This window comes from Lynx rufus, unplaced genomic scaffold, assembly GCF_022079265.1.
Source record: "Lynx rufus isolate CCGP_SWC_20201006 ecotype Redwood Valley unplaced genomic scaffold, mLynRuf1.p SCAF_8, whole genome shotgun sequence".
Lineage (NCBI taxonomy): Eukaryota > Metazoa > Chordata > Mammalia > Carnivora > Felidae > Lynx > Lynx rufus.
The window spans coordinates 39371891-39506843 of NW_025814896.1; the positions used below are offsets into that span (position 1 = coordinate 39371891).

Genomic DNA, 134953 nt, shown 5'->3' on the forward strand with positions numbered 1-134953 from the left:
CATCAGCCCAGAGCCCGATGCGGGGCTCGAACTCACGGACCACGAGATCGTGACCTGGCTGAAGTTGGATGCTTAACCGACTGCGCCACCCAGGCGCCCCGATTAAAGGATTTTTTAAAAGAAGCTTATGTAAATTTTAACTTAAGTCTACTTTAATATTTTTAATAGGAAAAGTGAAAAATAATAGATGTCATATTAAAAGCTATATTTGACAATAAGATAATAAAGTAGGATGATGGGAGGAATAAAATGGAAGAAAGAACACTGGCTTTGGGGTTGGCTGTGAGTTTACCCCTAACCAGCAGTGTGACCCTGGGCAAGCTGCTGATCTGTTCTCCGAGCCAGAATATTCTTATCTGGAAGATGTGACAATTCCTTCTTCAACAGATTATTTAGCTTGGGTTTTCCCTGAAGAAGGCCCTGAAGAGATGCTTTTGGAGCACAAGAATTTGGGGAACTATAAACACTTCAGGTATATTGTGCTTCTGGAAATGGCGTATTTAGCACATGACTTTTTCCTCAAGTTAGTTCTAGTGGAATCACTATTTTTAGTTTTTACTTTTTTCTTGTTAATAATAAGCTATTGTTATTATGACACATTTATTGTTGCTATGGGTTGGTACCTTTTCTTATGAAAAGGATACAGTTTTTCATGAGGTGAATAGTTTTTTTTAATATTAATCATATTCAGGCAAAATACTCCATGGGGAAAGAATTCATTCTGGCAGAGTAAGGAATGAAGGGAAGACAGAAATGGTGGGAAAACCTATAGCCCCATATGGAGCAAAATTTCATGTGAAATCCAAGATTGATGTCTCCACTCATCCTACATTTTCTTTTCCTTTCTTTCTTTCTCTTTCTTTCTTTCTTTCTTTCTTTCTTTCTTTCTTTCTTTTCTTTCTTTCTTTCTCTTCCTTCCTTCCTTCCTTCCTTCCTTCCTTCCTTCCTTTCTTTTGTAATGATACCTTTTATTTTAAAAAGTTAAATTCCCTTTCTGATGCCTCAGGTTTTTTGTTTTTGTTTTTTTGTGGCTGAGGTATAGAGTTGGCAAAGACTATTTTTATGAACCTATTACAAACTGAAGGAGTCTTTTCTGTCTAATCTGTCATAGGTAGTGGGTCCATCTTAGCTCTGAAGTTGCACATGTGCACATCACTGACAGTGCTGTGGCTTTGGAATTGTAGACTCCTCTAACCTTTTAATTTCCTGAGAAAGAAACTAGCAAAGCCTGAGTGGGGATGTGACTTGATGGCAGTCACAGCATTAGTTCCTGGCACAGTTAGACATGACTTAATGGGAGTCATGGCATTAGTTCCTGGCTGGTGCAAGCTGTTCACTTGTCCCAGCTCTGAGCATACTTCCCAGTAATGAAATTGTCACATAGGGATTTCTAGGTGATAAGATAGGTGCCTATATTTGTGCTGAGAGTTGTTGCAAGGAGTTAATTTTCTAAACCGAGGGGCTGCCTGTCCTAGATGGATTTGCACCGTGGTGGAGAGTGAGGGCTGGGGTATTTGAGGCCTGAAGGAGGACAGTGGAGGCAAGGAGTTTTTCTTGCAAGGAGTTTTATGATTGCTGTTGTATTTCCCAATCTCCTCTTTAACAAAAAGAGAGGGGCTCTAGGGAAGCTACTTGGAGAACTTGGTCTGTGGCCCCTGGAGTGTAGGGGATATGGTGGATTGAAGGGTAACACATGCCTACTGAGGAGAGGCCATGGCTACCTGTCTGAGGGGAGAGAGAGAATGAGACCAACAGAGCAAGAGGAGAATTCCTTTCCTCCTTACTCCTCACTTGCTAAGTAGGTCACAGCCTACTTAGTGCATTCAGTTCTTTCAACATACTCCTTACATTGGTCAATCTATTTACTTCGCTGGCACCTGCATTTCTTTTTGAGACAGAAACTATTCATAAGCTAGTATCAAATACCATGAGACTGCTTTTAAGTATCCTCTGATAATGGGCTGTCCTCAGAGCTGTCTGCATTTCCACTGAGAGCAGGGGCAAGAATGTGTACTCCTCAGGGACCAAATGAAGCACACAAGGAAAGGAGCCAGCTTAGAGCCACCTGGAGAGAGGGTACTGCATTCATCTCCTAGGACCACTGTAAAAAAAAAAAAAAAAATCACCGCAAGAGGGGCACCTGGGTGGCTCAGTCGATTAAGCATCTGACTTCCGCTCAGGTCATGATCTCATGGTTTGTGAGTTCAAGCCCTGCATCAGGCTCTGTGCTGACAGCATGGAGCCTGGAGCCTGCTTCCTGGATCCTGGAGCCTGTCTCTGTCTCTCTCTCTTCCCTCCTCTGCCCTCCTGTGCTCTCTCAAAAATAAATAAATGTTGGGGCGCCTGGGTGGAGCAGTCGGTTAAGCGTCCGACTTCAGCCAGGTCACGATCTCACGGTCCGGGAGTTCGAGCCCCGCGTCAGGCTCCGGGCTGATGGCTCGGAGCCTGGAGCCTGTTTCCGATTCTGTGTCTCCCTCTCTCTCTGCCCCTCCCCCGTTCATGCTTTGTCTCTCTCTGTCCCAAAAATAAATAAACATTGAAAAAAAAATAAATCAATAAATGTTAAAAAGTATTTTTTTAAAAAATCACCACAAGATTGGTGGCTTAAAATGACCGGTATTTATTCCCTCACAGTTCTGGAGGTTTGAAGTCTGAAGTTAGAGTAGGGTGTTGGCCAGACCACATCTCTCCATATGCTCTAGGGGAGAATCCATGCCTTGCCTCTTCCAGCTTCTGGTGGCTGTTGCATTTCTTGGCTTGTGGCCATATAACTCCAATATCTGCCTCTGTGGTCACATTGCCTCCTCCTCTTCTGTGTCAAATCTCCCTCTGCCTCTCTCTTATAAGGATACTTGTGATTGCATTTTGAGGTCCACCTGGATAATCAAAGATAGTCTCCCCATCTCAACAATCTATAATGTGACCACTTCTGCAAAGTTTTGTGCTGTTTTTGACATAGAAGGTAATGTTTACAGGTTCCAGAGATTAGGACATGGGTAACATTGGGGGACCATTATTCAGCCTACCACAGGTAGAGAGTCCCACCGGAGAGTCTTTTGGATGGGCTGATGGATGAGCAGAGGTCTGGGGTTCAGGAGGCCCCACTTGTGAGGCTTTTACTGCTCAGCTCTGATTTCAACTGCAGCTATGGAGGGCCTTTCTCTGCAACCTCAGACTCCTGATAACTTGTGTCCAGCACTAAGGGAAGGCACAGGTGTTTGTTCTATCTCAGAGATTTCCCCAAAGCCTCTGAGAAATAGCTGAAGGGGTGAGGGGTAGTTATTTCAGCCTCTGGAGCAACCCTCAAATGATAGAGGAGGTGCTGGTGAGCAAGTGCCCCAGCCTCTTGTCTTTTAGACAGACAGTTCCAGGAGGTATTTTGTACACTTTTCAGATCTTGGTAGGACAGAATCCCTACTTCCCACAGTGGTGACTTCAATAATTCCCTTTCTTATGGCTTTTCATCCTTTTCACTCCCTCACTCTGAGTCCTGGGATCACCATCCAAATGAACTATCTAGACGCCAATCCTTGTCTCAGGCTTTGCTTTCAGGTGACCCCAAACAAAGAAAATTCCCAGCAGGGGAGTCCCCAAGAAAACCACAAAAGTGCTCTATGGGAGCTGACATGGTGAACTGCTATGCTCAGCAGGCGCCTTTGCAGGATGGCTTCTGGGCAGGTTTAGTATAATTTTTCCTAGTCCTTAAGCCACACCTCTTGCCACCTGTGCTCCCTTTACCATGGAGGAGCCAGAAGCAGGTAGACTGGGCATAAGGGAGGGCCCAGCAGAAACTGACCATTTCCCACATTCCCTCCTCACCAAGGGATTCCAGGCTGAATGAAGCAGGCAAGCCACAGTGTACCTACTGCATTCATTGTTTTCAACATACTCCTGGCATTTGCCAATCCATTCACTTTGGTTACACCTGCATTTCTTTTTTGAGACAGAAATTATTCATCAGCTAGTATTAAAATATAAGGTTTTGCCTTTAAACATTTTCTGCTAATGGTTGATACATCGTTCTGAAGCAGTAATCAGACACAGGCATATCTACAAAATGGAAGAAGAATTCCACTTCACCGACAATCCTGTCCTCCAAGATAAGTAGCTCAGTGTCTCAGTGAATTTATATAATCCTTGATAGGTTTTTGTCCCCATTGGTAGGTTTTTCAACAGTATATTTGTAGTAGGTTAAATATGGCTACAAATTCTTTGTTGCTGCTCCCAATGAGAGATGAAGTCTAATGTTTGACTGATAGAATGTGGCAGAAGTTATATCCTAGGACTTTCTGAAGGTTGAAACCTGCAGCTTCTGCCTGGGACTCTGAGAATACTTTCTGGGAGTCCTGAGCTGCTATGTAAAAAGTCCCATGACTCTGTCTATCATGTTGAAGAGATCATGACATATAGGCACTGTGATCACCCCTCATAGTTAAGGCTGGTCTTCCAGCCACCTTACCAAGGTGCCAGGTGTGTGAAACTGTCTCGGACTCTCTAGAACAGCCTGTTCTTTGACTGAACACTGACAAGTGGCTCCGTCAAGGCCATGTGGAACACAACAATCACACAGCCATGCCCTGCTTAAATGCCTGAGATATAATGGTGGTTAAGTCACTAAGCTTTGAGTAGTTTGTTAAGCAGCAAGAAATAACTGCAACAGTAATACAAGGGAAATAATGTATTTTGGAGTCAGATCTGGACTCAAATTCTAGCTTCATTATTTATTATTATGTGACCACATTGTAACATGATCTTAACAAGTTACGTAGCTTCTCCTAGCCTCGTTTTCCTCCTGTGCAAGACAGAGTTACTTAAATCTACCTCCAGCCTCATCATGAAGGAAAGAGAAAGAGAAAGGAAAAGTGGAAAGGAAAGAGAAAAACACAAGAGTGTTATTTACTTGACCTTTAAAAAATTTATTAACTTGGGGCACCTGGGTGACTCAGTTGGTTAAGCATCTGATTTTGGCTCAGGTCATGATCTCACGGTTCATGCGTTCCAGCCCCACATGGGGCTCTCCTGTCAGCAAGGAGCCCACTTGCTTCAGATCCCTTGTCCCTACCTCTCTCTGCCCCTCTCCCACTCGTTCTCTCTCTCTCTCTCTCTCTCTCTCTCTCTCCCCTGCCCCTTACTCTATCTACAAAAAGTTGCTGACTTGAATACTTACTCTGCTTTAATAAAGAATCAGGGAAGGAAATGTAGAGGGAAAAGGGAGTTACAAAGAAAACTGTTTAAAAAAAAGTTTCCTTGTAGTCTATCATCAGTTTTTGTCTAAAGCTATCAGAAGCAGAAGGAATAGGGGCTCTGTATGCCCGTGGTGGGGGTGGAATTGTTGTAACCAGGAAGTAGAAGTGGCTGACAGGCGGGAGCTCTTTCTCCCTTGGCCAGTCATCACCCAGCTACAGCACCCAGGTACAGCAGGTACAGCAGGTGCCCATCCGTGCACCTGGGCGCCTCTGCAGAGGCTCCAGAGAGGAGGCTTAGAAATGGAACTTGAATGATTCAAACACCCTAAGCTGCTCATACTTTCAAAGCCTTTGTCACATTTAGTTGGAACGGTTAGCTGAAATGGGAAATTTATGAGCTCATACCGTCCTTGCTTCTATAATTCTAACAGTGTAATACTGTACACAGCAAGCCACAAAGAATCTCCCTTTCTTCCCTGCCTGCAGTTATTTTCATAAGCGTTTCCTTTAAGAAACTCATTTCTAGACTTTGAGCCAGGACTTCCCTATTTTGTTTTCCACACTCCCCTCTTTGCCCTTATACCCATCTCTGACATCTTTGCATTGCAGACACCTGTGGGATATAATTCACTGCTGTCTTGTCCATTAGGCTCTAACTGGAGGTTTAGATGCCTGCTCCTTCTTTGCGTGTTTGTAAACAAAAGTTCCTTCAGAAGTTGAACTCTCTAGTTAGTCAGGGATTCTGTCCAGGAAATTCTAAACACTTGGATCTCAGGCCAGGATTAGTTCATGGCCAAATAACTGATGTAGCTAGTATTTGTATGTGTAGTGTTTATAAAGCATTTTTGAAGTCAGGCTTATGTAAACCTCACAATTCTCCAGTGAGGCAGGACGTAATCCCATTTAATGGAGGAAAAACTGAGATTTGGAGAAATTATGCCCAAAGTCATACATAGAGCTACCAAGGGACAGAGCTGGATCTTAAATCCATGTTGTTTGGTCCCACATTCAGTGTTCTCTCACCTTTTCATTCTTCTTTCTGATTATGATTGACATTATTAACTAACTCTTTTCCTGTCCTGGGGGTGGATTTCCAAGTAGGCAAGCATGATCTTTTCCCACCAAAACACCCAGGATTTTGGCTGAAGAACTAACTGCAGGGCACTGAGCCCACACAGATTATTATCAACTCCACTGTCCCCATCTTCCAACCAATTTTCCACGAGGTTTTACAGAGTATTAGAAGTTACCATTTGTGGAGTTCATTCTAGAACACCAGACCCTTTACATAGGTTATCCCTTTAATCTTCATACCAGCTAAGATCTTCCCATTTTGCGGATCAGGAGACTGAGGCTCAGAGAGGCTAATGAGTTGTGGAGCTGAGATTCAAGCCTGGCCCTTGACATAAGTCCTGGGCCTCCTGCTCCCTTCTTGCCCATGCTGCTCCCGGCCCCAGGTCCCTGCTCTTCCTGCCATGGGAAACAGGGAACTGGACTTTTTAGCTCTGTCCTCAGAGGCTGGTGTCTTCAGGGACCAAGGGAGAGCAGGGTTCTAGTGAGGGATGGCAGAGAGGGGTACAACACTGGACAGACCCAGGTGGCATTGTTCACTGCAAGCTGCTAAGGGAGCTTGGATAGAAGGCCCCTTGGGGAGAAGTGTGATCCAGTACCCCTACATGGCATGCCACATGCTCATGATGTGGTTCACGGGATCATTCCCCCGAGATGAAGGGTCTATTTGTAAATTTATATCTTTCTCATTTTCTGAGGGATCTGTGTTCCTGACCTCCCCAAACTCCTCCTCCTCTGTATCTCTGTATGTCTGTAGGAGCCAAGAAACACATTTGTCCTCTTGAGAGGGAAGAGGCTGTTATAACAATGTGAAAATGGGTGGCCATTATCCCTAGCTAGGGACTAGATTACCAAAACAACAAGTTTGTAAGGAAACCTCAGGTGACCAGTCTTCAGCAGCTCACTCCCCCACAAGTGGTCACCCAAACTAAGGAAGTCTGAAATGGTTTCTGAAGACAGGTCTCAAGCTTTGTCCATTTTCCACCACAGGCCTGTGTGAGAAATCTGCAGCAGACTCTTGAATTTCATGAGGAAATTCTTTATTTAGCAAGGATAGTTTGAAGTGAACTGTTCCCATGAGCAGGTTTTGCTGTGGTCCAGATTCTACCCATAGCGATTTCTAAGCAAGAAGATCAGCACAGCAACAATTAGGCCAATCACAAATAAATCCCAGTATGGTCCAAGGGTGTTGTCCAATTTCATCCATTTCCAACACATCGTAAACTGCTGGAAGAGACATTCTGTCAAAACAAATCCAAGCCTCCCCTTCCATACACAACCGTCATCTCCTTCCATCCCACCATTCAAAAACTGCTCATTGGAGTTTTCAGAGATTTGGGGCCTATCTGAGACAAACTTACTTTAAAAAACAGGATATCTTGGAGCAAATGCACAGTTTCCAGTTTCATGAGGGCAAAGAAAACAGGTATGTGAGCATCTGGACTTGTTTGAGCAGCCATATCATACAATCTCCTGGCCAAGTGAATGTCCTAGAAATAGAAGAATAGCCCTGAGTCATTAAGCCCAGATTCCTTAGGGGTAATTAAATGGAAGCCATCACTTGAAATATTGTTATTTATCTTTGGTAGCCCACCACCTCCCCCATCCCTGGCAAGGCAGTCATGTCCTAATCCTTGGAACCTATGAATATGTTATGTTACATGGCAAAGGGGACTTTGAAAATGTCATTAAACCTAGAGATCTTAAAATAGATTATCCTAGATTATCTGGGTGTACTACATACTATCACATACTACATATTATCACATCTGGGTGTACTACATATTATCACATAAACACAGTTTTCTCAGGGCTGAGGTCAGGAGAGAAAGTCAGATATGGAAGAAGTACAAGTTGTAGCTTCTAGATTTGGGAAGGGCTCAACTTATTTGCTGGAGGGCCACGTGGAAAGAATGAGAAGGAATGTGGGCAGTCAGGGAGGAAATGGGGCCCTCAGTCCTACAGCACAAGAAACTGAATATGCCCAACAACCTGAGTGAGCCTGGAAGTGATTCTTCCCCAAAGCTCCCAGTAAGGAACACAGACTGACTTTAGCCTGTGAAACTACACAGGATGGGTCAAGCTCACCCAGACTTTTGAACCAGAAATCATGAGATAATAAATGTGGTTGTGGGGTGCCTGTGTGGCTCAGTTGGTTAAGTGACCGACTTGCTTTCGGCTCAGGTCATGATCTCATGGTTCATGAGATGAAGCCCTGCATTGGGCTCTGTGCTCAGCGTGGAGCCTGCTTAAGATTCTCTCTCTCTTCCTGCCCCTCTCCCCTACTTGTGCACTCTCTCTCTCTCATAAATAAAAGTTAAATTAAATAATTAATTAATGTGAGTTGTTTTAAGCCTCTAAATTTGTGGTAGTTTATTATGGCTATAACATAGAAACTAACACATAGAAAACTAACACAAAAAGCTTTCTTGGATACTGCAGGGCCAGACCTTAGATACGATTCCAGTTAAAGAAGTAGAACACGAGATGCCAACAGTCCAGCTCCCCCAAACAAATAACAATACAGATACTAACAAGCATTTAAAATTCCTAGTTTTCTTTATAGTACTTTTCATACCTGAAGTTACAGAATTTGCTTGGTCATCTGTTCTTGTCCTCAAGGACCTGGACTACCCCTCAATTGCCAGTGCCTAATGGAATGCCAAGTACATAGCTTCTCTCTGATAATACTTATAGAATGAATGAATGAACTTTTTACTTCTCATGCTGGAATTTTGATTCCTCAAATTACATACTATATTTTTAGGGATCTTTCCCCGCCATTAAATTATGCCATGGCAGGTAAATTTCTTTTCTTTAATTTTCACCTACTTGTGGCTTGTTTTTATTTGTTTGCTTTACTTTTGCTTGATTTCCCAGAGTAGTGAAAAAGCTAAGTAGTGTTGTTCTAAAGGTTGAAGTGCCTTGGGCCAGTCCCATTATTGTACTTTACTGGGTGCCTCTGGATTCGTTTCAAAAGGATAAGAAGAGAGATTTTCACAAACTGTGTTTATCTTGCATCTCTTTGTCCTCCCTGTCTTCCAAACCTCCATTACACAGAGTGCAGTAGTTGTGAATCCGTGCGGCCCCTGCTAAACCCATGTTTTGGGTGGTATTCTCTCAGCTGTGTTCTGCTTGTTATTTCTTAAATTTTTCCCAAAGCTTTGTGGTCTTGTAAATTGATTTGTTGGAGAAAGAGGAATGTTCTTGCTAAAAACTTAAAATGCAAGAGACTGTTTTGAACAAATCTTCCTGGCAACAGAGAAAATGGATGTTGTAAAAACTCTAATTTGTGTCTCTAATTCCAACAAATTCAGTGGGTGTTCTTTTGAAAGCACCCTGCAGATTATAAAGGCTGTGTCACCCCCACACATGAAAGGCATATTGACTTTAATAGGGCATTCAGGGAACAAAAGCATTTGTCAATATCTCAAGCATTCATTCTTATTTGAAGCAGGCAATAGTTATTAATTTATTTCTTCAGGCACAAACATCACAATTCAGTTGCTTAGTTTGAAATAAAAAATAGCAGGAAGTACCACTAAGGTGGGATAAGCGCCCTCCTTACCCAGGGGCCTCACAATTCTCAGTGGGGGTGGGGTGGGACATGAAAGTCTTTCTTAAAAATTCCCAAAGAAATTCCTGAACCCACTGGTTAATTAGGGCAACCCATATAAAAGAGATTTTATTAGCTGATTCTAGAAAAGGCTCCTTGTTCTTTGATCCTTATTAGGAAGAAATCCAAGTCATTCATACAAAAAATTCCCTTTCAAAAGTGTTTTGATGATGGCCAGGGTTCATTAAATAAGTCCATTGCACACCCAATCCACTTACATTTAACTTTCCTGTGATACATTTGAGCTTATTTTGCTTTAAATTCAATGATTGAGGAGAGTATGTAAACTGATCTGCAGTCTCTTGTTAAATAATGTGTTTCCAAGTAAAATATCAGGTTTGCCAAAATATTACCCAATGTTCATATGCTCAAAATAGCTTCTTATAATTCAAAAATACAGAATTCTCTAGGAATAAAGTATCTGGTTTATGAAAATTGTTCATATACACGATGCAGGAGTTTGCTAGCCCTGAATCTTTGGGTGACATCAAAAACTTCTTATACCAGGACAGAGGTAGATTTTTTGAATAGTTTATTCTTGTTTTCTAACTATAAATATACCATATACTAATGGGAGAAAACTTTGAAAACATAGAGCTGAAAAAAGTATTAAAAACCCACCTACAATTTCACTGTACATAGATAAGTACTGGTAATATTTTATACACATCCTTCCAGCATTCATATGTATATATATATATATATATATGTGTGTGTGTGTGTGTATATGTATATACACATATATACATATGTGTATATGTGTGTATATATATATATATATATACACATATATATATATTCAAATATACATACTTTTAGGAATTTTTCAACTTGTACAATATTTTGTCTTCTGCTTTCTTAATCTAACAATATATTTCAAACAACATACTATGTCCTAAGATATTGCTTTAGTCTATAATATTTTTATTTTTAATAGTTGCATAGTATTTCATAATAATGGCTAATGCTTATTAAATAAATACTCATATTGCATGCCAGTTACCACCATCATTTATTTTAACCTCATGACAATTACACAGAGAAGATGATATTAACTCTACTATAAAGATGAAGAAACTGAGGCACAGAGAGTTTAAGTTAGTTACCTAAATTCATGTCACTTATAAGTGGCAGAACTTACATTCACATCCAGATGGTCTACTTCTAGCCTGCTCACTTAGTCACTGGGCCATAAAATACATACTACAGTGGTGTACTACCATGTGATAGTTTACAGAGCATGTCTTCTATTTTGAAGCAGTTTGTTTGCTTATAGGATTTTTTTTTCCTGTAATAAATAAAGTTATCCACACATAACTATTTTGCACATTTCTGATTATTTTATTAGGTAATAAGCCATTTATTTCAAGAGGAGTTATGGCCATTTTAAAGAGGTGTGTGTTTTGTCCTGTCATATTTCTGAGAAGGCCATTTTAAATATCTAACTTGAACTTGTCCTTTCCAGAAAATAATTCTATTCTGGTGTTTAAAGTTTCAGCTCTAACACTCTATAAGTGGTCAGACCAGACAAATGAGAAGTGAAAATACCTCGTGTCATAATTACTCTTATTTTTGATATGTTTATTTATAATTTATTCAGTAGATGTGGTTTTGTTTTCTTTGTAGGATCCCAAAAATGTGTTATCTGGTAGGTCTATATATACTGGAAACTCATCTGCAAAGGCTACTTCCTTCCCTCCTTTTGTCTTAATTTAGGATAGATTTCTTAGTCCTTATCTTAAAACATACCTGCTTTCTTCCATTAAAGAAATTTGTCATGCGTTTCTTATAGTCCATGTTATAAAATCATTTTAGAACAAGACCTGGCAGTACTGATCCTTCCACCTGAATTCACTGTTCCCTCTTTAACATTTTCACACTACTTTATTTGTGTGAGCATCCACTAGTGCCTTTTTAGGCTTTCACTATAGCTATGGACATATCTCTTCCATAGTAGGCTATGAGCTCTTTGAAGGTTGTCTTGTTCTTATATCCCTAGAATGAAGTACATTGCTTCCCGACACAAAATAAGCACATGAAAATATTTGAGCGAATAAATAAGTGAAGAAAAACAAGTCACAGTGCCATGGTAGTTTAGAAGCAGATGCAGATATCTTTCAAATCTGGGGGCTCATTGAAGGGTTCATGGAGGAGATGATAATGGAACTATTCTTTGAAAAACTCAGGGGTCTTTAATGGTCAAAACTGTGGGAGAAGATCATTCTAGCAAATGGGGTGACATGATCGAAAGTCAGGAGGGTTAAGTTCAAGGTCTCTAGTTGGGAGGGAAGGAAAAGTACCCTAGAACATACATAGGGGAGTAGGTAGGTTATGTCAAGGTAGGTTTGAATGCCAGACTAAGAAGTCTGGACTTCATTAAGCAATACAAAGTCAATAAGATCATTTTATTTTTGTTTGTTTGCTTGTATTTTTTTTTCTCTGCGTGTGCATGGTTTTTGGAGGAGTGAGGTGGAGGAGAAACAGTATCAGAGTTGTATTTTATAAAAAATAACATGGTACTGCTCTGTTAGATGGATTATGTATTAACTAAGGTAATGCTAACACCTGTAACAAATAAACCCCCAAATTTCTTTTTTTTTAATATGAAATTTATTGTCAAATTGCTTTCCATACAACACCCCGTGCTCATTCCAATAGGTGCCCTCCCCAATGCCCATCACCCAACCCCCAAATTTCAACAGGGGTATTCCTGGTTGGTAACTGAGAGACCCACCCTCCTTCTACCATGTGATTCTGCCATCCCTTAGAGCCTCTATAAGTTCTGCATTTAACAAATGGAAGGGGAAAGAGACTAAGGAGAAGCTCCATCTACTTCTTAGCCGCCTTAGCCCAGAAATGACACCCTTCATTTTTATTTCTGTCCCATTGGTAAGAACTAGTCACAAGGATGAAAGGGAGCTGGGAAATGTAGTCTCTGACTAGAAGACACATGTCAGCAACAAGTCCTCTCCGTGAATTGGAGATTATATATCTTTGGCAGACACAGCTTTCTCTGAGCAGATTTAAAGGAAGAACAGTAGAATGGAAGACGACTGAGGAGCCTTTACAACAAGCCTGAATGAACAGAAATGCGGGCCTGAACCAGGATACAGACAGAAGGAATGGGCAGGAGGGGATGGGCAAATCATTTTGTTCATAGTTAAATTTCTGAAGTACTTCTGAATCAAGCGTAAATTGAGACATAGTTGCATAACAACTTGTGAGCTGAGTGCTTATATTTCTAAATTAGTTCAGGTCCTCTCCCAGTTCTTCCTCAGGCATTATTTTATATTCCCACAACAATGGTGCAGCCAGTCTTGGCCCACAGTTTAAGTCAAGGAGCTCACTGAACTTAATTCGAAGTCATAAATTGGGTAATGAGATGCTTCTCAGTGAAGCTATTAGGATTAAGTCACCTACATCACCCAGTCCTGATGCCCTTTCCTAAAGACAGATGAGGACAACAATGACCCATATTTTTATACTGATTTACCACAGGTTGATTTATACCTCACTTCCTTCTCCCAGAGAGTTTTGGTTTACAAACCCTTTTTCGGTTCTCAGAGAAATCCTGGTAATGATATTATACTTATCTTTCCTGCTGGTTTGCATGAGGACTAACTAATAAAGAGGATTGTGAAGTGTCCTGCTGAAGAAATGCTTAATTACTTGATGACTTAAATGCCGTGAAAGTCTGTTCTAATTGCTTTGCTTTCATTAACCATCGCTCGAACAAGCTTCAGCTTTTTAATTATCAGAATATTCATTTTAAGGATTAGAAAAGGTGGTATCTCCTTGTTAATTTGACTATGAGATGGCAAGATTAATAAAGTTTGCCCCTGGGTACTTGGTTATTATTTTTCGAATTGCAAAACAGAAGAAATTAATAAAGACAAAAGAGAAATGGCTCCTCACCAACTAAACCTAAAATTCCTCTGTCCAGATCTAAGTTCAGCTCTGTTTCTTATTTTTTGTTTACAATTTTTTATGTGTAGAGACTTTCTGTAGGAAAAAATACACCTGTGACTGTGAGAAAGGATCAAAATGAACTAACTAGCTGTGATTTAACAGGACCTGGATAGGAAGGAACAGAAATGTGTCCAGAGACAAATTAACAAAGTTTCTTCTAAATGTATGAAATGTATGTCTTGACAGCTGCTGCTTGACATAGTGAAGAAAGTGACTGGGAGAGAGGCTAGCGGTGACTCCAAGGAAGAAAACCAGACCTTCTGATACAGTGAGCCATCTGGGCTCTGGTAGGCAGTGTCCTCTCTGGTGCACAGTTGACCCTGTGTCATCCTTGCCCCCAGGCTGTTAAGGCAAAATGGTCTCGTTGTGGTGAGGATAAGGCTGTCATGGGGACCAAGTCCTTAAATCACACAGGACAGGTGAGCTAATTTGAATTTAACCCATAGAGTGGGGTCATTTTTATCCGTGATACACACAGTGCTCCTTTCACCTTTACTGTTACATTTTGCATGAGGAATGATGAATAAAAGCTTTAATCTTACTGAAACTTTACTTAGCAGTCATGCAAATTCTCTTCTGATCTAACTAACAGTTATTCCATATGCTGACTACAAAGCCCCTTCACAAAGGCTTATTTTTTATTTCAAAGCCTGGGGAGGGGAGGTATCATTGTTCTGTTTTACAGATGTGGATGATGGTTAAAAGGGAGTGGGGTGTGGCTAAATGACATCCGAAGAATCTTCTGATTTAGCTATTTGATCTCATTTTATAAACACAGGAAGCCTGTACCTGCTAAGGATGGGAAAAACAGACTGGATTTGGATTTGACAGTCTTTCTACTGCTTAGGGTTCTGGGGCTGATGGAAAGTGATCAGTCAAAAAGCAGGTCACAGGGAGAGCTCAGGAAGGCAGGGATCTGGATTGTTGGTGCTTGAATATGAAGCCGTTGGTTGTTGCACAGTGCACAATTAGCAGTCAGATAGGAAGTTCCCCACCAATAATTCTCAACTACTAGCACAATTGGAAGAAAGAAGAAAGCATAGAAAAGCAGATAACCCCTTCATTATTTGGCTCTCAAAATGCAGCCAGAAGTATAGATACTGATACAAAATATATACTCGAATAGTAAGAATGACTCAGTGCAGGGCCCACTCTTTCAAAAACATAGGGTCAGACAGGCCTGGGTTCAAATTCTGACTCCCCCACTAATGAGTTCTGCAAATTTGGTCGGTGACTTAACCTCTCTGCACTTTGGTTTCCTGATGCATACAATGATGACACTGATAGGACTTCTCTCATTTATTGAGTGGTTGTGTGATTTAAATGGCATAGTATATATAACACACCAATGCCTGGCTATTACTTTCATTATTGATATTTAATACACCTTTCTCACTGAGTCAGAACCCAATGCCATCTTCTTTAATTACACTTACCAAGGGATTTACCCAATATCTCCTTGTAGTGTTAGTTCTCTTTCTTAATAAATATGCCTTATATCCTCAAGTTAAGTATAGCCTTTGAAGGATGGAGATCCATTTTTTTAGGATTCTCCAGAGTGCTCAGCACTGTGTCATGTACATAGTGGGTGATTTATAAGACATTTCTGGATTAATGTCACCTTGGTATCCAGCTCTGACCTCAGTCCCACTCTTTCCTTGTTTACTGAAAGCTTGAGAGTCAATGGAAATTTTAATGGAAAAAGGCCTGGGGTGTAAGGGAGTGGAGGCAGGACCCACTAGTATAGCTGAGAAAAGTGTGAAGTTATGAATCTAATTAGCCGAGACTAGATTTATTTCAACTTGTTGGTTATGTCTTTGGGCATAAATGGAGAATATAATTTCCTCCTCATAGGGTTCACATTAGGGTAAGTACTATGTGTTGGTATGGGGGGAGGGACTCAGCAAATGTTGTCTTTTCCTTGCTTCCTCTACACTGATGACATCAGTGAATTTAAAAACATTTACAGGGGGCGCCTGGGTGGCGCAGTCGGTTGGGCGTCCGACTTCAGCCAGGTCACGATCTCACGGTCCGTGAGTTCGAGCCCCGCGTCGGGCTCTGGGCTGATGGCTCAGAGCCTGGAGCCTGTTTCCGATTCTGTGTCTCCCTCTCTCTCTGCCCCTCTCCCGTTCATGCTCTGTCTCTCTCTGTCCCAAAAATAAATAAACGTTGAAAAAAAAAATTAAAAACATTTACAAATGTTCCCTTCCCATTCAGCTGCCATTACTAGGTTTGGATTATTACCAACACAATTACCTTTGCGATACCTAAGCCATGTTCATACATATAGGCCAGATTAAACATGGCTTGAGCGCTGTGGTATTTGTCGGCTGCAATGCTGTAATGTGTGGCTGCTGTTTGATAGTCCTTCTTAGTCCCGTAGCCATAGTAATGGTAATCTCCAATTTTTACTCTAGCGAATGCATTGCCTGATAGAAATATTAGAAAGAGAAGAAAAAGAACTCCAATGATTCACATACAGTTCCTAGTAACTCAACTTGATGATAATATACATAGAAAAAGAAAAACAAAAGACTCAATATCCTAGAATCAAGATTAGATATAACTTATGGATATAAATTATAATGCTCATTGTTAGCTGTCTTCCTTGCAGGATAACTCCCATGGTATAGTACAAATGTTCATTCCTAAAGAATAAAAATTATGAATTTTATCTTTTAAGTTCATTTTGTGAAGGTAGGTCAACTCTTGAAAAACTAGATCCTACCCCTCCAGTTCTCAAACTTCACCCCTGAAGCTGTGTTCTCCTGCATCACCCATGTCTCCCTCTTTCCTAGATTAGTCCTGTCAGTCATTTAAACACACTTTGGTATCTTCTATGAATGAAAACAAATCCTTTCTTTATCCCATGGTGTGTCCTTTTAACTACTCCCCATTTCTCTGTTCCCTTCACACTCAGCCTTTCCAAAGTGTGTTCTATACTCAATGTCTCCAAAGCTGCACCTCCCACATACTCTTAACCCACTCCAATCTGGCTTCTGCCCCTCTCCATGGAACTGCCACTTTTAAAGTGGTTGGTAACCTCCATGCAGCCAAACCCATTGGCCACTTCCCTGTCCTCATCTCATTGGACCTATCTGCCCAAGAACTTTCCTCTCTTGACACCAGTGACATCTCATTCTTTGGGTTTCTCTCCTGCCTCATCAGCCTCTCTTCTTTTTTTTAAAAAAAAATTTTTTTTTAACATTTATTCATTTTTGAGAGACAGAGCACAAGCTGGGGAGGGGCAGAGAGAGACGGAGACACAGAATCCGAAGTAGGCTCCAGGCTCCGAGCTGTCAGCACAGAGCCCGATCCGGGGCTTGAACTCACGAACTGTGAGATCATGACCTGAGCCGAAGTCAGATGCTCAACCGACTGAGCCACCCAGGCGCCCCCAGCCTCTCCTCTTTAGACACTTGCCTGACTCCTCCTCCACCCAGCTTCTAAATGTTGGAATATCAAGGATTTATTAGTTAAATCCTTCTCCTTTCTTCTCTTCCTTCTTTTCTCTTCTTTCTCTCCCACCCTCCTCTATCTCAACTCTTTTTCTAGGTGATCTCAATTAGTGCCATGCCTATCTTGATGTTTACTCTTCCTGAATTTTATCTACAGTCCTGTCTTTCCCCCAAGCACCCGACTCTTCTAATCACCTCTTTGACTTCTCTGCTTGGATCCCAAAATATTCAGTGGAGATTTCTAACACGCTGCTACCTCCCTTCCTCAAACCAAACCAAACCAACCCAAATAATCAGTTTCTTCCCAATCACAGTGCTAGCATCACTGTTCAGGCACAAATTTAAATTAGTTATTCCTACTTGTTTTCCCCTCCTTTCCATTATAGAATCCATTAGCAGGTCCTGTTGGTTCTACTCTCAAACACACCTGTTTCTTGCTGTCTCCTCCACCACCTAGTTGAAGCCTGGAATACTACAATATCTTCCAAACTGTTCTTTTATTTCCACTTTCCAATATATTCTCCATAGAACAGCCAGGATGATTTTTTTTTAATATAAAGTCAAATCATATTATTCCCTTGTGTTAACCCCCAAAGTGCTTCACTTTGCACTTGGAATAATATCCAGACTTCCTAGCTGACCTACAAGTTGTGCTTCATCTGCCTTTTCTGCCTCCCTGACTAGCCTAATCACATGTTACTTTCCCAACATGCTCTAGCTTTCTTAATTTTCCTAATACTCCTTCAAAACATCAAGCTCATTCTTGCTTCAGGACCTCCGCATTAAGATCCTCCATGCCTGTCTGCCTGGCATGTTTGGACTTCCTCTGAGTCTTCACGTGTCTGGTTTCTCATTATTCAGACCTCACTGCAAATGTCATTTCCCTCCTAGAGGCCTTCTCTGACTACTGTGTCTAAAGCATTGCCTCAGCCCCCCACTCTGGGAGTTATCTATCTCACCTCCATGGTTTATTTTCTTCACAGCATATATCGCTGTTATTTTATTTGTTTAGTCTCTCTCTCCTTCATGAATTTATTTTCTCTCTCTCTCTTATGAGGACAAGAACTTTGAAGGTCTTGATCACTGATTATAGTCCCAGACCTAGAATGATACTTGACAAATATTTATGGAATGAATGGACAAACATGGTAGGAAACTTTTTAGAAAATGCTTTCTCCAAATGTTATATAATTTAGAATCTTACTTTCCAACAAATTTGGATACAATCAGGAGTAGAAAAAAATTCACGTGACTTTTAAGATATGAGACTTTAATCTTTTGAAGACCACAACTTAGTGATGACCTTTGGGGATCCATGTTTCCATTCACTAGGAAAATGTTGATTGAAAAGATGAGGGAATGCTAACTAGGACATCCATCTCAGGTGTGGCTAACCCCTCTAGTACAGTCTAGACTTTCATGGAAAAGGAGAAAGCACCCTGTGCAGTGTGTTCTCAGGTGTATACTTAAGGGCTATAGGACTCCTCCATCCCAAATTTTCTCCATATTTGGCCTACTGCAATGCCTAAAATCCTTTGCAATTGATTCCTTTGGATACTGAAGTTCTCTTAATCTTCTAGAATCCTCTATTGGATTCTAATGTAATACCATGACCCATCTTTAGTTCTGAGTAGAGGTATCATTATAAAATTCTTAAGCTGCCGAAGACATTAGTTAATAGGCTTTGCTTCCCAGGTGCTTCAAAATATACAGGTAGATGAGGGGTGCCTTGGTGGCTCAGTTGGTTAAGCATCTGACTCTCAATTTCAAGAGGCTCAGGTCATGATCACATGAGTTTAAGCTCCACTGTCAGTGCGGAGCCTGCTTTGGATTCTCTCCCCCACCCTCTGTCCACGCCCCCTTCAAAATAAATAAATAAACTTTAAAAAATGTACAGGTATCTGGGGGCAAGTCCTTATAGAAATGCTACCCAAGAGAAGGGATTGGAGGGACCCACAGAGGCAAAAGTCCCTTGAAGCCCTAATGAGAAACCCACTTCATTTCTAATTTTGCCCAAAGCTGCCCTCCTTTGACCCTGAGATTCTTTCTGGGCTATAACCACACACGGACAGGAGGACTTCTATGTGTTTTCAAGCTTTAGAAGGGGTAGGCAGGACCTCTAAAATCTCTGAGAAGGAAGGCAGTGAACAGGCAGGTTCTCCAGAGGATTCAGCTCCACCCTAACTGGGGGGCTGACTGGGGGAATATAGTGACCCTGACAGGCTCTCAGGGGGTCACTTGACAGTGGGGAGGATTCCTCCTTGAATTTCACAGTCACAGCGTGGTGACTGGGTCCTGATGGTTCAGCGTTCTCTGCACACACTGCACCACCAGTGCTGATCAGAAATGTTCATTATTAGATTTCCTAACCTCAAGTGAGGTACAGCAGCCTCATCTCCAGAGACACTCATGCCTGACCTCTCTTGTGACACATAGTTAATTTTAGCAGCCTGACTTTTTTTTTATATTGGAGAATTCTGTTTAATATTAATGTCCCCTCATTTTCAACGTCTCTTTTCCTTGGTGCAATTTCCACACATTTCCTGGCTTGGAACAGGCCTGTATTTGTTGCAATTGAGCTGATTTGCCACAGCTGAGAGATTGCTGGTGTTGTTTCCCTACACCAAACAAGGTCTTTATTGCATTTTAGAAAACATACACTTTTCTTCTTTAGGGAATTTCTCACTAAAGTTGCATGGATGGCTTGCTGCTGGGTCACCTGCTCAGCTAGATCTGAGAAGGCACCCCCCATAACTTTTCCCCTCTGCCTCATATTAATATCAGTTGAGAATTTTTTCATACCATTCACTTCTTATAGAAAAGAGGTGATTCGACCTCAGCATGAGACAATTTTAAGCAACTTAATTGGAAGTAAAATTGCTCTTTTATTGCATGAGACTTCCTCACATATCCAAATGCAGATAGAGCTTTGCAGCATCTGTTTGCTTTTAATAATGCCACCTGCCAATGCTTTCCCACCAGTGCTATTACACTTTCCTTATCACATGTGAATCCTGTAAGCGGAGCATGGGAACCCCGGGAATAGGGAGAGGATCATGATATTTGACTCTGGGTTTTGTTCTGTTTTGTTTTCTGATGCTAACATGTTAATAGTTATAATAAAGGTGTGAAGTTGGTAGTAATCATCAATGTGGCACTTCAAAAGAGACATCAAATGAGTCTTAAATCCATAAGTAATTTTACCTATAAATTCATTGAGACATAGGTCACTACTCAGAAAAAAACTCAGCAAATGTGTGACTGAAGCCAGAACAACAAAACTGGTTTCCTGAGTAAAATTGTCATATTTCAAACAATTGTTCTGGTGCCATGGAGACAGAGCCATAGAAAAATTTCTATTGTTTACTAAACCAGGACCTTGAGAATAACAAAGAAATTCCTGGAAATGACCTGTCAACCAAAGACTGACCCTAACATTGGTACAGTTTGAAATACCACCTTCTTGATATCTTGCTTATACACCCGAGAACTCGGCTGAAGCGAATCGATGACTAATAGTGGACAGAGACCAGGTACGTGCTTATTTTTATCTAGGTTCTATACCTTGAATGGCAGCTCGATTCCATAGGAGAAGTGCCATTGGATACATCTTCTCTTTTTCAAGAATTTTAACCTTTTCTAAAAAAAGGAGAAATTTCATTAGGAAGGCTTAAAATACCCGTGTAGTAAAGTCATTTATGCATATGTATGATTGGGGAATTGCAGAGAATTTTAACTTATCTTACTAGATTCCAAAATGAATGCTGAATTGCTTTGAGCTACTTCATACCCCATTTCTGCAAGCAGTGCATACTGAACAAGAGAAGAATCTATATCACCATCCTTATAGGCAAAGTATGCTGTCAGGAATTTCTCAGCCCAGTGGCCTAGTTCACAGACACCTTTATAAAGCTGTATATGGAAAAAGAAATCAAGCAGACTAGTTAGCCAATATACTTCATCCCAGGTAAAGATGAATGAAGTCAATCTTCAGCTCCTGCTGGCTGGTCAGGCAAGGATTTCAGGTTTAAAGCATGGCTTTTTGAAAATTATTTAGGGTGAAGACATAATACCTTTCATAGGCACAGAGATTACAAGTGTGTATTTTTTGGTCTTGAGCTGAAACTTCCGGAGGCTTATTTTAAATTTGCGTAATAAACTTTCCTGACTTAGAGGCTATTTGGCAGGACAAGAATACATCGACTTCTTTTTTTAAAAAAAGGACTTTTCTGGGCACTGCTACACTGCAAGGGTGAGGGATAAGGCCACAGCTGATGTGGAAAGGAGAGAATGAAGGGAAGACAGTGCCTGAGGGTGTAGGTGACATAACCACGAGGGAGGTATGCAGAGCTCTGTGGGGACAAACGTCAACTTAGCTGAATAGCCCTTATGTAACCAAAAGAGGCTAGCCATACATAATTCATTAGGAAGTTGGCAAAGGAGCAACTCTAAAGATAGATTATTAGCTGGCAGCTTTTGAAATGAGTTTCAGAGGGGCCAGATTGCAACATGGAGGTATTTATATTGGTGCAGTGGAAGTGTTTAATAAATCAATGAAGGACATTAAAGTCCTAAAAGCTTTCTTTTGAAAAGTACATCACTGGCTCAGGCTGAAAGAATTCACCTTCTCAGCTGTCATCCAAATCCTCAAAAACCTAAGGGCCCTGCTTTCCGGGAAGCAGTGGGCTGCATTTTCTGGGCTAAATCAAGACTTTCATTACCCACAACTCTCAATCCCACTGAAGTGTCCAGTTGCCCCGGCCATTTGAGTGAAGGCTGAGACAGAGCTCCTTAACTGAATTCTGAGGTGAGCTCTGAACCTGATGAAAAGCCAAATGCAAGAGAGGAGGGATCATTTCTCTTCTTCCCTTTCCCAGCCTGAGTTTCATCACTGCTTTTCCTCCCTGGCAAAAGTCAGTGTTCACGCTGTCAACTGGGAGAGGTAATATCTATAAAATCATAGACACCAACAACTTAAGGACAGTTTCACCTCCTCTGTGTGATAAATTAAAAATACTTTAAAAACATCCCATTATTTACCTCCACAGCAGTTCTGCACGATCTTAACACTCCTGTTCCTGTTGCGTACATCTCGGCCAGATAATAAATGGCGAGGGGCTGCCCACTCTGAGATGCCAAGTAAAAATATTTGAAGGCAAGTTTATAATCCTTCCATACTCCAGAGCCAGCTGAAAATTAAAATTATTTTGAGCCACCCCTCATTTGTGTTATTTTTTATATTATAATCTATGAATATAATGGTCATAGAGATGCCTTCTGTTTTAAATAAGAACCAACCAATCCATAGCCAACCAAAAGTCAAGCTGTTACAGATCCACTATTTGTGGGGGGAAAAGCTGAGTTTGATTATAAGTAAGAATAAGGAAATTTATGTTCTTGACCCATTCAGAAATCTGAAGAAGGACTCTTTAGTCTCATGAAGATATCTCTTCAATACAACATACCTAAGATTAATAAAAGTAAACTAAGTGTGGTCTCTGAGTACCAGGGACAACAACCAGGATGTGGCTCACCATCCTTGTCCTTCCACACCAGAAGACCAGTGTAGTGCCTCCCTGTCATAACTATGGATTTTGGAGCAGGCAAATCCCAGCTCCAGGAGGCTCAACTCAGATTCAACTCATGCTTGGAGCAAGGAGAGGCATTTGGGACTAGGATAGAAAAATCAGCATACTCTCAGCAGCTGGGATTCATATCCTGGCTCTTTCATTATTCCTTTGTGAGTTGGGTACTTCTAGGCCCTTTATTTTCAAAAGGAGAGGCTTTCACTAGATGGTCCCTAAATTGTGTTCCAGCTGTTAACATTTCATAACCTTTAGAAGCGGTGCCACTAAGAGCAAAGGCTCTGGAGGCAGATCACTTGGGCTTGAATTACCAGTTCCACTAACTGCGTGATCTTGGGCAAGCTCTTGGACCTTAATATGGCTCAGTTTGCTCATCTATAAACTGTAGGATACCCCCTAGATGTGCTGATAGGACTAAATGAGTAAATGCACATAAAGACTTAATAAACATTAGCCATTACTATTTCTCTTATTTTAGAAGCTTGAGTTATCTGATGGATCCTGGGCCTGCAACTTGTAATGAGCCAGAAGAACAAGGCCATCTTAGGCAACTACCCAAGACAAGTACAAAACAGGCCATCTCCTTGGGCTACTAAAGAAAATGTCAGCGGATGTTGCAGTCTGCTGCTACCCTAGCTCTACCTCTGAAAGGAAGGACTTATGGAGATACTCAGGTATGTTCAGATCTCTTGGTACTTGTCTTGGGCACTCCCTCTCTCAGTCCCCACAGAGTATTACAAAGTTTCATGGCTTCCTAAGACCTCCTACCCCAATCACTCTACCTTCCCTCTCAGAAGACAACTTGGTACCTCCTAGCTCATTGAGGAAATTCTTGCATTGTCTTTTCTCACTTGCTTCTCTCTCCTTCCTTCCAGATTTACATCTGCAATATCCTTTCCTCCATCTCTCCAGTCTTTGAGGGTGAGAAGTTCCTCCTCTTTATTAAGGCTAATGAGGCCTCCACCTACCTGGGTGCAGTCAGATCCTAATGCCACCCTATTTTTTCCAGAACCTCTTCATCAATTATCTCATAACTTCCATGACACATTAATTATCTCCAATAATTGGCTGGCTCTTTTTTTTGTCAGAAATTATACCCAGGTCTCCCATCATCTTAAAAAGAATTCCCTCTTGGTTCTTGGTCTCTCTCATGCTACCATTCCATCCTTCTTCCTCCATTTAAAGGCACACAACTTCCAAGAATATTTTTACTTATCTACTTTCTCACCTTCCATTCATACCTCAACACATTGTGTCTGGTTTCTATACCAACCAGTCCAATGACCACATAAACATTCTCTATATTGACAAGGCCCATAGATTCTCAGACCTTTCTTATTTTTTGTGTTTTGTTTTGAAGAAGCAGGCTTCTCATTACATTTCACAGAGGGGCTCATTTATTCTTTCTTGACAGTTCTATCCTATGGCTTCCTTAAAATCACTTTTTCCCCCATTCCTCTGATCATGCTTTTTCAGTCTTTTTGTGTCTTCACAGTCCCCACAGAGTCTTCACTCTTTCTTTGCCAATCTTTTCAATACAACAGTGAGGACCACCAGATTTCTGACCATGGCCCACTGTTCCTCTCATGTTTTCGTTTCCTTTTGCAGTCTCAGCTTTTAATTAACTCCTATATGTTGATGCCTCTCAAATCTTTCTCTTCAAGTTTGACCTTTCTTGTGAGTTTCATACCTGTTTTGGGGTATCCACTGGACATCACAAGGCACCTCAAACTCAACCTTTTCAAAAGTGAGCTTCCTGACTATACCTTTTGCCTCCTTCCTCAACTGGTATCTTTTCCTTCAGTCTTCAAATTCCTCCTCAGATTGCTGCCTCAACATTCTATCTAAATCAATCACTCCAGCAATTTGATTTTTGTGAAAAAAGGAGTAGACTTAACAATGCATTTGTCATATGGATCCAGGAAAGACCCCGAAGAGCCAAAGTAATGTTGAAAAAGAAAACCAAAGCTAAAGAAAACCAAAGCTAAAGGCCTCACAATTCTGGACTTCAAGCTGTATTAGCAAGCTATAATCATCAAGATAGTATGGTGCTGACACAAAAACAATTACATAGATCAGTGGAACAGAACAGAGAACCCAGAAATGGACCCACAAATATATGGCCAACTAATCTTCGACAAAGCAGGAAAGAATATCCAATGGAAAAAAGACAGTTTCTTCAGCAAATGGTGTTGGGAAAACTGGATAGCAACATGCAGAAGAATGAATCTGGACCACTTTCTTACACCGTACACAAAAATAAACTCAAAAATGGATGAAAGACCTAAATGGAAGGCAGGAAACCACCAAAATCCTAGAGGAGAGAACAGAAAACAACCTCTTTGATCTTGGCTACAGCAACTTCTTATTAGACATGTCTCCAGAGGCAAGGGAAACAAGAGCAAAAATGAACTATTGGGACCTCATCAAGATAAAAACCTTCTGCACGGTGAAGGAAACAATCAGCAAAACTAAAAGGCAACCGACATAATGGGAGAAGATATTTGCAATGACATATTGGATAAGGGTTAGTATCCAAAATCTATAAAGGACTTACCAAACTCAGCACCCAAAACACAATCCAGTGAAGAAATGGGCAGAAGACATGAATAGACACTTTTCCAAAGAAGACATCCAGATGGCTAACAGACACATGAAAAGATGTTCAACACTGCTTACTATCAGGGAAATACAAATCAAAACCACAATGAGATACTACCTCACACTTATCAGAATGGCTAAAATTAACAACTCAGGAAATGACAGATGTTGGCGAGGATGTGGAGAAAGGGGAACACTTTTGCACTGCTGGTGGGAATGTGAACAGTGCAGCTATTCTGGGAAAATAGTATGGACGTTCCTCAAAAAATTAAAAATAGAGCTTCCCTAGGACCTAGCAATCGCACTACTAGGTATTTATCCAAAGGATACAAATAGCTGATTCGAAGGGGCACATGCACCCCAATGTTTAGAGCAGTGCTATCAACAATAGCCAAATTATGGAAAGAGCTCAAAAGTCCATTGATTGGTGAATGTATAAAAAAGATGTGGTATATACACACACCCACAATGGAATATTACTCAGCAATCTAAAAGAATGAAATCTTGCCATTTGTAACAGCGTGGATGGAACTAGAATGTATTATGCTAAGTGAAATAAGTCAGTCAGAGAAAGATAAATATCATACGATTTCACTAATGTGGAGTTTAAGAAACACAATAGATGAACAGAGGGGAAGGGAAGGAAAAATAAGATAAAAAGAGAGAAAGAGGCAAACCATAAGAAACTCTTAAATACAGAGAACAAACTGAGGGTTTCCTGGAGGAGAGGTGTGGGGAGGGGGATGGGCTTACTGGGTGATGGGCATTAAGGAGGGCACTTGTGGTGAGCACCAGATGTTATATGTAAGTGATGTATCACTAAATTCTACTCCTGAAACCATTATTACACTATATGTTAACTAACTTGGATTTAAATAAAATTAAAAAAAAATAATGCACTTGTCAGTCTTGGCACAGTAGCTATATTTGTAGCACTTACAGTAGTACATGAAGCCTAACTGAAACTGTGCGTTGGGCCATCCTTTCTCTGCAGCTTTCTGAAAGTATTTAAGTGCTTCAGCATAATTCTGCAAGATAATTACACTTTATTACTCAAATGTGTATTGTATAACTCCATGGTAACAATTGCCTTCTTTTTTTTTTTAAAGAGTATAGATAGTGCCTTATGTGATTTAGGCTAATTAAAATAGTATCAGAAGCATTATAGACTTTAGTTAATAATTATACTGTATTAGGAAATAATTATCTCATTTTCACTGTAAATTATGTCTTTTCCTACACTGACAGTATTTTTTTTTTTTTTTAGATATTGGGGAAAGGTCACCCAAAAGTGCAGAGGATAACAAAAAAGATAAATTTCTCTGTCAGAAAAAGTCTTCAGGAATTATATAATATCTAAGGTTACTTAGAATCTATAATTCTAAGATATAAATATGGTCATTATTCTTGTCACAAATTTGTTCTATGTCTCTTTGGCAAATATTCCACTGGATTATTTTATTTCTATCATCAAATACGATAGTTTGGCAAACTAGGTATTAGACACTAATTCTTTTAAATTAATCAACAATCATGAATTTTACCCCATAAATTGCTAGAAATATGTTGAAAAGATAATGAAATTATTTAACTTACCACAGGAACTCCTTTCCCATAAAAGTAAAGAAGACCGAGCCCATGAAGACCAATTGCATTGCCCTGGAACAGTTTTAAAAATCCAAGTAAAGTCCCAGAAGAATTCATGATAAGGTGAATTATGGAAAAATCATTCTAAATATTTAAAATGCACCCAGTAGAGGTTTAATCAAGGCAGGTTAATGAGACAGTTGGTAAATTATTCTGTCTCTCTCTAGTTTCTCCTTTCATGCCTTCATAATCCCCTCTGAGGAGAAAAGAGGGAAACAAAAGCCAAATCTTTTCTCCATTCTTTCATTCAGCATTTATTTAGCGCTAGCTTTGTGAGTGACTCCATAATAGGCATTGGACAGACGTAGGAGGTGAAAGTTGAGAGGTGACAAAACAATGATCCCTGTCTTAGAGAGTTCACAGGCTAGTGGGCTCTGATCCACTAAGTAGCGCCTCTTAAAATAGTCACGTCAAAAGTGGTAAGTCCTGTACTAGAAACAGATCAGGAGTCTTGTGGACACCTAGAAGGGGGACTCAACTGCCTAGATGAGGGTAGAGACTGAGGGGATTGAGTTGTCAGAGGTGGTTGACATTTGAGTTTGGTCTTGAAGGATGTGTAGGAATTTTCCAGAAGAGAGAAGTCTATCCAGACACTTGTTAACTGCTTTGGTCAAAGGAGGTTGACATAAATGGCCAAGTAACATTTTAGAGATTCTTTGAATTTCGATCTAGCAATTCTGGATGGTAAGGTGTTGTTAATATATGTTTCTTTATTTAAATCTGATTGCTTATAACATCATCAGTGTTTTCTTTTCCATTTGATGCTAAATTAACTACCATTTCTTTTTCTGATTAGTATTCTAAAAAGCCTATGGAATGGAGTATTTATTTAGCATGTTTAGAATTTAGCACATGTTCAAATACATCAGTACTTTGCATATCAATCCTGGATGAAGTGTGAACCTTGAAAGTGACTTCCCCAACCAGGAAGCCCACTTTTCTTTTTTGTCTCCCATCATGTATTTCACCTGCTAGTGACTGAGTAAAGAGGCACATTTGGCCACTCGACTGTCATTCAGTAGACATATAGGTTTGTTTTACAGTTTTATAGTATTTTCTCAGGACTCAAGTTTTGGTAGAAAACTCTCCAGATTCTTCCTCCCACCTAAATGTAGTTATTGTGGATGCAGCCAGAGTCCCTCTCACTGTTACAGGAATAGCACGTAACTAGAGAAGGCATAGTTCAAAAATTATTTCGAAACTCCAAAGTTTGAGCCTATGCATATCAAAGGGCCAGCTATTCCAAGAATTCTTAAGGATGGCCCAGCTGTATTTAAAACCGGTGGTATACAACTGCTCTCTTCTTCTTGCCTGTCCCCTTACTATGTATCTACTTGTTGTCCTAAAACTCTTGGGAAAGTCTGGTCTGGGGGTGGTAAGGCCTTGTGTGATGGATGTGGTAAAGTCTGGTGAGTCTGTCTTCTAACAGTGAGTCTGTCTTCATTCAGGTGTTGAGAAAAATAGAAGAGAAGGGAAATGAGAATAGAGAAGGAGGAAGGGAGAGAAGAGGGTAAGGTTTCTAACCTTTGGCTCACCAAATATTTATGGACCAGAGTACTTGTTTATAATTTTCAGGTCAGGAGTGGCCCACTTAGATCCCTCCAGGAGCCATTCAGGTAATGTAAGCAGTACATCAATCTGGTGATAGACTGACAGAGACTGAGGCAAATCAGAGAGTTCCTGCCCTGTTTAAAGGCAGTAGCACCACTCAAGAAACTGCCCCAGGCAACTGTTGTCACATGGAGTGGCAGCCTCATATGGTCAGCTCTTCCCATTTTCCAAGAAAAGCTGGATGTCCAAATTTGTATATGAATTTCCTGGTTTGTTTTTTTTTACTTCAATATAGTTGACACACGATGTTACATTAGTTTCAGGTGTACAGGATAGTGATTCGACAACTTTATACATTGCGCTGTGCTCACAGGTGTAGCTACCAACCGTCACCATGTAAAACTTCCTAATTTTTGAAACATTTTTTGGGCCAAATACAACATATGTGTAGGCAATCCCCCCACGAACAACTTCCACTTTAGGGCTCATTGCTCTTGCTTAGGTTAAGTGACATGAACTTAGAAAGCAGATGGTCATTTATTGTCAAATATGTAATGAACTTCTATGTACTAAGACCACTATCCTCCTCTAGTTGAGGAGACATGGCCTTCAGATAATAGGAGAGAAGGCATAAGGTAGAAGCAGTAAAATTCCAGCAGTACAGAGAGTGAATGCAGGGCAAGTGCAGAAAAGAGAAAAATTATATAAGCCAAGGTGGGTAGAGGTGGTTTTGTGGAAGGAGAGAGGAGAGAGGATTGAGCTCTCCTCTGGGAAATGGGTTGGATTCAAAATGGGGGATTTTAGGGAGGGAGTCAGAATGACAGAAGTGATAGGGATGGGCCTGATCTGTGAAAGAGAAAACCAGAAGAATATGGTCCAATATGGACCCAACAGGATAACTGCTCATGTTTCTGAGAAAATAAGATAAAAGAAGTCATAAAGACTGTAGCTTTGTATTCTGATCTGATGACTTAAAAGCAAATTAAAAAACATATATATATATATATATATAATCTTAATGTTATATCTTATCTTAATATTATATATAGTAAGAGTATGGGTATGCAGAAAGTGGAGGATAGAAAGACAGAAAACCTTTTACTTTGGTAGTGACCCCAAGTGAGAAATCTAATAAACCATCAACCAGGTGATGATAAAGGAATATATGGTCATGTCCACCTGATGCCATTCAGAATAATTACCTAAATATAATTTTAGATTTATCTGTAAAGAAAGACAGCTCAGATTTAGAACACAAGTAGCTCAGATTCCTGCCCTGAATAGCTTGGAAGCCGGGTTAATTTACACACCCAACTTCCTGGCGTTATTCCTTTGGGCTGACAAATCAGTGTTATTTGCCAGATTACAAGAGATCTTCCTCTGTTACTTAACCCCACCTCTTTTTTCAGCCAGTTTTCCCTTGCCATCCTAATCTAATGGTACTCCACCCAGATCACTTTCTTGCTGAGCAAAAATTTCATATAAATTACAAGGGAGAGGAGAGGAGAGGAGTACCAGCCTTCTCAGTAATTTACAACACAATAGCAGCAGCTCCAAGGTGCTAGTCACTTATAAATAGGCTCCTAAAGCAGCATGTGGGCTTTTAAAAACTCAGTACAGTTGAAAGTATTCCCCAGTTTGAGCACATCTTTACTCCCAGTGTTGCAGTAAGGCATTGTGAGACAATGAAATCCTTCCTGCTGTGCAGGGTTAGAAAGTTTATCAAGGCCATTTCCCAGCATTAGGCACATGGGTGTTACAATGAGGATGTTCTTAATGCACTAAAGGAAGTCAGAGTAGTCTACTAAGTTTTATCAGACAGATGCTAGCGTCACTGAGCCCCGGAATCAAGACAAAAATTTTAGTGGCAGGAGCCATATTATTCCATTTCTATATTCCTTCATAGATCCAATTAATTCTGCTTTGGATATGCTTTGAAGTTCACTCTACCTAACTGGCCCCAGACTGCAGAAGATAAGCTGACCCACTGCATCTACTGTAAGCCAGGCACTGCTTTAAGTACTTTGCAATAAAAGGCATATAAACATAAACTCATTAGATCCTGGCAACAACAATATGAGGCAAATCTTCTTATATTCCCATTTTACATTTGGGAAAATTGAGGCACAGAGAAGTTAAGTAACTTGCCCATGGTCACACAGGCAGTATGCTGCAGGGCTGGCATTTAAACCATGGATTCTGCCTCCAGAGTTGTGTCTCAACCATCTTGTCCTGGTCACCTATCTGATGATCTGCCTGGGCCAGGGAGATTTCTGGCCTTTGAGTAAGACTAAACTGGAAAAAACTAGGCATTTCTTATTTGTCCTTGTCCTGAACTTACTGCAGATATTGTTTGAGTTTTCCCTTCCTCTGTCCTCTTTTATTTCCTGTTTCCTGAGCTAGGTGGCCTCACCTACTGGGGGACAGAAAGCTGAGCTTTTGTTTGCCCTCATGCTGGAGAAGCATGTCATTGCCATTTTTCGTTTACTGAGAAAACAAGATGTGTCTCCCCCTATCCCAACTCCACATTTTATTGTCAATGATATTCTTCTCCAAGACATGAAACTCCCAGGCTCATTACTTGGGCATGGGGCTTTGAAATAAACTCTTCTGCATGAGTCTGCATGTAATAAAAGCCAAGTGTTTTAAAGTGCTTACAGAAATGGGCTGAGTACATACCTTACTGGCTGCCATGGAAAAGTATTTGAAGGCAGTTGCGTTATTTTGTGGGGCTGCAGCGTTCCCCTCTAAATACATCTACAGAAACAAACAAGAGGATGTAAAAAAAAAAACTGAGGAATTTGTGGGTGATTAAAATGTTTTAGAACTACATAGAAGTGATAGTTGGCCAACATTGTGAAATGCAGTGAATGCCACTGAATATACAGTTTAAAATTGTTGATTTTACGTTGATTTCACCTCAATTTTAATCAAAGAAAAAACTGAGGAAGCAACCTACAACACACATTCTGGAGTGACCTGGCCTAAGGGCAGAGAAACTGACCCTATTTTGTGTCTTTTTCACTGTTTCCTTCCATCTAAATTAGTATGTAGCACTTCTGGAAAAGGAGCATTTGTCCCCATGGTTACTAATGCAAATTGGCCGCAGGGAGCCAAGGGCAGCACTTGGGGGGATGAATGGTCTTTGAAGGAGAGAAAAAAATGTTCTTCTTTAGAGGAACTGTCCACAAAAGTTGCTCAGCAGCCCAGGGCCCTCCCTTGATAGGTGGCCCCAGGATGGACTTTGGTCGGCTTAGAGCTGGTTCTCATTTCCAGGGTGTAGGAAGGAGGCATCTCACGGGAGGCGGGGGGTGGGGGGGGGTGGGGGAGGGTAGGGTGGCTATACCAGTTAGATGTTCAGTTCGCCCAGATCTCTTGTTACGTGCCAGAGTAGGGGGTCATGGTGGTGGTAGGGGTCTCTGCCCAGGAACCCTGAGCCAGGTGCACTTTCAAGGCTGTTTTTGGTGCCTCAGACAAAGGCTGCTGTTGTATGGGGCTTTTTCTCAAACTGTCACCTCAAGAATACTATCCTCAGTCTGTAGTGGAATGCCCTGGCCAGCTGCTTCCATGAAAGACATCTGTCATGCTATACTGGGTTCAATTAGCTGGTACCATTAGTTTCTTAGGTTTTTAAGAAATTAAAAGTACTGATCAAGATGAAGCATGTACCTTTCCTATAAATGCCATGGCATTTGCACTCCCAGCCTTTGCTGCCTTTAAGAAGTAGTATAATGCTTTCTGGAGAGAAAAGGAACAAACAGTATTATTGACAGTCACAAACATATCCTACAAAATGTTTTTCAAACCAAACTTTATTTCATTTAACATACATTCAAAAAATATCTATGAAATGCCCACACTGTTTAAGGCACTATTTCAAATGTTATTTCAACCATAAACCTGAAGAGTGGGTGCCATATAGAGTTCACAAATATAATTTTAAAATGTGAGGACTGTTCCTTGCATGTGGAAAGGCATCATGGGCATGTGGCTTTGTGGAGGACAGATGAATCCCACCTATAGAACTACATAGTTCATTATTTTGAAAAAGTATGCTTCGATGTTAACAGTATGTACTTATTTTATAAGACATTTTGTACAATTTGGTAGAATTGGACATGCAGCCTCCTAATGTTTATAAGGCCGAGTGAGTAAAACAAGACACCTCTAGCTCCTGCTGAGACTAAGTCTTTTTTTTTTAAATATGTAATTTATTGTCAAATTGGTTTCCATACAACACCCAGTGCTCATCCCAACCAGTGCCCTCCTCATGCCCATCACCCATTTTCCCCTCTCCCCCACCCCCCGCCATTAACCCTCAGTTTGTTCTCTGTATTTAAGAGTCTCTTATGGTTTGACTCCCTCCCTCTCTGTTTGTAACCTTTTTCCCTCCTCTCTTCCCCCATGGTCTCTGTTAAGTTTCTCAGGATCCACATATGAGTGAAAACATGGTAACTGTCTTTCTCTGCCTGACTTATTTCACTTAGCATAATACTCTCCAGTTCTATGCATGTTGCTACAAATGGCCATATTTCATTTTTTCTCATTGCCAAGTAGTATTCCATTGTATATATAAACCACATCTTCTTCATCCATTCGTCAGTTGATGGACATTTAGGCTCTTTCCATAATTTAGCTATTGTTGAAAGTGCTGCTATAAATATTGGGGTACAAGTGCCCCTGTGCATCAGCACTACTGTATCCTTTGGGTAAATTCCTAGCAGTGCTATGGCTGGGTCATAGGGTAGTTCTATTTTTAATTTTTTGAGGAATCTCCACACTATTTTCCAGAGCGGCTGCACCAGTTTGCATTCCCACCAACAGTGCAAGTCTTTTTATAGAAGTGAACTTCAGGCTAATTCTTTCTAAAGCAAAATGAAGGAGGCCAGCCTAGCCTCTGCTTCTCTCTAGGTTGTAACATTAATTGAAACGCTCAGTCTAGAACATCTAAGGGCTGACCTGTCCCTTGTTGTCCCATTCCTTAGGCTTCATCTTAACCTCCCAGAAGTTCTCCTCAGAAACCACATGGAGCATTAAAAGAAATTAGGCCCACAAATGAGAAATGAAGACACTTTCCAAAGTGTCTTTTTAGGACGTAACTCTTCTGTCTTTAAAAAGCCTCAACTAAGAGTGCCTGGGTGGCTCCGTTGGTTAAGCATCTGACTCTTGATCTCAGCTGAGGTCATGATCTCACAGTTTGTGAGATCAAATCCCATGTCAGGCTCTGTGCTGACAGTGTGGAGCCTGCTTGGGATTCTCTCTTGCTCTCTGCTTCCCTCTCTCTCTCTCTCTCTTTCGCAAAATAAATAGACTTAAAAAAAAAAAGCCTAGGAGCATCTGGATGGCTCAGCCGGTTAAGCATCTGACTTTGGCTCAGGTCATGATCTCACAGTTTGTGAGTTCAAGCCCTGCGTCAGGCTCTGTGCTGATAGCTCAGAGCCTGGAGCCTACTTCAGATACTGTGTCTCCCTCTCTCTCTCTCTCTGCCCCTCCCCTGCTCACACTCTGTCTCTGTCTCTCTCAAAAATAAACATTAAAAAAAAAAAAACAAAAAAAACCAAACCTTGACTAGGTTGACATACAAGAATCTGCTCCTTCCCAAAGAGGAGAGGACATTTAAGGAAGAAATGTGAGTAGTTCCTTTATATGTACATTTGCTCCAGAAATATTGCCAACTTATTTGGGAATCACACCCTTGTTGTAAGTTAGTCTGCCTTGTGGACATAACTAAATACGAATGCCACCAGTGCTGAACCTCACTAAATCATATACCCATTCATCCATTTATCTCTTCTATTCTTCATTTATTCTTTGTTTCAAAAACTTAATTCAAAAGTGCTATATATAGTAGTAGTGTGTTAAGTATTATAGGTGATTCATAGATGAACAAAAAACACCATCCCTACATAAGCTTTCCACCAATACTGCTGTGAAGAAAGGTAAATAGCAATGACAGTAGGCGAAAGGTGGGATAAAAGCAACACCAAAAAGAATTAGAGAGGCATGGAATAACAGAAATTGTATATAAGTGTTTTACAAGCTTTGTCTTACCTAATCTTCACAACAGCAGTATAAGGAATGACACTCAAAGTGAAGCAGCTGGTACCAGAGTTCTCCCGATTCAATTCCCATGCACTTAGTACTCTGCCTTCATGGTGTCAAGAAAGAGGACTTAAATGACCAAGGTCTCACAAAAGATGGAGAGGATTCACCAGCACAGAGGGCATCATAGGCTGGAGGAATAACATGAGCAAGGAACGGAGATAGAAATGTTCAAGATGTGTTTAGGAAACAGTAATTACTTCAGTATGGCTGAAGTAGAATATCCAAAAGTTAAGGTGTGCAGGAATATGATGGGGCCATATTATACCAGTCCTGGATACTAGGCCAAAGTTCCTCTTTTATTTGGCAGAAAATAGAAGGCATTGGAAATTTATGATCATAAGGGAATCTTGAGACAACAAATGATGTCCAAAATGTCTAGAATAACCTAAGTGTCAATTGGATAGGAGCAAATTGTAGCAATGTATGATTTATCAATCATCTATCAGTAAATAAATCAAAGGTATGATTTACCAATCACATTTATCTGATCCCATTAATACAGAAAATGAAGGTATTTCTTATAAATGAGTCAAGACCCAAAATACCCGTGGGTAACTATCATGGCATACATCCATACATTTAATTGTTTGCTTAATTTTCTGTCTCCCCCAGTGTTGAATCCTCTGTACTTAGCACAGTATCTACTGTATATCAGTCACTTAGGAAATATTTCTGGACTGAATGCATGAGTGAATGAATGAAAGAGTAAGTTTATAAATCTCTAAAACAGGGGAACTAGATTTTAAGCATTATAGTCCCTTATAATTCTCATACTATGATTCTGTGACATAATTCTCAAAGTCTAGTTTCAGAATCTGGTTTTCAAATACATGTTTGGCAATAGAGAGTTCTGGGGGAAAAAACTGTCATTCTGGTGAACTATACTTGAACTGTTAAAGGAGATAAAAAAATAAGAATCAGAAGATAAGAATCCTGGAGTTTTCCCCATCTTTCAATATAATGATCCCATAAGGACTAAAGGAATTGAAGCTTTCTCTAATTTCCCCTTCTATACCCCTCCACTCTCATGACTTACTCAGCATTTCAGTTCTCTTTTATTTGTCTTTAAATTAACCTACCTTTAATGCTGTTGCACTTACTAAACATTTACTAAGCTCTGTGTGAAAGTATCACACAAGTTACTTTGATGGGTCCTTGCTCTCAAAGAGTTAAATATCCATCCATCCATCCACCCATCCATCCATCCACCCATCCATCCATCCACCCATCCATCATCTGCTGCAGTCTGCATATTTGTGTCCCTTCAAAATTCATATGTTGAAACCTAATATCCAAGATGATGGTATTAGGAGGTGGGGCCTTTGGAAGGTGACTGGCAGAGCTTTCATGAATGGGATTAGTGTCTTTATAAAAGAGGCCCCAGAGAGCAAGCTCAAGTTCTGTTACATGAGGATACAACAAGAAGTCCATAAACTGGATAGAGGGCCCTATCTAACCATGCTGACACATTGATGTCAGACTTCAAGCTTTGAGAACTGTGAGAAATATATTTCCATTGTTTATAAGCCACCCAGACTATGGTATTTTTGTTACAGTGGCTAAAACAGACTGACACCATCTATCCTTTATTCAAATATTTACTGAGCACCTAGTCATATTTTACTGATTCTCAGATGTGCCCCCCACTTTAATCAGACACTTCTTACTATCAATGTCATCATATAATTTATATTGGCAGTGTATTTTCTTTCTCAGTAGAACACAAAATAAAGTATCTTATAATTGATGGTGTCTTAGATAGGTTGAAATATAGTATGTCCCAGACATTATGCTAAGAGAAATTTTATTATTTAAACACACATCTATTTTTTTTTTACTAAAAAATTTTTTTTAATGTTTTTATTTATTTTTGAGAGAGAGAGAGACAGAGTGTGACTGGGGAAGGGGCAGAGAGAGGGAGACACAGAATCTGAAGCAGGCTGTGGGCTCTGAGCTGTCAGCACAGAGCCCCACACAGGGCTCAAACTCACAAACCATGAGATCATAACCTGAGCCAAAGTTGGATGCTTAACTGACTGAGACACCCAGGTGCCCCCACGTCTCTTTAAAAAAAAAAAACAAAAAACAAAACAACGAACATGATTTTTCATTGGTTCAAGAAAATCCCTAGTTTAATCAGTTTATAACATTTCCCCTAGAATGAAATGCCAAGAAATATTTATAAACACTGAAAATAAATATAAACTGAAAATACTTATAAATACTCCTTTTATCTCAAAATTTGTAAATCATCCTGAAAAGGGATGATATTAGCTCTTGATTTTTTTAATGGGTGGCAGGATAGACAAAGCAGTTGCTCTTACATATCTGATTATTATGCCTCTGCTAGATTTAATTTAATTATGCCATATCCACTTTAATAATATGCACCCAAATACCCAGCATTCCTAAGCCAATTCATGCTGAGCCTGTACATATTCAGGAATGCAAATTACATTAAAATGTATGTGTAGAAATTCAAGATAATGTAATCAGGGCTTGCATATACAATATTTTTCAATAATTAAGAATTTAGTAGTGGGGGAGGGAGAGGTGAAAATGTTGCCTTACAGTGACAACCCATGAAAGAGATTAATTTAATCAAACAATGAGGAGAAAAAAAAGGCAAACGAGTTATTTCCAGGTTTTTGATACTTAATTTTCTGGGAAGTAAACTGGGCATTACTTACATTTATAAAGAAGCTTGCTACGTTAATCATTTTCTTTGGTGGACCAAAGCATTAGCATACTGGCTCAAGTGGTGGCTCTCAGGCTGAGGACTAACATATAATGCTTAGGATGCTATCACTCACTAACTCACTCACTCATTCATTCATTCATTCATTCATTCATTTATTCATTTGTTCAATAAATACTAAGTACTTAATATATACCAGGTACTATCAGAGTACAGGATACATAGAACGAGCAAGATAGACAAGAACTTACATTCCATAATGGAATGGAATAACATTCCATTATTATCCAGATAATAAACAAGATCAAAATAATTCAGGGAGTGATATGAGCTAGAGGAAAATAAACACTGTAATAGGATGAGTAGTGGAACAGTAGAGTTGATCAAGAAAATCCTTTCTAAAGAGGTAAGACTTGAAAGATGAGAGGCTAGCCATGGGAAGAGTTATAGTAACAGCCTTTCAGAAACTGGGTCTATCCTTTTACCTTCTCTCTCCACTTTGCATCACCCTCCAAGTTGATTCTGGTGCATTCTGGTAAGCTGCAAAACTGACCACAGTACTTTGCCATTGTGCCTTCATTAGGAGTCCTTTTAACTACCCCTTCAATGCTGGCTGACCTTGTAATTTGCTTTGGCCAAAAGAATGTGGTTGGAAGTGATTTGTGAGTTCCAACCCAAGGCTGTCTACCCTTGTGTTCTTAGAACCTTTGGCTGCTATGTGAAAAGCTTGGGCATAGTTGGCTGGGAGAAGAAAGCATGTGGAGAAACTTAGTCATCTTAGGTGTCACAGATGAGGCCATCATAAACCAGCCTGCCCTGGCCAATACTCTACAGATGCATGAGCAAGCCTAGTCAAGATTGGTTGAGCCTGGCTGAGACCAGAAGAATTACCCACCTGAGCCCAGCCAAAACTGCTAAACTGCCAAAATCATGAATTAAATAAATGGTTGTTGTTTTAAGCCATCTAAATTGGGGAGTGGTTTATGATGCAGCCTAAACTGATTGATACATAAGCCAATCAGTCTGAAGATTTGATGCCTTGACTGGAGCACTCTATGCAGGTTTAGGTTTATTAGGCTGAGGTAAGCTGGAAGGACAAGCCTGTGCTCACACCTAGAATGCGCCTGAACCACTCAGATGTTCTGGAAATAAGCCAGCATTTTGGTGATGTCTGGATGGGAAGTATGGGGCCCAACACTACCATTTGAAAATTTTCAAATAGTGGTCAGAAACCTGATAAATTATATGATTCCTTCTTTTTGCTTTATAAATGAGGAAACTAGATTTTAGAGGTTGTATGTCTCCCACCCCACCCAGCTCAAAAGGAAGTACAGTTTAATGGAAAGAGCACAGGCTTTGAATGTTGAAGCCCAGAGTTCAGATTCTGATTCTCAACATTACTACCCAGCTGTGATACTTGAAACAGTTTACTTCATTCCTCCAGCCTCAGCTCCTCCTCTGTAAAATAGAGATAGTAAAACCTCTGTGGATGAGTGCATAGGAGAGCCTGACTGAGTTCCTTGGTGTTGCCCAAGTGCCTGGCTGTTGCTACTACAGCACCAGAATCTTTGACTCAGCATTGGTATTACATTTCATCCTCATCTGGAGGCAGCTCCCATCTGGTATTCAGAGTGGCTGGTGCTGCCCAGTTCTTAGCTTTATAGGGTTTTTCACGTATTCTGCAAAAACTGGAGGTTATTCCCTACAGCTGAGGTTTGGGTGCCTTCACACTCAATGGAATTTCATGTTTATGGAAAATGGGCAATTCTTACCAGTTTATGTATCTGTTAGTTAACATGAGAACCTCACTGCAGACTGAAATCTGACACTGGAGTAATATTGTGAATCTAGAACTTCTCATCTATGAAGGTAGAACCCTGGTTATGATGAAGATTAATCAAATCTGAAGACCTTCAATTGAGCTGTCTTAAGATGCATATGCTTATTTCAATTGCTACCTATTTTATCATGTTTTATGAATTTACCCAATGTGTACTCAAATTACACTCATAAAAATAAGATAAAGTGAAGTGAAAAGTAATAACAAATCACTCTTTTATGTAACCACCTAATAAAGTAGTTATTTCTATTGCTTAGCCATTGGGACTGTGTTGAAATAGGGTATGTGTTCCTTTGAGACAATGAGCACATAGGTTCTATAAAATGACAAGGGCTGCAAAATCATCTTTTAAAAAGAATCTCAGTTACTTCCTCAGATCTGAGGGGATCCATGGCCTTGAAACCACAATTAGAATCTAGATGAGACCTTATCCCCCCAGCTCTGGTATCTTACTGAAGATCTTGTGTAGGTCAAGTTTATTTGCTTTTTTCTCCACTATAAATTTGAGTTGTTAATTAATCTTCTAACCTCACGGGGATAAGGTAAGGTTAAGCAAAATGATTGAAAGGAGCTTTGCAAATTTATAAAGATGTTTAATAATATTTCTAATTATATTGAAATCAGTCTGAGGCTGGTTCTCAGACCCCTTGCAAGAAACTCCCATGTAGACTCTCCACCGCTGGTTTTTGGGCAATGGGTGTGTCCAAGGCTGGCAAGTGAGGGTATCTTCCTCACCCAAACCAGTTAGGGTGGGAAGAGACTAGGTTCAAGGGGAGCATGGAAACTCCCCAGCCCCAGTGTTTTGTTGGAAGCCTCCACTCCTTTGTATTTAGAGGCAGTTAGGAAAAGTGCTTTCTCTGGTGAACTTTGTTCTTCCTCAAAAGCTACAACACTGATCTGACCAAGGAAGTAGTAATGGGCTCTCCCCAGCAACTTTTCCATGCTCCACTCCTCCCTTTTTGCCCTACTATCCTCCCTCACCACTCTCCTCCCCACCCCATGTGACTGAATCTTGAAATGACTTACATAATAATCCTGATCCAGACCTTTCCTCCCAATTAGATGTAATTGTCCAAGAGAAACCTAGGAACAACAATTTTTGAAAATTATTTTTAGCGATAGCATTAATTTAAATGAAGAAAATAAGCCGATTATAGCACAATTTGAAAAATAAGTGAAAAAAAGGAGTGAAAAAAATAAAGAAGACATTTACTTGGTGATTTTATTATAGTATGCTGTTTTAGCTTGATGCAGCTGGTATGCCTAAAAAAGAAACAGAAAAACATTCCAGGTGATACCTTTTATTTGGTAATTGATTGATACTGGCCATCTGGCTTCCTCAGTGACAGGAAGCTGGCCTGCTGGTATACAGCAACACCTGGGTATATAAACCTAGTGGCCTTTACTCTTAACTCTCAAAGCTCACACAAATGCTGTCCCATTCCCATTCTCAGAGACAGAACTTCTGAATGCTGGTAAGAGTTCATTCATATTAAAGTCAACACTGGATGGTGCTTTGTTCTATACTTAAAATCTAGGTCTTTTAAAAGTAAAATTTTTAGGAGTAGGTGCAAAAGAAAAAAAAATTGCCATTACTGTAACACCTGGCTCTCCCATAGGCTTTAGAAACTGCAAGTAGCAGGGAACAAGGAAAGAGGAGGGTGTGTCTCTTCCCTGTCATATTCAGGATGGAGCATTGTTAACCCTTTTAGGACTCAAGACAACCAAACCTCTTGTAATTTGCATTTCTAAAAATCCAAATTTGTCAGTATACGTTACCTGTATCTGAACATCTCCTCTTTCTGCCAAAAATTTATAGTATTGGTATATGTCCCAATCTAAAATCTCACTGTTAGAACTCAGATTTTCAGGTCTCTCAGTCAGTCTCACTTTTTCCACTGGAATGCTTTCACTTTTTTCCAATTTGTCAGCAACTGTGAACAGAAACAAAACAGAGAGACAGAGGGAAGATGGCGGCGCAGGAGGGTGCTGGGCTCACCGCGCGTCCTGCTGATCACTTAGATTCCACCTACACCTGCCTAAATAACCCAGAAAACCGCCAGAGGAATAGCAGAACGTAGTCTCCGGAGCCAAGCGCAGACGAGAGGCCCACGGAAGAGGGTAGGAAGGGCGGCGAGGCGGTGCGCGCTCCACGGACTGGCGGGAGGGAGCCGGGGCCGAGGGGCAGCTCGCCCGCCAAGCAGAGCCCCCAAGTCTGGCTGGGAAAAGCGGAGGGGCCTGACGGACTGTGTTCCAACAGCAAGCGCGACTTAGCGTCTGGGAGGTCATAAGTTAACAGCTCTGCTCGGAAAGCGGGAAGGCTAGAGGTCAAAGGGAGGGAGAGCTACTGAGCCCCGGACAACAGAGCTCAGTTTGGTGGGGAACAAAGGCGCTCGCCAGCGCCATCTCCCCAGCCCATCCCCCAGCCAAAATCCCAAAGGGAACCAGTTCCTGCCAGGGAACTTGCTCACTCCACGCAAACACCCAACTCTGTGCTTCTGCGGAGCCAAACCTCCGGCAGTGGATCTGACTCCCTCCCGCTGCCACAGGGCCCCTCCTGAAGTGGATCACCTAAGGAGAAGCGAGCTAAGCCTGCCCCTCCTGCCCCCGTGCACCTTGCCTACCCACCCCAGCTAATACGCCAGATCCCCAGCATCACAAGCCTGGCAGTGTGCAAGTAGCCCAGACGGGCCACACCACCCCACAGTGAATCCCGCCCCTAGGAGAGGGGAAGAGAAGGCACACACCAGTCTGACTGTGGCCCCAGCAGTGGGCTGGGGGCAGACATCAGGTCAGACTGCGGCCCCGCCCACCAACTCCAGTTATACACCACAGCACAGGGGAAGTGCCCTGCAGGTCCTCACCACTCCAGGGACTATCCAAAATGACCAAGCGGAAGAATTCCCCTCAGAAGAATCTCCAGGAAATAACAACAGCTAATGAACTGATCAAAAAGGATTTAAATAATATAACAGAAAGTGAATTTAGAATAATAGTCATAATATTAATTGCTGGGCTTGAAAACAGTATAGAGGACAGCAGAGAATCTCTTGCTACAGAGATCAAGGGACTAAGGAACAGTCACGAGGAGCTGAAAAGTGCTTTAAACGAAATGCAAAACAAAATGGAAATAACGACAGCTCGGATTGAAGAGGCAGAGGAGAGAATAGGTGAACTAGAAGATAAAGTTATGGAAAAAGAGGAAGCTGAGAGAAAGAGAGATAAAAAAATCCAGGAGTATGAGGGGAAAATTAGAGAACTAAGTGATACACTAAAAAGAAATAATGTACGCATAATTGGTATCCCAGAGGAGGAAGAGAGAGGGAAAGGTGCTGAAGGGGTACTTGAAGAAATTATAGCTGAGAACTTCCCTGAACTGGGGAAGGAAAAAGGCATTGAAATCCAAGAGGCACAGAGAACTCCCTTCAGACGTAACTTGAATCGATCTTCTGCACGACATATCATAGTGAAACTGGCAAAATACAAGGATAAAGAGAAAATTCTGAAAGCAGCAAGGGGTAAACGTGCCCTCACATATAAAGGGAGACCTATAAGACTCGTGACTGATCTCTCTTTTGAAACTTGGCAGGCCAGAAAGAATGGGCACGAGATCTTCAGTGTGCTAAACAGAAAAAATATGCAGCCGAGAATCCTTTATCCAGCAAGTCTGTCATTTAGAATAGAAGGAGAGATAAAGGTCTTCCCAAACAAACAAAAACTGAAGGAATTTGTCACCACTAAACCAGCCCTACAAGAGATCCTAAGGGGGACCCTGTGAGACAAAGTACCAGAGACATCACTACAAGCATAAAACATATAGACATCACAATGACTCTAAACCCGTATCTTTCTATAATAACACTGAATGTAAATGGATTAAATGTGCCGACCAAAAGACATAGGGTATCAGAATGGATAAAAAAACAAGACCCATCTATTTGCTGTCTACAAGAGACTCATTTTAGACCTGAGGACACCTTTAGATTGAGAGTGAGGGGATGGAGAACTATTTATCATGCTACTGGAAGCCAAAAGAAAGCTGGAGTAGCCATACTTATATCAGACAAACTAGACTTTAAATTAAAGGCTGTAACAAGAGATGAAGAAGGGCATTATATAATAATTACAGGGTCTATCCATCAGGAAGAGCTAACAATTATAAATGTCTATGCACCGAATACCGGAGCCCCCAAATATATAAAACAATTACTCATAAACAGAAGCAACCTTATTGATAAGAATGTGGTAATTGCTGGGGACTTTAACACCCCACTTACAGAAATGGATAGATCATCTAGACACACGGTCAATAAAGAAACAAGGGCCCTGAATGAGACATTGGATCAGATGGACTTGACAGATATATTTAGAACTCTGCATCCCAAAGCAACAGAATATACTTTCTTCTCGAGTGCACATGGAACATTCTCCAAGATAGATCATATACTGGGTCACAAAACAGCCCTTCATAAGTTTACAAGAATTGAAATTATACCATGCATACTTTCAGACCACAATGCTATGAAGCTTGAAATCAACCACAGGAAAAAGTCTGGAAAACCTCCAAAAGCATGGAGGTTAAAGAACACCCTACTAACGAATGAGTGGGTCAACCAGGCAATTAGAGAAGAAATCAAAAAATATATGGAAACAAACGAAAATGAAAATACAACAATCCAAACGCTTTGGGACGCAGCGAAGGCAGTCCTGAGAGGAAAATACATTGCAATCCAGGCCTATCTCAAGAAACAAGAAAAATCCCAAATACAAAATCTAACAGCACACCTAAAGGAAATAGAAGCAGAACAGCAAAGGCAGCCTAAACCCAGCAGAAGAAGAGAAATAATAAAGATCAGAGCAGAAATAAACAATATAGAATCTAAAAAAACTGTAGAGCAGATCAACGAAACCAAGAGTTGGTTTTTTGAAAAAATAAACAAAATTGACAAACCTCTCGCCAGGCTTCTCAAAAAGAAAAGGGAGATGACCCAAATAGATAAAATCATGAATGAAAATGGAATTATTACAACCAATCCCTCAGAGATACAAACAATTATCAGGGAATACTATGAAAAATTATATGCCAACAAATTGGACAACCTGGAAGAAATGGACAAATTCCTAAACACCCACACTCTTCCAAAACTCAATCAGGAGGAAATAGAAAGCTTGAACAGACCCATAACCAGCGAAGAAATTGAATCGGTTATCAAAAATCTCCCAACAAATAAGAGTCCAGGACCAGATGGCTTCCCAGGGGAGTTCTACCAGACGTTTAAAGCAGAGATAATACCTATCCTTCTCAAGCTATTCCAAGAAATAGAAGGGGAAGGAAAACTTCCAGACTCATTCTATGAAGCCAGTATTACTTTGATTCCTAAACCAGACAGAGACCCAGTAAAAAAAGAGAACTACAGGCCAATATCCCTGATGAATATGGATGCAAAAATTCTCAATAAGATACTAGCAAATCGAATTCAACTGCATATAAAAAGAATTATTCACCATGACCAAGTGGGATTCATTCCTGGGATGCAGGGCTGGTTCAACATTCGCAAATCAATCAACGTGATACATCACATTAACAAAAAAAAAAGAGAAGAACCATATGATCCTGTCAATCGATGCAGAAAAGGCCTTTGACAAAATCCAGCACCCTTTCTTAATAAAAACCCTTGAGAAAGTCGGGATAGAAGGAACATACTTAAAGATCATAAAAGCCATTTATGAAAAGCCCACAGCTAACATCATCCTCAACGGGGAAAAACTGAGAGCTTTCTCCCTGAGATCAGGAACACGACAGGGATGCCCACTCTCACCGCTGTTGTTTAACATAGTGCTGGAAGTTCTAGCATCAGCAGTCAGACAACAAAAGGAAATCAAAGGCATCAAAATTGGCAAAGATGAAGTCAAGCTTTCGCTTTCTGCAGATGACATGATATTATACATGGAAAATCCGATAGACTCCACCAAAAGTCTGCTAGAACTGATACATGAATTCAGCAAAGTTGCAGGATACAAAATCAATGTACAGAAATCAGTTGCATTCTTATACACTAACAATGAAGCAACAGAAAGACAAATAAAGAAACTGATCCCATTCACAACTGCACCAAGAAGCATAAAATACCTAGGAATAAATCTAACCAAAGATGTAAAAGATCTGTATGCTGAAAACTATAGAAAGCTTATGAAGGTAATTGAAGAAGATATACAGAAATGGAAAGACATTCCGTGCTCATGGATTGGAAGAATAAATATTGTCAAAATGTCAATACTACCCAAAGCTATCTACACATTCAATGCAATCCCAATCAAAATTGCACCAGCATTCTTCTCGAAGCTAGAACAAGCAATCCTAAAATTCATATGGAACCACAAAAGGCCCCGAATAGCCAAAGGAATTTTGAAGAAGAAGACCAAAGCAGGAGGCATCACAATCCCAGACTTTAGCCTCTACTACAAAGCTGTAATCATCAAGACAGCATGGTATTGGCACAAAAACAGACACATAGACCAATGGAATAGAATAGAAACCCCAGAACTAGACCCACAAACGTATGGCCAACTCATCTTTGACAAAGCAGGAAAGAACATCCAATGGAAAAAAGACAGTCTCTTTAACAAATGGTGCTGGGAGAACTGGATAGCAACATGCAGAAGGTTGAAACTAGACCACTTTCTCACACCATTCACAAAAATAAACTCAAAATGGATAAAGGACCTGAATGTGAGACAGGAAACCATCAAAACCTTAGAGGAGAAAGCAGGAAAAGACCTCTCTGACCTCAGCCGTAGCAATCTCTTACTCGACACATCCCCAAAGGCAAGGGAATTAAAAGCAAAAGTGAATTACTGGGACCTTATGAAGATAAAAAGCTTCTGCACAGCAAAGGAAACAACCAACAAAACTAAAAGGCAACCAACGGAATGGGAAAAGATATTTGCAAATGACCTATCGGACAAAGGGCTAGTATCCAAAATCTATAAAGAGCTCACCAAACTCCACACCCGAAAAACAAATAACCCAGTGAAGAAATGGGCAGAAAACATGAATAGACACTTCTCTAAAGAAGACATCTGGATGGCCAACAGGCACGTGAAAAGATGTTCAACGTCACTCCTTATCAGGGAAATACAAATCAAAACCACACTCAGATATCACCTCACGCCAGTCAGAGTGGCCAAAATGAACAAATCAGGAGACTATGGATGCTGGAAACGATGTGGAGAAACGGGAACCCTCTTGCACTGTTAGTGGGAATGCAAATTGGTGCAGCCGCTCTGGAAAGCAGTGTGGAGGTTCCTCAGAAAATTAAAAATAGACCTACCCTATGACCCAGCAATAGCACTGCTAGGAATTTATCCAAGGGATACAGGAGTACTGATGCATAGGGGCACTTGTACCCCAATGTTTATAGCAGCACTCTCAACAATAGCCAAATTATGGAAAGAGCCTAAATGTCCATCAACTGATGAATGGATAAAGAAATTGTGGTTTATATACACAATGGAATACTACGTGGCAATGAGAAAAAATGAAATATGGCCTTTTGTAGCAACGTGGATGGGACTGGAGAGTGTGATGCTAAGTGAAATAAGCCATACAGAGAAAGACAGATACCATATGGTTTCACTCTTATGTGGATCCTGAGAAACTTAACAGAAACCCATGGGGGAGGGGAAGGAAAAAAAAAAAAAGTTAGAGTGGGAGAGAGCCAAAGCATAAGAAACTGTTAAAAACTGAGAACAAACTGAGGGTTGATGGGGGGTGGGAGGGAGGGGAGGGTGGGTGATGGGTATTGAGGAGGGCACCTTTTGGGATGAGCACTGGGTGTTGTATGGAAACCAATTTGACAATAAATTTCATATATTAAAAAAAAAAAAAGAAAGAAACAAAACAGAGACTAGCCTGAATACACAAGGTTGCAAGAGATAACTTAGAGAAAACAGCTTAGAGAAAACACTGTTCAGCCTATTCTTAAATTGTGCAGAGGTTGGCCTACTAACAGAAAAAAATATATATACCCTTAGGAGATAGAAATTTACTGATTTTTGTTTATTTGGTTCTGAGAAAAGTGCAAGAAACCTCATTATTTTTTGCAGTCCCTACAAATAGTGTATTAACACATATCAGAGCCTACTGAAGAGTTTGTCCAAGCAGGCTCAAGGAGAGAAGACAGATGTTAGAAGCAGGCAACGGACCCTCTCTACCACTGAACTTTTCCAAGATTGAAACTACAATATAAGAGTAATAGCTTCTTAATTATTTCCTATAAAGAGTAGGAAACTAAATATAAATATAAATATATTTGAATAAACCTAACAAAGTATGAGGTTTGAAACATATATAGTAATTGTAGTTTCATTAAGCATATGAAATGATCTTGTTATATATATTATCTTAAAAAGCAGTTGTTTCACTCTTTCCTTTCTCAGATCCTAATAATGCCAGAGCTGTGTATTTAGATATTATTTTGATTATAGAAATTAACCATATGGACCTTACCTTATTCACTTCTTGGAAGACTTTTATTTAAAAACCTATTATGCCATCTGGTTCAATGATATGCAAGATGAAACGTTACATTCAACTTTGAAAATGATTCCAGAAACATATATTAATCTCATGCTCTATTTTTTGTGATCATTTTAATCATTTAAATAGAATAATGCTTACTTAAGTTGTTCTCACATGAGGTGACAGAGACTGAAAGTGTATGTATCTTACATCCATTTATTGAAGAGTTTTTAACAAGCCATCCCATATTCTAAATGTTAGAATTGGAAAAACTGCTAAATATTTATTGATGCTTCATTCAAATTCTCAGTTGAATGAAAGCACAGCACAAGAACATGGGGACTTATTCTAACAAAAATAAAAGATAAGCACATTCATTTAAAGCTTTTGAAAAGTAATAAAATCAGAAAACTCTACATTGTATTAAAAGAACTGTACTATAACAAATGCTGAAAGCATAGTCATTTAATACTTTCATAAATATACAAACTGGCATTGATTTATTCTTCTAATTGCTCAGCAAGTCTATTTATCTTAAAATAAATTATGTGAAATACTCACTGTAATCTGCTACCTTCTTGTAATGATTTAGGGCAACTTCACAATTCTGTAGAACATTGATTCCTGACAAATATCTGTACCCCTAAAACACAGGGATATATATTCTTAATATTCTGACAGTGTTGTATTTATAACATGCCCATTTGGGCCCAAGAATACTTAATTTACTTACCAAAATCATTTGGGACATCATGCTTCCTCCAGCACTTCCAAAGGTGTAATATATCAGTGCCTAAAGTAAACGAAAAAAAATCTATATCTATATCCGCCATCTAAATTTGAAGCTCAAACCAATCATTGCTTTTTTATTCCTTGCCCAGCAATGAACTTTGAACGACTCCAAAATAAATTTCAACTTTTGTCTTCTTCCTTGGTAAAGATGGCTGACATTTTTGGAGGACTTAGGGCATTGTACATGATACTTCATTTACATTACAAAATACCTATGAAGTAGATATTATCTATCTATAATGGAGATATTATCTATCTACCTAAAATATGGGACATTAAGAAATTTTATTTTGTTTATGTATTTAAAAATTTTTTTTAACATTTATTTGTTATTGAGAGACAGAGAGTGAACAGGGGAGGGGCAGAGAGAGAGGGAGACACAGAATCCAAAGCAGGCTCCAGGCTCTGAGCCGTCAGCACAGAGCCTGACTTGGGGCTCGAATTCACAAACTGTGAGATCATGACCTGAGCTGAAGTCGGATGCTTAACCGACTGAGCCACTCAGGCACCCCAAGAAACTTATGATATTTTAATCTTAAATTTCTGACTATTGAGCTGGCGCTTTTAACCACCACTCTCAAGTAAGCCCCTTTACCTAAAGAGGAGACTATTCAATGTCCCTTTTTAAAAAATTCAGTTTTGTTCCAGGAAAAACAGAATAACTTTACCTTGGCTTGATTGTATTCCATTCCTATTCCATAAGAAGACAAAAATCCTAATGCCTAAAGCCCAAAAGAAAAGGAAAACTAAATAAATCCATTTATTTCACAATTATTATTTACAGTGGTAAAAGATATTTTAAATGTCTGTTGCATAATAATTGTACTGTTGGCTTATATCTTATATCCTATAATAAAGTACCCTTTTATACTTTTTCTAAGGCTGTAAGAAATTGGAAAAGGTAATAGTGGGAGTTTTCTATAATATATATGAAAATAGGCTAATACTGACATTTAGTATAAATCATAATGAAACGTTATAAACCAATGATATTTATATTCTTGCCTTTCGTGGCAATGAAAAAACTTCTTCCTTCAACATTTTAGAATTTAGATTTGAATATTTGTCTTCATATTTTTAAAAGAAAATGCGATGTATATAAAAAATTCAAATGCAAAGAACTGTATTGAATAAAAGGAAAGTCTAATCGTGTAGCAAGATGCTGAAATAGGCAGCCCCAGATCTTGTTCCTCCATAGAGACACTGATTTAGCAACAATATACAGTCCAAAAAATCTTTATGAGAACTCCAGCAACAACTTAAGAAATCATAGTAACCCAGACAAACTCAAAGCAAGGAACGAACAATCCATTGATACAGGTAAAGAAAGCCGTTTATTTAACCTGCAATTGCTCCTCCCCCAAGCCAGCATAGCACAGTGTGATTAAGAGGAAAAGCCCAACTCATGACTTCTCCCTTGGGAGGGAAAGAGAAGAGTGGAACCTAGGTCCAATGTTTCAGCTTTTGCAGGGACTGCCCATGGGTCTGATTTCTGTCTTGCCTGACTTGGCATGATTGAAGAACCAGCATACTATGGATTCCTGGGCAGCTGCTGAGAACAAAAGAGAGCTCAGCCACTAATTGCAGGACTGGAGAATTTCCTATATACCACAGATAGAAGCCAGCACAACTTGGCAAAATCAGCAGAAAGTGACCAACTTGTGACTTCTCCTTTGGGAGGAAAAGAGAAGACTGGAATGGGGGCCCAATGTTATGGCTTTTGGGAAGCTACTCAAGGACTGATTTCTATCTCCTCTGACCTGAAGCACTGACCAAACTCTCATGCTTTAGATGCCTGGGGCCACTAAGAAGAAAAAGGAGTTTTGCAGCTTGTTGCCACCCCAGAGAACCTGCAATATCACATACAGACACTAAAAGGAGCAAAAGACTACAAGCTCCCGAAAAATACCAGCAAATCTCTGTAACTGGAAATTACAAACACAAGCCCCAAGAAGACACACCCCCAGAAATGATTTGAGAGGTCCCCAGAATCTCTAGCTATGTTGATAGGTGAAGGTATTTCCCTGCACATATCCAATCTGTAAAGATAAAGGGGTAGCTATATTTCCAAATACATAAATCACAGAAAAAATTAACAAGGCATATGAAGAAACAGGCAAACATGGCCCAATCAAAGGAACAAAATAAATCTTAAAAAAATAAAACCCTCAACCCTAAAGAAATGGAGATCTATAAGTTACCATACAAAAAATCCAAAATAATCATCTTAAGCTCAAAATGCTACAAGACAGCACATATAAACAACTAACCAAAATCAGGAAAAGGATGCATGAATAGAATGAGAATATCAAAAAAGAGATTGAAAAAGAAAGAAAGAAAGAGAGGAAGGAGGGAAGAAAGGGAGGAAGGAAGAAAGAAAGATTTCTTTCAAAAACTCTGGAGCTGAAGAATATAATAACTGAATTGAAAAATTCATTAGTGGGCTTTAATAGTAGACTGATCAAGCAGAAGAAGGAATCAATGAACCTGAAATCAGTGGAACAAAAAAAATGAAGACAAGTAAGAAATCCTAAGAGACTTATGGGAAACCATCAAGTGGACCAATATACACATTATGGGAGTCGCAGAAGAATAGTGAGAGAAAAAGGGGCAGAGAGCTTATTTTAAGAAACAATGGCTGATAATTTCCCATATCTGAGGAAGGAAATGGATAACTAAATTCAAGAAATTCAATAAACTTCAACTAGGATGAACCCAAAGAGGCCCACAGCAAGACACATTATAATCAAACTGTTACAAGTCAAAGACAGGATCTTGAAAGTAGCAAGAGAAAAGAGACTCATCATGTACAAGAAAGTTCCCTTAAGTTTATGAGCAGATATCTCAGTAGAAACATTACAAGCCAGAGGGAATAGGCTAATATGAGCAAAATACTGAAAGAAAAAAGTTGTCAACCAGAATACTGTATGTGGCAAAACTGACCTTCAAAAATGGAGAAGTAAAGGCCTTCCCAGATAAACAAAAGCTAAAGGAGTTCATCAACACTAGACCTGCCCTATAAAAACTGTTAACAGGAGTCCTGCAAGTTGAAAGAAAAAGATGCTAGACAGCAAAACAAAAATATACAAAAATATAGAGCTCTCTGGTAAAGATAAATACATAGACAAATACAGAATCCTGTAGTACTGTAATAGTGGTACAAAAGTCAGGTTTAATTCTGGTATAGAATTTAATAAAACAACAAAAGCATAAAAGAAAACTATAACTATAAATGTGAATGAATACAAAATGCGAATTGGGTTATTGATAACATAAAGTGGGGGGAGAGAGGAGTGTTGTGATTGCAGTTAAGTTGATATTAATTTAACTAGAAGATGTTTTATGTAATCCCCTTGGTAACGACAAGGAAATAGTTATAGAAGATACACCAAGAAAATAAGAAGGGAATGAAAGCATGCCATTACTAAATAAATAAATAAATAAATAAATAAATGAATAACAAAAGGAGGGACGAAGAAGGGAAAAGGACAAAATAACTACAAGGCAAACAAAAGCAATCAATAAAAGGACAACAGGAAGTCTTTCCTTATCAGTAATTACTCTAAATACAAATGGATTAAACTCCAAACAAAAGATACAGAGTGGCTGAATGGATAAAAATAAGCAATATCCAACTATCTGATGTCTACAGGAGGCTTTATTTTTTGAGAGCTGGGGCGAGAGGCAAAGAAAGAGGGAGAGCGAGAATCCCAAGCAGGCTCTGTGCTGTGAGCATACAGCCTGACGCAGGGCTCGATCTCACAACTGTGACATCATGACCTGAGCTGACATCAAGAGTTGGACCTTTAGCTGACTGAGCCACCTAGACACCCCCAAGAGACTTTAGATGTAAGGACACATAGGCTTAAAGTGAAAGAATGGAAACACATATTCCATGCAAATTGTAACAAAAAGAGTAAAAGACGACCATAATTATATGAGACAAAAGTAGATTTTAAGTCAGAAAGTGTCAAAAGAGACAAAAAAGGATATTATATAATGATAATAGGGTCAATTCACCAGGAAGATATAACCATTATAAATATATATACATTAATGGTAGAGCACCCAAACATATGAAGCAAACATTGACAGAACTGAAAGAAGAAATAGACAGTAACACAATAATGGTAGGAGATTTTAATGCCCCATTTTCAATAATGGATAGAACAACCAGACCAAAGCTCAGCAAAGAAACAGAGGAGTTGAACAACACCATAGACTAATCAGACCTAACAGACATATAGAATGCTCCACCCAACAATAGCAGAATGCACATTCTTCTTAAGAACACATAGAAAAATTGGGAATGCAAGCTGGTGCAACCACTCTGGAAAACAGTATGGAGGTTCCTCAAAAAACTAAAAATAGAACTACCCTACAACCCAGCAATTGCAATACTAGGTATTTATCCAAGGGATACAGGTGTGCTGTTTCGAAGGGACACATGCACCCCCATGCTTATAGCAGCACTATCAACAATAGCCAAAGTATGGAAAGAGCCCAAATGGCCATCGATGGATGAATGGATAAAGAAGATGTGGTATATATATACAACGGACTATTACTTGGTGATCAAAAAGAATGAAATCTTGCCATTTGCAACTACGTGGATGGAACTGGAGGGTATTATGCTAAGTGAACTTAGTCAGAGAAAGACAAAAATCATATGACTTCACTCATATGAGGACTTTAAGAGACAAAACAGATGAACATAAGGGAAGGGAAACAAAAATAATATAAAAACAGAGAGGAGGACAAAGCACAAGAGACTCATAAATCTGGAGAACAAAGTGAGGGTTACTGGAGGGGGTGTGGGAGGGGGGATGGGCTAAATAAGTAAGGGGCACTAAGGAATCTACTTGTGAAATTCAGAAATATGTGGAAATTAAGCATCACACTCTTGAACTACCAATGGGTCAAGGAAGAAATCACAAGGAAATTTAGAAAATATCTTGAGACAAATGAAAATTAAAATACAACATACCAAAACTTATGAGAAGTACTAAGAGGAAGTTTATAGAGGTAAGTGTCTACATTTAAAAAGAAAGATCTCAAATCAAATCAACAACCTAACTTTCTATCTTAAAACACACACACGCACACACACACACGCACACACACACACACACACACACAGGAAAAGAAGAACAATCTAAACCCAAAATTAATGGAAGGAAGGATATAAAGATTAAAGAAAAAAAAACAGACAATAGAAAAGGTATATAAACACATGCTACAAAATGGTTGAACCTTTAGGACAGTATACTAGGTGAAATATGCCAGTCACAAAAAAGACAAAAACTGCATGAAACCACTTATATGAGGTCTCTAAAGTAGTCAAACTCTTAGAAACAAAAAACAAAATGAAATTTGCTAAGATCTAGGGAGAGGGAGAAGAGGGGAGTTGTTTAATGGATTTCAGATTTGTAAGATTAAGCAGTTCTAGACATCTGCACAATGATGCACATACTGCTGTACTGTACAGTAAAAATGATCAAGATGGTGAATTTTATATTATTTACCTCATTTTTTTTAAAAGTGGAAGTCTTCCGTCATCACCAATGCTTGATAATCCCCATCATCCCCAAGCATCCCCATGCTTGATAATAGTTTCATATATGTCTTTCCAAACCACTTTCTAAGCATTCATATACTTCGAAATGGTGTAGTTTTTCTTAAAGCCCGTCCCTTACTGATTTGGCATTCCTTTGTTACAATATACTAAATTTTCTTATATTCATGGATCTAAGTCTAGAACTTCTAGTTCCTTGGTTTTCAATGGACTATTTTCATAATAATGAAAATATGTTATTTGTGTTTTTTGTCATCTTGACATTTGCATGAATGATGCAAGTCAATGGTAAATAAAACTGCTGTCATGTTGGCATGAATCAAGCAAGTACACCAAACTGCCATTTATATTGTTATTGTATTCTTCACACCACACACTCACAGCAAAACTAAAAATGCTAGTGTCAGTTAGGAATGTCCTTGATGAAGCAGTAAAAACATTTTTGTAAGTCTCAACTCCTGAATAAATGTCCCTTTATATTCTATCTAAGATGGAAAGTAGGCATAAAGCACTTCCAATAGTGAAATATGTTGGTTATTTCAAGGAAATGCTTGAAATGCTTGTTTGAGTTGCAAGCTGAAATAGTCACTTTTTTTCATGGAACACCATCTTTACTTGAAGGAACAATGGGATAAGCTACATTCATTTAGACTGGCAGACATCTTCTTGAAAATGAACAAAGTAAACCTGCCACTTCAATGAAAATGATTGAAAGTACTGTTGCCAATGTAAATTCAAGCTTTTAAGCAAAAATTAGAATTTTGGAAAGCTTGTATTTGCTACCATGTGCTTGCCACTCCAATACTTAGACTTTTCATGATGGTGGTATTAACAAATATGATTTTGATATTGTACAAAGCAATGTGTCAAATTTGGAAGAACTGCATAACTTAGTGAACCAATATTTTCTAAATAACCAATGTATGATACTATAAAATCATGTATAGGTAAAAAAAAAATTGCATTCAAAATGCAAGGTAGACCAGTTACTTTTAATGTAACAGAATAGGAAAAAGTTCATTATATGATTTTGGATTCCACACTGCAATTAACCTTTAAGAAATTATCACTGTTGGGCTTTGGTGTAGCACCAAGGAATATCTACAATTATCTGAAAAAGCTATTAAAATAGTCTTACCTTTTCTAGTTTTATTTTACTTTGCTACTTTCTGTTTTCTTTCAGCTTTTTGAGATATGTTTTTAAGTTTCTTGTTTATTAAAAAACATTTAAAGGTATATATTTTCCTGTGCATGTGGCTTTAGCCATATTCCTTAACTTTTACATATAGTTGTGTCATTATCATGTTCCTAATATGTCATTTCAGTTTCTACTGTATCTTTGCTACTTGCTAAAAATTAGGACTCTTCAAATTTTATAAAGAGTTAAGCTTTTTTTCCAGTAATTTTTAGTTTCACTGCTTCTGGTCAAAGAATGCACTATCATTCCTATTTTTATTTTTATTTTTTTTTACATACAAATCTGATATTTAACTTTTATTAGATACATAGGGTTGGGCTATTAACTTATCCTCTCTGAGCCTGTTATTTTGTGTAAAATGTGGATATAAAAGTAGCTACACCACAAATTATTATTAGGATTTTAGATAAGGTTATTGACTACCTAAGTTAAAGCTATATAAAGCCATATTTCCTTTTGTTTTGCCTCCAGAAGCACAGGTTTGGATTAATCATAGTCTTCAGCCACGAAGTACTCTCATCACTGGCTCACAAATGGTTGCCCTTGTTTTGTTGTTTGCTTGTTTGTTTATACTTATTTGTTTTTAAAAAATACAACCACTTAAACATTCAGCACTCAATATAAGAACTAGAATTTTGCTTGAAAGTCCCCTTTGGCTACTCCATTATGGGATAGGTCACAGTTATCTAGCATGGCCAGATGTCAGACGATAGAAGATTGTTCTTGGGTTGTAGGGCTTTTAATCTGTACAGTTAAGTCTACTCCAGCTCCTCTCCCAATGTGATTAGAGTCCAAAGTAAAATAGCAAAGTGATATAACAGAAGCTTTAGCCCAGTCCTGTCTTGCTGGTTGTCTTCTTAGTAGATGGTACCATCAACCTCTCTCTCACAGTGATCAGGCCAAATTCCCTTTCTACTACTTGCAAGCGTATAATGATGAGAGTGAGTGGCAGAATTTGCCGCATGACATGAGTGTTCATGTTTGCAGAATCACTGTCCATCATGGGGCATAATCAGTGTGCTGGGGTCAAACCCTTGAGGTTAACCAGAAGTGGTATCACCTTAGGTATTTGACCAATGCTGGTTTCCATGGTGCTTTGTAGGAGGTCAGCTCCATTTCTGGGAGATCGGCTTGTAGTGGATTGGTCTTTAAAAGTTAATCTTTACCTCTCAATCCTATTCATCTAAATTTCTCCCAATATTTGGTAATTGTCAAACATTAATATTTTTATTTTTATTATGTTGTCAGTCAACAGGTCTAAAGTGGCATTTTATGTTGCAATTTGTATTTTCCAAATATCTGGTGAAACTAAATCTTTCTTTGTACATATATTGATTGGTAATATGTTTCCTTTACCTCCAAGTGCTTGCTCATGAATTTGGTCGTTTGTTTTTGTGTTATTTGTGCTTTCCTTGTGATTTCCAAATGTTCTTTATATATTGTTATTAATCTTTTATAGGTTATACATGTTAAAAATATCTTCTTCCAGTTTATTATACAAATTTTCATTTTCTTTAATGTGTCTTCTCATTAGTAAGTGATCTTGATATTAATGTAAATTCATCCATTTGTTTTCCCCTACATTGGTACATTTTGTGTTTTAAGAAATCCTTCTCTACTTTTTTTTTTATTTTATTTTTTATTTTTAAAAATTTACATCCAAATTAGTTACCTTATAGTGCAACAATGATTTCAGGAGTAGATTCCTTAGTGCCCCTTACTTATTTAGCCCATCCCCCCTCCCACACCCCCTCCAGTAACCCTCACTTTGTTCTCCAGATTTATGAGTCTCTTGTGTTTTGTCCCCCTCCCTGTTTTTATATTATTTTTGTTTCCCTTCCCTTATGTTCATCTGTTTTGTCTCTTAAAGTCCTCATATGAGTGAAGTCATATGATTTTTGTCTTTCTCTGACTAAGTTCACTTAGCATAATACCCTCCAGTTCCATCCACGTAGTTGCAAATGGCAAGATTTCATTCTTTGTGATCGCCAAGTAATAATCCATTGTATATATATACCACATCTTCTTTATCCATTCATCCATCGATGGCCATTTGGGCTCTTTCCATACTTTGGCTATTGTTGATAGTGCTGCTATAAGCATGGGGGTGCATGTGTCCCTTCAAAACAGCACAACTATATCCCTTGGATAAATGCCTAGTATTGCAATTGCTGGGTTGTAGGGTAGTTCTATTTTTAGTTTTTTGAGGACCCTCCATGCTGTTTTCCAGAGTGGCTGCACCAGCTTGAATTCTCATCATTTCTATTTTTAAAAGTAAATTAACTTTTTTCTTTGTGTGATAATTTTTTAAAAATAACTTTTTAATTTTTTTGCTTTTTAATTTTCTTTGGGATGATTTTGAATATAAAATCTTGTATGTAGATGTGGTCAGGGTATGCTGTTTTTTGTCTGCTTGGATTCTCTTTGTGAAACCACTTTTATTCCATTCTGAGTTCATTTGATTCAACAGGGCTCCTCACCCTCCTCCTCCTGTGTCACTAGACACAGGTTCAACCAATCAGATTATTCTCCTTCTGGATGCAGTAAGTGATTTGGGGTGGTTTTGTGACCTAATCTGGCACTTTTGCTGAAATCATTGGGAAAAAAACTGGCATCTTTCATGGAGACTTCCAGATAGAAGGACTAATGATACCTAGGTTTGTTGGAGACTGTTTTTGCCTTCATGGGGGTCAAGCCACTCAAAATAAAACCATCATAGAAAAAAGCAAAACCCAGAGACCAAGAATGTATGTCCTGATGTCATCATTCTGGCCTCTGAATCCAGATGATCTAAAAGTAGCTATAACTTGTACTTCACAGTTAAATGAGTCGATAAATCACACTTTTGCCAGATAGGTTGAATTTTCTGTACTTGAAATTCAGAGAATCCTAACCAATACAAGCGGACATCTCTGTTGATGGGAAGTTTATTAAGTTAATAGACACACAGTAAACTAAAATTAATCTCTGTATTGTAGTTGTTCCTTAGGACTTAGTTGTTTAAACTGTATGGTAATTTGGTGCCTAACAAATCAATTCCTTCTTGTACCACTTTCTGCCCTGTTAGACACTTGAGGGCAGCTATTTGATACCTGGTGTTTTCTACTACAAAGATTCCCTATTTTGCCTTCCTCCTGTGATATATTTTAGATTATATTCACCATCTTGTGTGTTCTCTGAATCTGGTCTATATTGTGGATGCCATATTTCTGTCATGGCCCTGTGGAAACAAAGTAGTTACAAGTTTTTAAAGAAAAGGAGGTACCCCAAAGTAGATAAAACTACATTACTTTTTGTTACTAAATTATGTGCAGAAGGAATGGCTCTTACAAGCCAAGTTATCCCACTAAACACAGGAGAAATTGCCAAATCCCTAGGAATAGATGAAAAACTAATGAATGAAAAGCTGTTGTGACCAGTTTATTTATCACAAAGGGTTACAATTAAGGTGTTCAGCATCAAGCATTGTCAGAAACTTCTTGCTAACCTCGAACTGAACTTCTAGCAACATGTGATTCAATCGAAGAAAAGATAAAAGTATAAATTTAGTCAAATTGGAAAGTGTCAGCACTAATAGTTGTAGAATGAGTCAGTAGTTTGGAAGAAATCCTGGAGGTAATCGAGGAATACTCCCTGAGGAAATGTCACACTACTGACATTCTTAAGGGTATGGAGAATGATACGCTAGAAAAGATAGTCATCAAGGAAGTTTTCTAAGTTGAAAACTGATTCAGTTAGATTCTGAATGAGAAGAATTTTGGAGCACCTTGATTTACTTAACTTATATTTACCTTTTTATATAATCAAAGACTGACATCTGATGGAAATCTATGTCTAGAATGTCTAAAATAGCACTCTTAATAAGAGTAAAACAAAAAATCTAGTAAGAAAACTTTAAACTTTAATTGACATCATTTATATAATTAAATAACTTAAATTTTAAAATATATATAACTTACAGTCGATGATGTCTTATAATGGATAAAATATGTGATTATCATCTCTACCACATTTTTCAGATTTCTTTGTCTAGCAATCCTGTAAAATAGAGTTTGCTTAATACAGATTGTTCTTAGTGAACTCATGCTGCTTGGCAAATAATACTGCTTCATTTTCTGGGATTTTCAAAAACAAACATTTTGAAAATATGATGGGGAATTTTACCATTAAACTCACCAGCACTATGCGTAATTTGCAGAATTTTACATCCTCCAAGCCTTGTGGCTTCTTTTCTGCCCTCTTTAGTCACTCAAAATCACTGACAAGTTGGCAATAACATCATTTGTAAGTTCTCTCAGTATCCAGGGATGCAACAGGATTGGGCCAAAAAATTTGAACTCACTCCAAACAGATGTTTGCTGCACTCTGCTTCAGGTGCTTCTGAGAAGTGCATTCTACCCTTTTAATTCTGAATATAAATATCCTTGTTCCAGTTACTATGGCTGTGTAACAAATTACTCCGAAACCTAGTGGCATAAAGCAACCATTTATTATGCTAAGGGTTCTGTGGGTCAATAATTTGGTCAGGAGTGGGTATTTTTGTCTCTGATCCACCATATGGGGACCTTAGTTGGAAGACTCAAAGGCTGGAGGTTAGAATCATCTGAAGACTTGTTCATATGTATGTTTGGCAGTTGATACTGGATATTGGTTGAGACCTTAGCTGAGGCTGATGGCCAGGACACCTCTCCTATAGTATAGGTTTTCTCAGAGCATGGTGGCTGAGTTCCAAGGGTGAGCTTCCTGAGAGGAAGAGCTAAGCAGCACTGTATACTTTTTATGACTTCCCTCGGAAATGTAGCATTACTTCTACCAAACTCTACTGTTTGAAATTGTCAAGAATCTCCCCTAGGTAGTAGAAAATAGGAGGGAGGGAAGATAGACTCCATTTTTTGATTATGTTGGTTGGGTGTTGAAATAGTATATGGGACTGGAAATAATTGATGTGGCCATTTTTGAGAAAAAAAAAATCACGACAATGCTTTACAAAAGCCAGAAGAATGTGAGGATATCTCACTTCATTCTAGTTATTAATTATTATGAATTAATGACTTTTAGTATACTTGCGGTATGTCAGTCCATTGTGGTAATTATTCATGTTAGTGCTCAATTTTTCCATCTTGAGTCAATAGTAGTAGCCTATTTTGAGTTTGCTCAGTCCTTTGGTCATGACCATGGTATTTTCTGACAGCTTCTTTGTTATCATAATGTATTATATGGCACCTTGTATTATACTGATATGACCCCTTGTATAATAAGATGTTTCAAGAGCATCTTGTACATTTCTTGTCCCACACCCAGAATTTGACATCTTCCAAAGAAGCTGGTTTCTTTTTAGTTGGAGAGGATTCGATTTTTATTTTAAACACAATTCCTCCTTGGGGAGAAAGTTAGTATCTAAATTTAAATTTTAATATATTTAAAAATACAGGGGTGCCTGGGTGCCTCAGTCAGTTGGGTGTCCAACTGATTTTGGTTCAGGTCATGATTCAGGGTGGTAGGATTGAGCCCTATGTCAGCTCCATGCTTAGTGTGGAGCCTGCTTGGGATTCTCTCTGTCTCTCTGCCCCTCTCCCCCATTCACATGTTCTCTCTCTCTAAAATAAAATAAACAATAAAAATACATATGTTTGTATTAACAATGACAATTTTAATACTTCTGATGGCTTAAAATATAGACATCAATGTCCTGCTCCTTTCTTGGCTACTCTTTATTCCCTTCATAAACAACCACTTTTAATTATTTTTTCTGTTTTATTCACATAACTTGTCATCATTATAATTCTTGATAAATTGCTACCACTTGAGGTTAATTTTTATATTTCATACATTATATGTACATTTGCTATTTTATAGATGACTTAGTCATTTACATTTAGGTCATTTACTTTCTCACTTTTTCTCCTTGCACCTCTTCTTGACAGAATCATAACACTATTTTTTGTCATAATATAATTGTAAAAGTCTGTCTTGGTGTTCCTAATATTTTCAAGATTCTACTCATTTGGAAATTTATAATTCCTGTCACCATTTTTAGGAGTTCATTCCACACTCTTATGTATATCACTGATAATATAATTTTCCATGCTTTATATTAAAAATAATCTGGTCTTATCCATTCAACTTAATAGTTGATGAAATATTGAAGAATACAAAGTCATAGGCAGAATCCTTTGGTGGATTGCCATAGACTTGCTTTCACCTTGGCATCGACCCATGAGTCTACTCTTTACTTACTATCATCAAAGCCCACATTTCCATTGTTTCACTGAGTTTATGAAAATATCATGCAAGGTTTTGTTAAATGTCTCATTAAATGAAGATACCACGAAGTCTGATAATTCATTCCAAACAGAAAATGAATATTTTCTTAAACTTTTTATTACAATTTCAAAGGCAAAGAACTATGTTACTGTTTAAATTAAAGAACTGACTACAGAGTTCAGCAAAGCATAATAGCTGTAATATGTGGTTTATAATTTGTGTAATTTACTCAATCCACACACTGAAAAAAAAAATCTATGGTTCGGCCAATTCCTCTTTAATCTCAAACATGATCTTTTTATTGGAAAGTTGACCATAAGGCTGTTATAACAAATGGAAGGCGTCTGGAATCCTGGTACTTCTCTAACGCTTATAGTTTATATTTAAAATGGCCTTACTGGCTCCTATTAAGAATGTCTTTAGTCAATATTAGATTTTTATTTTTCTTGCAACTCTTAGCAATTTTTGATTCTGCTGAATTTAGAAACTGGTTTATTTATTTAGAAATTTTAACAGTAAACAAATATACTGACCTTTATATAAGTAAAGATATTGTTCTATTCAGTTGAGCTTGTATTTTAAAATACTTTCACCAAAAGTGTATAATTTTGTGCACAGCTTATCACACTTTTTGGCCTGATTCTGAAGAAATTTGTGAGTTGTGGATTGTGTGGGAGTTAAATTTCCATTCTGTGCCCTAGGGAGGGAAGCCTTTCTCTGTATAAAGCTCATTCTAAAAAGTAAGACCCGAAAACAATGATTTTAGCAGTTTTAAAACCAGCCCCAAAGGCACATTCCCTCTCTCTTTCACTGAGAAATAACAATGGGTAATTTTGAATTAACTCTCTGGAGGACTCAACTAAATTCCTTCAGTTCCTTCCTTTTTTTTTTTTTTTTTTTTTGCTTTCTACATAAATATTGTTTTTATTACAAGAAGCGACCACCTCTGTAGTAAGGCACACACTGTTTCGCCATCACTGTGGCAGAAATCCCTGCTGCTGTCCCTTGGATCTCAGCCAAGACTCTGTGCCCACAGGCCTAAGGCACTTGAGATTGCCCCTCAACTGGAAGCACAGTGGAGGGCCCAAGAACCAAACCTCTGGGGATCGTTCATGACCTCTGGACCCGTGTCCAAGTTCCTTCCTTCCTTCCTTCCTTCCTTCCTTCCTTCCTTCCTTCCTTCCTTCCTTCCTTCCAGAAGTAAAAGAAGACAAAAGATGTTCTGGGTTTTCATGTAGTGAATATGCTAATTATAGCCAGTGCTCTCTTATTCCTTTACACTTGGGCATTGTCACCTAACAACTTTACAATAAACAGTTTTAGGATTTGGTCTGTCTTCTGAGATATATTTGAGATGAAATGAGATGAATTATAGGATGGTTCAAGCTTAATCCAGAAACAAAAATGCTGTAAGTCAAAAAGGAAGCTATATAATAGTGATGACATCAATGACCCTTCCAGTGGCTTTTAAAGGTCAAACTCTGCAAAATAGTTTTGTTAAGACTTGATTCTGAACACAACAATTGTGCTTTGGTTTGTAAGAAACTGTTATAATAGCTGGGATTTGAGTGGAATGAGTTAAGAATAGAGAATATTTTGGGGCGCCTGGGTGGCGCAGTCGGCTAAGCGTCCGACTTCAGCCAGGTCACGATCTCGCGGTCCGTGGGTTCGAGCCCCGCGTCAGGCTCTGGGCTGATGGCTCAGAGCCTGGAGCCTGTTTCCGATTCTGTGTCTCCCTCTCTCTCTGCCCCTCCCCCGTTCATGCTCTGTCTCTCTCTGTCCCAAAAATAAATAAACGTTGAAAAAAAAAATTAAAAAAAAAAAAAAAGAATAGAGAATATTTTATTATATTCAAAGCAAATTACTCAGGTTCCATAATAACAATTTGATTTTACATAATCCTTTTACTTTTTATATAGGAGATTATTATTAAAAGAGAAAAGATTAAGCATTTTTTCTTTAATTACTGCACAAGGCTTGAAAGCATCCAAGATCATTACTTTTAGCTCACATTGCATACCAAATGAAAGTTTGAATCAATGCTAATGAACAACTCAGATCCTATCTGTACCCTTAATAAAAAAAGAGCATTAATGTCAAGATGAAATGTTCTACACAGGTAATCCTAAAATTATCAAAGTGATTATTAGGTTGATACTAAAAAATGATTTTTTTTCAGTAGAAGAACAGTGCTAATAAGTACAGTCCCTCTACAAAACACCTCTATAATTCACATCCAAAAATAAATGAAAATATGTGAAATCTTTGCCATTGAGATAGAATTATTCTAGAATTACAAAGCATGGAAAAGCACACAGTCACTTATATCCTCCTTAATATATCAAAGTTATTTTTACATAATAGAATGGATTTTCTCATTCATAGTAAGATTTTTTTGAACTACATAACTAAGGAAGTACATGCATCTGTGTTAAGTAATTCTTCTGATATCAAAATAATACATACCCATGAATTTAAAAACCTAGATAAATAAAACCCAATAAAATATTTAAAAAAATGATTACAAATAATACCACCATTTAGAGATTATCACAATTAAATTAAGTTTTAAGGTGATACAATGTGGATGATCTATTTTGTTATTCTTTTTTATTTTATTTTAAGTTTTTATTTACTTTGAGAGAGAGAGCACAAATGAAGGAGGGGCAGAAAGAGAGGGAGAGGGAGAGAATCTCAAGCAGGCTCCACGTTGCTGGCACAGAGCCTGAAAGGAGCTCAAACCCATTACCTGAGCTGAAACCAAGTCAGTTGCTTAACCAACTGAGCCACCCAGGTGCCCCTATTTTGTGATTTTTAAAGGAATGAGGTTTAACCCTACCTTCTTGTTGGCAAATTGATAAATTTCCTGTTGAAGCTATTCATTGATATTAAGAGTGAATCTTTCTAATTCTGAATTTTTGCTTCCTGAATGAGAATCAGAAATAAAAGTGAGGGGCGCCTGGGTGGCGCAGTCGGTTAAGCGTCCGACTTCAGCCAGGTCACGATCTCGCGGTCCGTGAGTTCGAGCCCCGCGTCGGGCTCTGGGCTGATGGCTCAGAGCCTGGAGCCTGTTTCCGATTCTGTGTCTCCCTCTCTCTCTGCCCCTCCCCCGTTCATGCTCTGTCTCTCTCTGTCCCAAAAATAAATAAACGTTGAAAAAAAAAATTAAAAAAAAAATTAAAAAAAAAAAAGAAAGAAAAGTGATACAATTTACCTACTCTCGGCTGGTATAGTACAGTATGTTAAAGGACATCCTCTAGTGTGTGACTTAGTTTTGTTTGCTATTTCCTTAATTTCTACCATTTTCATGAAGACTACTCTGTTAATTAACAGTTCTTATTATTTGGAAGGTATAGTTTCTTTGAAAATTAATATAAAAAACTCTGTTCATACTGATCAATGCTTTTGTTGCTCTTATCAGAATTTCCTTCAATTTGGAATTTTGTGGGATAAGCCATTCAGAGTACGTGAAAGAAATCATTATGCCTTTTTTCCTTTATCCAGCTTCCCTTTATACATAGCCTGAAATTATATTTTCCCCTGACCCCTTACTACCACTTTATAATATGGATTCATCTATTTTTCATTTTTTCTTTGTTAATTCAGGTCTTTGCTAGATTTCTGGCACCCTAGGCTCTCCATTTATTACACTTCATTATTTCCATTTGTTCTTCGTTTGTTCCCCAGAGATTGGTGTCTTCATACTCTTCATTATCTATCTCTATCCCTCTCATTCTCTTTCATTGCCATTCTTTTTTTTTTTTATATGAAATTTATTGACAAATTGGTTTCCATACAACACCCAGTGCTCATCCCAAAAGGTACCCTCCTCAATACCCATCACCCACCCTCCCCTCCCTCCCACCCCCCATCAACCCTCAGTTTGTTCTCAGTTTTTAACAGTCTCTTATGCTTTGGCTCTCTCCCACTCTAACCTCTCTTTTTTTTTTTTTTCCTTCCCCTCCCCCATGGGTTCCTGTTAAGTTTCTCAGGATCCACATAAGAGTGAAACCATATGGTATCTGTCTTTCTCTGTATGGCTTATTTCACTTAGCATCACACTCTCCAGTTCCATCCACGTTGCTACAAAAGGCCATATTTCATTTTTTCTCATTGCCACGTAGTATTCCATTGTGTATATAAACCACAATTTCTTTATCCATTCATCAGTTGATGGACATTTAGGCTCTTTCCATAATTTGGCTATTGTTGAGAGTGCTGCTATGAACATTGGGGTACAAGTGCCCCTATGCATCAGTACTCCTGTATCCCTTGGGTAAATTCCTAACAGTGCTATTGCTGGGTCATAGGGTAGGTCTATTTTTAATTTTCTGAGGAACCTCCACACTGCTTTCCAGAGCGGCTGCACCAATTTGCATTCCCACCAACAGTGCAAGAGGGTTCCCGTTTCTCCACATCCTCTCCAGCATCTATAGTCTCCTGATTTGTTCATTTTGGCCACTCTGCCTGGCGTGAGGTGATACCTGAGTGTGGTTTTGATTTGTATTTCCCTGATAAGGAGCGACGCTGAACATCTTTTCATGTGCCTGTTGGCCATCTGGATGTCTTCTTTAGAGAAGTGTCTATTCATGTTTTCTGCCCATTTCTTCACTGGGTTATTTGTTTTTCGGGTGTGGAGTTTGGTGAGCTCTTTATAGATTTTAGATACTAGCCCTTTGTCCGATATGTCATTTGCAAATATCTTTTCCCATTCCGTTGGTTGCCTTTTAGTTTTGCTGGTTGTTTCCTTTGCTGTGCAGAAGCTTTTTATCTTCATAAGTTCCCAGTAATTCACTTTTGCTTTTAATTCCCTTGCCTTTGGGGATGTGTCGAGTAAGAGATTGCTACGGCTGAGGTCAGAGAGGTCTTTTCCTGCTTTCTCCTCTAAGGTTTTGATGGTTTCCTGTCTCACATTCAGGTCCTTTATCCATTTTGAGTTTATTTTTGTAAATGGTGTGAGAAAGTGGTCTAGTTTCAACCTTCTGCATGTTGCTGTCCAGTTCTCCCAACACCATTTGTTAAAGAGGCTGTCTTTTTTCCATTGGATGTTCTTTCCTGCTTTGTCAAAGATGAGTTGGCCATACGTTTGTGGGTCTAGTTCTGGGGTTTCTATTCTATTCCATTGGTCTGTGTGTCTGTTTTTGTGCCAATACCATGCTGTCTTGATGATGACAGCTTTGTAGTAGAGGCTAAAGTCTGGGATTGTGATGCCTCCTGCTTTGGTCTTCTTCTTCAAAATTCCTTTGGCTATTCGGGGCCTTTTGTGGTTCCATATGAATTTTAGGGTTGCTTGTTCTAGTTTCGAGAAGAATGCTGGTGCAATTTTGATTGGGATTGCATTGAATGTGTAGATAGCTTTGGGTAGTATTGACATTTTGACAATATTTATTTTTCCAATCCATGAGCAGGGAATGTCTTTCCATTTCTGTATATCTTCTTCAATTACCTTCATAAGCTTTCTATAGTTTTCAGCATACAGATCTTTTACATCTTTGGTTAGATTTATTCCTAGGTATTTTATGCTTCTTGGTGCAATTGTGAATGGGATCAGTTTCTTTATTTGTCTTTCTGTTGCTTCATTGTTAGTGTATAAGAATGCAACTGATTTCTGTACATTGATTTTGTATCCTGCAACTTTGCTGAATTCATGTATCAGTTCTAGCAGACTTTTGGTGGAGTCTATCGGATTTTCCATGTATAATATCATGTCATCTGCAAAAAGCGAAAGCTTGACTTCATCTTTGCCAATTTTGATGCCTTTGATTTCCTTTTGTTGTCTGATTGCTGATGCTAGAACTTCCAGCACTATGTTAAACAACAACGGTGAGAGTGGGCATCCCTGTCGTGTTCCTGATCTCAGAGAAAAAGCTCTCAGTTTTTCCCCGTTGAGGATGATGTTAGCTGTGGGCTTTTCATAAATGGCTTTTATGATCTTTAAGTATGTTCCTTCTATCCCGACTTTCTCAAGGGTTTTTATTAAGAAAGGGTGCTGGATTTTGTCAAAGGCCTTTTCTGCATCGATTGACATGATCATATGGTTCTTCTCTTTTTTTTTTTTGTTAATGTGATGTATCACGTTGATTGATTTGCAAATGTTGAACCAGCCCTGCATCCCAGGAATGAATCCCACTTGATCATGGTGAATAATTCTTTTTATATGCTGTTGAATTCGATTTGCTAGTATCTTATTGAGAATTTTTGCATCCATATTCATCAGGGATATTGGCATGTAGTTCTCTTTTTTTACTGGGTCTCTGTCTGGTTTAGGAATCAAAGTAATACTGGCTTCATAGAATGAGTCTGGAAGTTTTCCTTCCCTTTCTATTTCTTGGAATAGCTTGAGAAGGATAGGTATTATCTCTGCTTTAAACGTCTGGTAGAACTCCCCTGGGAAGCCATCTGGTCCTGGACTCTTATTTGTTGGGAGATTTTTGATAACCGATTCAATTTCTTCGCTGGTTATGGGTCTGTTCAAGCTTTCTATTTCCTCCTGATTGAGTTTTGGGAGAGTGTGGGTGTTCAGGAATTTGTCCCATTTCTCCAGGTTGTCCAATTTGTTGGCATATAATTTTTCATAGTATTCCCTGATAATTGTTTGTATCTCTGAGGGATTGGTTGTAATAATTCCATTTTCATTCATGATTTTATCTATTTGGGTCATCTCCCTTTTCTTTTTGAGAAGCCTGGCTAGAGGTTTGTCAATTTTGTTTATTTTTTCAAAAAACCAACTCTTGGTTTCGTTGATCTGCTCTACAGTTTTTTTAGATTTTATATTGTTTATTTCTGCTTTGATCTTTATTATTTCTCTTCTTCTGCTGGGTTTAGGCTGCCTTTGCTGTTCTGCTTCTATTTCCTTTAGGTGTGCTGTTAGATTTTGTATTTGGGATTTTTCTTGTTTCTTGAGATAGGCCTGGATTGCAATGTATTTTCCTCTCAGGACTGCCTTCGCTGCGTCCCAAAGCGTTTGGATTGTTGTATTTTCATTTTCGTTTGTTTCCATATATTTTTTGATTTCTTCTCTAATTGCCTGGTTGACCCACTCATTCGTTAGTAGGGTGTTCTTTAACCTCCATGCTTTTGGAGGTTTTCCAGACTTTTTCCTGTGGTTGATTTCAAGCTTCATAGCATTGTGGTCTGAAAGTATGCATGGTATAATTTCAATTCTTGTAAACTTATGAAGGGCTGTTTTGTGACCCAGTATATGATCTATCTTGGAGAATGTTCCATGTGCACTCGAGAAGAAAGTATATTCTGTTGCTTTGGGATGCAGAGTTCTAAATATATCTGTCAAGTCCATCTGATCCAATGTCTCATTCAGGGCCCTTGTTTCTTTATTGACCGTGTGTCTAGATGATCTATCCATTTCTGTAAGTGGGGTGTTAAAGTCCCCAGCAATTACCACATTCTTATCAATAAGGTTGCTTCTGTTTATGAGTAATTGTTTTATATATTTGGGGGCTCCGGTATTCGGCGCATAGACATTTATAATTGTTAGCTCTTCCTGATGGATAGACCCTGTAACTATTATATAATGTCCTTCTTCACTCTTGTTACAGCCTTTAATTTAAAGTCTAGTTTGTCTGATATAAGTATGGCTACTCCAGCTTTTTTTTGGCTTCCAGTAGCATGATAAATAGTTCTCCATCCCCTCACTCTCAATCTAAAGGTGTCCTCAGGTCTAAAATGAGTCTCTTGTAGACAGCAAATAGATGGGTCTTGTTTTTTTATCCATTCTGATACCCTATGTCTTTTGGTTGGCGCATTTAATCCATTTACATTCAGTGTTATTATAGAAAGATACGGGTTTAGAGTCATTGTGATGTCTGTATGTTTTATGCTTGTAGTGATGTCTCTGGTACTTGTCTCACAGGGTCCCCCTTAGGATCTCTTGTAGGGCTGGTTTAGTGGTGACAAATTCCTTCAGTTTTTGTTTGTTTGGGAAGACCTTTATCTCTCCTTCTATTCTAAATGACAGACTTGCTGGATAAAGGATTCTCGGCTGCATATTTTTGCTGTCTAGCACCCTGAAAATCTCGTGCCCATTCTTTCTGGCCTGCCAAGTTTCAAAAGAGAGATCAGTCACGAGTCTTATAGGTCTCCCTTTATATGTGAGGGCACGTTTACCCCTTGCTGCTTTCAGAATTTTCTCTTTATCCTTGTATTTTGCCAGTTTCACTATGATATGTCGTGCAGAAGATCGATTCAAGTTACGTCTGAAGGGAGTTCTCTGTGCCTCTTGGATTTCAATGCCTTTTTCCTTCCCCAGTTCAGGGAAGTTCTCAGCTATTATTTCTTCAAGTACCCCTTCAGCACCTTTCCCTCTCTCTTCCTCCTCTGGGATACCAATTATGCGTATATTATTTCTTTTTAGTGTATCACTTAGTTCTCTAATTTTCCCCTCATACTCCTGGATTTTTTTATCTCTCTTTTTCTCAGCTTCCTCTTTTTCCATAACTTTATCTTCTAGTTCACCTATTCTCTCCTCTGCCTCTTCCATCCGAGCCGTGGTGGTTTGCATTTTGTTTTCCATTTCCTTTAAAGCGTTTTTCAGCTCCTCGTGACTGTTCCTTAGTCCCTTGATCTCTGTAGCAAGAGATTCTCTGCTGTCCTGTATGCTGTTTTCCAGCCCAGCGATTAGTTTTATGACTATTATTCTAAATTCACTTTCTGTTATATTATTTAAATCCTTTTTGATCAGCTCATTAGCTGTTGTTATTTCCTGGAGATTCTTCTGAGGGGAATTCTTCCGCTTGGTCATTTTGGATAGTCCCTGGTGTGGTGAGGGCCTGCAGGGCACTTCCCCTGTGCTGTGGTGTATAACTGGAGTTGGTGGGCGGGGCCGCAGTCAGTCCTGATGTCTGCCCCCAGCCCACCGCTGGGGCCACAGTCAGACTGGTGTGTGCCTTCTCTTCCCCTCTCCTAGGGGCGGGATTCACTGTGGGGTGGCGTGGCCCGTCTGGGCTACTTGCACACTGCCAGGCTTGTGATGCTGGGGATCTGGCGTATTAGCTGGGGTGGGAAGGCAAGGTGCACGGCGGCGGGGGGAGGGGGGCAGGCTTAGCTCGCTTCTCCTTAGGTGATCCACTTCAGGAGGGGCCCTGTGGCAGCGGGAGGGAGTCAGATCCGCTGCCGGAGGTTTGGCTCCGCAGAAGCACAGAGTTGGGTGTTCGCGCTGAGCGAGCAAGTTCCCTGGCCGGAACCGGTTCCCTTTGGGATTTCGGCTGGGGGATGGGCGGGGGAGATGGCGCTGGTGAGCGCCTTTGTTCCCCGCCAAACTGAGCTCTGTCGTCCGGGGGCTCCGCAGCTCACCCTCCCTTTGTCCTCCAGCCTTCCCGCTTTCCGAGCAGAGCTGTTAACTTATGACCTCCCAGACGCTAAGTCGCGCTTGCTGTCGGAACACAGTCCGTCAGGCCCCTCTGCTTTTGCAAGCCGGACTCGGGGGCTCTGCTTGGCTGGCGAGCCGCCCCTCCGCCCTGGCTCCCTCCCGCCAGTCCGTGGAGCGCGCACCGCCTCGCCGCCCTTCCTACCCTCTTCCGTGGGCCTCTCGTCTGTACTTGGGTCCGGTGACCCCGTTCTGCTAATCCTCTGGCGGTTTTCTGGGTTATTTAGGCAGGTGTAGGTGGAATCTAAGTGATCAGCAGGACGCGCGGTGAGCCCAGCGTCCTCCTACGCCGCCATCTTCCCAGAATCCCATTGCCATTCTTAGTATATGTTTCCAGCTTCTTTAGCCACATTGCTGTTGCTAAATTGTCCTCACAGTTTCCAGAAATATTTGCTAAGAGTGCAGGCAGGATTCCTGTACCTGGGTGGCACAAACAGCCTGAGAAGAAAGGTGGACACCCAGCCTGTTAGCCTGTTAACTCTCTATTAGAAAGCTGTAGTCAATGTGGCCTGTGGCCATCCTAGTTGCAGTCATTGAACTAGTTGTAGCACAGAATCTCTTTAGTTGTTCTTTGTACAAGGACATAAATCGACTTTAAGCAGACTTGCTACTGGAAACAGGTTTTCTTATAGCGATGACAGGGATGACAACAAAATTACAGAATAGAATCCAGCAATCCAGCTGTAGTACTAGACCAGGGTCTTGTAAGCTCCCTGTTCATCCAGTTGTTAACAATTTGGCCACTAGATCATGAGGAGGTCAGGAGGGGAGGGGGGAGTCTGAGTAAGGAATAAGAGTGTCCAGGATGTCAGGGAAAGCATGGGAAGTGCTTGGGACAGAGACTTTTTGCCATCTAGTATTGTAGCATTTCAATAAAACAGTTTGGTTGAAATTTGCATATCAGGTCAATCTCAGCCCTTCAGGTGATGTTTGTCTGCACTCATATTCTATCTTCTTATCCTCCTGAGACCAAACACACACATATATCAGACAGATATTATCCCCATTTTACAGAGGAGGAAATTGAGACTCAGAGAGTGCTGGTCACAAGAGCCAGTATTGGAGCTGAGATGTAAAGCCAGGACTGACTGACTCCAAAGACAAAGCTGTTAGGACTAAAAGTGTTACACGACATTATTCATTAGTGTTCTTTAACATCTGCTAAGGGATCGTGTACACATTGTTTGGTTCTTGCAGCAACCTTATAAAGTACTGTGGCCTTCTTATCAGTTCCCTTTTCAGGTTTGGGACATCTAAGGTTTAGAGAAGTGACACTGAAAGAATGAACAGGATGGAAGCTCATTAGGTTGTAGAATCTGCATTCACATATTGTCAAACTTTCTGACTCCAGAACCCCTGTTACCATACCATACCACGCTGAAGTCTGCAACTGCACATTTTTGAGAACACTGTCCCAACAATGCTTGCTTTTCTCTACAAAGATGGCATGGCCAACAGACATGCATTCAGATCTGTTCTTCCTGGCATCAGATTAGCACTCAGCCAATGACATTCTCCTACCTGATTCTCCTTCAAACCCATGGCAAGAATTTCAGGGTCAATTAACAGGGATTAGAGGGTGATCTGTGGCTGGAACCACATTACTTAGAGTATGGGGAGTGATATACTGAATTCAGCTCTGATATCCATGTGTTTTATGTATGATTTATGTTAATTTGGAATTTATTTTCTGGGAGTAGTAGTTTGACTCTGTATCAAAAACTTTATTTAAATAGAGACAAATAGGGGCGCCTGGGTGGCTCAGTTGGTTGAGCGTCCGACTTCGGCTCAGGTCATGATCTCATGGTCCGTGGGTTCGAGCCCCGCGTCAGGCTCTGTGCTGACAGCTCAGAGCCTGGAGCCCATTTCAGATTCTGTGTCTCCCTCTCTCTCTGTCCCTCCCCTGTTCATTCTCTGTCTCTCTCTGTCTCAAAAATAAATAAACGTTAAAAAATTAAAAAAATAAATAAATAGAGACAAATAAGTCTTTTATGTTGCCTATATCCAATATTCTAGACTGGGTAGAAATGTCACTTCTTCCTACAAGCCTTCCTTACCTGTTCTGGCAGAACCAGTTAGACTCTTTTCTGTGCCTGAAGCATTTTATACTGTAGTCTATCTAAATTGTGCTGCAAGTAACCTCTTTGACCTCGGCTACAGCAACTTCTTACTAGACATGTCTCCAGAGGTAAGGGAAATAAAAGCAAAAATGAACTATTAGGACCTCATCAAGATAAAAACCTTCTGCACTGCAAAGGAAACAATCGACAAAACTAAAAGGCAACCAACATAATGGGAGAAGATATTTGCATATCAGATAAAGGCTTAGCATCCAAAACCTATAAAGAACTTACCAAACTCAACACCCAAAAAACAAATAATCCAGTGAAGAAATGGGCAGAAGACATGAACAGACACCTTTCCAAAGAAGACATCCAGATGGCTAACTGACACATGAAAAGATGCTCAACATCACTCATCATCAGGGAAATACAAATCAAAACCATAATGAGATACCTCACACCTGTCAGAATGGCTAAAATTAACAACTCGGGAAATAAGCAATGCTGGCAAGGATGTGGAGAAAGGGGAACACTTTTGCACTGCTGGTGGGAATGCAAACTGCTGCAGCTACTCTGGAAAACATTATGGAGGTTCCTCAAAAAAATTAAAAACAGAACTACTCTATAACCCAGCAATTGCACTACTAGGTATTTATCCAAAGGATACAAAAATGCTGATTCAAAGGGGCACATGCACCCCAATGTTTATAGAAGTGCTATTGACAATAGCCCAAGTATGGAAAGAGCCCAAATATCCATAGATTGATGAATGGATTAAAGAACATGTGGTATATATACACAATGGAATACTACTCGGTGATGAAAAAGAATGAAATCTTGCCATTCGCAACAACGTGGATGGAACTAGAGTGAATTATGCTAAGAGAAATAATCAGAGAAGTCAGAGAAAGTCAGGTTTCATATAATTTCACTCATATGTACAATTTAAGAAACAAAACAGATGAACATGGGGGAAAAGAAGGAAAAATAACATAAAACACAAAGGGAGGTAAACCATAAAAGACTCTTAAATACAGAAAACAAACTGAAGGTTGCTGGAGGGGTGGTGGGTGGGGGGATGGGTTAAACTGGTGATGGGTATTACGGAGGGCACTTTAAAAAATAATTAATTAGTTAATTAATTTTTCAACTTTGTTAACATACAGTGTAGTCTACTTAACGAGTAGATTCCCGTGATTCATCACATACAACACCCAGTGCTCATCCCAGCAAGTGTCCCCCTCAATGCCCATCACCCATTTTCTCTACCCTACAAACTCCCCACCCCTATCAACCTTCAGTTTGTTCTCTGTATTTGAGTCTCTTACGGTATTCCTCACTCTCTGTTTGTATCTTATTTTTCCTTCCCTTCCCCTATGGTCATCTGTTAAGTTTCTCAAATTCTTATTTTTTCTTCCTTTCCCCTATGGTCATCTGTTAAGTTTCTCAAATTCCACAGATGAGTAAAATCATATGATATCTGTCTTTCTCTGACTGACTTATTCTGCTTAGCATAATACATGGAGGGCACTTTCAAGGATGAGCACTGGGTGCCATATGTAAGAGATGAATCACTGAGTTCTACTTGTGAAACCAAGACTATACTATATGTTAACTAACTTGAATTTAAATAAAAAAATTAAAAAATAAATTGTGCTTCAATTATATGTTTACATTTCAAATTGACCCATAAGGACTGTGAACTATTAGTCTTTTTCTACCCATCAACTAGGATTATGTTTGCTACAGAGTAGGTGTCCACAAAACAACTAGTGGCTTAATTAACTAATTAATACTCCCACTGAAAAATAAAGTACCTGTTCACTAGTTTGAAAAGGAATTTGGAAATATCAGTTTTAAATATTTATTTATTTTGAGAGACAGAGGGAGAGCATGTATGTATGTGTGTATGGGGGAGGGTGAGAGAGAACCCCAAGCAGGCTTCACCCTATCAGTGCAAAGCCCATTGTGGGGCTCTATCTCACAATCCTGATATCATGACCTGAGCTAAAATCAAGAGTTGGACACCTAACCTACTGAGCCACCCAGGTGCCCCTAGGAGATATCATTTTCAGTGCTGGACATGATGGTAACATTTAGTCTGTCTTGGAACTTTATATTTTTGATTAACCAAATATGGGTAATTAAAAATTTAAAACTCTCATATTTTATTATAACATTTATAAATCTGTTTAATATTTTGTAAATATAATATTTTATATTTAATTGGGGTAAAGATAGTATTCAACAACTTAAATTAATTAAAATTATACAGATATTTAAAATGGTGATGTTGATATATATATATTTATATGGCAAGATGTTTATGGCATATTATTTAGTGAGTAAAGAGGAGATTAAGAAATAGAAATTAAAGTATCTCATTTTTGTAAGAAAATTCTACATCGTTATGGGAAAATTCTAGAATAATAATAATAGTAGGAGTAATGATAATATTTATATCCTTTCTTTATTATGAATGATTACAAAGTTCCAGGTATGGAATTAAGCGCCTTCATACATTACTTTAATCCTCAATTAATTAATTAATCCTCAGTTAATAATTCCATGAACTCATTCATCATTAATTGGTTCAACATTGAACATATATTTCTTGTCCCAGGCACTGTGCAGACTTATTAGAGATAGAGCTGTGAACCAGATGGACATAGTATCTAGCATTTTATCATATCCTAACTCCAGAGATGAAAATTAGGGATGTTGTCCCACCCATCAGGGGTCTTCTGGCCCAGGTTCTGGTTCAACAAAACAAACATAGAGACTCATAGGCTCCATTTGCCATCAGTCTATTCAGGTGGATACAGCACAGGAATGATGGTCGCCCAGCAGGGCACCATCAGGCCTTCCCTTCTGTTGGGAGTTCTTGCTGCAGTTCACACAGTCTTCCAGCAGCCATTGTCTTTGGTCCTTCAGATGATGACTCAGACTCCAGGAGGTGAGATCCATACTGAGTGGGTTCAGGATCTTCATTCCTCAAGTAATGATATCATAGGTACAGTGTCCAGGGTTCTCATGAGAATCACTACCACCATCAGGTATTTACAGTTAATTTAGTTTGTTTGCCCCAGTACAAAGGGAGTTTGCCAATCAGAAGTCATTGCAATCATAAGCAATGCTACTTAAAAACAACTTAACATTTTACTCCTATTAGATTACCAGGGAAACAAAACTAGAGAGTGTAGAAGGGGAAAGGATTTTGTTAAGGAGGGATCTAATAAGCAAGTGGCAGAGTGAATTAAAATTTACGTCTTTCTGACTCCAAAGTCTAGCTTCTGTAATTTACTGGATGATACCAAAAATGATCTCTGGGAGGAAAGCTTTTTAGACAGCTTTTGCTTTCTTCTTTATACTGTCTGAATTCTCAGACTTTTTTTTTTTTTTTTGTAATGAGAATGAATTTCTTTTGTAATCAGAAATAAATGTTTTTATTAAAAAGACTAACAAGATGAAAACAAGCTTTTGGTGTAGCATTAAGTGAAAGTAGCCAGAAACAAAATTATATATGCATTTGTGTTGTGATTAAGATGATGTAAAAAGAGAGGTGCATGAGGAAGAAGCCAAGCAAAAATATAAAGCAGTCCTATCAGTAGTTGAGTCAGAATGGTTGGCTTGCGAAGGGCTTGCTTTATCTATCTGTTTGTCTGTCTATCTATCTATCTATCTATTTTCCAGATACTTTATGAAATTCTTATGTTATTCTTTGAATAAAATGAAATGCATTAGTAAAATAGAAAAGGAAATTTAAATGTAACTATATTAGGGGTTCAGAGTTCTCAAATTATGTCAAAACACACCCATGGACCTAAGATGGGAGGCTGAATTAGAGAGCAGTTCTGTTCCATTCCTGACATTTACCTATGTAACTGGAAGAATTTGCCCAGGGCTCTTGCTATGTCCCTACGCCGATACTACTATTTCAGTGCATTACGGTAACTTCCCTAGGTCTGTGTTCATGTGGTAGAGTGGGAATACTATTGCCCAATTCCTTTCACATGTCATTTATCTACTATGTAAGGTTTACTTTTTGTTCAAAACTCACGTTTTGGGCTTTATATGATCCTTCTTTAGCCAAGGACTCATATAATTGGATAGCTGCTGTTATGTTTTGCATACCAAAATTTCCAAATAGCAAAGCATCGGCCATTTTCTCCATAGCTTTCAAGTTTCCCATGTTAGCTGCTTTGGCAAAGAATACATAGGCTCTGTTTAAAAAATATGAAGGTAGAGGTTTGATTATCAAAAATGAAATTTTCTGCTCCCTCCTTCAGACTACTTCTAACAAGTAGGACCAAGTTGTCATTGCTGCTAACAATAAAATTTAGCTGAAGTCCGTCACATCTATAGACCAGTAGGTTTTTTTCCAGCCCTACATTATCTAAGATGACAATTTCAAATATATCTGACAAACAGTGAAGCTGCTAAAAAGGAGAAATATGCTTCAAGCTTATTCACCAAGTGAAGTGAAATATTGAGGCCCTTGTCCTAAAAGTGAACTTTCCCATGGCCACCCACATTATAGGAGTATTTATTTTACAAACTGAACTCTGAAATATGTAAGAATATAATCAAAACCAATCAAAAAATAATCAAAACTGGAATGTCACATGTAGAGAGCTACTATCATGAAAACAAAAGTCCCTTTATATTCTGAAATAATTTTCTAAAACAGAACATATTCTTCAGCACCATGTGGAAAAACAATAACCAAATAAAACCCAATGGTTATTAGGACTCTAAAGTCTGACTGCCTGGTTCAAAATCTGTGTCTACCACTTGTTAGTGTGGGAGCTTCAGGCAAGTTATTTAATTTCTCTGTGCTTCTCTCATCTATGGAGTAGGGATAATAATAGCACTAACTTCATAGGGTTGCTGAGAAGATTCAGTGAGATACTCCAAATGAAGTGCTTGGCATTAGTGCCTGGTACATAGTAAGCACTAAAAAAATTTTAACTATGATGATGATGATGACAAAGGTGACAATGACAATTGCATAAATTCTAAAGTTTCATAGCATGGCAATTGTTCTCCTGTAATTTGTGGGTAAATGGTGTGAAAGCTTAGTGATAGATGCCATAGGATTGCCTTATACTGTATTTTCTGAGTCCCAGTCAGAAATCACCTGGATCTGATGTGTATAACAAGTAGTGATGGAGAGCCTTTCAAGGTCAAAACTTGTGTCAGAGACAGACAGTACTTTTGGGGTTTATTTTTACTTTTATAATTTCCTTTTTGGTACCGGTAAGACAAGAAAGCAACTTCTACTGGTGACCTTGATTCCAATATAGGAACAAATACACGAATCTACCATTACTACAAACTCAGAAGGATCAGGAGATTCAGCTTTATGTACCGCCTGTCCATGCCGATGCTAAACGAATCTGTTCTTGGTGGCTGGAGCAGGGTAGAATGGGCTTGGACTGAATGATAGCTACATAGGCATTAGGGTTCTGGATGCCAACACAGTGAATAGACTCCAGTGAAACAAAAGAAGCCAGAGATTAACCATGGTCAGAGCAAGCTGAGATTCTGGGGACCAGAAGGCAAATAAGACAGAAGGTCTCAAAGGCCAGTGAGTACAGATGTCTGGCATCCAGGGGCAGGCATGACATCAGGACACAGATACCCTGAAGCCCTTCTGTCACATGGTTTGCTGCTGCAAACCACATAGCCTGCTGGGATTAGAAGGGCACCAACATGGAACAGGGCAGAGAAACTTGAGATGGGCTGCAGGAGCCTTTGCTGATCCCAGGGGGCAGTAAAAGGTTGCAAAATCAATTCCTCTAGGTGTCTCTGGTCCCCTGTCAGGAAAGTCCAAGGTGACATAAGGAATACTAGAAGCAGGACCCAGGGCTGAGGAAAGTTGTTGGTACATTAGGTAGGATTAAGATCTGGGCTGCAATCCCCAAGATGGAAAATGTAGGAGAAACTGGGCAGCATTAGCAGATCCCCAAAAGAAAGTTTAGTTAGGTATCTGGAAAATTTCTAAAGAATCTGGTATTGGATGCTAAGGTAGGTGCTGGGGAAGAAGGAGACTAAATGCATCTCTAGGATACATTAGAAACCTGGCGTAGGGCAGCAGCTTACTTCCAAATCTTCTTTGTTAAAGGAGAGTAATTCTTTTTTTTTTTTTTTAATTTTTTTTTTTCAACGTTTTTATTTATTTTTGGGACAGACAGAGACAGAGCATGAACGGGGGAGGGGCAGAGAGAGAGGGAGACACAGAATCGGAAGCAGGCTCCAGGCTCTGAGCCATCAGCCCAGAGCCTGACGCGGGGCTTGAACTCACGGACCGTGAGATCGTGACCTGGCTGAAGTCGGACGCTTAACCGACTGCGCCACCCAGGCGCCCCAAAGGAGAGTAATTCTTAATGACAGCTAACTCCGGCTGTCTCCAAGGCTTCTTGACTCCTGCAGACAGGTTTGTGTCTCCCTGACATATGCTCGCTTAACATCTTTACTTCTAGCACTACTGACCATTTGTAGCTGAATGAATTAGTGAATGAATGGGGTCATGATGTGGGTGTCGATGAGCCAAAAGGACTGGTAGCACCTTTATCTTATACAAGAAGTGGTGGACAAGGAGGGCATAGGATAGAGGAATGAATGGGAGAGAAATGATTCCTCTGTGGTCAGTAGGGTGTTTTTTCTGTCCTCTGACCAGAATCTTAGAGATGGCTATATTAGATGTAATTGGCTTGACCGTCCTGATAACTGAAGGAATTTCACTCAGTTTGCCCACAAATTCCTGAAGTCTCTTGCTGTGAACAGATTTGGTTTCATTTCTCTATCTACCAACTGGGAAGGGTCAGGGGACTCAGCTTTATGCACCTTCTCATGTATCTATGCGACTGCAAAGATAAGCTGCTCTTGGGGTGCTTGGCTGGCTCAGTTGGTGAAGCATGTGACTCTTGATCTTGGGGTTGTGAGTTCGAACCCCATGCTGGGTGTAGAGATTACTTAAAAAGAAAATCTTGAAAAGAAAGAAAGAAAGAAAAAAGCTGCTCTTCCGGAACTCTTTAGCAAGGATAGGCTAGGCAAGAATAGCCTGAGATTGAATGACACCTAGGTAGGCATGTAAGTTCCTGCACTGCTGGATGGTCTGCTTTCAGAGCTGGGGTTTCCTCCCATTCTTTAAGCCAAAGAGGAAGGCACCCATCAAGGTTAAGTGGATAGTTACTTGGGAGCTTCTAAGAGTGATTTTGTCCCTTTAGACTGAATCTAGGGTTTCCTTGAACTTAACAGGGTATACCCAGTGGGCCTTCATCTTGGGTTCATCTGCTATTAACCTGAAATCTGAGGGACCAGCCCCTTTCCAGAATTCCATTGTTCTCTCATCTAGGTGGGCTGGGTTGAGAATTCTTTATTCTTACTCCTTCATTCAGTGAGCACATGAATGAGCAGACTTCCATAGCAGGCCAGATTGCATTTTGGGGGGTCTGATTTAACCCCATACTCATCATGATAGCCCCCAGACATGCTCAGCATGACACCCAGGTTTTGTAGGGGATGGTTTCCTTTGCTCTTATAAGGAGCTTCTAACTTTCCCTAGAGAGAGGTCCAACTCCTTTACCTCCTTTCTTGCTGCTTTGGAAGAATTACAGAATATTTTTGACCTTCCATTTACTCCTGTATAATTTGGGGATAATAATTTATGACTCTTAATATCATTGTGAGCAATGAATGATATTCTATACATAAATACCCAGAACAATAACTAGCACAAAGAAGGAGTTTAATAAATGGAGGTTGTTTATAGTCGAGTGCCCCTTTACCCTCTATACTCTTATGCTCTTTGGGGAAGCTTTGAATTTTAAGAAAGAACTCAGGAGCTCTGTTGCTGCCCTGTCTAGGGCCAGCTACCACAGCACTGGGCTGCTTTCCCCGGAGCTGGTATGCCCAATTTGTGTGAAAACAGATGTCTCCTAGTTGGAGGTAGAGAGCCCATTCTTTTTATTATTATTGCTTCGGGACACACTTGTTTTCTTCTCTCCCACACCTTCTTCCTCTTACCATTTAGAGGACTAGAGATAAAAATAACAAATCTTTATCTTCTGCTTACTATGTGTTGGGCATCCTAAGAGCCTGACTGCACTATCCAGAGCACAGGGAGGTTAAGTAACTTGTCCAGGATAACACAGCCAGTAAATGGCACAGCTAGGATTCGATCCCAAGGTTTTAATTAGAGACTTGAGGGGTGACCTCATGTTGCGTCCCTCTACTCTGGGGACAAGATATTTCTTCCTCCCCATCAGACAAAGTAGACAAGGAAAAAGAGAAATGATGAACATGGAGTGAGACCATGTGGCCACAGCTTGGTTACGTCCCAGCTGTGTACTTGTGATCATCTCACTCACATCTTTGAATCTCTATTCTCAGCTGTTTACAGGGGGAACATGAAGTTCTTCTTAACTCATAAGGCTGTTCTGGGATATAATGGAATCACATACATGAAAGTGCCTTGAAAACCACAAAGTGCTCTATAAATGATGAGTTAGGCAGAATAAAGCATTCTAAAACAACCACTCTAATTCAAATAACAGATTTTATTTTATTTGAAATACCTAATAAATAAAAGTCAAAACAGAATATTCTTGCCTGAATACTCAGATCAGTGCCTTAACTCTGCATTTCACTTAAAGTGTAGGGACCACAATTTCATATACAATTCTGTTTGTTTAGGCTGGTAGTTTGTAGGATTCTTTAAACATCAATTGATCCTTTTCAAAACAAAAGCTTATGGGCAAATAAACTTATTTGTTATCCCAATAAGCTTTTAACAACAAACGAGATTTTGAATTGTTCTTTTTTCTCAGCCAGGAATTTAAGTTGGCTTAAATAACTGGATAAAGACTTACTCTGCTTTTTGTTTTTGGCTTTTAGACTGCTGGAGAATCTTGATGCCCATCTTAAACAGCTGGTCTCCTTCATCTGTGAAATTTTTCTTTGCTTGCTTTCTTACTATATATGGGCAAACAAGGAAAAATAACATCATTTTTATGTTTTATATTTTATTTTTTTAAATTTATTTTGAGAGAGAGAGGGAGAGAGAGAGAGAGAGAGAGAGAGAGAGAGAGAGAGAGAATCTCAAGCAGGCTACATGCTGTCAGCACAGAGCCTGACATGGGGCTCAGTCTCACAAACCATGAGAACATGACCTGAGCTGAAATAAAGAGTTAGACACTTAACCAGCTGAGCCACCCAGGTGCCCCATGTTTTATATTTTTAAAATAATGTGCTGCCATATTAGTTTGGGTTTTTCTTATGAGGGGGTTCAGATGAACCTCCCTAATATGTGCCATTTCGGCATGTGGATTATTTTGAGCTGAAGACATTCAAGGCTGGAAAGACTCAAGAAGAGCTTTTTACCTCCCCCTTAACTGCCCATAAGAATTTAGATAGAGGGCCTGGTCCAGGAAGATAGCTATCACCAGAGATAACCATGCAGAGTATGGGCTAGGTGTGGTAAGATAGGGGAAGTTGGTAGGTCATGTTTGTTCCAATTCCTCCCTGTCCTATTGTCTCTACATGGCATGAAAATCATTTGTTTATCAAACATTTGCTCTTCCCATCTTCCTGTGAATTGTCTTCCTTCCCTTTGAAGCCCTAGTCCCTTACTTCCTCAGGATGGTTTATAAGCCTTACTCACCCATATAAAATTAGATTTGTTTTTCTATTAATTTGACTTATGTCAATTTAATTAAAAACCCAACCGAAAAAACCTCCTTTCCTCCTTTACACTCTCCTTATTTTTTAACCTCTGCATTTCAAGATCACCTTGGTTTTGTTCAGAAGATAAAAGCTGTCTACAAAAGTATCCTCTTCCTGTCTTTTGTTAAAGCATCTGGAGGGTGGAGGAGATAGAAAGATGCTTCTGATGGTAGGAAGGAGAAGGACGCTCCCCAGTCTGGGAAAGCGATGCAAGGTTCCACAAGTACAAAGCAGGACAGAAGGTCTTCAGGGAAGGGGCTGCTTGGTGTACTCTAAAGAAATGATCTGAGCACCAAGGTCTCATCTTGCAGACTCCCTTGTCTGAACATGGCCCATAAACCTTAGAGCTATAAGATTCCAAGAGAATATGAGGACCGAGAAATGGACATAGCCTAGATATCCAATGTGCATCTAGGATTGGAGGAGAAAATCTCCCTGAAAATTTTGCTCTGCCCAAGGCTCCCTCCTCCTCCCCAACAACCTCTCTGAGACCTTGGGGAAAACACAGAGAGAGAGTACCAACAACAACTTGCCGTGTTGGGAAGAGGGCTCAGAATTAATTTTATAGGATTTAAATAAAGAAATGGAATTTTACCTGCTACAATAATATTTCTCAAACACTTATATAACACTTCACAATTTTCAAACCATTGTCATCAGTTTACAGATGCAGAAAGCTATTTGGAGGGAGAGTCAGCTTTACAGCTCCTACTACACCCACACAGTGCATGTGCACATGTGCAACACACACACACACACACACACACACACACACACACGCACACACACACACTCACACTCCCTTCCACATCACAGTGCCTCTTGAAGTCCATTATGACACTCAGTGAAACCTCTGATTAGGTGAAACATGCCTGAAACCATTTAAAAAGAGAGGCATTTTGAGGTTTGATGCCTCATTAAGAAGACTACAAAAATCTTTAAGTGGTTCCTGTTTTTCTTCTCCCTGACAAACCATCAGAGTTGTTCAATTTCTTTTTTAAATTAAAAAAATTGTTTTAACTTAAAAGTTAATTTGCAATTATTTCGAATGCTTCAAGTATCCAATCAATTCAGTAACACCAGACACTTTTAGTATCTAATTTTTGCTTTGAGTTATATGTTATCTATAGTCATGACTAAAGAGGAAAAATAATGGGAAAAAAACCTACCAATCTTTGATTTGAATAGAAATTTCTCCTATTATCGTGCTTTCAAAGAGCAAAAATCCATTTTGAAAGGTTGACTCTGCATGCACATACATATGAGAAATGATACACCACTACAGATTTCCACCCATGGTTTTTACTTCTATTTGTAATTCTATTTTTGACTTCCCAAATGTACTGAAATAAGTTTTCTTTACAATAAGAGGGCTCAATTATCAAATAAAATTCTCTTGACAACACTTTAATTTCCTTTTTATGGTTTAACAATTTCCAAATTTGGGGAAAGCATAGTCAGGAAGTGACTCGAGGATATTATTCTGAACTTGAGGTAAAGAACCTTCCTGAATCCAGAATCTTCTTCTTCTTTTTTTTAAGATAATTTTTGAAGTTTATTTATTTTGAGACAGAAAGAGGGGAGGAGAGGTGGTGGGAGAGGGAGAGAGAATCCCAAGCAGGCTCCCCGCTGTCAGCACAGAGCCCACTGTGGGGCTTGAGCTCATGAACTGTGAGATCATGACCTGAGCCAAAATCAAGAGTCAAAAATCTGCCCAATCGACTGAACCACCCAGGTGCCCCAAATCTGGAGTCTTCTCAACAGCCAAATAGTGGATGCCTGTTGTTCTTTCCTGATAAGGGCTCGAAGCTAACCTGAGTGGTGGTAGGAATGAGCATCAGGAGTAAAAGAGGGCACAGTAGGTGTGCCAGAGAGCAGCAAGTATGGGAAGTACTTCAACTAGATGGATTTGTATTTCAGTGTTTGCCAGAGACATAATTTATAGAAAGTTCTTGACATGTTATTACATCCGCAGTCTTAATTATCATTTCATACCTAACTTGAATACTGTTATGGGCTGAATTGTGTCCCCCTAAATTCATATGTTGAGTGTATCTCAGAATGTAACTTTATTTGGAGATAAGGTGTTTAAAGAGGTGATTAAGTTAAAATGAGGCCATTAGGGTGGGATCTTAATCCAATATGACTGGTGTTGCTATAGGAAGAGAAAGAGACATCAGGGAGATGCAGGCACTAAGACCATGTAAGGATACACTGAGAAGCCAAGGAGAGATGCCTTAGAATGAAACCAACTCTGTTGGCACTTTGATCACAGACTTCCAGCCTCCAGAACTGTGAAAAATAAATTTTTGTTGTTTAAGCCACCTTGCCTGTCATATTTTAACATGACCTCCCTAGCAAACTAATACAGATGCCAACTCTGGATTACATGGAAAACAAGCTGCTCTTTCTTCCTACTGGAAGGGATGCACCCAACTCAGCTTCCTATCAGATCAGTGGCTACCTTCTAAAAATAGGAGGGCATGTAATTTCCCATTGGCTCCCAAGGTCTCCAGGTGCTGGACATCTGACTTGCCCAGGCAGCTGGGTGCCCAAGTAGTCCACCTCTGACAAGGTCATTTTATCATGATTATACTCTAGGTAGGCAGTGTAGTAGGTAGACTTTCCATGTGTCCAGCAATCCCAGGACCCAGCTCACCTCTCTGTAAGATGATGGGAGAACTGGAATTCTATGTGTTCTCTTGCTGGACCTTCATCTATAAAATTCTCTAATCAAGTCTATTCTTTAATCCCTATAACCTGTTTTTGTGGCATTCAAGAAAAATCCTCTTGTTGATAATGAATTCCAAAGCAAAGCTTTGGAACAAAAAGAGCTCGCTTGCTGCAGATATTAATGGAAAAGGAAAGAGCTGGAAACAACTTAATCTCTGTCATTCATACATTTACTTGTCCATTTAATTGGTAGGAATTGAATATTTATCATGTGTTAGACACAATGCTAGATATTGTGTTTCCAAAGATGATGGAGACACTGTTTGAGCCTGGCAGTGGAGATAGACATGTTTGCCAAAAACTACAATGCCATGTGGTAGGCACTCTGTAATAAGGCACTATGAGAGCATAGGAGCCTTCTTTGTAAGCAACAGAAACCTAATATTATTGACTTAAGCAAAAGCAACTTATTGGGAGGCCACTGAAACTCATAAACTCACTGGGGTAGGTCTCAGGAATCAGAGCTTTCTAGAAGCAGAGACAGATATTGCTATAGGACTGGATTGAAATCCAGTCCTTTTAGGATCTTCCCCTCTTTGCTCCAGACTCCATGACAAGTATAATGGGTCTATTCAGGGAAGACAAAGGTTCTCATTACATTCCTGTAAGAATATATCCACTGGGGAAGACTTAATTCCTCAAAAAGAAATTGAGAGGGTGAGAAAAGTAAAATGGATGATCAGAAGCGACCAAACAGCAAATGCCCGCTCGGGCACTGGACTCTTGCTAGGGGAAATAAAAAAAAAATCTTCACAGATGAAAAGACACTTCAGATAGTTCTTGAAAGGAGGTAGGAGTTTGTTGGGCCAAGAAGATGAAACTGGCATTCCATTTGGAGGAAACAGTCTATGCAAATGAACCAATGAAAAAATGATGGGGGGGCAGTGTATCTTAAATGAAGAATGATGGTTTGAGAGTCATGTTTGGTCATGTGGTCCAGACTGGTGATGGGAGTAAGTGATATTGAGGGGAGTGGACAGAGGGCTGAGAAGGGAGTGGGGAGAGGGAACAGAGGTCATTGTGAAGGTGAAGGCAGGCTTGATATGGGAAGAGAAAGAGCAGAAGTGGCAGGAAGTTGGCTCTGATCAGACAGAATTATTTTGGAGTTTGAAATTATATTGATGAAACAGGTCTATATGTGGCTGGTAAATGACTGAGGAGAAACAGAAACAAAGATTACTGGAATTGTGGAAGTCTAGCAAAAAGGATAAGGTCTTCAACATGGATAGTTAGCCCCTGCAGAGTGCTGGTGGCCTGTAGCCATTGACTGACTGATGTAGGGGTAACAGCGTAACCCCTTGCCTACAGGGAGGGGGAAATCCTCTAGTGTTATCACTTGTAAAGCCCTAAACTTCTCCTGAAACCCTATCTTTGCCCAACTCCTTCTCTTGCCCTATCCTGTATTCCTCACTCTCTTCTATGTTTCACCACGTCTAAAACTTTAACATTTAAATTTAACATTTAAATTCAAATAAATAAACAAATACCATTTAAGTCATCTTAAAAAGCAAAGAGAAAAATATTTGTATGTCAAATTATAGTTATATTAAAAATGACATGAAGGATCATTGAGAGTTAAAGGAATTAACAATTAAGCTAGGAGATGGATATCTTTTAGTCTGACTAAAAACCAGGTGCTTTCAGCATTAAAATGATACAAGGAGATAAAAAAAGAAAAATTTTCTTTCCCTTGCAGAAAATCTTGCCTACACAGACACTGCATCCTTCTTATTTAATTTCAATTGTATTTAATATAAACCAACTTTAGTTTCTGATTTTCTGAATAATGCATCAGAAGAGCTCTTCACATTTGCCCTTAATGTCTGCCAGGAAGATACAATCCCAGATAAGGAGGGAGAATAATGATCCATTACTAAAAATAACATTCCATCTAAGAAACAATGACTCAGCAAAGAGTTTAGTCAGATAAAGATGTGATCAACTCAAATGCACTTGGATAGGAGCACAGATATTTATAATAATCAAGTTTATTCACACTGTCCCCAGATCATTGTTGCCAAACATAAATACCTTCAGTGGTATTGCTAGGAAATGGCATACAAATTGTGTTGTAAGTAGAAAAACATTTTCTCCTCAAATATCTACTAAGCAAAACTTGAAATAACAAGGATTCTGACTTTCAAAGATTAATTCACTACCCCAAACTTTTAATTTAGCAGAAAGAAATATGGTTTATAAAACAAGTGAAGAACCAAAAACAATAATTATTATATTATAATAAAAGCTAACATTTATAAAGCACTTAGTCCCCAAGCAGCTTTTTCACTGTGAGAGGAGGGAGCTATTATCATTCCTGTTTTACAAATGAGGTGATACAGGCCCAGAGAGGTTAAGTAACCTGTCCAAGATCACACAGTTAGTCCCTGATAGGCAAGAATTCAAATGTAGGCAGAATGACTGCACAGTCTGCTCATACTGTTTGTCAGAGCTACACAATATGCAGAATTATGTGAGGAACACAAATTTACTATCAATTACTGAAAAATTTGAAAAATGAGTTCAAAATACACTTAAAAATAAATGTATTGTAATTGAAGTATTTTAAACGATGAATTTATTTATAGTAATACTTCTTTTACCTGAAATTATTGTTTTTTTTAATGTTTATTTATTTTTGAGAGAGAGAACATAAGCGAGGGAGGAGCACAGAGAGAGAAGGAGACACAGAATCTGAAGCAGGCTCCAGACTCCTAGCTGTCAGCCCAGGGCTGGACACAGGGCTCAAACTCATGAACTGTGAGATCATGACCTGAGCCAGAGTCGGACACTTAACCAACTGAGCCACCCCGGTGCCCCTTTCAGACATTATTAAGAAATGTGTCCATGTAAATAATTTTTTCCCATTAGATGAGTCATATCCCTTTTTATTTTGACTGTTTTCTGATGGAAATGTGTCTAAAAAGTATACAATATTATTCCTCCGCCTTCCCCAACAAAAGATAATGAGCATGATTTAACCTGGTGTTGATGATTTAGAGAATCATTATGCACACCTGACCATACCCAGACTAGTTGATTTAGACATCATTACTTAAGACTGTGCTTGTAGGAGACCTTGGATAATGGAAAGCCCTTCAGCAATGAGTGGGAGCAAAAGGGACAAGAGAAAGATGGTGATAGGCTGTATTCAAGGCCCTGTGAAGGGTTAAGAGTGCCTGCTGGCTGGCTTAATAGTTAGCTGCACTTGGTAATTTGCAACACCTTACATTACTGTTTCCCAAAGCATACATGAGAAAATTGTAAGTGGTACACACACAAACTTTAACATTTTGATAGTTAATATACTTGATATACATTCATCTATAGATTCTATTTGTGGCAAGTGGCACATCTATAGATTCTATTTGTGGCAACTAATTTTCATTTTTTTTCTCTGAAAAATTAACCATGAAATATTTAGGACATACAAAAAATCCAGAAAGGAAAACATACTTCAACATAACCTTCCCATTTCACATAATTTAACAGATGGTAACATTTTGCCCTGTTTGTTTTAGGTATCTAAGGAAACAGAATGGAACAAATACACTCAAAGCCTCCTCCCAACATAATCCCAGTGTTCTCTCTTCAGAGGTAGCTATTGTTCTGAAGTTACTATGTAGTCCTTTTACTACATATATGTACCCAATATTATTTCTATACTGTAAAACCATACATATGTATATGTATAGATGTATATATAATATATATACTAAGTATATATATATATATATATATATATATATATACTTCTGCAATTTGCATTTTTACCTTTTGAGATTTATCTGTCTAGATACAAGTAGGCTTCATTAATTCATTTTAACCAGTGCCAATGGTCAAAATTCTTTGTATGACTAAACCAGTTTATCTATTTATTCCTCCATTATTTACCCTACCCATTCCACAGATACTAACTTTTTCCACTTGAATGCTACAAAAACCAGTTCTGCAATGAAAATCCTTGCACACATTTTCTCATACAGATATGTGAGAATTTCTGTAGGATATATTTCTAAAAGTACATATGCCAAGTATAGCATATAAGCATCTTAAACTTTACTAGATATCACAATTTTGCTCTTCAAAGAGGTTGCACCAAACATACATTCCCAACAGTGATGTATAAGAGTTCTCATTTCCTTAAATTCTGGGTTGCTTAGGGGTTATCTGATCTTTTAATCTTGCCTATCAATGTGAAATGATAAATCTTTATCAAATTTGAATTTCTGCTAGTTTTTACTAGTTAAGTATATTTATTGGTTTTTTTTTCTAAGAATTGTATCCTTTGTTCAGTTTTTAAATTTTTAAAAAAAAATATTTATTTGAGGGAGAGAGAAGGACAGAGTGTGAGTAGGGGAGGGGCAGAGAGAGAGGGAGACACAGAATCGAAAGCAGGCTCCAGGCTGCAAGCTGTCAGCACATAGCCCAATGTGGTGCTTGAACTCCTGAATTGCAAGATCATGACCTGAGCTGAAATTGGACGCTTAACCAGCTGAGCCACCCAGGTGCCCCTTTGTTGAGTTTTCTACTTGTTTTTCCTGTTGATTTGTAGGTGTTTTTTATACAACCAATTCTTTCTTGGCTCTATTTGTTACAATATCTTCTTTTAACGTGTGGGTTCTTTTTCACTCTATAATTAAAAATACCTATTAAAACTTTTAACTTTAAGGTAGTCAAATTTATGAATTTTGGCATCATGGTTTTACTTTAGTCTTTTGTAAGAATTCCTTTCTTATATTAATATCTTAATGTTTTTTTTTAAATTATTATTAAAGTTCTGATGTTCATATTTAGGTCATTAATCCACCTAGAAGTTACTTTGGTGTATGAGGTGAGAATGGGATCTGATCCTATTCTTCTTCCAAATGAGAATCAGTTGCCTGCATACAATGTTTATTTTTTCACAGCTGATTTGTAATACCTCTGTCATATACCAAATTCCCCTATATATATGGGACCGATTCTAGACTCTTTTCTATTTTTTTAATCCATATGTCAATACCATATTTTTTATACAATATAACTTTATAGTAAGAATCTAATGGGGCAAGTTCCACTTCTCATTCTACTTCAAAAGTATATTGGCTGTCTTTAGACTTGTTTTCATATATACTATTAAAATTAGCTTATTAAATTCTATGAAAACCCCTTTGGGCAATTTTGAAACTAATTTGGCAAGAAATGATATCTTAAACTTTGAATCTTCCCATTCAGAAACATAAAAACTCTTCAGTTATGCAGGTATTTTTTATATTATTCAATAAAGTTTTATGTTTTTCCACTTCTTAAACATCTTGTAGATATTTTGTTAGATTTATTCTTAGGTACCTTTAGTTTTTATTGCTATTTTAAATAATATTTTAGCAGTTTAATTTTCAATTGTTTTTTGTATCATATACAGAAATGCTATTTATTTTTATATATTAATTTTAAATCCAGCAACTTTGCCAAACTCCATTAATTTTCATGGTTTAATAGATTTTCCTGAATTTTTCAACATCAACATCATATCGTTCTGGTGAATTATTCCTTTGAACACTATGTGATAATGTTTTCTCCCTATTTATGGCTTTACCTTGAAGTCTATACTGCATAAAATATCAGATTTCTTTTGCTTAGTATTGGCTGTGATATCATTTCCATCCACTGACTTTCAGTCTTTTTGAGTCATGTTTTAAGCATATCTCTTTCAAATAGCATATATCTTTGACATTGTCTTAATCTAAAGGTCTCTGTCCTTCAACTCTTAGTTTCTTTCTGGGCTACATTCAGGGCAGTATCTTCTGATCTTTCTCTAGTTCATTAACCTTTTCTTCCACGTGTCTAATCTTCTGTTTAAGCCATTCACTTAATTTAAATGAACATACTTTTCATTTTTTTTACTTCTATTTGGTTCTTTTGCACAGATGTCTACTCCTTTTTTCATGATACCTCTCTTTTTTCTTACGGTTTCTTAACAACTTAAACATATATTTATTCCACAATTTTTTCCACATTGTTGTTCTATTATATCAAGACTTGGGCGTGCTATGTCTTATGTTGTGCACATGTATGTATGTCGGTGCATGTACATGCAAACTGAGTCTGAGTAGATTTTTTGTTATGGATATATTTTTTTAAATTGGTGCAATTTATAAAATTTTCTTGTAAGTTCATCCTCAACAAGGCTTTTTATGTAGGAAATGTGCAAATGTTTTTCCAAACTGGTTTTGTGTTGCTTCTGTCAGTTTTGCAGACTCATCTTACCGATGGAAGGAAATTCTTATATGTGAACATATTGACTTGAAATTACCAAAAAAAACCAGGTAGCATAAATTCAAATTCAAATCTGTATAAGGTACAGGGCTGTGGTGTAGGTTTTTTCAGGGAGATGTTTTTCCCTGTGAGAGCCTAAATAGAGGAAGAACTTCCTTGATATCTGCCTAAAATGGTAGGTGGCTTATCTGTTTTTTCCTAATATTCCTTTCACTGCATGCACAACTCTATAAAACTCTCAGTTTTATTCATAGCTCTTCATTCCAATTGTCTTGTCAAAAATCCCAATGTGTTTTTGATTTTCCCAGCCTGGGATTTAAAAATCCAAGGCTCATGCATTACCAGCTCTGATCACAGTCTGCCAAAACATCAATTCACATCCTTATTTTTCATCACTTCTAGCACTTGAGGATTTCAGTTTCCTGTGAACCAGCTTTGCATTAAACACACACACACACACACACACACACACACACAGAGAGCGGGGGGGGGAATTTGGTATATTTTAGGCATTAGTTTTAGGTATTTATAGTAGCAGGATTTTCCTACTGGATTAGCCTACCATTTTGCTAGAATGGGAGAGATTTAGTAATTTTCTTTTAAAATCAACTTATTAAAAAACATTCTGTTGATTTAAAGAAAAAAATTCAGCAATAAGAAAGGTATTAAATGGTATGCAGTTTGGGTTCTCTGATAAGCAGACTCTAAGAGTTCAGGGTGTTTATTAAGAAGCACCCCTGGGAAGCACTCCTGGGGAAAAAGTAGGATTAGGCAGAGGGAGAAGCTGTGATGCAAGGCTAATGAAACAGTTGACTGGCCCTCCATCTCAAGTTAGGCTGAGATGGTCAGGACTTTATATTCCTGAATAGATTAGTCATTGGAAATTGGCAGCCCTAGGGAAGAGGTATGACCTCGGGCTACATGCCTCTCTGCACCTGAGACAGTCTCTTCACTGCTGAAGGCTGTCTGTGAACTACACTTCCAGTAATTGGGCTCTAAGAATCTCATTGAAGGGGGGATATGAATGGCACTTAGCAATGTCCTCCACATATATTCCAAAGTCAATAAAGTAGAATACACATGATAAACTTAGCCAAATGGTCACAGACCCCAGAAGTGATAAAAAAGAATGCCAAGACAAGCTTAAAGCAAGATTGCAAGACAAACTTCTCCAATCAAGAACATAGTAGTGATCTGGTCTGATCACCAAAATTAATGATGATTAACTCCAAGAAATGCCAGTAAGGACTTGTCAGGAAGGACTTAGAAGTAGTGTTCCAGTTGCCAGCAGGAATATGCTCCATTGTTCCCAGTGCATGATTAATTATTGATTTGTCTTGCTAACAATTTAATAAAGGTAATTAATCTATGATACTCAATTCTGTCTCAGAAAAAAAGGATTGCTATTGAAGTTATAGTGAAAAGATACCTAAAGGGAAAATGAACATGCCATTAAAAAAAATGGAATGGATGTGAAAGCATTATGTTCAGCTGTAAAACAATATTCAAATATACTCTAAAAATGGAAGGCTCTCTTATGTTTATGTAGCGCTTATAGTGTAGTATATTGCAAAGAATGCTGAAATTGGAGTCAGAAGACCTGATTTTATATCCTAGCTTTACATAAAAAGAATTCAACTCAATTTAATTCAGCCAATATTGATTCATATTAAGTATGTGACAGATACAATGCCAGGCACAGATCTTGCCTTGAAGTAATGGTAGTGCAAATGCTATTGGTTATTATTTGACAAATTCTAGGTAGGGGGAAAATGGAAAATGGGTAAACAGTTTCTCTCTTTTCAAAATGTGGAGAAATATATTCATATTCTAGAAACAGCTTGATGTTAATCTCTTTGATTTCTCTAATAGGTTATTATACATGGTTTGTAAGCCTTGAGTTAAGGAGATGTGGTCACTAAGAATTAGGAAAGGTTTTTGATAATGTTAAGTTAAATCTCATTTCTCGTATGTGGAAGACTAGTAAGTCTTGGGAACAGCACTTTTATAGAACACCTATATTCCATCTCTTATGATATCCTATGTGTAAAATGCTGAAGTGGGAACTGAGTGAGAACAGAGTTGAACAAGGTTTTTAGCCAGCTTGATAACCATGTATAACCTATATTCCCAGTTTATTCTACAGCTTGTAAAGTTCAAACCCTCCCTCTAGAGAAGGTTACTTCTCCATGGCTTTCCCTACTTTCTTAATTCCTGATTTGAGAGGTACTGTTCCTGGACTGTCTCACAGTGACCCACAGTGAAACCAATAACTCTTCAAGTTGTCTCAAAAGAATATTCACTCTTGAAAAGCATTTGTCAGGAATATAGATTTTTACCAATGATTTCATAGAGCAGAATGAAAGATGATTAATTCTAAGAACAAAAACAACTTTTAATGGTCAGCTTAGGCATCACCAATTTTAAAATATCATTTGGGTTCCCCTAACTTTGGAGTTGTGCTGGTTTCTCAAGTTAGCGCAGTCAATAACCACCTTTCTGGATCCTTATGTCTGCTTTCTCCCATTGTTCTCCCATTCTCTCTTCTTACTTTTACAAAAATAACAAAATTCTTCTCCCTGGCTCTACAGTGCAATTTCTTTCCATGTGTAAATATTTGGAATCAGATGACACCAGGCTTCTGTGTTGAGTTGGAGGTAGGGGATCAGGAGGGGATGTTTATCTCCCTTCTATCCACAAATGCCTATTAAGGTATCTTCCATAACAAGGGCAGTGCACACTGTACAAGGCATTCTGGTAAATACGGTTTTATTTTCTCAACCTCATCACTAGATTTTTATCTGGTTGATCAGTGGGTAAATATAATCCTAGAGATTTATGGCAAATTATTGTGGGCTCTAAGCTCCAAATTTGGCCGTATCTTGTTAATTCCTCTAAAAAAAACGTGGGGTAAAAGATTGGAAGGATGCTGATCAAAATTTTGAGTGAGAGAAAATTAGGAGAGAATAGCTTATTAATTAATTGATGTAATCAACAAACCCTTTATTAAACTTTTTCTCAAAGGACTCAATTTAAATGTGCCATTTATTTCCTATCAGAGCTCTACCTGATATTTCAAGTCCACGCATGTCAACATTTTTATGTCATATCTAGAACTCTTCAACTGAGCAGGGAAGCAGCCTTTTGGAGTAAATGTGGGAGAAAACACTCTTAAATATTAAGGTAAAACAATTAAAAATAATTATCAAATAAGACTCACATAAAAAATTATCAACTAGAATCAATAAGAGTCCTCTGGAGTCCCTTAGTTCTCAATTTCTATCTATTGGTCTTATTAGCAGTGACCACCCTTCTATATGTACTTCTGTCAGGAAGAAATATTTTTCTAATTTATGTAAATCTTCAGACTGTTATAAGACAGGACTTCTCAAATGTCCTTGGAACATTCATGTAGTCAGTGATGAATGCATGTAACACTCTCTAGAGGTCTGGAGAACAGGAAGGCATTTCTTTGAAGTCTTCGTTTTGATATCAAAACAAATTTTGAAGTCTTTTGCATACATTATAGTTGTGAGGTCTAAAATAAAGATGTTTGCAATTATTTACTATTATTTACTTCCTTCAAAACCTTCAAGTAAATTTGGTGGTCAGGAAATTGTAGCATCTTTATCATGTAATTCAATATTTGCCCAAAGCCATTTTCAGGAGCATGACGTTAAAATTTCTTGATTATTGTCACCTTACTTTTATGAGAAGCATATGGCATAATGGCTAGAGGACTTTGGCACCAGACCATCTAAGTTCAAATCCTAGTTTTCCTGCTAGGTAACTTTCATAATGCTAAGCAAATTATTTCTCTGTGCTGCAAATTTCAAGTGTTATAAAGTAGAGATAATATAACCTATCTTAAATTGGGTAGAGCACTTAAAACAATATAGAAAATTCTCAATTAAAAATAACTTATTATTTGTTATTATTAGGTATAATGTAACCACTTCTACATAAGGGAAAGAGATCTCTTTTTGAAGGGTGGTATTATTTACTCTTTTATTTTATTTGTTTTTAAATTCCAGTATAATGAACATACAGTTTTATATTAGTTTCAGGTGTACAATGTAGTGATATACTTACTCTTTTTTTATTTTTTTAAAAGCTTACTTATTTATTTTGAGGGGGGGGGAGAGAGAGAGAGAGAGAGAGACTGCGAATAGGGGAGGTAGGGAGAGGGAATCCCAAGCAGGCTCCACACTGGCAGCAGAGAGCCCAATGTGGGGCTCAATCTCATGAATTGTGAGATCATAACCTGAGCTGAAATTAAGATTTGGACACTTAAGACAATCTGACAATAAATCATATTAAAAGAAATGTAAGTGATGAACCACAGGAATCTACCCCCCAAACCAGGCACACACTGTACACACTATGTTAGCCAATTTGGCAATAAAGTATATACATAAAAAAGATTTGGACGCTTAACTGACTGAGCCACCCAGGCGCCCCTCTTATTTACTCTTTTAAACAGCAGAAGCTCCTTCAACAATCTGTACCTTCCTTACTTGCCAAATTAATCAACACTTTTCATTTCCTCTATCTAACTTTCTTACTGATGTCTACAGCACACTAAATACTTGCAGGTAGTGGGATTCTCCTTTAGTAAATGTGTTCAATTCTGTTCCCCCACCTTGCACGCTTACCAATGATCAGGAGTGTTTGATCCCAAATGTTTTTGTGCCAGTTTTCCTGTTTACTATAATTATAGAATTGAATTAAAAATATGTACACTGGGGGCACCTGGGTGGCTCAGTCGGTTGAGCCTCCGACATTGGCTCAGGTCATGATCTCATGGTTGGTGAGTTTGAGCCCCACATTGGGCTCGCTGCTGTCAGCATGGAGCTTGCTTCAGATCTTCTGTCCTCCCCTTTCTCTGCCCCTACCCAACTTGTGCTCTCTCTCTAAAAAATAGCTAAAACATTAAAAAATATGTAAACTGATTACAAAAAGAAAATGTGTTTCTGTTAACATTACTGGAAAACAATGAAAAAACTTGATAAAGGAGAGCCCTTAATAATTATTCAATTTAAGTAGGTGAAGCATCTATAAATTACTGAGGAAAAAGTCTACAAATATCTGGAAGGATTCTCTTCACAGATTGTTCCATAAATGTTTTTAGTCCCTTGTTTCATTGAAAATGTAAGATGGGAAATCATGGATGATGCAGTTTGAGTGTGGTTTGTACTAGAAATGCCAATCATTAGACCAATGTTAAATAGAAGGCAAGCCATGTTTCTATATCAAAAAATTGTCAAATTAATGTTTCAATGTATATGACTTAGATTTAAAATGAATTTAAGATGTTCATAATTTTATAATGCCATTAAAAACGGATATCCTTAATTTTTGTCTGCCAAAGAAGTTTCCCTCTGTTAAATAAGATGCTAATAAAATAGAAATTCATACGTATCTGTTAGAAAAGAGATAGTTTTCATGAAACTGTTGGAAATGATTAAATGTTGGAAATGATTCCTAAATTTTATAACTGAGGGCTAGTTAACTGCTGAACACAGAAGCTATGGAGACATTGTTTATATTTTCTAGACTCTTCTTGCATCCAGAGAAATCTGTCAACTAACCAGGTATGTCTTTACTAGGAAGAGATTTAGATTGCTAGACTAGAAAAAAAAAGGGGCACTATATTAATTTTGGTTTGTTTTCAGCATGAGTGTTTCTATTAGCAGAATAACTGACACGTGTTTTCTCCACATAATTTTGGAGATTAAAAAAATGTTTATTTACTTTTGTGAGAAAGTGAGAGAAAGTTAGTGGGAATGGCAGAGAGAGAGGGAGACAGAGAATCCCAAGCAGGCTCCACACTCTCAGTGAGGAGCTGGATGTGGGGCTCAAACTCAAACTGTGAGATCATGACCTGAGCTGAAATCAAGAGTCAGATGCTAAACCAACTGAGCTACCCAGGCACCCCTGGAGATTTTTTTTTAATCCATGAGTCCTAATTATCAACCTTGCTTATTATCATCAGAACAAATTCTGAATCTAAAAGAAGCTCACAAAATTTAAAGTTTTTGTGTATATAAATATTTATGACTATATTCTAAGAGTTTTCAGAAAGTAGATTTAAAATTTTATTTTAGATTACATCAAGTAATTTTAAATTTATGTTAGAAAGAATTCTACTTACAATGATTTTTATTTCTTTTTGAGAGATCTTTATTTTGAATTCCTCTTATTCTTAATTTACGTTGAATCTTCCTTTTTCCTAAGGCATTTTCTCTTTGATAGATTACTTTAATCAATTTTCTTCGTTCCAATATATGTGATAAAAATCGCTTGACTTCGTTAACTGATACCTACAAAGAAAAATATTTTTGCTCATTTTTTCATGGGTAACTTTCTATGATAAAATAAGTGCAATTTTCATCTGTTCATGTCAAAAATATTAGAAATTACTCTAATTCCTGCTTTTTTCAAATCAAAATCATAGATGACTTAAATAATTCATTTTAATAAATGTTTATTTATTTTTGAGAGAGAGAGTGAGCAGGAGCGAGTGGGGGGAGGGGCAGAGAGAGAGGGAAATACAGAATCCAAAGTAGGTTCCAGGCTCTGAGCTGTCAGCACATGTTTATTTATTTTTGAAAGAGAGAGAGCAAGTGGAGAGGAGCAGAGAGAGAGGGAGACACAGGATCTGAAGCAGGTTCCAGGCTCTGAGCTGTCAGCACAGAGCCCGATGTGGGACTTGAACACACGAACTATGAGATCATGACCTGAGCTGAAGTCAGACGCTCAATCGACTGAGACACCCAGGTGTCCCTAAATAAAAAACTTTTAAACCTATTGCATTTTCATCTGAACTGCAGAGCCATGCATTAAAATCTAAATGTTATAAATAAAATAAAATAGTAGGAGAATTTAACCAATTTTACCCTTCTAGTGGTAAGTTGTCATGGTAATATCAATCGTGTGAGCTAAAAAAAATGAAGATGTTGGTATTCCTTATATATTACAAATTTAAAATTGGTGGGAAGTATAGTGATCTTGTGACTGTATGGAGAAAAATGTAAAAAAAATGTTTTCTAAAGTACTTTCCAGCAGTTATATAATTAATATATTTTAACTAAGGAGAGGTATTTGGAGGGATTGTTTTTGAGTAGTAGAAAATGAAGATTTTAAGAGAGAAAATTAAAAAGCTTTATGGAGATACATATTCATAATTTACATATCTACTTTTTCAGGCAAGATTATATTTGGAGACTGAAAAAATTCTTTATTTGTCAAACACCACTTCAAGAAGAATCAAGGTTTTTATTTACTTGCTTTTTATACAATATCACAATTTAAACTCCCTCTTTACAATTTTTTTTTATATTTGTTTATTTTTGAGAGACAGAATGAGACAAAGTGAGACTGGGGGAGGGGCAGAGAGAGAGGGAGACACAGGATTGGAAACAGGCTCCAGGCTCTGAGCTGTCAGCACAGAGCCTGACCCGGGGCCCGAACCCACAGACTGTGAGATCATGACCTGAGCCGAAGTCGGACGCTCAACCGACTAAGCCACCCAAGCGCCCCTAAACTCCCTCTTTTAAAGATCACTTTCTGGAATGCTTAATGCCTTCCTAAGTGGTAGCTAAGGCAGCAGAGCAGTGACACAGATGCTAGAGCTTGCTGGGACATACAGTCATGTAAGGACTGTTTTTAAAAAACATCTTTATTGAGATATAACTCATATACTGTAAGTGTATAGTTGTACATTTTAAAGTGTACAGCTTAATGATTTTTAGACTATTTACAGAAGTGTGCGACTGCCACCACAGTCAATTTTAGAACATTTTTATCACCTCAAGAAGGAACCATGAGTCCTTTAGCTGTTAGCCTCCCTATCCTCCCATTCCCCTTCCCCCCAGCCTGAGGCAACCAGTGATCTATGGTTTCTCTCTATGGATTCCCCTCTTCTGGATTTTCATATGAATGAAATCATAGAGTATATGGGTGTTTGTGACTGACCTTTTCCACTTAGCGTAACATTTTCCAGGTTGATCCATGTTGTGTAGCATGTATCAGCAGTTCATATCTTTTTATGGCCAAATAATATTCCTTACATGGATATACTACTTTTTGTTCATATATCCGTCTGCTGGTGTACATTTGAGCTGTTTCCACCTTTTGGCTATTATGAATAATGCTGTTATACACCTTCATGTACAAGTTTCTGGGTGGATATGTAAGGAATTTAAATGTGATTCCTTATTGTAGGGTGGCCAGATTCAGCAAATAAAAATACAAGGTGCCCAGTTAAATTTGAATTTCGCACAAGCAATGAATTTTTTTTTAAAGTAAGAAGGTGACAAATATTGCATGTTAACAAACAGACCCACAGTGTGTAATGGCTCAAAATCAACAGGCAGGTGTTCAAGTCAGTGGTAGCTCTGCTCTGTGCTGTCATTCAGAGACCCAGGCAGACAAAAGTTATGCCAAGCTTCAGCATGTGGATTCCAAGGTTTCCCGGAGCATTAACATCTAGCAGACAGAAAGGGAAAGAGCATAGAAGAACATGTGCAGAAAGGGCTTTTGTTTTGTTTTTTGTTTCATTTGCTTTTTTTCTTTTCTTTTCTTTAATGGGCCAGACCTGGAAGTGGCACACAGAGGCAAACATTTTCCATTGGCTGGGACTGTCACAGGGTCTCACCCAAATGCCAGGGGAGAATGGAAACAATGTATCTGGACACCATGAAGAAGTACACATGGACTTCGATGAACCTGCAGCATTCTTTGGCACAATGGGGTTAACATATGTCATTGGCATTAAAGGAAAAATTTTCAATTCAAAAATAGCCAATAGCTTTGGTGAAGAGGCAGTACAAATTCGGCAAACACCTCTGATTGTATGGTGCTATTCTTCCTATCTCCTTCTATAGAAGCCATGTTTCTGGATTTTGATTCCTTTCCTACCCACTGAGAGTGGGAAGGGCAACATCCATCTGGAGTATTAGGGAACCCCAGAAGACAGCCCTTCTCTAACTCTATAAGGCACCCAAAGATTATGTAATTCAATAACAGGTATTTACTAAGTGTTTATCTCAGGCCTTTGTCTAAGAACTGGGGAGTCAGCCATAAAAAAAATTCTCTGCACTCAAAAACTGATGTTCTGGTGGGGAAGATAATAATCAACTGATAAAAGGAGGTTTTTTTTCCCTGTTAGAATATCATTTGTTAAAACTAAGTCTCCAAACATCTGAAAATAATTAATATACCATATCAATAGAATTAAGGACAATAACCACACAATCATCTTAATAGATGAAAAGCACTTGACAAAATCCAGCACCTCCATGATAAAAATACTCAGTAAACTAATATAGAACATAACGTTCTCAACCTGATAAAGGCCATCCATGAAAAACCCCAGCCAGCATATATGGATTTGTTTTGTTTTGTTTTGTTTATTTAAATTCGAGTTAGTTAACATACAGTGTAATCTTGGCTTTAGGAATAGAACCCAGTGATTCATCTCGTATGTATGACACCCAGTGCTCATTCCAAAAAGTTCCCTACTTAATGCCCATCACCCATTTAACCCATCCTCCCACTCACTTGCCTTCCAGAAACCCTCAGTTTGTTCTCTGTATTTAAATCTCTTATGGTTTGCCTCCCCTCTGTTTTTATCTTATTTTTCCTTCCCTTCCCCTATGTTCATCTCTTTTGTTTCTTAAATTCCACATGAGTGAAATAATATGATCCCCATCTTTCTCTGAATGACTTATTTCACTTAGCACTATACCCTCTAGTTCCATTCACATTGTTGTAAATGGCAAGATTTCATTCTTTTTCATTGCCGAGTAGTATTCCATTGTGTATGTATATCACATCTTCTTTATCCATTCATCAGTCAATGGACATTTGGGCTCTTTCCATAATTTGGCTATTGTTGATAGTGCTGCTATAAATATTGGGGTGCACGTGCCCCTTCAAGTCAGCATTTTTGTATCCTTTGTATAAATTCCTAGTAGTGCAATTGCTGGGTCCCAGGGAAGCTCTATTTTAATTTTTTGAGGAACCTCCATACTGTGTTCCAGAATGACTGCACCAGTTTGCATTCCCACCAGCAGTGCAAAAGTGTTCCTCTCTCTCCACATCCTCACCAACATCTGTTGTTGCCTGAGTTGTTAATTTTGGCCATTCTGACAGGTGTGAGTTGGTATCTCACTGTGGTGCTGATTTGTATTTCTCTGATTATGAGCAGTATTGAGCATATTTTCATGTGTCTGTTAGCCATCTGGATGTCTTCTTTGGAAAAGTGTCTATTTATGTCTTCTGCTCATTTCTTTACTGGATTGTTTGTTTTTTGGGTGTTGAGTTTGTTAAGTTCTTTATAGATTTTGGTTACTAACCCTTTATCCAATATGTCATTTGCAAATATAATCTCCCATTTTGTTGGTTACCTTTTAGTTTTGTTGATTGTTTCCTTTGCTGTGCTGGAGCTTTTTATCTTAATGAGGTCCCAATAATTCATTTTTGCTTTTATTTCCCTTGCCTCCAGAGACAAGTCAAGCAAGAAGTTGCTGCAACTGAGGTCAAAGAGGTTGTTGCCTATTTTCTCCTGCAGTATTTTGATGGCTTCTTATCTCATACTTAGGTCTTTCATCCATTTTGAATTTATTTTTGTGTATGGTGTAAGAAAGTGGTCCAGTTTCATTCTTCTGCATGTTGCTGTCCTGTTCTCCCAGCACCATTTGCTAAAGAGATGGTCTTTTCTCCATTGGATACTCTTTCCTGCTTGTAGAAGATTAGTTGGCCATATGTTTGTGGATCCATTTCTGGGTTCTCAATTCTATTTCTTTGATCTATGTGCCTGTTTTTGTGCCAATACCATACTGTCTTGATGATTACAGCTTTGTAATACATCTTAAAGTCTGGAATTGTGATGACTTAAAAGGAGTTTTTTGTTTTGTTTTTTATTTAAAGAGTAGGGATAGAATTGATAAAAGTTGCGTTATTTGACATCGGATAGTTAGGGAAAAGTTCTCTGATAAAATTTGAATAGACCCCTATGTGGGTAAGAAGGGGACAGTTAATCCTACAAACACTGCAGGAAAGAGACTTCTGGCAGAGTGATAAGTAAAAGCAAAGGCCCTGAAGGAGGAGCACACTGTTGTCAAGTAAGTAAGATGGAGTAGCTGTAGCAGAATGGGGGAGGTGGTAGTAAATAGGGCAGAGGCAGCTCTGAGGCCACCATCATGATTGTGAATTTTGTTCTGTGTGAAGGAGAGACTTTGGAGGTTCTGAGTGGAAGAGTGATACTGACTGACTTCAATTGCAAAAGAGTCACCCTGGCTGCTATATAGAGAATATCATACATTGGGGAAAGGGTGGGAAGAGGGAAGTTCCTGAGCATTGATGGTGGCAGTAAAGAAGATGGTAGGGTGATAGTGGATGGGTTCTGAAGGTATTTCAGAAGTATTACTGACAGAATTTTCTGTTGAAGGATTTATAATGTACATTTTAGTTTTCAAAGAGCAAATGCAATGGAAGTCTGTTTTTAAACTCTAAGTTTAAAGTATGTGCTTTGCAAGTATTTTTAAACTCCTAATGGCCATTAAGGACCAGCCATAGCTCTCAATCAGAGTTACACGGTGTTCCAAAATGCCTTACCTCGCCCTCCTGTCTCTTCACTTCCCTGTCTCCTGAAGATTCATGACTGCATGAGTTTTTCTTAAGCATCTGTTTGATTATATCACTGCCCAACTCAGAAACCCTCAGTTCCCAGCAACAACAGTGTAAAATCAAACGTATTTGGACAGAATCTAAGATTCTTCACAGTCTAGCCTAAAAATGTCATAGTAACCTTACTTCTTATTACTCCCACGCCTACATGGACATCCACAACAGCCAAACTCTTCTACCCTCTGTTCCCCAAATAGAAGGGCTTCTTTCCTACTCTCTCGCCCTTGCTCATTCAGTTTTCATTGCTCCCTCTTTCTTATTTCCAAATATCACTCCTTGCTCTCAGGCCTACCTCAAATTCCTTCTCCTCCAAGCTCTCCCATTTCACTCTGGCCCACAGTGATTTCCCTTTCCTCTGACCTTCTGGTGTTTTCCCCTCTTGGTTAGCAGTAGCTCACTGCTCTATGGTCTCTACAGCTGAGATCATTCTATGGCATACATTTCATGTTTTATCTACTCAATTAATTATAGATGCTTTATAAACCTTTTTGCATATTTCTCATCTCAAGTAGAATGCCTTGAGGAAACGGGATCCTAATGAATGTATGGATTTATTTGGGGGAAATCATTTGTTTTCTTAATGCATAGGAAAAGTAGAAGCATCCTCTCTTAAGAGAAATTAAACCATCTGTGGGCTTGGAGGAGTGAAGGTTTGAATTTATCTTGCTATACATTTAATCCTAATTTATTTGTGGCTAGATCATGGTTTTTGTGGCTAGACACATTTCCAAAGTAGGATCTAGTCCTATGACACTTGCCTGAAAGCAAAAACAAACACACAAAAACAGTACTGGGATGCAGAACACATTTTTAATAGCTTCCTGTTAAAAGAATAAGCCGTCTGCTAAGACTAGAGGCTTGACTTAAAGGTTTTTACATCGTATTGTTTGGATGATAATTAACAAGTTTTACTTTTAAAACAACACACAAGTTTACTTTTTTAAACACAAGAAACGTTGATAACTTGTTAATATATGAACAGATAACTTATTCACAATTGTTCATAATTAATCATACTCCAAAATAAATATGTTACAGATTTTAAAAATTTCATTTACATTTCCTTCTAAGTATTTTCTGTTCACCACTAATTAGCTGTGTCTAACTGTGGGCAAGTTAATTAACGCCTTTGTGACTCAGTTTACAATAAATATAAATAGTAAATGTAAAATGGGAGTAATAATATTGCCTACCTCACTGGATTGATGTAAGGATCATACAAGTTCACATATATTAATATGTGAAAAGCCTTATACATAGTAAATAATATATATTATCTATTATTATATTGACTATATATGTCCTCTGTAAATAAATGTTATTGTTTTTCTGTTTCATATTCTAAACTACTAGGATCCAGGTACTTTGGCTATTTAATTTGCTTTGTTCATCAATGAACTATGAGGTCTTCAGCTTGGGAGATCAGAAAACATTATTTAGTTTTGTGAAATATAGTTTTTTATATCCTAAGCAGAATATCTAAAAACCTTTATACTAGCAGAAAATACTCCTATTCTATATATTTTCTGGCCTTATTTCACCTAAGGGCAGTGAACAGCAATTTTAGCATATACTAGGATCCCACTGCTGCCAGAGATGTATTTGATGCTGAATATAAGTTAGACCCCTAATTTTCAACAACAGCAATATGATTAGTGTTAATGGGGCTTTCATAGCCTCCTCAAATAGTTTCTGGGAGGCAGTAGGTATGAAATAATCAAGTAATGAATCAACCTTGTTCTTTTTTTTTTTTAATTTTTTTTATATTTATTTATTTTTGAGACAGAGAGAGACAGAACATGAATGGGGGAAGGTAAGAGAGAGAGGGAGACACAGAATTTGAAACAGGCTCCAGGCTCTGAGCTGTCAGCACAGAGCCCGACGCGTGGCTCAAACTCATGGACCGCGAGATCATGACCTGAGCCGAAGTCGGACGCTCAACCAACTGAGCCACCCAGGCGCCCCTCAACCTTGTTCTTTAAGAGCTATAATAATCAGTGATTCATTCGTTCAATGCATTTATGCTGGACATTCATAAGGAATTGAAGATAGAGTGGCAGATAAGACAGGGGATTCTGATCTTATGGAGCTTCCATTTGTCTGTGAGAAGACAATAGCCAGTAAACAAGTGAACAAGTTAGTGTCAGGTGTGAATATATGTTATGAAAAGATTAAGATAAGGAGATGTAAAGAGTGAAATGCAGGATGAAGAGGGATTGGTGAGCTAATTCAGATTGGATGCTCAAGAAGTCTCAATGAAGAGGTGACTTTGGAGCCAAGAATTTAGTTACAAGAAAGCAGCCCTGCATAGTTACAGGGGCAGAGCATTTCAGGCAGAGGGAACAGCAAGTATCAATGCTCTAACGTGGGAACAAACTTGTATGGTCTAGGATTAAGGCTGAAGTAGCTGGATGAGTATTAGCTAGGGGAGAATTGTAAAAGACAAAAGGGGTCACGTCATATAGGGATATGGTAAGGGGTTAGCATTTTATTCAAAAGATAAGAGGAAGACACCAGAGGGTTTTAAGTGACATGTTCTGATTTATATTTTAGAAAGAAAGGACATTCTGGATGACATGTAAGGAGCAGACTGCACAGGATTAAGAGTGGGAGCAAGAAGCACAGTTCAGAGACTACTGTAGTCAACTAGGTGAAGGGATGATAAGATTCGAAGTGTAGAAGCAACGGAGATAAACTGGGCAAACTTAGGATACATTTTGGAAGTAGTGCAGCTGGAGATTAGATATGGACTGGATGTAGGGATAAGAGAAAGGACAAAGTCAAAGATAACTTCTTTGGTGAGACTAGTTGAGTGGATGAAGAGTCTAGTTGCAAGGATGAAGAAGAATGGGGAGCAGAGGTGAATTTTGGAGGAGAGAATCAGTTTCACTCCACCCAGACACATAACTGTATATGTGGTAATGTTTCCAAATTGTGTGACTATATATGAAAACCAAATACGTTTGTTTGTTTGTTTGTTTGTTTGTCTCAGAGGAATAACTGCGAGCCATGTTTGCTATGGAATGAAAAGAGAGTATCATTCCTTGCAAAAGGGCGATAGGTGTGACGTTAAAGGACTGGTGGGTAAGGATTCTTTGCCTACCAATCAATGACTTACTTTTCCCTAGGGCTCAACAAGGGCATTTCTTGCTTTCCTTATCTTTGTCCCTTTTTCTTTTCTGGCTCACATGCCCCAAAACAGTCACTGTTCCTTGTCACTGTGTAATACTCTAAATTCTGCTGAAAAACTTCTCTGTATAAAGAGCATGTGAAAGATAAGAGCTATTGAAAACATCAGTGAGAACAACAGTAATGGCAATCCCAGACGAGGTCAGCACCTCCTCCTTAGTGGCCCTTGTTGAGGTAAATGAATGAGGTGCTACAGGGTTGTGGCAGAGAGAGCAACACAGGCTGCTGTCTCTGGTTTGGCAAGAGGGAGGAACTAGATTTCCACTTTCTCCACTACATATAGATGTGGATTCCATATCCTATGTGTAGACCACTATATTTCCAAAGAGTATGAACATTAGTGCTCCAGGCATTATCAGAGAAAACCCAAGTTATGGAGAAAGCCAGGAGAACGTGAGAAAAAAAGAAGAGTTTTCCTATAAGAAAACTAGGTTTCTCTAGGTCATTGGTTCTGAGTATGGTCTCTGGGACAGCAGCATCAGCATCACGTGGGAATCTGTTAGAAATGCAAATTCTCAGACCCACTCAAGGTCTACAGAATCAGAAACTCTGAGGGTAAAGCCCAGCAACGTGGTTTAACAAGTCCTTCAGGTGATTCTGATACATGCTAAAGTTTGGGAACCCTTACCCTGGGTAAATGAAGAAGGTAGTCAGACAAATTAAAATGGAATTAAAATACAGAAATAAAATAGTACAAAAATTTATATCACTCATCAGATAGTGAAGATATTTACACATATTGCAAATATTCACACTGATGTTGTTTGGATTATGGTTTTAATCAGCAATTTAAGGCATATCAGATTAGTCAAGCTTTGTAGGCCATCTTAAATAAATGTATATAATATTTGAAAAAAAGGGTCCGTCACTTTTGAACTTGAAAATCTCACTGTTTTAGTAGTGTTTTCCCCTTAAAGTAAGATGTTATTTATGAGATGCTTATATTTAAGTAAATATGTTTTTAGTGATGGTTTTAGTGTCTTTCATTTTTCCCAAAGTATTTTCAGTTAAGGATATAAAACAATCTTAGAATACTTTTTCCTAATATACCTAAAAATTAAAAAAAAGACAGCAAAGCAAATACGACAATAGCCACCCTAAGAGAATAGTTATCTCTTACAGAGAAGAAATAACTCATTCATCAGTGAAAACATTTCTTTTTCCTAGAAAAGACAGTGCTAATTATTTTTTTTTGTATTTGTACATCTACTGTCCAAAGTCACCAAATAACAATAATAGACAGCTATACAAGGATGACTTTTGAAATGTAGGAAAATGGCAAAGTAGAAAGTAAAAGGGGAAAATAAAATAGCATTAGTGATACTAATGATATGGTGCTAGCATAACACCTCTGTTAATTGATAAATGCATTATAAGGGTAGCTTTCTGAAATTAAGAGATGATCAAGAACTAGTACACAGTAGAATATTTATATTCTGCATTTTTACCTGCAAGGAGCAGAAAATTATATTTCAACCCATAGCCATATTAAGTATTCATGGTACACGTGATAAGTAAATTAAAATCAAAAGGAAACTCTAGAAAACTGTCTTTTTCGTTACTAGTTTCAGCATCTTTTTTTTTCTAATAAACTTCACTAAAGTTATTGACAAATAGTTTATATTTTGTCTCTGATACAACTATTGCTCAACAATGACATTCTTGGGGTGCCTGCGTGGCTCAGTCAGTTAAGTATCTGACTCCTGATCTCAGCTAAGGTTATAATCTCTGGGTCCTGAGTTCAAGCCTGGCATTGAGCTCTGCCCTGGGTGGAAGCCTACTTAAACAAACAAAAGAAATCAACCAAACAATGACATTCTTTCATTTACAAACATTTATCAAGCACTTATTATATTTTAAAGATTAATTAAGGCTTTGAGATATAAGTGGAAAAAGTAAAGTGTCTGTATTCATGGGGGTGCCCATGGGTGGCTCAGTTGGTTAAGTGTCAGACTCTTGATTTTGGCTCAGGTCATGATCTCCAGGTTGGTGAGACTGAGCTCTGCATAGGGCTCTGCCCCGACAGCATGGAGCCTGCCTCAGATTCGCACTTTCCCTTTCTCTCTTCCCCTCCCCCACTCATGTGTGCAGGCACTTATGTGCACACATTCTCTCTCTCAAAACAAATAAACTTAAAAAAAAAAAAAGCCTGTATTCATGGAGCTCAGTTCCCAGAAGTAAGTCAAATATGAACAATTACATAAATACATAATGACATGTGGTGATAAAACATATGAAATTTCAAAAGAAATTTCAATTAAAAAGTGATGGAGTATGCTCTTTTAGAAAGGCGTTTAGGAAAAATTTTGTTTATGCAGAAGAATGAAACTACACCACTTTCTTATACCATACACGAAAATAAACTCAAAATGGATGAAAGGCCTAAATGTGAGACAGGAAACCATCAAAATCCTAGAGTAGAAAGCAGGTAACAACCTCTTTGACCTCAGCTGCAGCAATTTCTTGCTTGACACATCTCCAAAGGCAAGGGAATTAAAAGCAAAAATGAGCTATTGGGACCTCATCAAGATAAAAACCTTCTGCACTGCAAAGGAAACAATTGACATAACCAAAAGGCAAATGATGGAATGGGAAAAGATATTTGCAAATAACATATCAGATAAAGGGTTAGTATCCAAAATCTATAAAGAACTTACCAAACTCAACACTTGAAAAACAAATAACCCAGTGAAGAAATGGGAAGACATGAATAGACACTTTTCCAAAGAAGACATCCAGATGGCCAACAGAAACATGGAAGGATGCTCAATGTCACTCATCATCAGGGAAATACAAATCAAAACTACAATGAGATAGCACCTGACACTGGTCTGAGTGGCTAAAATTAACAACTCAGGAAACAACATATGCTGGCGAGGATGTAGAGAAATGGGAACCCTCCTGCACTGTTGGTGGGAATGCAAACTGGTGCAGCCACTCTGGGAAACAGTGTGGAGATTCCTCAAAAAATTAAAAATAGAATGACCCAGCAATAGCACTACTAGGAATTTATTCAAAGGATACAGGAGTGCTGATGCATAGGGCACATGTACCCCAATGTTTATAGCAGTGCTTTTAACAATAGCCAAATTATGGAAAGAGACTAAATGTCCACCAACTGACAAATGGATAAAGAAGATGTGGTTTACATATAGAATGGCATACTACTTGGCAATGAGAAAGAATGAAATAATGCCATGAGATATGGATGGAACTGGAAGCTATTATGCTAAGTGAAATAAGTCAGTCAGAGAAAGACAGATATCATATGTGGATCTTGAGAAACCTAACAGAAGACCATAGGGGAAGGGAAGGGGAAAAAAATAGTTACAAACAGAGAGGGAAGGAGGCAAACCATAAGAGACTTTTAAATACAGAGAACAATCTAAGGGTTGATGGGGGGGAGGGGAAAATGGGTGATGGGCATGAGGAGGGCACTTGTTGGGATGAGCATTGGGTGTTGTATGTAAGCAATGAACCACGGAAATCCACCCCAAAAACCAAGAGCACACTTTACACATTGTATGTTAGTCAATTTGATAATAAATCATATTTCAAAAATGGATGTTTTTACACCTTTAACTATAAAAAAAAATAAATCGGTTATGTCTTAAATAAAAAAAAAGTTTAAAAACAATTTTTTTTGTATTATTTTTTTGAGGGAGAAAGATGAGCAGATACCTGAACGAAGTATGAATTGAGGGCAACGAGCCATTGATTACCTGGCAGATCATCCCAGGTAGAGAGAAGAGTAGGCCCTGTGGTAGGGACAGGTAGGTAGTTACTTGAGTCTCTAACTAGTAACTAGAATCTCTAGTATACTAGAGTATACTAAACATACTATGGAGGCCAAGATGGCTGGAATGGAGTACATAATGGGTAGAGTGGTCAGAACTTAGATAAAGAGCAAAGAACAGGTCATATAGGGCCCTGAAGGGCATGGTAAAGACTTTGACTTTATTTGATGTATAATGGGACACATAATTTGAGATGAAAAGACTGCAATAGGGTAAGAATGTAGGCAGAACCAGGGAGTTGACCATGGAGTCTAAATAGGTGATGTTGGTGCCTGGTGGTAAAGTAGTTAAGTGATTAGAATAAGGATATATTTTAAAGACCAAAGTAGCTGTGTTGTTGGGTCTGAAAGAAGTGGAGAGTGACTTTAATCATTTGGTGAATGAAGGAGCCATTTACTGGTATGAGAGGTGCCAGGGGAGGAACAGGTTTGGGGTTGAGAAAAATCAACATGTCAACTGTCAGATGCCTTTTAGATGTCTCAGTAGAGATTTCTAAGCTACATTCAGGCAATCTGCATCTGGAGTTGACGCAGTGTAGATGTATAGATGTTGGTGAAAGAGTGGGTGAAAGGATGTAAAATCACTCTTAATACTCTTATTTTTTCAAGGAGAAAAAGAAAAACAGCAAAGTCATTGGCTGAGAGTGAGGGATGGATATGTTGGATTTTGGGAAGACAGGAGAAAATATGAAACAGTAGCCTTAGAAATGGGGGATAATTAATTTGACAAGGGAGATGTTAAGGTTTGCAGAGAAACACATGCCTACTTGAGGTTTGTGGTCAGGAAATTAACATGAGAATGGTTGTGTTGATTTCCAGCCACATTTCAGCTACCAGGTGCAAGGACTGAGTGGTGGATAACTGCATTCAGTCAGGGTTGAGGTTTTACCACTAAATTGGATGGAGTGCAAGAAGGGTAACTAAATGGAAGGTCTATACGAGGCAGTGATTTTACAAGACCTTCAAACCCTTATCTATAATTCCCAAATTAAAAAATATTTGAAAACCCAAAGCTTTTTAAATAGTCTGGTGATGACAATCAGTTGGTAGGAAAACCTGTCTGGATCTGACATGAAGTTATTTATGTTGTTTATTTACTTCTTTTAATGCGGATATTCATATGTTTTACTGCATGAATAGTAATATGTTTTAAACAATATATTTCCTCAGTCTCTGTTGGAAGTCTCCTATAATCTATGATATGTATGTCTGTGTATGTAGTAGTATATTTCCACAATTAAAAAAAACAACAACCCTGAATTCTGCCTCACTCTTGCAATAAATTGAAGAGGAGAGAACACTTCCCAACTCATTCTATGAGGCCAGTATTACCCTGATACCAAAGCAAGACGAGGACACTACACCAATATTCTTGATGAATACTGATGTAAAAATCTTTGATAAAATACTAGCAAATACAACTCAATGGTACATTTAAGGATTATACAATATGACCAAGTAGGATTTATTCCTGGAATGTAAGGATGCTTCATCATAAAAAAATCTATTATATAATATACCACATTAACAGACTGCAGGGGAAAAAACCCCCACGTGATCATGTCAATTAATGCAGAGAAAGTATTTGACAAAATTCAACACCCTTTCATGATCAAATAACTCACAAACTAGGAATGGATAGAAACTACCTAAAAATAACAAAACCGTATATAAAAAAAATCCATAGCTATTAACATATTCAACAGTTAAAGACTGAAAGCTTTGCCTCTAATATTAGGAACAAGGCAAGGATGCCACTCCACCACTGCTATTCAGCATACTACCAGAAGTCCTAGCCAGAACAATTAGACAAGAAAAAGAAATAAAAAGCATCTAAATTAGAAAGGAGAAGTAACATTATCTCTGCTTACAGATGACATGATCTTATACGTAGAAAACTCTAAAGCTTCCACAAAATATTGCTACAATGCATAAATTTAGCAAAGTTGGAAGATAAATCAACACACAAAAGTCAGTTGCATTTGTATATACTAACAATGAACAATCCTAAAAGAAAATCAAGGAAACAGTGCCATTTATAACAGCATCAGAAAAAAAAATAAAGTCGTTAGAAATAAACTTAGCCAAGGAGGCAAAAGGCATACATTGAAAACTACATGATTTTGCTAAAAGAAATTAAAGAAAATAAAAATAACTAGAAAGACATCATGTGTTTACAAAGTGGAAGTCTCAATATTGTTAAACTGTTAATACTACCCCAAATGATAACAGATTCAATGCAATCCCTATCAAAATATCAGTGGCTTTATTTTTTTTTTTTTTCAGAAATAGAAAAATTCCTCCCAAATTCATTTGGAACCTGAGGAACTTTGAATAGCCAAAACAATCTTGAGAGATAAAACCAATGTTGTATGTCTCACATTTCTTAATATGAAAATGTTTTGGGGTGCCTGGGTGGCGCAATCGGTTAAGTGTCCGATCAGCCAGGTCACGATCTCGCGGTCCGTGAGTTCGAGCCCCGCGTCAGGCTCTGGGCTGATGGCTCAGAGCCTGAAGCCTGTTTCCGATTCTGTGTCTCCCTCTCTCTCTGCCCCTCCCCCGTTCATGCTCTGTCTCTCTCTGTCCCAAAAATAAATAAACGTTGAAAAAAAAATTAAAAAAAAAAAAGAAAATGTTTTACAAGCTACAGTAATTAAGACAGTGTAGTAATAGCACAAAGACAGATGTGAAATAGAGCAAAAAACTAGGAAGTAACTCTCCCATATTATAGTCAAATAGTCTTCAACCAGGATGTCAAGACCACTCAGTGGGGGAAAGGATAGTCTTTTCAGCAAATTTGGCTGGGAAAATTGGATATCCACATACAAAAGAATGAAGTATACTACACACACAAGCTAACTCAAAATAAATTAAAGACCTAAATGTAAGACATGAAACCATAAAGGTTCCTAGAAGAAAACATAGGGAAAAGCTTTATGTTATTGGTTTGGTGATGATTTCTTGGATACGACACCAAAAGTGTAGGCAAAAAAAGTAAAAATAGATAAGGTAAATTGGACTACATCAAAATGTAAAGTTTTTCTATTTAAAGGGCACTATCAACAGAGTGAAAAGGCAACACATGGAAGGGAGAAAATATTGGCAAATTATATACCTGATAAGTGGTCAATATCTAGAATATATAAAGAACACCTACCACTCAACAATACAAAATGAAATGATTCTATTTAAAAATGGGCAAAAGGCTTGAATAAACATTTCCTCAAAGATGATGACCAATAAGCAAATGAAAATATGCTCAAAATCACTAACCGTTAGGGAAATGCAAATCAAAACCACAATGAGATACTACCTCATACCCATTAGGATGGTTACTATAAAAAAAGAAAACCAACAACCCAGCAACATAGAAAATAACAAGTGTTGGTTACAACGTGGAGAAATTAGAATGCTTATGTACTTATACCTTTCTACCCAAAAGAACTGAAAGCAGGATATCAGCATAGTTGTACACCCATGTTCATAGCAGCATTATTCACAATAGCCAAAAGTTGTAAGCAACCCAGTGTCCATCAATGGATAAATGGATAAATGAAGTGTGGCATATACATACGATGGAAAATTATTAAGCTTCAGAAAGGAAGAAAATTCTGACACATGCTACATGAGGACAAACCTTTAGGACATTATTACAAGTGAAATAGCCCAGTCACGAAAGACAAATACTGTATGACTCTACTTATATGAGGTACCTAGAGTAATCAAATTCATAGACAAAAAAACTATAATGGTGGTTGCCAGGGGCTGAGAGAAGTGGAGAGTTTTTCTTTTATGGCTATAGAGTTTCAGTTTTGCAAGATGAAAGAGTTCTGGAGACTGGTTGTACAACAATGTGGATGCACTAACAAACTGTACACTTAAAAATGGTTATGAGGGTAAATTTTACATACATTTTACCACAATTAAAGAAACCAAAAAAAAAAAACCAAAACCTCTTGAGTTCTGAAACACATTTGTTGTTCCCAAGGTGTTGAAAAAGGAACTGTGCTCCTGTAGCTTAGTCCTCAACTCTAAGCTAAGTAAGAAGGCAAATGAAGATGTGAATGGAATGATAAGCAGTGAAAGGGGCACATGGATTTGAGGTCCTGGTGGGATTACAGCATTCATGGAGTAACTTGGAAAGCACCAGAGGTCTTCAGAGACTTGGGAGCTTAACCATTTAATTTGGAAAAGACAGTCCAGGTTATGACCATGAGAGTAGAGACAGGGTGCAGTTATTGGAGCAAAAACAACCCCTAAATAATGGGACTGAGAATCTAGAATTCATGGATACAGAAATATTCAAAACTTGGAGAGAACCACAGCTACTTCTCTGTCCTCATCTCCTATTTCTCCCAGTGAAATGTAGCAATAAGGAAAGGGAACGATATTTACCATCCCAACTAGGACCAATATAATTGTGTTGCAGGAGAAAAAGCTTGAGAGGCCTGCAGGGGAAGTTCTCAGAAGAAAACTAGATTTCAGTTACAATGAAGGTAAAGGTAACATTTGGAGGAGAATGACCCCAAGATAGGTGATCAGAAAGAAAGAAAGAGTCCAGGGAATGGAGAATCCACCCATTTTAAAACCAAAGTCTTCGGGAGATGGTAGTAGTATATTAATTATCTCTGTAAACCCTTACTGTACATGCCACATGCAAAGCATTGCACTAGAAAAGATTTAGTGAACTGAAATTACTTTACTCTGGCTGTATTGTAGCATGTGTGTAAGGAACTTTGCATTAGAGAGATTTAAAGTCCTTGTTATTTTCACTTCTGCTGTCTGTGCTCTATGAGGCTGGTACGAAGGAAATTAAAACAAAACAAAACAAAACAAAACAAAACAAAACAAAACAAAACACAGATACTCCATTGGAAGTGGGTGAGATATACAAATAGTCTACCCTGGCATGTTTTCTCATCTTTGACATCAAGACATTGATTTTGTTTTTTCAATATTTTGAGATCTTTTAGTAGAGTTTATGTCTTTTTTGCTTGGCTATACAAGGGTAGAGCTGGGGTCCTTTCTATTTTTACTATGTATGCCTCAACTACTAATGCTGGCATTGGGGAGGATACTTATGGGCCTGATAAACATCCTTGGTCTCCAGAAACTCCTTAATTACAAAGGGCACTTTCATTTGTCATTGGGCAGGCACTGCATATCACAAGATATCAAGAGCCCACAAGGGAAAGTCAGATGACCTGAGGAATTGGTGTCTTTTTACTTTCCACCTGCCTAAGGACAAACTGTGAGCTTATGCCAAGGTCACTTCTATTTCTGCAGATAATAATCCCACTGCTGATTATGGGATGCTTTGCTTATGGTAATGGGGAGGAGCTAAATTTGGAGGAATTTAGAAAATGTTACGATGTAGAGAGGAATTTTTAATTTATACAAACATTTTTTTAAACTTTCCTCCTTTAATCAAGATTTAAGATTTATTCATTTTCAATAAACATTTATTTAATGCCTGCTATGTGCCAGGCACTGTTCTAGTTGCTGGGATAATAGCAGTGAACAATATAGACAAAACACCCTGCTCCCATGGAATTTATATTCTAGTGGAGGGAGAATAAGAACAAACATAGCAAAATATGATGTTACACAGTGATAATTCTGAGAGGGAAGATGTAGCAGGGAAGGGAGACAGAAGGTGTTGTGATGGGGCTTTCAATTTTAAATAGTGTGATTGCAAATGTACAGAATAGTCAGGGAAGGACCCTCCGAAAAGATGACATCTGAGCAAAGACCCGAAGAAGGTGAGGGCAAGGAGCCACATGGTTATCTGAGTTCCAGGATGTTCTAGGCAGAAAGAGCAGAACGGTGGGTCCATGGCTAGGAGTTTCTGAGGAACAGCACAGAGCCCAGTGTGTCCAGAATGATGTAAAGAAGACAGTAGTAGGAGATGATGTGAGAGAAAAAATAGTGGGGCCAGACCACAGAGCCTAATAGGCAAGACGCTGGTTTTACAGTGTGAGATGGGATGCCAAGAAAGGGTTTCAAGTAAAGGAGCAACTTAAAAGGAGTTACATTTATAGGATTATGTTGGTTGCTAGACTGAGAATAGACTGAAAATGTTGAATCCCCTACTTCCAGATGTCAGAAGAAATCATGACGTTAATAAAGTTTAATAAGCATCTGTGACCATAAGCCAGACTGGTCTCTGTCTTTTTGTCTTAATATTTAGGACCTCAGACAAGTCCTAAGAGAAGGCTCAGGAAGTCTTATCTTCTCACTGTAGAATGAATACATATTTGTTGAGTGAATAAACAAAAAACATTGACTGAGAATGGAAAAAAAAAGAACAGAAACAACAGCTAAAAATTACTTGGTTAAGAAATTCTGAGCATGCTGAGTAAATACTACTTATAGTGCCTACAGCCTAAATTTTGTACTGGAGAAATATAATGGTTTAGCAAAATAACTACCTGTGTGGTGACATTTCTTTCCTTTTGCTTTTTATTATGCTTTTCTGCTTCGATATCTGCAATATACAAAACATTTTTATAAAATTAAAAATATTTTCTTTTAAAAAATATCAACAAATAATTCTTTTCTTAGAAAAGTTTATTTATTTTGAGAGAGAGGGAGAGAGTGTGTATGAGTGGGAAGGGCAGAGAGAGAAGGAGAGAGAGCCCCAACACAGGGCTCGATCTCATGAACTGTGAGATCATGACCTGAGCTGAAACCAAGAGTCAGACGCTTAACCAACTGAACCACCCAGGTGCCCCTAAAATTTCACTAAATAATTTCTTACTGAAAAAGTTTCTAGATAACTTTTAGAACTCTAAGAATAATAGTGGAAAATAATTTAAATTTAAAGTTACCAGCATTGTGGTACAAAATAATTCCTTCACTGATAATTTTTAAAGATATAACTTTCCACCAGAGATAATCTAAATACTTTAATCGACATCCTGAAATTGAGTTAATATAAAAGAGTTAGACAAATAATAGACTAATCACAAAGCAGAAAACTTTCTGAGCTAGAACTTAATTAAAATGTGTCCATGTAAGTAAATGCCATCTATTAATAAAGAATATTAAAACATAGAAGGAATACAATCTTTTATATACTTACATATGCATTCATATGTCAGAGAGATACTAAATATTAATATAGTTGAATGATATAAATATCTGAGAAATGTAGCCTAGTATGATTATATCAGGCTTTGAAATCTGAGAAAATAATTTTCACAAGCATTTTTAACAAATCTTTTTTATAAAGAATAGAATATATATACACCATATAGAATACATATATAGTCCTTGGTATATTTCATTTTTGCTTATACTTGAAGTTTCTGAACTTACCACTTCAGAAAAATAAGTCTTTGAAAACCTGATATAACAGGGTATCACATAATGTCCTGTCTACTACATTAGTAAGACTGATAATTTTCAATTACTAAAAAAATTATTTGATGCATTGTAAAAATGACCCTACATATTTCTTGAAGTATGTGATACATTCACTTTATAGACTGAAGAATTTGACTCAAGACAAATATGGATAGTCGGAATTTTATTTTTCCAAAAGTTGTGAGCTTGTACTTTTTAGAGCAGATTATGAATGTTCTAATGTTACCTCTGACATTGTATTTATTAATTTGATATGTTTTATTCTTTCTCTCACTGATGAACTTTAGTATTTGATCTCAAAAATCTGTCTTTTCTGTTTGTAAGACAGACCTTGTAGAAACTGATTCCAGGTTGTTCAATATTTAGTCCTCTGTCAAACTGGAGAAACAATTGGAAAATTCTCAATAAATATTCAACAACTTCATGGTGAAACATATGGAAAATTTTTAAAGAAATATATTTCATCAAATCATATACATTAGATACATTAGGATTGCTCTTCAGGTTCAGGGTGTAAAGTAAATTATGCCAGAATAAGAATGTTATTATAAATTAAACTTCCTTTATCCCAATGTTGCCAAGTGATCATTTTGGGGCCATGGATACTCATTATCAGGCAACATAGCATCATGGTCCACCATATGGGCTTTGAGTTGAACAGGCCTGTATGCCAGTCCTGATTTCGAATCAATTTAAGTAATTTGTTATGGTAATCTAATAAAATAATCTATGTAAAGTAAGTATTTAGCATATACTTAATACATATTCAGTACATATACATATATATATTCAGTCACATATACAATTATGACTATTATAAAAAGGCTTACTTCCTTAAAGGATTGAAGATGCCTTCAAAATAATAATATACGTGAATTAGTACTTTAAAAGGACCACAGAAAATAAAACATTAATAGAGACTTAATATGTTATCAGAATTTATTAATGCTGTGCCTATAATGTGACTTTTCTCTCAATTAAGGTATTTTCTTCAAAACAAATTACTTATGGGGTGCCTGGGTGGCTCAGTCAGTTGAGTGTCCGACTTTGGCTCAGGTCATGATCTTACAGCTCGTGAGTTTGAGTCCCGCGTCGGGCCCTGTGCTAACAGCTCAGAGCCTGGAGCCTGCTTCGGATTCTGTGTCTCCCTCTCTCTCTGCCCCTAACCCACTTGCATTCTGTCTCTGTCTCTCTTAAAAATAAATAAACATTAAAAACATTTAATAAAAAACCGCAAATTACTTAGCCTAACTATATTTGTGTATTAGACATCAGATAATGTGACTGATATTATAGCTACAGTAAATATGGAACAATTTTTAATCTCCATTATCATGACTAAAAAAAGTAAACTGGGAAAAGCAATGTGATTTGATCTATTCCCATTGTTATATTCCCCAAGGTACACAGAATAAAATTAGAGTTAGGATGCACAGAATATACAGACATAGAACAAGAAGTACAAAGTGTCATGTGTATTAGAGCAAGAGGAGAAAATTATGGATATTAAGTAGAATAACGTTTGTATTATACACTGGACCAGAAAATCAAGCTGTCACTGGTCACATATTAACATGAAAATTACAGGGCTAAAAGCAATTATCAAAGGTAGGATAAGTATAGATAAAAATGTGGATAAAAGAATTAGTGAGATGGGAGGAGGTGTAAGAATCTAACTGAAGGAACAAACTATTTAATAGCTTAAAAGATAAAAAGAATATAAAGGTAGCTGGTCATTATTTCCAGCATAAGATGCACAACAACAACAAAAATATGTTTCTTTTCTAAATTTCAGGCTTTTAGGTTTTCACCTAAAGAAAACAAAGTTTTGATGGGCTACTGGGGAACAAATGCTGCTACAAACAATATTTTCACAAAACTTTCTAGCAGGTTTTTACATATCAATTGGGGAACATTGGTGATTGCTGGAGACCTGTCCCACTGTTTCATCACTTCCCTCTATCTGAATACTGACATCGGAGGGCAGAACCAGGAGCCCACAGGATGTTGCCAAGAGCCAAGGAAAATAATAGAGAGTAGTCCAGGGCCTTCATCAAGGAATACTGCCTACCCCTGGGGCAGAGAAACCTGCCAACATGCGCACCTGGCTGGATTTCCAAATTGCCATGGACCAGTGGCTGTTGTACATATCTCATTCCCCATCCTTTTTTTTTAAAATGTTTATTTATTTTTGAGAGACAGAGACAGAGTATGAGCAAGGAAGGGGTAGAGAGAGAGAGAGAGAGAGAGAGAGAGAGAGAGAGAGAGAGAGAATCTAAAGCAGGCTCCAGGCTCTGAGCTGTCAACACTGAGCCCAAGGGGGGCTCAAACTTGTGAACTCTGAGATCATAACCTGAGCTGAAGTCGGACGCTTAACCAACAGCCACCCAGGTGCCCCTCATTCCCCCTTTAATTTCTATTTTTACTATTTTTTAAAGTTTTATTTATTTAAGTAATGTCTGCACCCAACATGGGGCTCAAACTCATAACCCTGAGATCAAGATTGCATGCTTCTCCAACTGTGCCAGCCAGGCACCCCTCATTCCCCTTTTTTAGACAGCAGTGTCTAGTGTAGCATAGTTTTGGCATAGTTGCAGCACAGAGAATTATGAGAAACAATAAATCATTGTTACTTCAAACCACTAAGTTTTGGGTTGTTATGCAGCAGTTGATGACTGAAAGCTGTCTGTTTCTTCAGCCTACTAGGACTCCTTGCATAGAATTCTCAATTCTCAAAAGCTACATTAGACCAATAAATAATGCCCAAATAAATAATATATAATATACTCATAGTATGGAGAAAAGGATTAGAAGAAAATAATATCCAGGGATATTTATTGTCTTGATGAAAATTCTTTTCAGATCCACTTTCTCATGAAAGGCTTGATATACATTAACTCCTGGTTTTATCATTTATTTCCCCAGCATGGCCAATGTCCTTTCTTTCCAAGACATGGTTTATCTTCCTTTTAATGGACACTGATTAACGTGACTAAGATTCTGAAAAAAAAAAAAGAAAGAAAGAAAAGAAAAAGAAACCACCACCACAACAACCAAAAAACTCCCCAAAACACACAAAAAAACACCTCTGTACTCTATGAGGGAATCTGCCTGGGAAGTTATAGGCAAATAAAATGTTTGCTGGTTTGTGCAGACAACATTGGACAACATTAGTTCCAACAAATGGAACTAAACCAGAAGTATTTTATTGATTCTACTGTCCTAGTTCTCTAAAATGGTGCTTTATGCCTTAGCTTCTTTGACCATTACATGTAATAATAGTATAAAAAATACTAACTATTGGTTCTTTTCTGACCTATCTTTCAGACTCTGTGTCATACACTGGCTTCTGTGACTTTAAACTATCCTGGATATCCTTTTTCCTTTCAAACCCCTATTTTAGATATCCTCTTTGGTTTTATATCTGCTAATGATTGCGTATTTCTCAATGCCAGTCCTCACCTCTTCTCTTTGGCATGACCTAAGAGTTGAGCTGGGTTAGCAAGGACTTTGGAGTGGACAGATGCAGAGTGCAGAAGGTCAGGAACTACAAAAGGATAATACACTGATTCCAGAACAGGCAGCCACTTAAGAAGTAAAAGCCTGGGAATTAAACTGTAATGACTGGAAAGCAGAATAACACAAGTCATAGGAAAATCCACAGAAGGAATCCAGGACAGCAGAGGTGAGACAAGTGATAAGAGACAAACCTGGCAACAAGGATGGTTCCAAAACCTGGGACTAGTAACATGGGAGCAGGTGAAACCAGGGATAGCAGTGCATAGATGTGTCTAAGTCACCAGAAATAGGTACACAACTGGGGAGACGTAGGAGTAAGAAGAGTGAGGGTTTGTACCTACAAACATCCAGAGAAAATTTCTGTCAAAGGGATTTCTGTAGGGGTGAGTTTTCAGTTTCCTGTGGAAAGCCTAGCATAAATCAGACCCTCATCATTTCATGACTACATTCTTACAACAGCCTCCTAACAGATTTAATCATGATTGCTCTAATTTTAATCCAATTTACATCTACCCTCAGAATAATTTTCCTTGAGTACTGTTTCCAGCAAGGCACACATCTGCTTAAAAACCCACAAGTCCCTGTAGCTTACTGTATAAACACTAACTCCCTATGTTGACTTCCAGTTTCCTCTAGTCAGATTTAACTCCACATTTACAAGTATTTTTTAAATACAAATAATCTGTTTCACTAGCTCCTGACTACTATTTGAAAGTTTTCTGCTTCACTTTCTGTAAATTTAACAATTCCTATTGAATGGACTAAAAGTTATCTATTAAAAATTCAAAAAATACTAGATATAATTTTAGGTCATTTATTATTTTTGCTTTGTGAGATACTTAGTTTTGGACATCATCAACACTGATGTTCAGAAATAACATTTCATTATCTCCTTACTTAGCCATGTGACCTTGGATAAGTTATTTAACTGCTCTGAGCTTCAGTACTGTACCTATCTCTGGAGTAGATATGAAGACAGAGTAGAATTATTATTTTTTTAAGTGTCCCAATTTATTTACTTATTTAATATAATTTATTGTCAAATTGGTTTCCATACAACACCCAGTGCTCATCCCAATAAGTGCCCTCCTCAATGCCAATCACCCACTTTCCTCTCTCCCCCATCCCCCATCAACCCTCAGTTTGTTCAAGACAGAGAACTAAAGTGTAGTGTTTGGTGTTTATTAAATACACGGTGGCTGAATAATAAATGTCAGTTCCTCTCTCTTCTCCAAAGGCCTACCTTTTTTTAAATACATACGTACATACATATATATGTGTGTGTGTATATATATATATATATATATATATATATAATTTATTCTCAAATTAGTTAACATACAGTGTGTAAAGTGTGCTCTTGGTTTTGGGGGTAGATTCCTATGGTTCATTACTTACATATAACACCCAGTGCTCATCACGACAAGTGTCCTCCTCATGCCCATCCCATTTTCCCCTCCCCCCTACCTCCCCATCAATCCTCAGTTTGTTCTCTGTATTTAAGAGTCTCTTATGGTTTGCCTCCCTCCCTCTCTGTAACTATTTTTCCCCCTTCCCTTCCCCCATGGTGTTCTGTTAAGTTTCTCAAGATGCACATAAGAGTGAAACATATGATATCTCTCTGTCTCTGACTTATTTTACTTAGCATAATACCTTCCAGTTCCATCCACATTGCTGCAAATGGCATGATTTCATTCTTTCTCATTGCCAAGTAGTATTCCATTGTATATAAAAACCACATCTTCTTTATCCATTCGTCGGTTGATGGACATTCAGGCTCTTTCTATAATTTGGCTATTGTTGAAAGTGCTGCTATAAACATTGGGGTACAAGTGCCCCTATGAATCAGCACTCCTGTATCCTTTGGCTAAATTCCTAGTAGTGCTATTGGGTCATAGGGTAGTTCTGTTTTTAATTTTTTGAGGAATCTCCACACTGTTTTCCAGAGTGGCTGCACCAGTTTGCATTCCCACCAATAGTGCAAGAGGGTTTCCATTTCTCCACATCTTCGCCAGCATCTGTTGTTTCTTGGGTTGTTAATTTTATCCAAAGGCCTACCTTTTAAAAGCAAATGTTATCAACATCTGTGAGAAAATCACTTCCCTTACTGAAATAAAATTAAGAAACTATATAGGGTAAACACTGGGAGAAGAATCTCCTACTGGATTTTACCTTCTCTTTGGCTTTTTCTCACGTAGCCACTGCAAACACCTTTCCCTTCAAACTCCTTTCCTGTGGTTACTCTTACCACATCTAAAACACATTGGAATTTTCAAAATAGAGTTAATAATCCCAAGGAAGAACAACAAAAATGTAAAAGGCATGGACAGAGTCCAGTATACATTGGCAGATCTCTGGTTCCATAATACCTCAACTGAATTCTCCCTGATTCTATCTCACTCCTTTTTCTAGAAGAATTTCTGGCATTCCCAGAAGAGCCACTCTAACTTATACTTCCACACATGGCATATCAGGATATGAATCTTTCCTCAACCTAACCAACACTTATTTTTGCAAATGTATTGGGATAAACTGATATTTCATTGTTAATTTCCATTTACAGATTACCAGCAAGATCACATTTAGGGGCATTTGTATTTTCCTCTCCAAGGAACAGACTGTTAGATATTTTCCCCATTTTTCTATTAAGCTTTTTAAGAAAATATCTTTAGGAGTCTTAAAATATATTCTGGATATTATTTGATTGGTGTTTATGTTATAGATATATTTTTAAGTCTGTTAGTAGCCTTTTAACTATTTATGGTATCCTTTGCAGCACAGTTGTTTTAAATTCAAATGCAGTCAAAACTATCAATCTTTTCTTCACCTATAACCTTTGTGTAACGTGTGTGTATGTGTGCATGCACGCGTGTCTTGTTCAAGGCCTTACTAATCATTTGAATGAACATTTTCCTGCATTCCCTTCAGCCATTTTTATAGTTTTCCTATTCCTGTTTATGTTTCTGATCAATCTGGAATCAGTTTTTTTTGACTGGCATGAAGTGGAACCTGGCTTTTACTAATGAATAGACAATTTGACAATAACATTCATTACAGTCCATCTTTTATCCATTGTACTGAGAAACCTTCTTTTGGTAAGAATTTCTCATTTGTACATTGTTTCATTTTTAAACTCTCTGCTCTATTTTCTTGATGTATTTGCCTATTATTCTGGTAATACACTATTTACTGTAGTTTATAATTGCATACTTCACTATTTGGTTGAGCAAGAACTTCTCTGTGCAGATACAAGTGCACATATGCACACATACCCTTGTTCCTCTTTTAAAAACTTGTCTTGGGAATTTTAGTATATATTTCCTCATTTCCTCTCTAGATGAATATTAGAATAAGGTTGTCAGATTCATTTAAAAAATGTATTGGGGCGCCTGGGTGGCGCAGTCGGTTAAGCGTCCGACTTCAGCCAGGTCACGATCTCGCGGTCCGGGAGTTCGAGCCCCGCGTCGGGCTCTGGGCTGATGGCTCGGAGCCTGGAGCCTGTTTCCGATTCTGTGTCTCCCTCTCTCTCTGCCCCTCCCCCGTTCATGCTCTGTCTCTCTCTGTCCCAAAAATAAATAAACGTTGAAAAAAAAATGTATTGATATTTTCACTGGGATTGCACTGGATTTACCTGTTAATTTACAAAGACCTGGCATATTTATAATACTGAGATTCATTCAGGTGTATAGACTTGATTTATTCAGTTTTCTGTTTAATGCTCTTCAGCAAATTTTCATTTTTATTACTCATATATGCCTTGTCTAATTTTTATTAAATTTATTCCCAGCTATTTTTAAACTTCTGTCACTCTTGTGAAAGGGACTTCCCCCCCCACCAAGTTTTAATTTAAATTCCAGTTAGTTAGCATACAGTGTAATATTAGTTTGAGGTGTAGAATTTAGTTATTCATCGCTTACATACAACACCCAGTGCTCATCACAAGTGCCCTCTTTAATAGCCATCACCCATTTATCCATCCCACCACCTACCTCCCCTCCAGTAACCCTCAGTTTGTTCTCTATAGTTGAGAGTTTGTTTACTGTTTTGCATCTTTGCCCCCCTGCCCTGCCCCATGTTCATCTATTTTGTTTCTTAAATTCCACATGTGTGAAATCATATGGTATTTTCTTTCTCTGTCTGACTTATTTCTCTTAGCATAATACTCCCTAGATCCATCCACATTGTTGCAAATAGCAAGAGTTCATTATTTTTTATGCCTGAGGAATATTCCATTATACACACACACATGCAACACACACACGTATATGTATATACAACTTCTTTATCCATTCATCAGTTGGCGGGCATTTGGGCTCTTTCCATAATTTGGCTATTTTGATAATGCTGCTATAAACATTGGGTGCATGTATACCTTTGAATCAGTATTTTAATCCCTTGGGTAAATACCTAGTAATGCAATTTCTGGCGATTTCTGGATGGTAGGGTAGTTCTATTTTTAACTTATTGAGGAACCTCCATACTGTTTTCCAGAGTGGCTACACCAGTTTGCATTCCAACCAACGGTGTAAGAGGGTTTGCCTTGTGAAAGAGATTTTTAAAAATGAATTTGATTGTTATATTTTTTAAAATTAAAACGAACATTTACTCAGCTGTATCATGTCTGAAAGGTTTCTTTGGTTACCATTGATTTTTAGCGTTCCTCTTAAATTCATGCTTTATTTTCCTGGAGCACATCTTCTAGTCAATATTTCAGCTAGGATTTGTGGGTGATAAATTTTCTGAATCCATTCATGTATGAAGATGTCTTATTTTGCCATTACACTTTACAGTTTGTCAGGTTATGTAATTCTAGATGCAAAATCATTTTACCTCAGTACTTAGAAAATATTTCTCCAGTATCTTTTTGTACCCAATGTTACTAATGAATTTGAAGTCAACATGCTGCTTTTCACCTTGTAAATAATGTATTTTTTCTCTTTAGAATCTTTACAGGGGCGCCTGGGTGGCTCAGTCGGTTAAGCATCCGACTTCAGCCAGGTCACGATCTCGCGGTCCGTGAGTTCAAGCCCCGCGTAGGGCTCTGGGCTGATGGCTCAGAGCCTGGAGCCTACTTCCGATTCTGTGTCTCCCTCTCTCTCTGCCCCTCCCCCGTTCATGCTCTGTCTCTCTCTGTCTCAAAAATAAAAACGTTAAAAAAATTAAAAAAAAAAGAAGCTTTACAATGTTCTGATTATCCATAAAGTACTAAACATTTACCATTATTTTCTAGGAGTGGTCTTGTCTCAATCTTCCTCCTTGGCACTCAGTGGAACTTAATCTAAAAACTCTAAAAAAGGTCTTTTTAAGATCCGGGGAATTTTATTTAATTTCTTTATTTCTTCCTCTCAGTTCTTCTATTTTCTCTTTTTGGAGATCCCATTATGTGAATTTGTAACTTTTAGATGGATCCTCCATGTTCTTGAACCTTTATTTCATACACATCATCTCTTTTGTCCATTTTCATTGTGCTTATAAAAGAATTTCTCTGTTTCATTTTTGAGCTTCTAGGTTGCTATTCAGCTCTGTCAATTTTGGCATTCAGCCTTGAGGTTTTTATTTTTATTATCATATATTTCAATACCAAAATAGCTCATCTTTTTTCTTTCATTAAGGCATGTTCTTCTTTCATGGATACAATATCATCTCTAAATTTCATGATAATCATTTTAATGTTCTGAAGACTGCAACGATTTCCTCTACTTGTTCTGTTTCCTCAGGTATTATAGTGTGTGTGTGTAGGCTGATGCTTTTATGTGGTTACTTTTCCTCATGTTGGACTTGGATTTTCCCTCTTAACCTGTCTCTGAATGCTATAACAATCACCTCAGCCTGCCACCAGTTACCTTATGGGTGTTGGAGGAGATGCTATCAGGATGTGTCAGACAGGACCTAGTCATCTGGGAATAGGTGCTCCCTCAGTATCATTAGCCATTTGCAGTAGACATTACATCACTGCCAAAATGCCACCCCAAACCTCATGCTTTGTCTCCTTGTGTACTGAATTATTTTTACTATATACTGAAAACTTTATCTCAGTGGATTGAGACCTAAAGTGAAGTTGCTTTCCAATGGAGAGAACATGAATTTGATTTTGCCAGGTGCCTAGGGCAGTACAAGTACAGGACAATCTTAGATTGAGTTCTAGGCTCAGGGTCCCTGGGATTACCCAAGCTGTAAATCTCCAATGGAGCTGGCCTGTGACCATAACTTCTCAGGAATGTATTTTTTTCCCTCTTACTTTACTCTGTGTTTTGCTAAGTGTTAAGTTTCTGCAGACCCCTGGACTTGGGGGGGGTGGGTTTACTTCTGGTCTGCCCTTATCACAAGAGTACAGTACTTTATGGTCCTTGGTGGATGTTGAAAAGGTCTCCTATTAGACTCCTCACCTTGGAAAGATCCTGAGAGTCAGATTCTGTTCTCCTTGCTTTGTGAGGCCACAAAAACCAAAGGCCACATTTGCCTGGCTCAGGATAACAGCGGCTTTGATGTTCAGGTACAGGACTGGGACCAAGGTGAGGCAAGTCCCGGCCCTGCTGAGGTGCTCTTGTGCTTACTTCTCTTGATTCTAGCAATTCCTTAGATTTTTTCATCTGATAGTTCTTTACCATCTTCTCAACTCTGATGCATTTAAGAAGCTTGTATATTTTATGCACAATTTTTTTTTTTCAGTGGGATGGTTGGAACAAATAGCCTAGTCACCTAGCCTTTCATTACTAGAAATGAAAATTCTGCTGTCTCCTTTGCATATGGAGGTGGTGGTCATGAGGAGGGTAGGAGTCAGACTGCTAGGCTGCAGCTGCTATTGTTTCCAACCAACAATCCTCTCTTTTTGCCCCAACGATCCTTTCCTTTTTCCTGAACCCACTTGTATGTCATTTCTAACCATATTCTCTTTTGTACATTTTTGGGTAAAAGTTTCTACTTTTAATCCATTCTATCTTTTGTTTTGTCTTTTAGGTTATTCATAATTTCTTTTTCATTAAGGGCATTCCTACTTGTTTTCCAGAGACTGTGAATTGTTTTCGAAGACTATGTTCTATCAGGGAAGCTTCAGGGTGTACATTTTTTCCAAAGTGAGAATATTCTCTTCAAGTCCAGCACTGTAATCTTGGTGCTACCTCTGTGAGGCAGACTTACAGAAGTCTTAAGAAACCGGTTTTTCTTGTCTACTCTATCTCATTGGTTGATGAACTACAGAAATAAAATTCGATGGCTACAGTAAATAAATTTCAGATGCCAGTAAAATATAAAATCAGTGAAAAATGATTAAATGCCACTGTTAGAGTTTATATAATCATCATACTGCCAGAACAACTGGTTGAAAAGCAAGTAACTCAATCAGTCACCTAGCTGTTTGTTCTAAACAGCAGCAAACGTATGTATACTACATTGTAAAATGTTTGAATGATGAATTGAATATTTTATTTTTCATCTGGCTGCTTGGCAATATGTCGAAACAGCCTGAGGTAAGTAAATATGATTATGAGGCAAAAACTCAGAGCAGTCCACTTTGGAGAATACAGACTTAGAAATAACAAACAGGTGATACAGAGTAAAAACAAGAGAAAACGTGATTCCTACTGTACAATTCCTGTTTTAGTAAACTCTGTATTGCAGAGTTTTGAAAATCTGTAAATCTCGAATAGTAGACATAAAAATATCTGCATGACCTACTCCACAGGTTTTGGGAATGTGTTATAGAAATTTTAAAGTGTTACAAGTGCTAATTTAAAAAATTGTTGAGAACCTGATGAGGAAGTTAAAAACTAACTCAATTATGAGACTGTGATGCATGAGAAAGGTGCATGTGCTATGAGGAAGGGCTTGGGAAAGTTTTTTTTTTTTTTTTTAAGGGGGGGAAGAAGTAGAACTTGAAATGGACCTTAAAAGATGAGTAGGATGTTATGCTGTAGATTTCTGGTGGTGATGGGAAGAAAATGGAATGACAGTACATTCCTGCAGTCAGGCCAGCTTTGTGAACCATTCAACTGCAGAAAAGATTGAGAAAGACATCAAAGTGAGAGAGTTAGGTGGTATACTGAGTAGCTACTAGTTTAAATTAGTTAAATTAGTTGAAATAAAATATGTGTGTAGCAGAGACAAAAAAGAAAGGAAGTCAGGATCTAATTGCATAGGATTTTGACTGCTAGACAAGACACTGGGATTTTATTTGGCATAAAGTAGGTGCTTGAAAATTATGACCAAGTCTGGGGTTTAGGAATATTATTTCTGGAAGTACTGTATTGTAAATAAGAGGAGAGTTAGAAGTGCAGTCATGTAGGGGCACCTGGGTGCTCAGTCAGTTAAGTGTCCAACTTTGGCTCAGGTCACAATCTCACAGTTTGTGAGTTCAAGTCCCACATCAGGCTCTGTGCTGACAGCTCTGAGCCTGGAGCCTGCTTTGGATTCTGTGTCTCCCTCTCTCTTTGCTCCTGTCCTGCTCACATGCTGTCTCTCCCTCTCAAAAATAAATACTTATTTAAAAAATATAAAAAAAAAAGAAGTGCAGTCATGTAGATAAAAGATACTAAAATGAGACCCTAAATTGAGAAATGAAAATGCATAGATGGGAGAAGCACTATGGAGTTGACAGGATTTGTATAAGGAATAAAGGAATTTATGACGGTAAAGGATTAGAAGATTCTGGCTCCAGATGTGGCTTTGCAGAATGCCCCTGAGGAATCAATTTGACTACTCTGGGCCTCAGTCCTATCATCTATACAAAACATTAAATTAGATGATACTTAGTGCATTATAACTGTATGACTATACAATTTTCAGGTTTTGTTCTTGAGAACTAGGGGAGCAGGGAGGGATGTTGATGCCATTAATAAGAGAAGAAATACAGAAGAGGAGCTAAATTTGAGGTTGAATTTAAGGTGTTTGCAGGCCAACTACTACTGGTGATATCATCATGCTGCTGATGTGCACATCTAGAGATAGGCAGGAAGGTCTAGGATGCAAATACATATGTAAAAGAAGCTGGGGCTTGGGAAGGAGTAGCCGAGACATAGAATATGAGAGCCAATTTCTGAACTTTGGGCATAACATTTAAAGGGAGGGTTGAGAAAGATAAGCCAGTGAGACAGTTTAAGATTCTACATAGGTAGAGGGGGAAAAGAAGATGGAGAAAAGTGTCAAGTGTTGTATAGAGGTTAAGAAACAAGAGTAGTGAGAGGCCACTAGATTTGTAATCAGTGGGCTATTGCTATTCTTTGAGAGGGCAGTCTTAATGGATGGGAAGTAGATCTTAGGATCAATCAAGAGCAGGTAGAGGGCTATCACTGGCAGAGAGAATTCTTGGGGCAGGTATGTGACAAGAGAGACACATGAGCCCTTGTACACAGAAAATGGAATAGAATTGGGAAGAGTGTCAGCAGGAGGCAGTTCCTCTAAGCAGCCTGAGTAACCCGAAATAAAGCTGATGCAGGGACATTAATGGGTTCAGCTATGAGGTGGGGGGGGGGGAGGGTCTGTTCATCCAGCTCTTCTCAGGCTGAGGGCTGCCCTCCTCCCATTGAGTGCTGTCCTATTGAATTGTTCCAAAGAGTAGTAGTCATTGTAGAAGTAGTAGTAATATTGTAGAGTTGTAGAAACCTTTCAGATAAACCTAGGTTATGAAGAAAGAGCCTTATATTTTTCAAGACAATTCACAAAAGAGAAATCAGCTTCCTTACTGATTTATAACATAACGCAGTAATCAAATTTCTCTATAATAGTGAGCAATCCCATCATGACACATGTGCTCTTTCCTGCTTCTCTTCAAGGAAAGATGCTCTAGATACTTGCAATGTATTTGTTCCCTGTTTAGAAGTATAATGTAAAAGAACTGAAAGGAAGCAAAGGTAACTCAGAACTCCTAAATTCTACAAGTTATTTAAAACAGCACTGGTAATAGCAAGCCCATTAAAAAAAATTTTTTTTTAATGTTTATTTATTTATTTTTGAGAGATATCACTTCTCGGCCTTTTGGCTAAGATCAAGTGTATTTAATTTTGAGAGAGAGACAGAGCATGAGCAGGGGAGGGACAGAGAGAGAGAGGGAGACACAGAATCTAAAGCAAGCTCCAGGCTCTAAGCTGTCGACACAGAGCCCAACACAGGGCTTGAATTCACAGACAATGAGATCATGACCTGAGCCTAAGTCGGACGCTTAACTGATTGAGCCACCCAGGAGCCCCGGCAAGCCGCTTTATGTAACAGTAAGATATAGTCTGCTTGTACTGCTTAGGCTCAGTATCCTCTGCAACACGTCCAGGACTTGGCCTTAGTGTGGCCCTGACAGGGACCTAGATATGATTGCTAGACAATTGCTTTCTGAATTCTGATTAGTTTCAGATTGATGAGCTACTTGCCTTTTTCAACTGGGATAGAATTGCTACATGGGTGTCAGGGAATCGCTATAAACTTTCTATTTCATTTTGTTTTATATCATATATTTTTTAAACTGTAGTACTTGTATGATAGTGAAGAATTACTGCTAGAAAGAGATAGACAAATTAGGAAAACCTTGGATCCTAGATAATTTAGAGCCAGAAGTTCTGGCAATGTCTTTTCTCTGCCTCAGTTATATACCTTACACTACCTTAAATCAGAAGCTGGTTTGGAAGTATGGAAAGAGAAAATACTGTTGATTTTACTTCCATTTTCTAAGCCACACTTTGGAATAAACTATGCATTTTTTTCCAGCAGAATGAACTACTTTTTTCTAAGGATTTACCAAAAGGGAAAAAAATGTCAGAAACTCTTTTAGAACTTTCCCTAGGTCAATGCAGAGTCAGGAACAATCACATAGTTATGGCAGCTTCCCTCTCTCAATAATTTTACATAGGTGAAGTCAAAGTATATTGAGCATCAAGTGAAAAAATGTATAAAAAACAATACGCAAGTTTGCAAGGTATATGTGAGTGAAAAAAAGGCAGCCCTGTCTGTTTTGCCTGGAGATCTAGGGTTATAAAGGCTGGAAAAGAAAAAAACAGAGTGGGGTAAAACCTGATTTTGGGTACGAACCACAGGTCTTATAGCATGGCTTGTAAAGTAACTGTCTTGTCCCCTAACTACTTCCCTGGGTCTCTGTAGACCTGCAATCAATAAATTATCTCTTAAAGACTCAAGTCTGACCTTGCAAAGTGCCATAATACAAAAAGAACTCTGTAATTATCATCACTGTCTCTACTTTCTCTCTTCTTATTCACTCCCATCAATTGAAATCAGGTTTTGTCCCTGCTTCTCTGATAAAACTATCCTGGAAAGGTAAAGACTTCCCTGTTGTTAAATCTAGTGATACCTTGTTGGCCCTTACCTCACTTCCATATTCTCTCTGGCATTTGGACATGCCCATCTTCTAGGGACACTGTTACTTTGGACTTTTATGTCACTATTCTCTCTAGCCTTGTCATCCATTTGCTCCTCTCAGTCCCCACTCTTATTGTTGTAGTTAAATCCTCATTGTGGCATCTTATTGTGGTTTTGATTTGCATTTTCTTAAGGACAAATGATGTTGAATATCTTTTCATGCATTTTATGGTCATCTTTGTATCATTTTTGGAGAAATGTCTATCCAATTCCTTAGGTACATACCCAAGAGAAATGAAAGCAGATGTCCAAACAGAAAATTTGTATACAAATATTCATCACCCATTAAAAAACTGGTTTGCTGTTTTGCTGATGAGTTTGTAAAAGTTATTTATATATTCCTAATGCTAAACCTTATTGGATATATGATCTGCAAAAACTTTCTCCTTTTGTGTGGATTGTTTTTTCAGTTTCTTGATGATGTCCCTTGAAGCATAAAAATGCTTAATTTTGATGATGTCTAGTTTATCTGTTTCTTTTTTTTTTTTGTGCTTTTAATGATATACCTAACAAATCATTGCCTAATGAAGGTCACAAAAATTTATGCCTGTTTTCTTCTAAGAGATTACATCTTTAGTTACTATATTTACATCTTTGACTCATTTTACATTAGGTGTGAGGTAGGTATCCAAATTCACTCTTTTTGCATGCGGCTCTCCAGTCATCCCCATCATTTGCTAAAGAAATTATTCTTTTCCTTCTCCATTGAGTTGCCTGGCATGTTTGCCAAAAATCATCTGGCCATAAATTTGAGGGTTTAATTCCAAACTCTCAGTGATATTCCACTGACCTATGTCTGTCCTCATGTCAGTCTCATACAGTCTTGATTACTGTGGCTTTGTAGTAAATGTTTAAATTGGAAAGTGTGTGTCCTTCAAATTTGTTCTTTTTGTTTAAAAACATCCACTTCTATATTAATTTTCAGATAATTTTCTTAATTTCTGCAAAGAAGTCAGCTGGGATTTTATATTGAATCTCTAGATCAATTTGGAGAGTATTGCTGTCTTAATATTAAGGTTTCCAATACATGAGAAGTATTTTCTTTTTATGTTTATTTATTTTAAGACACACACACACACAGAATATGAATCCCAGGCAGGATCCACACGCTGTCAGCGTTGAGCCCCATGCAGTGTTCCATCCCACGAACTGTGAGATCGTGACCCAAGTTGAAATCGAGTCAGATGCTTAACCTACTGAGCCCCCCTGGTGCCCTGAGAAGTGTTTTCATTTATTAGGGTTTTCTTTAATTTCTTTCAACGATATTTGTAGTTTTCAGAGTAAGAGCTTTGTACTTTTGTTAAATGTATTACCAGTAACTATTCTTCTTGATGCTATTCTAAATGGAACTGTTAATTTCATATTTTTTTGTTTGTTCATTGTGACTGTAAAGAAATAGAATTGACTTTTGTTTATTAGCCTTTTATCCTGCAACCTTGCTCAACTCATTTCTTAGTTCTAATAATTTTATAGTGGATACCTTAGGATATTCTGTATATTAGATTCTGTCTTTAGTGAATACAGATAGTTTTACTTTTTCTTTTCCCATCCTGTCCACCACAAGTACAGGTGAGATATGGATTTTTCGAAGATGCTTTTTATTATTAAGTTGAGGAAGTTTCTTTCTATTTCAAATTTGAGGAGTGTTTTTATCAGAAAGGGATGTTGAATTCTGTCAAATGTTTTTTTTTTTTTTCATCAATTGAGATGACCGTGTGTGGTCTTTATCTTTTACTCTATTGATGTGGTGTGTTACATTAATTAATTTTTGGATATTATACCAACCTTGCATTCTTAGATTAAATGTACATGAATATTTCTTAGGTTGAATTCAGGAAGAGTAAATTATCTGAGGACTGAGTAAAAATTAATTCAATAAAAGGCCAGAGAAACAAGACTGGAAAATAATTTCCATTTTAAGATAGTAACTAGTTAGAAATCCTAGAAACTTTGGAAATACAAATGTTACTGTGAAAAGTTTAAAAAAGGCTGTAAGAATATAAATTAATGCACTTTACAACTCTTTGAGTCCTCTACTTTTCCATTAAAGTCCTGGAACTAAATATTCATAATATTCTGGATTCAACAAAATTTAACAACCTGTCTCAAATATCCCTACTCTATAAAAATTACTTTAATGCTTTCCTCATAAATTGCTCAATCTTTTCTATTTTTCCCTCCTTCCCTTTCTCC

At 38.3% G+C, this 134953-nt stretch overlaps 1 protein-coding gene across 3 annotated transcripts; it reads right to left on the reverse strand.

Annotated features, from left to right (window-relative positions):
* Positions 1–7361: 7361 nt before the first annotated feature.
* SEL1L2 (SEL1L2 adaptor subunit of ERAD E3 ligase) lies at positions 7362–98156 on the reverse strand. 3 transcript variants are annotated; one of them, XM_047069855.1, is made up of 18 exons: positions 97994–98156; positions 81999–82101; positions 77183–77345; positions 49309–49362; positions 48582–48641; positions 48410–48491; positions 41107–41261; positions 40354–40410; positions 32354–32422; positions 31364–31441; positions 27083–27145; positions 26427–26514; positions 22341–22489; positions 21047–21212; positions 20865–20939; positions 16099–16271; positions 7619–7747; positions 7362–7481 (listed from the first exon to the last, which is right to left on the reverse strand). In XM_047069855.1, exons 2-18 carry the CDS (start codon positions 82046–82048, stop codon positions 7362–7364), a joined length of 1731 nt encoding a protein of 576 aa, XP_046925811.1. In that variant the 5' UTR covers positions 82049–82101; positions 97994–98156. The 3 variants fall into 3 exon arrangements, with proteins under 3 accessions (XP_046925811.1, XP_046925814.1, XP_046925813.1); XM_047069858.1 differs by lacking the exons at positions 16099–16271; positions 21047–21212; XM_047069857.1 differs by lacking the exons at positions 16099–16271; positions 21047–21212; positions 40354–40410; positions 97994–98156 and having other exon boundaries at positions 7362–7484; positions 81999–82048.
* Between the last annotated feature and the right edge of the window lie 36797 nt (positions 98157–134953).

Bases quoted from the DNA above. Each gene is read 5' to 3' on its own strand.
- SEL1L2 (XM_047069855.1), bottom strand. From the start codon at position 82,048: ATGGGCATCAAGATTCTCCAGCAGTCTAAAAGCCAAAAACAAAAAGCA. The intron at 40,411-41,106 runs GTAACGTATACT...TGTTGTTCCTAG, and splicing joins GAGGAGATGTTCAGATACAG to GTTTCTCTTGGACAATTACA. The intron at 16,272-20,864 runs GTATAGAACCTA...TATTTCTATCAG, and splicing joins GAATCGAGCTGCCATTCAAG to GCAATGCATTCGCTAGAGTA.